Source organism: Balearica regulorum, chromosome Z, assembly GCF_011004875.1.
Source record: "Balearica regulorum gibbericeps isolate bBalReg1 chromosome Z, bBalReg1.pri, whole genome shotgun sequence".
NCBI lineage: Eukaryota > Metazoa > Chordata > Aves > Gruiformes > Gruidae > Balearica > Balearica regulorum.
Genome location: NC_046220.1, coordinates 22,587,271 through 22,731,449, shown reverse-complemented (window position 1 = coordinate 22,731,449; position 144,179 = coordinate 22,587,271). Strand labels below are relative to the sequence as shown.

The window sequence follows — 144,179 nt, the reverse complement described above, 5'->3', positions numbered from 1 at the left end:
CTCAGGATGAGTCATCTAAATTGTTAAAACAGCAGAGTGACATACACAAGTAAGAATAATAATGTCTTTGTTGGTGATAAGTCAATGAAACAAGCAGATTAGTCACTAGGGGATGACTGAAATGTTGTATAATTAGTTTTTCTTAGGTGTTTTTTTAATTTGACAGGTGTCTCCCCTTTCATTTCATCAACCTGGTTATAATAAAAATCAAAACTAAAGGATATTTTAGATTACAAAGTAGAATTATTTGAATCCAAAACTGCATGCACGAGCTTGGTATTTGCACATAGTCATATGCCCAGAAGTCTGTAATTTAACTTTATGTGACAGCCAGTTAGTCCCTTTCAGTGTTTGTATTGAACTATTGTGGTAGGATGGGTGCAGAAAATCTAAGTAAATAAGGCACCAACACATGCTGGAAAAAAACATAGACTTGATGAAGACCTTCCACTGCACTAATCCCACTTTACACTAATGACTTGGCTAGATGTCTACTGCATCTTATAAGTAGTAAGGTTTAAAAGATTATGCCAGTTTTGCTCTTCTTTAAGGTGCTTCCTTTTCACTCATCTCCTCTGTGCCTGTGTGCACGCATGCATGTCCCTGCTGACTTCTGAGTTGAGTGGCTTTCAATCCAGTCTGTCCAAATATGTCTGATAAACATTTATTTTGCTGGCAGTATCAGGCTGCACAACTCCCTTTCTTCTGTACTGCCCCTTAATTGGGCAATAAAATTCCTTGTGTTGCTGTGCAGTCAGCTAGACCCTCTTGCTGGGATTGTTTAAATGTGTACTGGTTCCCTGAGCTGCCCTTGTTAACAGCTGAACCAGCACAACTAGATGTGATTGAATAGGGGGGGACTGTATAAGAAAATGGATAGGAGCTGCTCTAAATTTCTGCACTGTTAATGAATAGAGGCAGCTGGGTAGAAGATACAGACCCTATTAATGTTCTGAAGAAAGGAAACAATTCAGCGTGTGATCACTTCTTACTGGACATGAGAAAATCCACTTTGTTTCTCAGCATAGGTATTTATAAGAGTATTTACCTATTCTGAGTTTCAGCACTCAGTGTTGTTCGCCTGTTATGAGGTTTGTTCAGGTCTGTTGCAACTAGAAAGCTGTCTGTACACACTGAAGAGCCTGAAATAGCAGGGCAGGTGGGGTGGGAAGGAGGCTATAGGTCTTCTGGAGTATTAAAAAAAAAAAAATTCTCTTTTTTGCTTGCTGAGATGTATTTAAGCTCAAGGTCTGCTTAAATACAGAATCACCTGAAGAGCCAGATCCAGGTGAGACTCTCTGTTGTCACCTAAGACTGAAAACTAAGAGATAAAGTCTGGGAACCAGAGCATCCATCAGAGCTCACACTTCCTTAACACATTTCTTGCAAACACTGAGGATGTCCATGCATTGGATGCTTCCTTCCCCTGAACAAACCGATCTCCTTCCTAGAGCTTGCAGTCATTCTCAGCTATGGTGGGAGAAAGCTGGAAATAATCAACACTGGAGTTGAGTCCTGCATTAGCTGACTCCTACTGGTAGGCATAGCCTTGCTTAATCTCCATGATGACAGGGAGGCTTTTCTCCACAGCTGTTATCCATTCTTTAGCAACTAACACGCAGAATGCATGTGCCTGGCCAAAACATGGACATCCAAGTCTGACTGGAAATTTACATTTCTTAGGCAAAATGGCTTTCTGGACTTCTTTTCCTTACAGAGCTATATGAGATAGGCTGAGAAAGAGAGTTCAGCATCAAATGGGGAAAAGATGCTTGAACCTCGGCTAGTGCAAGAGCACTAAGCACACTTTTGAGTCAGGCTTTCAGCTGGTAGAATGTTGGAGGCAGAGCTGGATCTCTGGGTGTTTGATTCCTCCTGTGTTCAAGCAGACAGGACTGTGTGCACACTTGTAAAGAACAGAAATGTAGAGACAGCCTAACCAAATCACCAAATTTTCTTTCTACTAGGAGTAGCCTGCAAGACTACGGGTTTTGCACATTTGTTTCATCCAACACAAAGATTCCCAAAGGACAAGGTAACACTAAGATCCTCAGGCCATGCTATTTATGGGGAGACCCTCGGTGGCAAATGTCAGCGATCAATCTTGTTACAAGGAAATTAACAGGAAATTCCAACTTTCCTACCAAAACTTAGGAAAGCAAAGCATGATATGGCTGGTAGGGCCAAAAAGGTCACACACAAAGAAATTTTCTTCAAAGGGGAGTTTTGAGGGGGAAGAAAAATAAGGCAGTGAGGCTGTATTGACACTGTAATTATGCAGCAAACAGGTTTGAGAGAGAACATTCAGATCTACAGAAATCACACAGGCAGATGGTGGCTGAAACTTTCCAGTTCACTTGAAAATGCATTTTAAAGTTCTCTATTGATAAGGAGTACATTTGCAAATCAACATGAGCTGATTGATATTATCCGTTATACTCTATATTTGAACAATTCTCCCATCTGACCGTGTGCGTGTGTGTGTGATATGAAGGAAGCTGACCAGGACATGACCATATGAAATGAATCATCAGACTGCAGTATATAAATCACTCCAGAGTGGTAGAGGCTTGGCACACACCCAAGCAGGAAATTCAGTGAATGGTGGGCCACATGTATGACCGCTGTTGCTGCTGAATGTGGTACCTAAGGAAAAAAAATTTGGGAACTCCTAGTTTACAGTGTGCTAGTGCCCCGGCTATCAGGCTATGTGTCTGACAGACACATTCTTTTCCCTTTCCAAAATAAAGACATACAGTGTGCAGGAACTGGATAAATTACTGTTTAGCAGCTGTTGGACATATCAGTATGCATAGTCCCATACAGTGGTAGACACTAGATAGTTCCAATAGGCCACAGTGACAAAGAGAAAAAACTGCCTTGTTTTTATCATTAAGTAAGGGTGATTCTGTATCGCAGGGTCTCACAGCATGTAAGTTCACACTCTATTTATCCCACTATAATTTGTAATGCTGACAGTAAGTTTGGACATGGGAACAGGAGTTAAGGTTTTATTTTTCTCCTCTTAGTACAAGCCAGAAAATATTTCCAGAGTTAAGAGAGATCTCGATTTCTGGTAAACTATTTGGCATGCCTCTAATTGCATTCAGCTTTAGTATCAGCTCACAAAGGAACACTGCACTTTGATTTAGCAAAATGAATGCTGGTGAATGGCCAGAATTTGAATTTTGTAAAATATCATTAGTTATCCTCAGAAGTGCTGTCTTTGTGCTATTCTGAGGTCTGAATATTCAGATGAATTAGAAGGAGATCTCAATTTGCTAAAAGACTAGGCAGCTGGAGAGTGAGACTTGCTCATCATTGCCAAAAGACAGAGCAGAGCATGGCCCTTTATATAATAACATGAGATTTTAATGGGATCCAGAGTTTGGTGATAAAGTTTTCTAAAATGGATGCTATCAGCTCAGCTTGTGACAAACAGAGCAACTGATGGCAACTTCCAGATAATATCTAGGCTGTCTTCAGTCCGTTTTCATTAGACTTATCGACCCTAAGCATTTTGATTGGAAGTAGCGATGTGCACACAACTGACTCACAATAGACTGTGTATGTTAGGTTTGCATTATGGTTTCTGTCTGTGGCATCCAGTCAGGCTTTGACCTTGCTCAGGAGACAGACAATCGGAATTTTCCAGCACTTTCTGTGCACTAGCCCTGTATAAATGGAAAATTACAACTATAGCTGGGGAAATGAGTCAGCCAGTCTTCATGACTCCCAAGTATTCCCGCAAGAGAAGACCCCAAAGCAGATTGTAACAGGAGATGCAGATCATCAGGCTTTCCCAGAAGATTCTACATTTGTATCAGTGATACTACAGGACAGGGTTGCTAGTGTCTGTAGGGTCAGGAGACAGACAATCAGTATAGAATATCCATTACTTGCTATAGTTACTCACAGAGACTGCAAAAATAGTTACTAAAGTGGATAGCTGAAAAGTCATGGGTAGATGCATCGTGTTCTGTTTGTGGAGGTTTTTTCTTCACAGGACAACAGCAAGCCTAAGTGTGTGTCTAGCATGGTACCAACACGGAGGTCATTTCAGACCAAGGAGATCACCCAAGCAAATAACTATTCTGCAGTCACAAATCTCTCAGAAGTAATAAGCAAACTTGCCAACCCTGGAATCATGCAAACATTCAGCCAGCTTATGAGAAAGGTCAGGGTCTCAGAGGTCCGAAGTCACAGGCTGGGCTTCTCTTGAGTCTGCCAAAAGCATGCTTCCCCACCACTCAGCACCTGTGGGAGCAACACAGGTGTCACTTATCTATATGAGGGTAACTGCTGCAATTTCATTCTCAAAGGGACATTGTAATGAAAAAGATTTGTTTGAGCACACAGCTACGTTGGCAGAATGTTACTTCAAAGGCTACACTTTGACTAGCAGTCTGTGTTTACCTACAGTGCGGTGAGATGAATCTTCAGGTCTGACCTCTGTTCTTGACATGGAGATTATGGACTTTGGCAAAGGCAAAGCAGACTCTGTAAAGGCTGGCCTGGCAGATCCAGTAGTGTCATGCCTTTTATATCATTCTTTCTTGGTTTACAGAAAAGTCTCCAAATCATTCCTTGGCAGTTGCAATATGTGATTACGTTGCCAATACTCCTGTTGAAAATACAAAATAAGCAGTCTTCTATATGAGACCTAATCATATTAGGTTCTTAACAAAGCAACATTTTATTCCAAGGGTATTCAGCACAATTTATAACTATGCAGATAGTAACTTATACATCTTTATTCAAATGGTCTCATCATTATTACTACAGATTCAAATTATGTTCTAAAAATAGCCACAGAGTTGTCATTTATCAGTCACTATTTACAACATACGCAGATTCATGTTCTTTAGTGCATTTAAGACTCACTGGTTTTTATCTTTTCAGATTTTATTTCAAGCATGAAGTTTGATTATAGTGTTGTTCATTAAACTAAATGGCATTCACATCTGCACTTATTCTACAGTTTTCTGTCTTAAGTGTCTGGAACTGTGCCCAGATATTTCACCAATAATACCTACAGTACACATTTTTAAAATAATTTGGTTTGTCCTTTTTGCATTCAAGGCAAATGAAACAGAGAAAATACTCCCCAAACTATGACAAACCATCATCCTGAAGTAACTGCTTTATTTTCAAAACCACTCTTGTGTTCTCTCTCCTCCACACATACATTCTTTATTTCTTTCTCCTCTGTTCAATAACTTTCGGACTTCACATATCAGTATGCAGGTATCTAATCACATTTCCAGCTAACAGATGTTCAGGTTTTATGGCACAGCAAGTGAGTTCTCAAAACACAAAAAGAAAGATAAAATAGGTGTGATTATAATAGAAACCACTAATAAATACTACAGCATCTTCTGGAACATTCCAAAACATTGCTAATGACCAAATGACATGCAGATGGTAAATCATGTAAGCTCCCCATTTTTCTCCAAATGCCAGTATTTTCTGATTGTAGTGTGGGTCAGACTTACCCCTCCTAGTTTGATTTTTCTTTAGAAAGGGAGATAAAATGAAACATCCCTCTTCCCTGTACTGTGCACAGAGTTGGAATTAGGAAAGAAACTAGTTCAGTTTGCAGAATACTTTTGTCTTTGTGAATTTTAAGTTACATTTCCAACTAAAAATATGCATTGAATTAGTTTCCTGCAATGCAAGTTTGACCTTTTGAATCCGTTCCCTTGTCCTGCTTTTACTACCTTGCACTTGTTGCCTAGTAGGCTGCCCCATCGACAAGAACCTAACAACACTGGCCCTGATTTCACAAAGTTGTGCGATAGGCAAGTTGCTTAAGTTAATGTTTGGACATCTGGTCAAAGGAGTTCTGGATACTTTTTTGTATAGAGTTTTTTTAAAACTTCACTAATAATGTGTTGACTGCTCAATTCTTTATTCATTTTACTGAATCATAAATGTGCAAACAAAATAAAACAGGAAGACTGGCTTTGTTAAACCTTCAGGAAAGGCTATAAAGTTTCAGAAATTATATGTACCTTTGGTACATCCTCATACTGAATAATTTTGGAATGCATGCATGAATCCAAAGCCAAAGTGCTTCTTTTGTTTTCTTTTTTTTTTTTTTTTATCTTTTATTACTGCATCATCTTATATCAGCTGCAATAGACATGCCTGCCTATTATTCTCCATAGCGATACAAATAACTACAGTGCATAATCAAAAATATATGTTTGCATTAAAAGCAAGTTCTTTTTATTTAAATAAACTTTATTTTATCTATTTTTATTTACTTTATTTAAATCCCCTTGAATTAGAAGAAAACCAGATGCAGTTATCCAACTACAAATCACCATTAACAGGATATTCCTACTACTTCCCACTGTGCATACTAGAGTCTCCACTCCACAGATTTTCTTGAAACTTCACTGGCATAATTCCTTTAATTAGGTGCTTTTTGTCTGCTGAACTATTCTGTTGATTACTATGCAATAGGTACTGAGCCTTTTTAAAGAAATAGTTTCTCTACAGGTCATATACAAAAAAAAAGAGTGCTAAAGTGCTACCAAAGACTCAGGACAGAGAAGATGGCCCCTCGGGTTTGGAGCCAAATCAAGGCTGAAAAGTGTCTCAGAATGCCACTGCTGAATGAAAGATTAAGTAATTAATTACTGTTGTTAATAAGACTACCACTATATCCTTGATTCATGTTCCAGGTCACCAAGCAGAGTTCAAAAAAGGATTGTAGGGCTGCTCATTATTGCCCCCCTCTCATTACAAGATGGGATGTGAAATACCCCTCACCACTGGCACTGAACAGCTCTTTGCAATCCCTATGGAAGTGACCCAGAACAACACGGACAGCCCTGGGAATGTCAGTGACATACAGGAATCACAAAAAGTAACTGACAGTCTCTATAAACAAAAGCTCAAGGAGACTGAGCAAACAGCAAGACCAGGAACCCCACAGTCATAAGACCTGGAGTATTTCTCTAGCTTACTTATTCAGGGCATTTATCTCTAAAGAAAAGCACTGCTGTAGCAATCAGCCAAGACAATTAGTTGGGACTCAGCTAGTCCTAGAGGTTAATCACATCTAGAAAAATCCACAGCAGACCTTCTGAGTAGAAATCTGCCTGTACAGCAGTCTGTGAGTCCTGTTGCAGTAGTACAGCACCCTTCAATTTTCCTCCAGCTAGTATATTTGAAGCATACTCACTCCAGCTGAGCCAGGCAGCAGGGCTTCTGCATGAAAGTCATGCTTGTATATCTGGTCAGCTCCCATTTCATTTGCTGGCCATCCAGGTTTTGCAAGCTGGATTGCTGTATCTTCACTTTCTATGTGGTGCAAGTTGAACAGGATCTTGATTATTCAAATGAGAGTTTATTTTAATGTCTAAGTACTGTTATCCACATTGCTCAGTGGTATGTCGGTGAGAAGTAGCCCTTTGGAACAAGACACCCACCAGCAGGTGGAAAGCCTTTGATTTACTCACAAGTGCCCAGCTATTATACTGTCAAAAACCTGTACATTTATAGCTCTGTCAATCAGCAGATAAACGTCAATAAGCGTATTATTCAGAATTGGTTAGTAGTCAATTAATGCAAAAGGTAATAGCAGTTCTGACAAAATCAAACACCCATTTAAGAATGTTAATTTTCAAAAGCTGTTCTCCTAAAAAATGTAACCATTAGCACAGCAATAAAATGCAATAGTTTCTCACCCACTACTCCACTCAGCACTAAGGAAGCCCCAACAAAGCTCTCCCGGCTCCCAGCTGGAGAGGACAGTAAGACCGGTAGGACAGTATTGTGCAGGTAGCCACTGTAGCGTCCCACTGACAGCAACATGGAGCACCTGTAGAGCTAATAACCAGAAAAGGTCCCCACCCCTTCAGGAAACACTACAGTGCCTGCTTTACATTATGCTCCTTCTCAGCAGTGCTTTGAAGAAATGATTACTTAAGTATTGTAAAATGCTATTCTACATGCAACCTAACTGCCACCAGGGACACAGTAAAAAGGAGACAGATTAGGGAGATTATGTGGGAGAAACTGCAAACAGAGAAGGAAAATATTCTGAATTTCTGAGCGACACTGTGAACTCCTTCATCACTTGGAACCACAGGTCATCATCACCCATACGCCTCTGAAAAGCTGATTCTCTCTACAAATATGACAGAATTTCACGTTTAGCATATGATTTCAATGCCCTGACCATTTGACTGCCTGGTGCTTGCAGCCTTCATAGCGCTTCCTCGAGTGCCAATGTGATTGCAAGACAGCTGGCACACTTCCTTCTCCCTGCAGGACTTCCCCTAAGCCTGTGGAACTTCCTTCACAGAGCAGGTATCTACTTCTTTGATTTGTTTTCCTTTTTCTTTTTTTTTTGAGAGGAAAAAAAAAAATTTCAAAGGCTTTGTTAATAACTTTGTTAACATTAACCAGAAAAATGACTGTGTTCAAGGCAGCTGTCTTGTGTCAATGGCTGAAGTAGCTGTCCCTCTCCACAGGGGAACTGCTGCCATTTTGTCCCAGAGGTCTGGGGAAGCATGCTGCCCCAGCACGCCCATGCCCCTCAGTTTCCCCCATGTTGACAGCTTCCTCCCACTGCCCCCACTCAACCACAGCAAACGCAGCCTGCAACCCAAGACCACCAACCCCTGAAAAACCTTTACAACTTGGCATTAAACCCGACCCAGAGCGGAAGGCCAGGCCCAGAGTCACCTTTCTCAGCCTGGGTGGTCAAGACACCCCAGATGGCTTTCCCGAGGTACAGAGAAAGACCTCCATGTGTTTTTGATTCCTCCTCTGGGTTTAAAAAAAAAAGTATAGCTCAAGCGTACTGGTACTTCCTACCGAGAAGATAATTTATGAGCACTTTGATTTTGTTAGCTGAAAGCTAATGGCAGTGTCAGCTTATCTTTCCACCCAAATTCAATCTTCTAGGGAATCCTAAACAAGTGTGCCAAGCTGCATGGTAAGACTTTACTCCTGAGGAAGCAAACCTCTCCTCGCTGCCCTGTCGGCACCAAAGGGTGCAGAGAGCGCGGGCCAGGCAGAGGCAAGACCCCACTCCCTGGCTCTTGCGGGGACATAACTCAGAAAAAGCAATGCGTGCCTTAATATTCATCTGTGCTCAGGGACATCCCAGCAAAGTGCAATGTAGCAAAACACCATGCTGCTGCAACTTGTAGAGGTTCATATGTTAACTAGTAAGGTAAAAGAAGAAAATGTTCACAAAAATTCTCAGCTTGTTACCTCTGCCACTTTTGTCAAGTCAGGTAACTCTCAGATGTGGTGTGAGAAGGCTGAATGTCAGTACACATCTGTGGGTTTACTTTTTAATCCTATTACTTTCTGGCAATCGGCCTGGATGTAATTAAATGCAGCACCCCTTGCTCCCATGAGCCGCCACTCTATCTCGTCGCCAGCAAGGGAAGCCATCCACCACAGGTCACCGTGCCGTGGGGGCCCACTGGCACAGGCCTGCACTGCTGCAAGCTGCAATGAATCAATGAACCCTGCTCTCAGACCATCATTTCCCATCCCCAACTCCAGCATTCATTGGGGATGTCTACACTGCCCAAAGAGTTTGACAATAACAATCATATTGTCTCTGCACAAGGTCTCACATTGTCACATCTCTTGAGCCAGCGGTTCTGCACTCCTCTTCACATTTTTTCTCAGAGGCTAAGTGATAAAAACAACCTCCTCCAGGTTACACAGCTAGCTGGTGACAAGAGTCAGAGAAATAAATTAGGTTTTCTCAGTTGCTGGCCCTGCTGCCTCCTGGCCTTTTTGCTGCTCTCCAGCTTTCTCTCGAATTTCAGTAAGTCTCCCCGCAGTGAACCTGCAGGTTTGTGACTACTGGAAAAGGCAAGCAAGAGCAAGCCAGAGATAAGCTCAAGGTGAATGAGAGGGTACACGTAGCATGTCCCCTGCCCATGTATATAACTGTGTTAGCACAGCAATGCAAACAATATAATGGCCTCAAGTTCTCCTGACCTGCAGAGCAGCTGTGAAAGGGGACAGGATGGGGAAAGGCCAGAAAGTTCAGCTGAAGGTGCAGCAGAGGCACAGCAAAACACAAGTCTGCACGAACTGCAAACGTAGGCATCAGCAGGCATTGCCCTGATCACTTGCAAATCCCTCATGACTCTTGTTAGATCTCAAAGCATGAATGGGTTGAATGAGTGAGAGCCCCATCTACTTGTAAAGGATGGATCCTAAAAGCAATCCCATCCACTTCTCAAAGGAATATGGAAAGCAGGCTTTACCTAAATACAAAAGTTTTACCATTGATTTAAGTTATAGTTCTACTCATAAACTCTTCATATATTCACTTTTATAATGAACCAAGATTAGACTTTACCATTTAATCTTTTATACTTTGTTTTGCAACATAAATTAGGCAAATTTTAATAACTAATACATACCAGCCATTCTTACACCAGCATGAAAATGTGCACACATTCAGGCATATGTCTGTTAATACAATACTTGCATACACTCTATTAGGACAGTATGTTCCTAGATTCACATCTTTTCTTATTCCCCTTATAGCTGTGCAGAGAAGACTGAGGTGATCTTAAGCCAAGTAAATGTGTTCCATTACAAAGGCCTTAAACACTCAGAGGATCGCTTTCCAAAATGTTTTTGGTTTGTTTGGTTTCTTGTTTGGCTGTGACACCAAAATAGCACAATGGTATTACAGCTAAAATACTATGTTATATATAGCATATATATGCATCATCATACTTTGTCTATAACATACATACCATGTATATTCCTATATTATATATACAATAGCTCAACAATATTTTTTGTATGCTAGCTAGTTTTCATCCTAACTGAACACTAAGAAATGTGTAATAGTAAAATACACCACCCTGCCCGTAGTTTCAAAGCTCAGGGTCATGCCCCGCCTCATTCCAGGCTTTGGCAACTCAGCTCCAATTAGCTTACTAGCACTAATAAAAGATTCTCAGCCAAGTGCAGCATACTTCAAAAAACACACTATGTACCATGGGCACTCTAATAAATTTCAATAATACAAGCTTAAAAGCTATTCCCTTCCAGGTGTGAATTTATCATCTCAGTGTGGTTCCATTACAAACTTTGTCTTGGCCACTTCATAAACAATATAAATAAAACTAGACTGAATCTCAACGGCTAGAAATAATTTCTCAGGTCAATATTGTGCCTAAGAAATTTAGCACTTCTGTAATTTAGCATCTTTTCTACAGATGGTTATAGTTATGTATAGAGAGATGGTTTATAAAATATGAGAGTTTAATATTCCAAAAAATTAATAACAACTCATCTCTGAATCTTTCATCTGTAAGAAATATATCCCTTGGTGCCTTGCATGTATGCCTATATTTAGATTTTCTGTGTGATAAGGAATAAATTAAGTCTTTTTACTTTGGTTTATAGTTCCCTTTCACTTTACTACACACTGCTTAATATTCAAGGGATTCTTCAATCATATACACTACATGTCATATTGCTGCTGTGATATATGATGTATCTTCAACTGATCTGACGCTAGGAATTGAACTGGCAACCTTTATCATTCAAACAGTACCTTCATATGTCTCTACAGCTTGAACTAAGGAAACAAGCTTGTCAATGGATAGAGTCGTATTCAAAATACATCATACGCACTGTCCAATATATTAGGCAAGTGGATTTTTAGGGAATCTAAACTAGTAAGAGCACGTGTTATATCACTTTCAAATTTATTCACTCACTGCCATGCAACTACCAATACCAATAAGAACTGATGAGAGGCAATCCACTGCATCCTGTTGCAGTTTAGCCTCCAATTCCTTTGAGCTCCTGTCAAATTGGCTTCCTTTCTGCTCCTCAAAAGAAACCTTTGGCAGTGTGATAGGTCTTGAGGAACAGCCAGAAAATGGTGAAATGGTTCCACAAACACTCAGTGCTTCCTTGTCAATATATCTAATCAAATTCAGAAACAGCAATACATCTACAAAGAGTGAGTGCTATTATCCAGACAGAAATGTACCCAAACTGTGGGAGGCAGGAGCACAGGGGTATTGGAGATAGGTGAACCTCAGGGAGCCTGGAACATCCCTTTTTGCTCCAAAATAATAAAGAATGACATGGGGATAAGAAAGAGAAAAAATGAAAAGACATGTGAAATCCACTGCATTGAAGAACAAAGTATATCATAAAGCTTCCTGGAGGGTTAAAGGTGTTTTCTGGTTGTGCAGTGCAGCTGACAATATCTGATTACAGGCAGCAAAATTAAAATCTTGGTGCCTGAGGCAATAGTTTACTGCCATTATCCTTGTACCCTCTCCCAGGGCTTTTTTTTTAAAATATATATTTTTATGCATCAGCTGACAAATATAGCAGCCATCCTACAGCTGAATATAGCCAGACTCACCAGAATAACCCCATTTTCATAATTGCTGTCCAACTCAGAAGGCAAGGAGAACTTCCACTGCAGAATGACTGCTACTGGACCTCCAACTTCAACGTTGTGCCTAAGGAAAGTTTCATTAAAAAGGTCTAAAAAAGTCTTGATTTTATACTTCATGTGCTTACATTTCCAGAAGTCTAGTACCCCAAGACTGATTTTGACCTAAAGGGAAGCAAGTCACCCAATCAGCAACATCATTTTCTAAAACATTTTCTAAGGCATTTTCTACATGTCACCTATAACTACCCGTGCTTATTAATCCCAGTGTTTCAGACCACAGCTCAAATAGGTGTGATCACCAGTAGTTTAACAAGAGGCAACTTCCACCCCCGAGGCACAGCATGAATTTTGTTCCTGATTCTCTCCCTTGCCTAGTTCACCACCACTGGTGGTTTTACAAAAAATGCTCTGTGGTTTCATTCTGTTAGGCAAGAAAGAAAAGTGCTAAAAATGCCTTTTCATTCCTTAACTCTTTAAGGGGTCAGAGTAGTGGAGAGGATTCTCCTTAATACCGGCTTGAATAAATAAATGGACTAAAGTGCCCTCTTGTGTTTGTCTACCTAAAGCTAAGAGAGGCTTAAGAAAATATTCTTAAGAATATTCCTACGTAGAATATTCATATAGAATATAGAACGTTAAGAAAATATTCCTAGAAAATATTTAATAGCATACCAACTGTTAAAACATGAAAGAGCACAGAGATATTCAGAAAATATTTTCAGGACCCATGCTATCACTATCTCATTTCATAACGCGAAAAATATGCTAAAATCTTTCTAGGCTTTGTTGATCACTTGTCCTGTATTGCACTGCCTCAGCACTGCTACACTTGTATCTAAGTTACCAGCATAAATCAAGAAAGCATCAGCAGAACAGAGTTACAAAAATAAACACATAAAATAGTGCAAAATGTGACATTTTGCTTTCGACCATTTCCTGAAGTAGTATCTTTGAAAATGGCAATAAAGCAAGATTTTATGTCCAAAAAAATAACCCCAACCAAAACCCCAAACCTTTAAGAAGTAGAAAATATTCAGTATTAATCTGGCATCCTTTTTCGCCAGCTGAATGGGATTAGTCGTGTGAGAAGGGATAGCCCCTGTGATTCAGGAATGAGGGGTCATGCCCTGAAATGTTTCTGTGGTTGGCTATGCTTTCACAGTAGGATATTGTACAGGTTACGTGCTAATGTTAATGTTTAGATCATGCTTTAGGGTCCCATGTTTGGGGAAAACAATGTGAATGATAACAACAAATTTTCTGCTTAAGGAAGATACTTAAACAACAAATTTACTTTGGAAAAATCAGTCATAGTTTGCATGTAATATTTTGCAAAGTAAACACTCAAACCTTCACTAGGGATGTTCCTGACACATCTAGCTTGTCAAGAAGATAAAAATCAAAAGCTGTGTACAAAGGCCATGCAGTAAATTCAGACAACTGCAGCAGGAACAGGCCCTTTCACAGCACCTGCCAACTAACCTTGGCCGGCAGAGACATCAGGCAGCGCGCATCGCCCGAGCTGTTCAGCTCACAGCACAACATCCCCATTCAATTACTCCTGCTTTGCTCTGTCCCCACATTTTTGACAGGCAGCTCCCTGCAGATCTCTGTTTTAATATTTAACAGCTGAACTGGAGCAGTTGTTTAGGGAAAGAAATGGAGGTTTTAGTATCTAGGAAATTTTTGCCTGGAGACAAATGAGACTTTACCATTGAAGTAGTTGGCTTATAGTTGCGGAGATTTAAATGTTCATTTTTAGGTTGCAGTTCTGGTCTGTTGAGATGGATGTAGCACTTGACACCTTTCACTACAATTGTTTCAGTTCTCTAGAGGGTTAGAAAGATTGCTTTCAGCTCGTGGTTTTTCTTTAGATTTATTTTTTTCTTCACAGCTATAAAGGGTCACTCTTTGAAATGAAAAATAGAATTCTGTCCAAGGAACCTATTTGATGCCCATCAAATTATAAATTAAATAGGTCTCTAACCATAAATATGAATCTTGTCTACCTACAGCAGGCAATGGCATAGGGCTGGCTGGTTTTGGATCTACCAAAATTCAGGGGTTGATATGTGTGCAGAACAGGGCTATCTGTGGAGCATTCCTGGTTTGGTTTGGTTTGGTTTCCATGGCTCTGGTATCATTTATCACAAATATGTTTTAGGTACAGACTGAGGTAGACTCCTGCTTACCTGAGCTGTTGCCACAGATACACACTGACTCAGGAGCTATTTGGCCTCTCCTGAAGTGGGGCAATTTTTTTGGCCATCATATCTCCCAGAGGACTCTGCAGCAATCTACATGGGTGGTTCTCAAAATCCACAGTCCCATCCCGTCCCTCCTTCTGCTGTGACAGGATGTTTTTTGAAAGCTCAGATTTTCACAGCCAGTTCTTTTTCTCTTTCCTCCTCTAATACCACATTTATAAGCCAAGTTCTGGCAACCTGATATGTTTCACAACCACCAGATAGAAATTCAGAAACCTTGAAGTGGGGTTCATCAGTTATTGTCTCACCGATTCCATCCTACAATCTCAGAGAGGACCCGTCAGTCACATCTGATCAAGCTGGCAAAACAGAGGAAAGACAGAAGTGAAGACTGACATAAGTCCCCAGACCAACCAAGGCATTACAGCTGAAAACCAATTTTGTCTTTGATGACAGGAATCTCTTTCTTAAAGGTAGAGTCTGAATTAACAGATGCAGCTATTATGGGTTTATTAATATTCAAAACTACAGCCATGATTAATAGCAGGGAATGACTGCCTCTGCTATTATATTGTTATTCTATTATTTTTCAGTTATTACTGTGTTATAGTCTTTCATATTTTGACGTTGTCTGCATTTTTTTGTTAACTTTTGTCTTCATTTGTTTCAGCTGCTCATAAATTGTGTATGCCCCCTAGATAAAAAACTATATAGACCTCCAGAAAGCACGAAAAAGCAATTCCCATCAGATAGCTGACTGGCATGACCCAATAACCTGCTTTGTTCACTCAGAATTAGAACTAAGATGCCATTTATTTTTTCTTGCTATCCTCTCACTGAAGACTCAACCCAAAGCCTTCTGAGTTCAGCAGAGATTTTCCCAGTGGCTTGTTTTCTCTGGGCTGTCCATTGGGAACCTGACTGAGATACAGATGTAACTGACTACTGCAAGTTCTTTTAACTTTGGAGAAGGAAAACAGGCATCTGAACTAAGCATTGAACTAACTGGCCAAAAGACCAGAACTGCCAGCTGCGACAAATGGGCAAGTGTATTTGCAAGGGAAGACAGCACAGGAGAAGTCACGCGCAATCACTCCTTCAGGTGCAGAATGATAAATCTTTTATATCTCTGGTGTCCTCTTCTCTCTATAAACACAACCACTGAAGTGAATAAATAGATACTGTAACTATTCATAAAAAATACTCAGACACAAAATATGGTTTGAGTTATAAATTTATCATAATGAAGTTGGATACTCTCCTGAGCACAGTGAATGCAGACACATTTTGCAAGACTGAGTAGTTATAATACATATGATGATCTTAATATAATTTTATCTTCTTTATAGAAAACTAATAGCAAATGTTATGATAGTGTAACTATACATAATTTTCTAAATCTGACTTTCTTTTAGTTAAAGAAATTACTAGACGTCTTGCATATCTACTCAGTATAGATAAGTCAGACTACGATTTACTAAACAGACTTGTCTATCTGTTGTTTTGTTGCTGCGATATCAGATGACAGGTGGTAAAAATAACTAAGGATTTAGAGATGCTGAACAGAGAGAGGAATAGTAGGTTTGGTTTGGTTTTTTTTTCATAGAATGCATTTTGCTATGGATGCAATACCAGCAGAAATCTGGTTTAGTTGGCTATTTCTATTCAGGTAAGTTTTCAAGTACATTTGCAGTCGGCAAAACTTTTAAGCCTATGCTTAATTCTCAGTTCTTTAAAAACCATTGTGAATCTTTATTTCAGCTCAGTATCTCTGTGGGAATCTCACTGGAATACAGCACTTTTCATGTCCTAGAAAGATGTCGCAAGTTGCACTTCCAAAAGGATTAGCCTTTCAACTGGTTGAATTTTGTATATGTTTCTACTCCTCTGGCTGTGTCAAAACTGGCCTTGTAGAGCTGACAGAATAGTTGACTGTGTTCATGTATCTTTGTTTTTATTCTATACTAAAGCAGTAGATAAAGTCAAAGTAGTGGTTAAAAAAAAGGCCTTGGAGGTTTAGGGCATAAGAAAGGGTACATTATTTATTTTCCTTTTGTCATGTTTGGATTTGGACATTGAATTACAGAGGCATTATGACAAATTAATCTAGTCAGCCATGTTATGAAACAGTAAGTGAAAGTTTACTGAAGTTACAGAGAAGTCAAGAACTCTGTTTGTTCCCAAGAGATGACACGTCTACTTTGATAAAAAATTTCCATTTGGTGCTCAATATAGATACCAGAGAAAAGTGAATTTCATTCTCATAAGCAAAATTAAACTGGTGTTAATGACTGTAGCCCCAGATAAGTTGACGGTGCTAAACAAATCCTTAACAGCTGAGGATCTGGCATAGTGTATATCTGAGTATGAGCTCAGGCATTTCAGTCAGGAATCAGACCTGAGAAGACAAGTATTTCTGTAATTAATGGTAGGTGCTTCCTGCTGTAGGTTTGGTTGGTTCCCAAGTGTATTGAAGCCAAAACAGCAGACATTATGAAATGACGCGAAGTACCTTCTGCCAGAAGCCCCAAAATTGGGGCCAAGCTACAGCTATCCTGAAGAAAGACATCAGTCAACTGGCGTAAGCCTCCCAAATTACTGATCATTTATCTTAGCCCTTGATAGGATTGCTCAAGGCATGTATTTTCTCATTTTGACTTTTATGCTTTCTCATTATGGTTTTGTTTAATAGATTATAAGAATACAAAGAGTTAGATGCAACACCCCAGATAAGCATTTTTGTACCATAAAAGTAAGCTAGAGACCAAGCTGCTACATCTCCCTTTGTAGGGCCATTGATCAGACTTCAAAACATTCTTGTGGCGCTTTCCTAACCCCACAGATTTTCACCATCCATTTCAACGCAACAGCATCTAAACTCAGTGTAACCTGAGTCACCAGAACAACCTACATGAGTAACTGCATCCACACTAGATGACAGAAGAATGTGGCAATTTCATGAAGAATAGTTTCTAAGGAAAAAAACACGTCTACGCTGCAGACATGGTGGGAATTGCTGTACTCCAAAACGCCGCTCAGCTAGCTGCAGTTCTCAGAGAAAGTATCTGTGATTTACAGGCAAGGCTGCCTGGTCAGCTGCATGCCAAAGGTCAGGCAGCTTCAAATAAAGGCCACCAAACTAGGAAAAAGACCTGAAATCTCCTCAAAATCCTAAAGCAGACAATGACCAAGGCTGTGGAAGCAATACAGTGGACTGGCATGTGTCCAAAAAAGTGAATCCCAAGAAAACTGTTATACTTTCATCAACCAAACCTGTAATCTCAAGCAATCAAATTACGTACATTTGACAAGACCTCTTTTCTTTTAAGCCCTATTGACTGGCATTATTTCTACTTCAATCTTTTAACCATTCCATCTTTTGGCCACAAATCAATTCAAGATTGACCTAAAATTACTCGGGGCATTTCACTTACCTTTCTAAATATATTGTTGTGACTTTCATGTCTCTTGGAACATAACCAGTTCTAAATTTACAAGAAATTGTAGACATGGCCCAGAGATGTCTACTACAAACACAAGCATCTTTCAGTTGTCTTGGTACCCTTTTGGAGTCCAAAGGATGGAACAGGCTGGAGGAACTTGGATCTTCAGCCTGTACATCTCCTTACCTGAAGGTGTTTGTCTGCTCCAGCTCGAGGGCAGGAGATGGTATCTCATTAATACATACTGCTCTCATAAGCCTCTCTTGGCCATTATCCTGGTTTCAGCTGAGAGGGTTAATTTTCTTCATAGTAGCTAGTATGGGGCTATGTTTTGGATTTGTGCTGGAAACAGTGTTGACAATATAGAGATGTTTTTGTTCTATGGACCTATTGTTGAGCAGTGCTTACACAGAGCCAAGGCCTTTGCTGCTTCTCGCACTGCCCGGCCAGCAGGATGGCTGGGGGTGCACAAGAAGTTGGGAGGAGACACAGACAGGACAGGTGACCCAAACTGCCCCAAGGGATATTCCATATCATATGATGTCATGCTCAGTTTATAAGGAGCTTGGGGGAAGAGGAAAGAGGGGGGGCGGCGGCGTTCAGAGTGATGGCATTTGTCTTCCCAAGTAACCGTTATGTGTGACAGAGCCCTGCTTTCCTGGAGATGGCTGAACACCTGCCTGCCCATGGGAAGTGGGGAATGAATTCCTGGCTTTGCTTTGCTTGTGCACGTGGCTTTTGCTTTACCTATTAAACTGTCTTTATCTCAACCCACGAGTTTTCTCACTTTAACTTTTCCAATTCTCTCCCCCATCCCGATGGGGGGGGAGGGGGGGAGTGAGCGAGTGGCTGCGTGGTGGTCAGCTGTCAGCTGGGGTAAAACCACAACAGCCATTCTCTCCTCAAAATCTTAATGCATATTAGGATGCAGTCAGTCTTATGCTAAGAAATTTGCAATAGGCACTCCTGCAATATTCCTCAGGCTCATCACTTGTCCCTGTAAAGAACCTGGATAACGGGAAAGCAGCGTAAGTCAACCCAGGGGACAGAAGAGTACTTCCCCCTTGGGATGTGCTACAAATTAGGGGGAATGCAAGACCATTGAGTAAAATGAGCAAGTCCCTCTCAAATATAATTTGTCTTGACTCTGGCTTATACACTGCTTACATCATATTTATCTTCTGAGCCAATAACTGAATCTTAACATTTTATAGCATTACCAGACATTTTGTTCTTGGATTTACCCTTCTCCATACATCTTCCTTCTGACTGAAGTGGTACTAAATTTCTTATAACTTAATTTTCCTTTCAGGACCCTGGGTTTGGTTTCTCCTCATTCTGAACACCATCTCATTGCTTCCAAAAGAGCCCTCTCCATTATGAGTACCTCAACAACCACACCTATCAAAACCCTTCTTTCTCCAGAGCTGATGGTGGTGGTGGTGGTGGTGATGATGACGATGACGATGATGATGATGATAATACAACCCTAGTGTACCAGAAAAGAGTACTGGGGAGGGGAGAATAGACTGGAAGATTAATTAGTCTCTATAAAATAATTAATACTTATAACAAAATGCATGTCAGACAGGTAAAAGGCTTGAAAGTCCCAATCATTAAATGAAAGTGACTGCAAGTAAGAGACATAGATATCCTCAGATGAGCATAGCTGCTATGTTTCCTTACGCAGAGATTCTTCATGTAACAGACTTATCTCTAACTTTCAGGACAATCCAGCAAACTGAGTATGTTACTGACATCTTCAGAGGGAGTTTTCACAAGTCAGGCTCACTTTGTTATGTCACACAAAAGCAAAAATGCACAAGGTTATGTAGCATTTCCAGTGAAGATGTGCTAAGAAATAAATGAATCGCGGCACCAGGGCCACAAGGCCCCAGTGTAACATAGCCCATTGCACCCTGTAAGGCCAGAGGGAGAACAGTGAGGAGCATCTCAGCCACATTAAAATCAGAAGTCAAGCTCTCTGCTGAGGCCTGTGAGGCCCAGACTTTATGTTTATTTTGCCAGTATCTGGTAACCACAAATACAATCTAAATCACTGCTTGCTGCCTGCTCAGCACTTTCTTGTCCATGCTCCAGCATTTTAGTCAATGGCATCCATTGCGGCTGGTTTAGTGAGTTTATTATTATTTAGTTTTCAATCTATATTTAAAGACATGAACAGTATTGAGTATTCTGCACTAAATATCTAATCAAATATCACAAGACAGGCAGCCTTTCAGACTGGTGAGGTTCTCTCTTGAAGTGACCTGCACTTTACTTTTTTAACTTCTTCTTTTTAGCTTATCTAATAGACCACTACGTCCTTCATCCAGGTTGGAGATTCAAAAGCAAAAGTGGTGGAAGACAGTGGCCAGGTGTGCAGGAGGATTGGGTACTGGAAGGGCACAGATTTTTCTTCTGGCTTGAAAAAGATCTATTTTCACCTTCCATTCAGCTCTAAGAGTAATCCTAACAATACAGGGAGAGTTGGAAGTTAAAATGCTACTGACTGGTTCTGTCTGCTTGTTTGATGGCTGTGATCCTGGCTGTGGGAGGCCTTCTCCTTCTTTTATTAATATTCATTCCTGTGTTTTTAATCAACAAGGGAATGTATGGACTGCCAGGAGAATGAATTTCACATATCCAGGCTTGCCAGGAAGCAAGCTAAGGAGAAAAACTATTGATCAGGTTGGGTATTCAAACACACATCCTTGTCTTGGCCAGCTGAATTGCAGCAAGATTATTTGAGGGAAATGACATTTGCTAATAATGGCTTTAAATAGTCCCTAACTTAGGAAATAGAAGGCATCAGTATAGATTTTCACTTTAGGCAGAATTGGGAGTAAGAGCAGAACCTCATTTTTTTCTGAACTTAAAAAGGAGCTCCAGAGTACTGCCAAATCTAAAGTGGACATCAGCATCTGAACTGACAGTCTTCCATGCAGAGGCACACGGTCATTAACAAAACAGGGTCACGTGCACTGTTGATGTAAGCGGACGCAGCTCTCTGCATGTCAGGGAATTACTTCTCATTTAATCAGCAAAGTAGTGTTCTTCTCAGCATCATGGACAAATACTCAGCTCACAAAGCCACCATTCCCTCCAACACCCTTTGTGTGTGTGTCAATTTTCAGAGAGTAATCAAAGTTAAGAAATCAGGTATCTTTCCTCAAATGGAGAAGGTGTCACAGCTAACTGCACTGAAAAGCTCTAGCTCTCTCTATTCTAATGGGAGTGTTGACCCAAATCCTTTGGTATGACCCCTTGGCTAACCCCCTCTGGTTGACAGGCCTATCTCTGTAGCAGGTAAGCCCTGAGCTCGCTGGGACTCATGGACTAGGTCAAGAGCAACTGAGTGCACTCCCCACCCTCACCACAGTACTCTCCACTTCTATGCAAGGATTCACCCCACACTAGCAGTAAAGAACCCTAGGTGAGTTGGCAACTCCATCACCAGCTGAAATTGTGTTGGCCATTGTGACTTCAGGTACCGAACTTTAGGCATATTCTGAACTTCGTAGAAGGCTTCGTAAATCAGCCTTAGGTCTGAGGGAGTCCTCAGTGTCGCTGCACAAAGGACCAAGTATGCAGTGCATTACAGCATAAGAGAGATACTAGCAACAAGGAAGGGAGAGTTTACATCACCTTCACTGCCAGGAGAAACCTACCTTGGAATGGTATCACAGGACCTCCCAAAGTGCAGAAACTGGTGCACAAGCTTGAACATGAAAGTACAACAAAATTTTCTGTCAGTCCTCATGCAGAAGGTATTAGTTAGGGCCAGGATGACTAACAGGGAAGTTTACACACTCATTATCCAAGCTGAATGTATAGCAGGATGAGGAAGCACTTCAGCCTCCAGAGCAGTTTTTTACAAGAATGAAAAATCACCACAGGACACTAAATACTTAAAAGGCATCTCATCAAAGCAAGTTTCACCATCCCATGCATCTTGCTCTATCTGAAAAATATCCACCTTGCTAAAAAGGCCCCAACAGATACCTTGCTGAGTTCATCAGCAAAGCATGAAGTGCCTGAGAAGCAGTGACTGAGGAGCACTGCAGCAACCCATTTCTGTGTGCTTGGAACACACAGGTATTTGATCATGGGACTACAGTCAAGTATGTGTGTAGTCTGAAATACAGCCTCTTGTATGTGAGTTGTGAATATACTCATAAGAAACTGATTGGGAACAGTTGTGTATTTGTCCTTCAAAAAACCAACATCTTCATGTAATCTTTCTTTGTGGAAGTAGTACAACACTGACAGGTTGGGACACTTCATTGCAATTCAAAACAAAAAACCAAAGTGTGATGACACAAGAATTTAAAAAAAAAAAAATTCATTTTTATTCCTCTTACCAGCTACCTTCACAGAACAGTAACTGTGGTAACATCAAGTCACAAAGCAGAGAAATAATGTCTTGTTTATAAACTCTCCTTTGCCTGTCAGTCTGGAATTAGAGAGAATTTTCCAATGTTAACTGAATGATAGCAAGTAACCCCAATTGTTAAAGGAAGCAATTTATCAACTAGGAACCATTATGAGGGTATCTTTATAAACATCCAGGAAGAAAAAGATCTCACAGGACTCTTTTCTTATGTGATACCCACTTGTTCTCACACAAAAGCATACACCACATTAAACACCTGTATTTACATACAATGTCTGCAACTGTGTAGGCAAAGTTGGAAGCTGGCAAATATTTTGTTTCCTGCTATTAGCTGGCTGTAAGGTCCCACTCATGACTTGTGCATGTGGGCTCTCAGAACTGTTCTGAAAAACAATCCCCACATTTCTGTGCAAAGTCCCAGACTGAGATGTTACAGGCCAAGCTTACTAAAGTTTTCTGCTGTTTACCCCTCCATCCCATACACACACACTAGATGAACCTTCCCCTCTATGGAGAGTGAAAAACCTCTACTGTATGACATTGTACTACTGCAGCTACGAGGTTCACCAGAGCCCTTTTGCATGGCTGTCACTCCCTTGGGCCCCAGGCATTGCTCCCAGAGTGTCCTCCTGCAGCCACCCTTGGCCAGCCAGCACCCATGCATCCACCCTGCTACCGCTGTTCCCAGGAGCCGGCTGCCTCAGCTTACCCTGACACACATGGGCAGGCAGGACTCCTTGGGAAGTGGCTTGTGTGCTCTCTTGCCACCCTGTCAGGATTATTTTAGTTATACTTCCCAACATAAAATAAATACTCAGCCATCTGTGGAGCAAATCCTCTGCTGCACCCTTATTTGGAAGCAGGCATAGATAGCAACAAAGCCCTCCACTATTTGATGAGTTAGCGTCAGCAGACCAAAAGAGTAAGCAACACAGTGCTAAAAATCCCTACGAGAAGAGACTTGTAAAAGACCTATAGAAACAGCTTGGGGAGTAAAATCAATTCCCATTCTATTATGCAATATATGTACCTATTTTTAATAAGATGCTGGGCTTTCAGACTACTAGAGGGGGACCCTGCTCTGGAGGTCAGTGCTGATCACTAGTGCCCAGTTCCCAGTAGGCTGCTTAGTGTGGCTATCACAAAAATGCTTATCTTGTTAAATTACAGCATAATAATTGACAGAAGCCCACAAACCTGCCAACATTTGCCATAGTTTACGTCAACCAGAAGACATCAGGATTGAAATAAATCATACAAGAAAAAAGAAATGAGAAAGAAGAGATCACTGTATGCCTCTCACGGTAGTTGGTTTTACAGTATCTAGCACATAATTGTATGTTATATTTTCATAATGTGGTTTTACTGCCAAAGAGGCTACCCCTTTCCCATTGCATACTGCTCATTCTCATACATGCCGTATCAGTCACCATCCCTTTAAAAACAATAGGTTGGGGTGTGAGGAAGGGGTAGCTGGTAGCAGTGTGGCCAGAAACATCTTAAATCAGCTCTGCTGCTGAAAACTATAATACAGAATTACATCATTATTCTTTACAGAAAATGTGACTTAGCAGCCTTGACCTGAAACAGATCCCTTCTTCACTTAATCATGTCACAGTGCTGACGGCATAGTCCTTAAATAAGACACAGATGCTTCAGAGAAAGGAGCGTGCATGTGTCAGAGAGGAAGAGATGACTACAATTACTGTGCTAATTGTAGGGTAGACTTGTGATGCTCCTAAATGGGGTTAAGGAAAGAAGCCTCCAAAAAAGCACAAAAGGAAAAGCAGGTAAAACACATGAGGAAATACAGAGTCAGCATGCTGAATCCCATGGAAATGTGAGCCACAAAAGACATTGCAATAGTTGAAGTTGTCAAAACCAGTCCATTCTTCTCCTGCAGCCCTCTTCAAGCACACAATTTATAAAACAGGGGTATCAAGTCCCAGATGTTGAGAGAGTAGCTTGGTAATGCCAGGTGAAATAACAGTCTTCTGGTCAACTCCTTCAAAGACACTAGTTTTATAACCTCTGTGTGTCTATATCTTAAATTCAAATTCTTTCCTGCTTAAGAAAAAATACATATATCTGCTGAAATTTACAGACAGGAAGTCGTTAAGAGTGTGGGAAAAGAGACATCGGTAATTCAGACTCTATCCCACAGGCTTGCATGTAGACACATGCGAAGCAGTTGTCTGCTCTCCCCAGCTCTGGATTCAGTTTTGAGGCTGTCTTTCCAAAAAAATAGGAGCTGCTTGAGAGGGTCTAGAAACAGGGTGAGGGTGGGGGGAAGCAATCATCCAGCTAGAAAGCATGACTTTGGGAGACAGATTAAAAAAGTTGCAGGGGGGTGTACTTAAAAAAGAAATTACAAAGGATTAAGGGATGTGATAAAGGTCTTAAAAAAATCAGAAGACTTCTGCATAGAAAAGGGGGTGAATTGTTCAGGTCCATCATACATAAAACTTAATCAGCAAGCTATGCTGCTGCAAGACAGGGAAACACTAGCAGGAGTCTAGGGAGTCCGTAGAAACTCCCATGCTGGGGACGGTTAAGGACATGTTACATAACCCTTCATCAGGACATAGTTATGTCCTGACACCAGCTTTTTTATGTCCTGACAGCTTTTGACACTGTCTCTCATAACATCCTCATAGACAAGCTTAGGAAGTGTGGGTTGGATGAGAGCACAGTGAGGTGGGCAGGGAACTGGCTGAATGGCAGAGCCCAGAGGGTTGTGATAAGCGGCGCAGAGTCTAATTAGAGGCCTGTATCTAGTGGTGTGCCCCAAGGGTCAGTGCTTGGTCTGGTCTTGTTCAACATATTCATCAATGACCTGGATGAGGGGACAGAGTGTACCCTCAGCAAATTTGCTGATGGTACAAATCTGGGAGGAGTGGCCGACACACCAGAAGGCTGCACTGCTATTCAGTGAGACCTGGACAGACCAGAGAACTGGGCAAAGAGGAACCATATGAAATTCAATAAGGGCAAGTGAGGGTCCTGCACCTAGGGAGAAATAACCCCAAGCATCTCTACAGGTTAGCAGTTGACCTGTTGGGAAACTGTGCTGCAGAGAAGGACCTAGGAGTCCTGGTGGACAAGCAGCTCTCCATGAGTTAGCAGTGCGCCCTTGTGGCCAAGAAGGCCAATGGTATCCTGGGGTGCATTAAGAGGAGTGTGACCAGCAGGTCGAGGGAGGTTATCCTCCCCCTCTACTCTGCCCTGGTGAGGTCAGATCTGGAGGTCTGTGTCCAGTTCTGGGCTCCCCAGTTCAAGAAAGATATGGAACTACTGGAGAGAGTCCAGTGGAAGGCTACAAGGATGATAAGGGGACTGGAGCATCTCTTGTATCAGGAAAGGCTGAGAGACCTGGGTCTCCAGGGTCCCTTCTAACCCCTACCAATCTGTGAATCTGTGAATCTGTAAATTAATTGTCCCACCTCACAGCATGGCTGGAACCCTTCTCGGCCAATGATTCTGATATTTGACTCTTTATTATGAAGCAATCATTTACTGGGCTGATCATGGGAAAAAAAATTACCTACTATGTGTTGTGAAAAAGAAAGTAAAAAATTCATAGATATTCTTGCTGCTATACTTGCCAGCTGGCAGCACCCTGCAAGTCTCCTTTCCAAACCTGAACAGTGGTATAACAATAGTAGGAGATCCAAACAGATTCAGATGTCCAAGGAATTGCTTTAGATGGCTACAGGCCCATCTAGACGACAAATTTATAAATTGTCCTCTTGACTGAGAAGCCTGCAGTGTTATGTCCCCTTTCCATCTGTGTTTTCATTAGAATTTCAAGAAATGGTAGCGTAGTCTTCTGCAAGTTCTTTGGGTTTACAATTATATAGTGTCTCATACACACAGCAACTGCAAATTGAGCGTTCAGTATTAGAACAAGCTGCATGTCCTTCTGGAAATGTAATAAACATACACCAAGAACAGCCTCCAGCTGAGACAACCACAGCACAGTCCCTGCTTGCTCAACCAGAGGAAGGCTCCACTCCCTCTCATGTGGCATGGCTGCTGCTCACAGACCACACTGTTCCCTCTGCGTTCAGTGAGCATGGGGCTGGGGGAGCAAAGGCAGTGTGTAGGCATTGTGGGAACAGTTGGCACTATGAACGGGACACTGCTTCTGTACTACGAACGTGGAAGGGATGCAGAAGGGAAGGAAGTTGGTATCTGTTCAACTTTACTCTTAAGTGAAAAAAAAATTATATTTCAAAAGGATGCTTAAAACTCCATACTCTTTCAGAAAGCGACAAGGTGTGTATCCTTTTCAGTTGGCTCTTGTACTCACAGAAGCAACCCCTGATCACCTGCTGATCCAGCAGTTGAGAAAACAGACCTATTGCACAGTGCAGCACCCCGTTTTGGTCGCTCCTGCATATGGAGGCACAAAGCTGAGTGCTTTGGGTATTTCTAATGAGAGCTGAACCATAGGCCTGAAGTGCGTTTGGCAGATGCATTAACTATATTCAGGCAGAAATCTGTTTTGGTGACAATAGGCCTGCTCCATAGCACTGTCAAGTGAACACATATGCTTTTCATCCATTATACTGGCCTTCACTGCATCCATCTTACGTGTTTGCCTGCTGGGTAGCCTTTGAAATCTCTCTTAGTTAAATGAACTAGAGTACAGGAACATTTTTACCAATGTAAAAATGCATACCTAATGTGTATATGCTGTGTAATATCTAATATATACCTAGTGCCTACATCCTGCAATTTGTTCTTGCACTTTCAACCGATTTTCTTAGTGCAACAAAACAGACAGGGTGCAGGATTTGTACTCCTGCATCTCCTATCACATCTAGACAGCCCACAGATGGCCACAACAGTACGCACTCAGTTCTGTCAGTGAGGCAGTTCAGAGATTCACCTGTCACCCCTCTGTATGGGAGATGTGAGTAAGCAAAGATTTGGCAGCTCTTCAGCAATCCAGGGGCCACTTTGCCTTTGCTGTCTTCTGCTCTGGGTGGGAACCTGCTGGCAAAGCAATTTTGCTGCTACTTGTCAGCCCTTGGAGGGGCTGCAGCACTCCCAGGTTGCTTCCCATGAGGATGGAGACCTCCCTGGGGACCCAGCAAAGGCACACAAGTGAGACTTTGCAAACCATTGCCTCTGTTGCCGTTCACTAGCCCTGTAGCTGTCCTTCGGGCACAGCACCTGGGGTGCCCCAGTTTTACTCCTGGGAGGCAGAGGCACCTATTTAAACCCTGATAAAACAGCTCTGGGACCCTTCTGGTTTCCCGCAACGAGACGCACCGGGCTATTTTAGTAGCTGCCCAGCGCCGTCCCCACGCCTGCATCCCGGGAGGGCGGTCACTGACCGCAAAGGCCGCGGCCTCCTGCCCACGGGAGCAGCCACCGCCCACAGGGCAGGGCAGCACAGCACAGCTCGGCTCCCCGCCCCGCCCCGCCCCGCGGCGCGGCAGGGCCCGGCGGCAGTGCCGGTGCAGGGCGGCCCTCTCCCGGCAGCACCGTGGCAGAGCGCACCAGGAAGCAGGCGAGGAGTTCGGCCTGGCTGATGCTTTTCAGAAAGCCAGGCGGGAACACGAGGCAAAGTGCTGTGGGATTTTTTGTTGTTGTTGTTGTTGAAGTTTAGGTTTTTTATGTATGTTTTTGTTGTGGGTTTTTTTTTTTTTTAAGAGTCGATAGAAAGGGCTGCCTGCCCTTGCTGCTAGACAGCAACTCCTGCTACAGTTAGAAACCTCCCACTGGGCTTTCCTTGTCTTTGGCTGGGTCGTTTGAATCACAATTTGGAAAAGGTGGCTCTGGATATGGCAGGATTTCATTTTGGGTATTCCTCAGCAAAAGCCATTTTGGGCCACATTTACACATACCGCGTTCACATTGTTACTGCACAAACGGCAATAAAAACTTTCCAAACAAATGCAGTTCAGAAAGCCAACATTAGTTTATTCAGCGCTGGGTGCATGGGGGATCTCTCCTCCTAACATGCACACCTTGCCTTTAATCCCTATACATTTATACCCTTAGGTTACAAAATCACTACAAAATTACATTTACATCACATAGTTACCTTACTGTGATTGGTAAAAAGTTTTCTCGCTTTGATTTAAAGCTATATGCTTAGAGAAATTCAAAGAGCATGCACACTGAGGGGTGGTCATACCTCAAAGGTGGGTAGCTTTTAGAATGGAGGTGTGTTTTGGTATTATAATTAGATTGTAATGAACACAGTTCAGTCAAAGGACATGATTTTGGCAGAAAATGAAATATTACTTGTACCCACTGCCAACTACGTGCTTTATTCAGTCGTTCACGTCAGGTTGGCGCTATACAATGGACATAATTGGCAGCCACAAATTGGTTAGCAACATCAAATGAAACACAATCACCCAACCATTGCCTTACCATTCTGCTCAGAATGTTCCCTTCCCATCACTATGATTATCCATTTGGTTACAACATCACTCCTGTCAAAGTCATTGGGAGGGTCACATTCCTAAAAAAACCCTACCTATCTCAAATGGATGGCCAGACACACTGAAGTTTAGGTTAAAGGAAAGACCTTATGCTTTGAAGCAACAGAGGTTATAAATGAGTGGCACTGTGGCTATTTGAGACCAGGTACCCTTTGAAACAGACTATTCAGATATTGCTAGTCTTCAATATTCTAAGTATTTGTTCCTTTTTTTCCTCACTGACAATTAGAAATGCTTTGCCTTTGTAGTAGCTAATTTGTATTTGCTTGCATTGAAATATACCATAACAGAGAGCTTCCTCTATCCATACGTGACAAATTAATACATCTGTATACCTCTACCACCTGCAGCAATTCAGTAACTGACTTTGAACAGTGTGATATATGGATTGTGGCTGCAGGTTTTAAATTTAAGCAGATCCTACTTTCAACTTTGCTTTTTCTTATCCAGCCCCCTTGCCTATCATGGCACCCCAAGAAGAAATGCTTGTTCCTTAGCCTTTACATAATCATATTTTTCTTTATGACATTATGGCCTGTAATCAGATCAAACAAAAAGGAGACAAATCTAAACCTTGGTTGCTAGTCAGCATAAATCCACAGCCTTCTGCTGGATCTCCAGGTGCCAGAGAGGGAATGGCCCCTGGGGAGAGGGGGCACTGGGTGAGCTGCAGTGGGGCAGCACCCCCAGCCCAGCCATGCCCCTCAGCTGCCAGCCAGCCATGCCAGGTCCAGGATGCAGGCAGGGCCCTGCCAGTAGTCTTGCAGAAATGATCCCCATGTGGCTTCACTTAATTTTTCCCTAATAATTCACCCCAGGCATCTGCTCGTAGACACTCTGGGAGGTCACCCAGTGTAATCCCTATTACCCAGCATGCCTGGGCAGCACTGCCCTCTACTAACCTTCAGGCTGGTAGCAAAAATGGTAGTAAAAACCAAACCAGGCAAAGTGCTGCTACTTTTGTGTGTGACTCATAATGAACAAGAACAACGCCAGTGGTCCAGAAAATGGGCTCTGGTGCTGTAGTTTCATGCTTTCTGTGGGTCTCAACTTTGCTGCTTGCTTCTTTTAAAAATAAATAGCAAGGCATAACTTACAGCTTCTACACATTGCTTTCCAGTATTTAATGAAAATATAATGGCTTTGAAGAATAAGGGATTGAATGCTTTGCTTCACTAGAAATTCTGTTTAAGAAGGTTTCTGACTGCTGTGTACCCACAGCAGTTTAGAAGAGATGTTGTGATTGCCAGCTGCATGGTTTAATGACAGCAACTTAATGGAACTAAGCTCATGACTTAATTATATCAGTTGTCAGACCTGAAAGGTTGTGGACTGCACACTGCCACAGAAACCTGGCTTTTCAGCTGAAGAAATACCGATCTCAAACTGAATGTGAGTGTTTAAGTAGAAGCAGACATGATCATGCTAATTGCCCAAAGCCATGATGGGCAATTAGCATGAGCAATTAGCAAATCAGAGGTTAAAAGTCCAGCCGCCTGACATGACAATGTGTAAAAATGGTCATGCAATGAGAAGTAAAACATGCAGGTGAGTGAGGAGGAAAACATCAGCAATTTTTGGAACACAGAAAGGTCTATTTCTTTGCAGGAATCTAGGTTTCCTTTTTCATGTGCTATAGGTCATGGCTGTTGTTGAGTAAAGATCTTCATTGTTCCATGACATCCATGTGGGAATACATTCACTTCCCTCCAGCAGAAAGCTAATTTGGAGCTGAAGGAAGTGTGGTATTCTCCGCTTCTTTCAGGGTCTGTTCTGGAATTTATAAAGGTACTGAAATCTGTGATGAGGTCTTGAAGTTAATGCAAGCAAGATGGGTTTAAATTACCTTCTCAAAGCTGATTTTGTTCCATTTGCTTGGCTTTCTCTTTGACAACCTTGTATGGAAAATGTTTTGCAAAAGCAAATGATCAGTAAATGTTTTGTCAGTAGAGTACACTTCCTTAAAAATAGGAAAGTTGAGCTTTCCTGCAGGGGACCAGCTATGTTTCAGAATATGAAAGATTATATGATATTTTCTCTTTGAGGCTCAACACGTATTTTTTTCTCTCTTCTTTTGAATCCAGCAATAGGTTTTAATAATTAAACGTGACAACTTAGCACAAAATTTAAAGAATCTGAAGCTTGTTAACATTAACTGTGTCAAATGGTAACTACCCAAGTATCAAATCAGAGCTTGTTAATAAAGGTGTAGAACAGGGTTTTCTTTCCTCTTTAACAAATATTTTGATAACTTGCAATATTGTGGTCTTATCACTTTGATAAGATAGAAGGCCCCAGCCATTAAACAAAACAACCCAACATTGATTATCTGTTATATATTTCTGACACTATTTATGTTAACATATACAATATTTTACCAGCATTTAGACTAAACCTACTGTAAGAAGGGCAAGGCCAAAGAGATACAAATGTTCTGGTCAGTAACTCAGTTGTGGAAGACAGAAGTAGAAATTGGCAGGCTGCTGTATGACAAGGTTATAACATTTCCTGAATTTTCTGCAAAGTTTATGATCACATCCTTTTTTCTTTTCCAGTATTTTGACTTAAAGCTCTCTTCTGATTTCTTATTTGTTTCAACAAGCCTTGGAACAAAGCCCACTTCATAACTTCAGCCAATTTGGGTTCAACATGTTTTGGCTTATTTGCATATCAGGTAAACAGGTATGAATGAAACCTAAGCATTCTTTGTAAAATGAATAAATCCAGATCATAACAATAGCTATCTTATGTTAAAGAACATGGTTAAAATCCTGTCTGCACTGAAAAGGAGAAATAATTATGCCTGGATCAGACATCTACTTTCTTAGTGATGTCTCAGTTCAGAAAGATGCAACCCATAGGATACTGTTGTAATTTTTTAAGCTTTTGTCTTTTTTAAATAAAATTTAATATTATTTTGAAATTTTAAAAAGTTGATTTATTTCTTTTTCTCAATAGAACTTGCTGTTCCTTTTGGTATCATCAGCAATGACAGAACCACAGGGAAAAAAAGCCCAACATTTTGTATCATCATTTTAAAAAGAATTAACCAAGTTTAAAAAATTCACATTTTGCTAAATCCACAACAGGAACAAATGTCAGTAACTAGTAACTAAGAAATCTTTTTCATATCCATAAAGAAAATTCTTCTTAAATCAGAGTTCACCCTAATGACAACTTCAGAGCTTCCAGCAGATTTCTCAACAATCTGTGTAAAGTTGGCAAAGCCAAACCTAAATTCCTTGTTACAAACACATTGATAATGTGAGCAATATTGATCTCAACAGTGAAACAGTGTAATCATCCACTGAGTCGCACTGGGGAGTTGCAAGCTTTTAACTTAACTTCCAACAAGTTGGTCTCTGCAGACCTACTTGTTGAACTCTATTTCAACAGGCTGAGTATTGCTTAGCATAAAAGCTGTGGAAAATAAGAATATGTTTTCTCTGGTCCTTTGCTTCTCAGAGCCTTTTGATTGTCATTCTCTAGCATTCATTTGCATTGTATGTGCTGTATCAAAGGGAACAGCAGCCACTAGAGTAGTGGCTTTGCTATCAGGTTTGCATTTCAAAGGAGAAGAACCATTTCCCATATTTACTTCAAAGCAGCCAGCCCTTGTGCCTTTGCATTTCTTGTATGTTCTGTGGAGGATAGCCCAATGCTACCAGCAGCATTGGAAAATACATTAAAGCCTGGGTTGGTCCCCTGTCAAAGAGGGACACACAATCTTAAATCTTGCAACTCTCTCTTGAGAAGTAAATGGGCATTTGTGAGACTGCTAATTGTTTAAAGCAAAGCACACACTCACTATACATGAGCCGAACAAAGCAGGCTCAGCCTCTCTCCCAGGACACACTGCCAATGGCTGCTATGAAACCACATAGTCCATCTCTTCTAACTCTTTTAGTTTCTACTTATCAGCCAATATGCTTTGGTTATGCATTCTTAAAAGTATTTCATCATTTCTTCCTTGCTGCCCTGCTACATGTTCCAGCCTCACCAACACATGCAACTAGCTTTATAGCCTTATTGGGATGAACCTGGAGCTGGAGGTCCTGTGAGGAAAGATCTTACCAAAAGTGACAAGGAGGTGCGTTTAGGGGAGGTGCAACACAGCAGCTGGAGCTTCAGCTAAGGATTGGTGCTAACACTGCTTGCTGTTGCCCCCTCTTTGAAAAGAAAACAGGCATGGTTAATGGTTGGACCAGAACCACGAAATCACAAGTAAGAAATTAGTAGTTCTTAAACAATATGGACTACACTTCTAACGATAGTAGTGATCAGTCTTCTTTACAGTTAAAAAAAAAAAACAAACTCATAGACTAGGTTTAAGGGTGGTTTATTTAATCATTATAAATAATAAAATACTAAAACAGGCAATTTACTGTAAACAAGTGAATATTAGTATTTTTTCCTTACTGTCTGTAATAACTGTACAAGGGATTATGTGGACTCCAAGGGCATGTTCTTTGGGACACAACAAAAAACGATGGTGGGGCCCTGAGGAAAGGCCCCTCCAAGCTCATGTGTCCTGTTGTACTGGTTGTTCTCACAGCAAGTTAAAAAAGGGGTGCTGGAAGTCAAACTCATGTTTAAATACTCTTGAATGCATTTACACCGCACATTTGCATGCTGTCTGTTACTGCCCTTAGATTACAGCACTACTGTAGCATGCTGGGCGCTGGGACTGCCAGGTGTTGGCTGGTGCACAGGGAACTGGATGGAGCTCAGAGTGATGCCACTATGCCTCCCTGGAGCCTCACAAAATACAAGCTGCATAAAGTAAAAAAAAAATTGTGAATTAGCAAGTGAATTGACGTATTTAGAGAAGAAATAGGATTTCTGAGAGAAATTTTACTAGTAGAGCCTTTCCTCACTAGTGTGTTGAAAATGCATTTTTCATAATTTTTTATGTCTGGAAAAAACAAAAAGTGCTCTGAGATAAAATTAAAATAGTACAAATCTGGTACTATACATGATTTTTTCCTCATGACATCCCAGTCTTATACTTCTTCATCCTTATTTTTCTGTCTCAATAGTTCTCCGAAATGGACTCTATTGTCATTTACAAAAATAAATCAATTAACATTTTGAGCTAGATTTACTTTGTGTAAGGGTTTGCCTGTTCCCCTGTGAGGCAGGAAAAAGTTGTAATAAAACCAGCATGAATGAATGGCCACCTGCACAAGTACCCTGAAATATCAGGGAATTCTGACTAAGTGAAGAAGCAACAAATTCAGCTGAAGCCTGGAGTGACTGTGCAAAACCAGCTTCCTTTGGCAGTTAGCTCCCAGGTGGTCAGTGGAGAAGGCTCCTTCCCCGCAGGCAGATGCTGTGAGGATCCACACTCTGTGTGGGGATCCTGTCGTTGTGGCCACAGAGTATTTCTGTCAGGGCAAAGATGCAGGAATCAGGCTTGAAAGGTGCCCCTCAACATCATTCCCAGCTCTAGAGTCTTCCTGTAAGTCCCAAGAAACAGCAGGGAGGGAGGTGGCAAGTGCCTGTGGTGTCTGCAGGTTCAGCGAGGAAAAACTGAGGAAAAAAAATCATCCCGTCAGCTCCACTGGGGTGCAACGTCACACCTTCACGTCATCTTCTGGCTTGGCATTCATGTGTACAGGAGATGCACCACCAGCACCGTCCCAGCTCCTTCTGCCTCACAGCAGACAGTCCCTTCATCCTGTACACCCTCAGGTGCGTAGGAAAGGACCATCCTCTGTCACCTTGCATAGTCTAAATACCTGGATCCAGTGAGCACACTTGGCCCAGCAATATGCGAAATCCTGAATAAGATGGTCCTAAGAACAATTGTCAGTATTATTTAAATGAGCCTCAGTGTTTCCTAACCTTCCTAACAATTTCAGGAGTAGTCAAGTAGCTTTTCGGAAAAAAGAGGCATGCGTGTACACACAAATACAACTGCATATACCCACATGTCTATATATAGGTGGGTTCTGTGATGAATTAAATGGAAGTGCTACTTGTTTTCCGTAGTCAAGTAGTTAGTTTAGATTACAGTTCTCTTGTGAAATGACTTTTCAAGTGAATTCTTAATTTTTAATCTTCATTTATTGCTTAACTTGGTTTTGAAGGAGTATTCATGAGGTTATTTCTCAAAGGAAATTTTTTCATTCCACTGGTTTAGTTACAGTGTTTTTGTGGCATGCTATATAACTATGACAACCCATTTAAATTGCATTAATATAAATTCTACTCTTAAAAGTTATACTGCAGTTCTCTTTTTAAGAAAGGATGGATAGATATTCAGACAACAGTGTTTTGTTGCAGATGGACATCTTTTAAATCAGCTGACACAGACAGTGGCCAAATATAATCTAACTTAAGCTCAGACAGAGATGGAGTCATTCGCCGGGAACTTCCCCAGTTTAGCCCACCAGGTCACAGTGTGTTACCAACCCTAGAAACAGCCAATTCTGGACAACATGCCAACTTGTGCTATGGGTTGTACATGTACATGCACCAGTGGGAACCTCCTCTAACTGCATGACTGCCTGCCCTGCTCAACCACCTATGCAGAATGGTTGCTCATGGACCCCGAGGAAGAAAATAGTAATTTTTCCTCTCCTCTGAAACTATTTTTTTCTTTTTTTCCAAGGTGAAAGTTTTCTATCTACCTAGGGCATAGCTCCCTCTGTTTTTTCCCACCTTCCCACATCCATCTGTATGGATGAACAGAGGATACTGCTGCTGTTTCCAGATCTGAGAAAAGAGCAGGAAATCCACTAACTGACCAAAGCTGAGCTGATATAGGTGTGATGGAGCAAGAGAAGCAGAATTTAATAAACAGGCAGGAAAAGATAAATTTTTGAGAGAAACCTTTTTTGATAGCATCTGAGCTTCCCATTTCTCCCTCACAAATGTTGTATGGGAAATAGGAGGCAGGAGAAACAAAAGGGTTAAGAACAAGGACTAAGCCTGTCAAACCAGGCAGCCTAGCTAAAACAAATGGATCCTTTCATGCTAAGTTGGATTTGCCCAGTGCAATGTTTATAGTTGGGCAATAAATAGACAAAACGCCTTATTATTTTGCCAAGGAGCTAGAAATATCCTTCAGGGCAAATCAATGCCGCTTCTTTCTAATTTGAGACTCCAGCGCAAACTGAAGTTCTGTCTGACACAGATGTACAGTTTGTTTTTCTGAACCTCAAAATAAGCTTTCAGAAAGTTGTTACCGCTGACGCAAAGACCACGCATCATCAGAGTCCTCCCCTGACGGCAGGCATCTCCGGAAGTGCCAGTTGCTCTGCATTCATGTGCTGACGTGGCGCCAAGAATATTCCTCAGCCCGAGGCCTTTTCAAGTGCTTCCTCAGCCACCCTTCTGTCTCCACAGTGTTGGTTTTACTCAGCTTCAAGCAATAAACAAACCTGTCATTTATACCTTTGAATGATGTGCTTGAGGATGGCAGTCAAATCAGAAAGTTGAGAAAATTCAGAACACTGCACTTTTAAACTCCTGCTTTCCCAGGACTGTCATCCCTTCTCTCCTAAAGTAAACACATACATATATTGACTGTGTGGCTGCTTTAACCGCACTAGCACAGCTCACAGGACGTTCACTGTGAATACAGCCTCCGGCGCTCGCAGGTGCACACACAGCAGGCCTGAAGGCAGCAACCAACAGAAGTTGGAACTTAAAACATCCTGAAAGCAGCAGCATCGACAAATGTAAACACTGGACTTTCAAAGAGATGTACATTTAAGCAAGGGCACCTGCAATTTTCAGAACTGCAGAGCAAGTCAGGTGCCTAACTTAGGTCTCTTGATGGGGCTGCTCAGGTTGTAGAGCTAAGCACCATCTGCTTCCTCCGTTAATAGGTAGGTTCCCGTTAAATGCCAAGGGCCAAGTTCCTTCTGGACGCACCTTCTCCTCCCCTGCCTGGACAGGGAGCCTCAGGCAGCCAAGTTCCTATCATCAACATCTTAAGTAAAAGCCTGATGTGGCAGTAAGTCCAAACTAGACTCTTCAGTCCTCCTAAAATTAGAGGTACTGGTATATGGGGAGACTTGAGAACCAAAAGCAGTGCTATCTCCTCGCAAGTCACGTGTTGTCATCTGTTTTAAGAAATATTATTTCAACTGGGGTACTTCAAAGCTGGGATACAATAATGTGAATGACAAAGTTACTGTATTTTCAGCTTTTATTTAAAAAAAAAAGACATCACATTTACATTTCAGAATATTTTTAAACAAGGCCATTTTGTTAAAGCTTTAGATATCTAAAAAGTGTCTACAAGATTCACACCTGCATGGAGCTTTGCAAATCACACAGAAGTCACCAAACAGCTATATTGCACAAAGATCCACACAATACCACACCATTCTTAGCTTAGTCTACGTTGTAAAGTGCTGTTTCATAGGAAGAAACTTGTTCTGGAAAAATAAGTATTTGGATAGGCAAATACTGCTGAACTGTATTTCTGAAAGGTGACACTTCCATTGTAGTGGAAAAAATCTGACAGTGTGTTGACAGTGTCTCTGACAGTGTGTTTTTTATTTAATAAGCTGGAGTAAGCACCATAGAGTACTGTAATGAATGTATCCTAAGTATTCAAGTAACACCAAAAGCCAAATCAATTTTTAAACTCAGAATGAGATAAATACAAACAGACATATCAAAAGGTAGATAAATGTTTAAAGTAGTGTCGATGTCTGTCCAGTAGAGTAATTGCATAGCAGAGTACATCTTAAATGAATGTAAGATAAAGCTATAGTAGAAAAAAAACCCCAATTTTTAATTTCTTACTTCTATATTCTCAAGCTAGTAAAATTTAGTATTTTTTTTAAATAAATGAGTCTGAGGGACTGTCTTCATATCTAAGATAGAATGTTCAGTTTATGAATATTTCCATAAAGTAATGAAAGGCCAAAGCCTGGTGATATTGGTCCAGATGCTTTATAAGAATCTGAATGCAGAACTGTAGAGTGCTAGCTGTGACATAAAACCTGTAATTTAGACCAGTTTCTGAAACAGACAAATAAAAAATTATATCTGGGAACAACAAATTGGAAAGTTCAACCTATAATCTATAGCTTTAAGCCTAGGTTTGGTAGATGAAGGCCAAATAGCGATTATACAATGCAAGAAGTCACGGCTACTGAAGAGAGAATCCTGTCTCCTGGGTCTGTTTGGCTACTGGGCTCACACATACAAGAACATGAGCCATCTACTCAACACAGTGCACTAAATGTGAAAGTTTTCAGTGCTTGACTAGCTAATCATGGTTTAATAAATGACTGAGGGGAAAAAAAACGTGGAATAAATTTTACCAGCAGAAAGAGATTTGCTGCATCTTACTACAACTTAAGCTGCTCCAAGATCTGGAAAAGCAAGCAAACAAAAATTTATCATGTTTGTGTTACCTATGAAGCTACTCAGAAACATTCAAGTCTAGAAGTGACTAAAGCGCTGCAGGAGGCCCTCAGGACTAAGTGACTAGGTAAACAAGCAGATGAAACTCAACATTAACAGATGCAAAATTACACACAAGGTGGGGAAACCCTGTATGTGCATAGCTTGTTTACAACTAACCATCAGGATTGTGTGGAAGACACTGCAGAAGAAACTGTAAACATCAGCATAATAATCGGTATCAACCAAAAAGGCAAATACAGTTTTAGGACTATGTAAAGAAGGAAAATCCAGAATTTTGTCATCCTTCACAGCAAGAGAGTGTCTGTATGGAGGGGTCCTTCAGTCAGCCTCAGAAGACGAGAGCAGAAAGAGGGGCAGCAGGATGCTCACCAGTACAAAATGGCTTCCATCCAGTGAAAAGAAATAGGAAAGGGAGGGCAAAATGGGAAAGAAAGGCTATGATAACCATATTTTACAAAAAGAAATTACCTAAAGGGTAACTAGCAAGGGACAATTTGCCATTTCTTGCAGGAGAATGTTCCAGAAGATACCCACTGCTTCACACCTGCTGTCTGGGACATGGAAGTGCTTCCCACACAAGCACACAATGAAGCTGTGCAACATACTTCTATGCAGCCTTACTAGGGCAGAAACATTTGCAGTTGACAAGAGGTTGCCCTTGCCAGACCTTTCTAGCTCCGAAAAGGCTGTCATGCTCACTTTGACGCAGATGACATTTCTGCCAATTTCTTCTGACAGTGGCCACCAGACAGAGGCTTAGGAGAGAGGACACTGGGAGGGGTGGACTCCGGGTCAGATCAGTACAACAGTTCAGACAGCAAAGCACACAAAAGCTTTGCATTATGACCTACATTCATTTAAGTGTATTGTGATTTTCAGGTCCCATTTCATAGCTCTACAGCTGTATACATGTACTTAGTAAGCATACTTCACACACATTCATCAAGACGCAACACTATCCCCAAATTAGAAAGCATATCCCCAAATTAGAAAGCACCAAGTATGTATTAGAAACATCCTTCACTTTAGATCCTTATTTTTCCACAACACAAGTTAACAGTGCAAGTACCCAAATGTTTCTTTACATAGATTTCCATAAACAGATGCAGTCCACCTCCGTGCCCAGTAAGATCATGTAACAGATCCTCCTGGAAGATATGTCAAAACATATGAAAGACACGGAGGTCATTAGAGACAGCCACTGTGGGTTCACCAATGGCACGTCGTGCCTGACTTATCTAGTGGCCTTCTGTGATGGAGTGACTGCATCAGTGGACAAGGGAAGAACTACAGATGTCATACACCTGGATTTCTGTAAGGCCTTTGAGACGATCCCCCACAACATTCTTACCTCTAAATTGGAGAGATAGGGGTTTGATGGATAGACAGTTTAATGGATAAGGAATTGGCTGGGTGGCCACATCCAAAGAGTTATAGTCAATGGCTCAATGTGCAAGTGGAAACCAGTAACAAGTGGTGTACCTCAAAGGTCTGTACTGGCATCAATATTATTTAATATCTTCATTAACAACATAGTGGGATTGAGTTCACCCTCAGCAAATTTGCAGAAGACATCAAGCTGAGTGATGCAGTTCACTCACAAGAGGGGAGGGATGCCATCCAGAGGGACCTTGACAGGCTCGAGGAATGGGCCCACGTGAACGTTATGAGGTTCACCAAGGGCAAGGTCCTGCACCTGGGTCCACGTAATCCCCAGTGTTGATACAGACTGAGGGATTGAGAACAGCCCTGCAGAGAAGGACTTAGGGGTCCTGGTGGATGAAAAATTGGACATGACCCAGCAACGTGTGCTTGCAACCCAGAAAGCCAGTTGTATCCTGGGCTGCACAGAAAGAGGGGTGCCCAGCAGAGCAAGGGAGGCGACTCTCCCACTTGGCTCTTCCAACACCCCACCTGCACTACTGCATCCAGCTCTGGGGTCTCCAGCATAAAGCAGGTCCACAGGAGAGCCATAAAAATTATCAGAGGGCTGGAACACCTCTCCTGTGAAGAAAAGCTGAGAGAGTTGGGGTTGCTCAGCCTGGAGAAGGCTCCGGGGAGACTTCATTGCGGCCTTTCAATATATAAAGAGGGCTTAAGAGACAGATGGAGAGAGGCTTTTTGCCAAGGCCTGTAGCAACAGGACAAGGGGTGACGGTTTTAAACTGATAAAGGGTAGATTTACATTAAATGTAAGGAAAACATTTCTAATGATGAGGGTGGGGCGACTCTGGAACAGGTTGCCCAGAGAAGTTGTGGATGTGTCATTCTATGATTCTGTGAAAAACTACTATGTGATACAGTTTTCAACATAAGAAGAACAGAAATTTGAGAGGAGATATCCTTTAAGGCAGAAATTGGGTCTCAGAACTTAAATAGTGCATTTTTAACATTTTCACTAAAAAACCAAGCTGCTACTAGATTAAAAAATTAACTTATAGAAACAAGTATTAAAAGAAATACCTGATTTTTTTTTTAAAGTTCACATATTATTACTCATGTCAATAACTCATTTGCTCATTTGGGGTTGTTCAGCCTGGAGAAAAGGCGGCTCCAGGGAGACCTAATTGCAGCTTACCAGTACCTGAAGGGGCCTACAGGAAAGATGGTGAGGGACTGTTTATCAGGGAGTGTAGTGACAGGACAAGGGGTCATGGGTTCAAGCTGAAGGAGGGTTGATTTAGATTAGATGTGAAAAAGAAATTCTTTACTGTGACGGTGGTGAGGCACTGGCACAGGTTGCCCAGAGAGGTTGTGGATGCCCCATCCCAATCCCCATTCTGAGATTCTATGATTCTGTGATTCTTTTGCCTAAATACCAGGTACTATTACTCACACATGCAAACACTTCTGATTTTGGACTCTAAAGTCTGACGTTTAAGGTCAAATTGCACTTTATGTATTTTATATAGCCTATAGTAAAAGCCTGGAAGAGTAAAGAAACTTACCATTATGCCACCAACTATATGACACCAGGTGTCAGAATTAGGGTTTTACCGTACAGTCACATTAAAGGTATATGACATGCAATCAGATTCTAGTTTACCATCCTCTTTCCCAATACAACCTAAATGTTCAGCTGCAGTTCTGATTTCTCCCGACTTTATATTGCATTTTTGCAAATGTTATTTCGTGCTGAAAGTTCCAACCCCTGGTGCTCAGGGGTTAATTGGAAAGCATTTGAGCCCTCAGAGGCATTCAGGCAGATTTCTTAAAAAGAGAATGGCAATCACACGCCATCAGTTTTGACTTCATAAAATGCAAAACTGACTAGGTAAGGATTTAAGTTACATAGAAGGCAGATTTCTACCCCTGAAGAGTAATTTTGGTTGCTAGTCAAACTTCTTCCCTGCTTCCTCCTGGGAAGAATGTCTGGAGAACGGCATCGCACAGATCACAAGAAAGGCAGGAGAGTTCGCGGAAGAACATTTCCCACTGGTGTGGGAAGTGCCTGAACCGTTTGTTTAAAAAAAGCATGGCCCAGAGGCTTGTGAGCAACACATAAGTAGAATGTTATTAATCAGGACTGAAGACTGAAGTAGAATTCTTCTGCTTTCATTTTCCATCTCAGAACAGCGATGGGAAGAGATTACTGCACTAGATGTCATCGTGGTTCTCCCCATACTTTGCTGTGACAGCTTCCTCAAGATGAACTGCTGCGCCACCCATTAAGGCAAATGCTGGGTACATTATGCCAGAGCAGTCCACCTCGCACTCATAAAGGCATTTCATAGAGCCTGCATCGTAAAACCCCACCTTGCCTTTGTCACAGTCCAGGCAGATGCCCAAGCACGACGGCAGGGGAAGGATTCGGCTCGCTGGATCCTTTGGGGCAGCAGGTATTGTGGGGATAAAGAACTTCTTCATGCCTAAAGTGACCAGTGTGAAAGGCTGCGATGAGTCAAAGAAGGCATCTTCACTCCCACTGTCATGACCACTGTCTTGCTCGTATCTAGAACAGAAGAAGAACCATTTGCTTTTGTCAAATTCTGATGTGGTATCGTTGATGTGAACTGGAGAAAACATCTTTTGTAAGATAGGTAACACCACAGGATCACCTGCAAAACCTTGTGGGGTAAAAATATACCTAAGCTTGGGGGGAAGATGCATTTAGTAGGTAGAGAACACTCACTTGGGCCACTTCAAACAATTAATAACAGCTAAATTCTAATGAGGATGAGACCACAGCAGGCTTTACTAAGGAGCAGATATATCTAAATGTACTCATGCTAGGCAATCATTAATGAACCTACAGGTAAAGTAAGTTAGTTAACTTGAGAAGTAATTTAGTGAATATGACTAATCATTACAGACATGTCTAGCTTTATTTACATAATGTTAAACAACAGCTGTAAATACATTTAACATTACTGTTGTCCTATGAGTTTTCCATGCTACTGCTGCATTACATTGTCTTTAAAATTCACAACACAAAAAGTAGTGGTTTAAGGTTTTTGTGGTGGGTTTGGGTTGTTTTTTTTTTTAAAGAGCTCTGCCTGAAGGCTCACCTGTACCCCTGTTTCCCAGCTGGTTACTGGGGGAAGTTTGTAGCCAGATTTCTTCAGTCTACATGCTTTTCCTACTTCTGTCCCCAGATGAAGACAGACCAGAGAAGCACATTCTTCTGTGCAGACAATCCCTAGCTAGGTTTGTGGTTTTGGGGTATTTGGGGGCAGGTTAGATGTGTATCAGCTAAAGTTTTCCAGATATTTGTGTGGATAAGGAAAAAGAAATCAAGAAATCAGGATCTAATGTCTCACTTTGCAAAAAGGCTCCATCTGACTTTAAGCAGCTCAAGACATTGGCATTTTTACACTTTCATTAAGTTATACAGGAGGAAGCAAATACATTTTCTAGACTCCTGAAAAAGCTAAGAGTCCCCAGGAGACAGTCTCCCAGCCTCCAGTTCCTAGACACATCCAGGCTTACTACAACTGTAACTGAGAGCTGGAAATCCTTTTGTTGTTTTGTCCACTGTACTTTGGCTTGTGCTCAGTAGCAGTCCAGTACCTTATGCAACCATATAGCCTTGGGATAAGCCAATGATTTGGAATCCATCATGATGCAAGCTACAGCAAAGATACACAGATATGCACAGTGAACACTGTACCTCTGAACAGCTGCCAAACCTAGTACGCTAAGGTAATTAAGGCAGAGTCTTGCTATTAAGAATTAAGAATTGCTTCAGTCTTGCAACTGATGCTTTTTTTTTTTACCTTCTTGCTTTAATTGACATATCTTGACATCTATAGGAACCTGCTTTCTTCCCCAAAAATAAAGAAAATAGGACTTTGTATAATTAGAACATCTTTCTCCTAATAGTGGGGGATGAACAGGACAACCTGCTTACACCATATCCTTCAAGCCACTTTCCTCTGGTTAGGTTCACCTTGCATACTAATTGAGACCAAACTTGCTCTTAATTTATTTTTTAAAAAGCCATCTCCTTATCTAAAACATATATTAAGCAAGAGTTTGCAATTTACCTTGGGCTGGTCACATCGTGGGTATTATGGAACAATTTCTGTATCTTGTTGCTAGAAACAACTCCCACTTTCACCAGATATGAATAGGCTTCCACATGAAAAGCCCAGAAGTGCTTCCCTTTGGCAATCCCAGTGTCACCAATGATGTAATCCAGGGTTGTGTAGCACCCGACCTGCATGCGCTCAGATCCCAGCAGTAGAGGAAATCCAGCCCTACTTTCCACAGAGGTTCTTCTTGGGTTCAGCAGGAGATGTTCACTGTTGTACCCACATTTGTCATCAAAAAGAAAACGGAAAACTGAAAAACAATATCCCAAAAAATTTCGTCTTAGTTTTTGGCCTTCTGTGCTTATAAACTACATTTTAAGTCACACTGGCATTAGAATTTCTCACTTTTAAAGACTACCAGGAACGTCATGCAAGCTAAAACAGTCTCAGTATGCTACCTACTTAACCTGTTTGTTAGTGCTTCTGAACGTTTATGCAACTGGTAACAGTAAAGCCTGGGAGCTACTGGAAACCACCAACAGCTCTTAACACTGACAGCACAGTTTCAGCACCTTGTGGACATCAGAAAACCCAATACCTGGAGCTGGAGGTGTACGCAAAATAACTTCTCGGCTCCAAGGGCTACAGATGGACCCTTTATATCCTCGAACTCTAAAGGCATAGCTGCTGTCATCATCAAGATCAGGTATTACTGTGCTCTTGCTGCAAACTTCAATCTCCTGCCATGCCGCACTCTCCTCTTCTCTGTTAAGCTTATGATACTCAAGAACATAGATATCAGCTGAGTCTGTCTTCCCAGGGCATTCCCAGCTGATTAGAGCTTTGTCGTACATTCTGCTCTGCTCTTCATTGATTTCTGGTATTTCTAGACCTGGAATGTCAGAGATTCAGGAGAAAAACACCTCAAATTTAGATACATGTTGTTTTAAAATTAAACATACAAGCCCTTTGTTGAATGGCTATAGGGGGGTGGGGGGTGGGATGGGGGTGTGTGTGGGGGTGTGTGAGTGATATCTGACTCAGTTAAAGAATGCACATGAGGATGGTTCTGTTCATGCACTTAAATAAATCCCTTACTTTCTGCTTTTCCTTTGAAAGTTGTATTATTTATTTTTGCTGGCAGCTAACAAAATGTATAAAACCCTATTATTTTCTGTCATGCAACAAAACACTTCTAGGAGACCTAGTATTACTTAATTGTAGTATTTTGGAAGCCAACGTAAACTGGTACTGAATGCAATGGCATCTTAGCTTCTTTATCAAAGCTGAAGCTAGCATTGCTGCCAGGTAATGCCTTGTGGATCATGGAGACAGAAAAGAACAATGCAAGTTGCAAGACTGAGTTCTGCAAGTGCAGTCCTGTATAAGTTTTGCCTCTTTACAGAGAAGCCCTTAAAGCCATAAGGTCTCAAGAAAAACCTGATGCTTTCACAATTTACCATTGGAAAGGAAGGACAAGTCACCAAGGATCTCTTCTTGCTTGGCTATGTCCAGCACAAAGTCCTCAAAAGTAGTTTCAGCTGCTGGCCTGAAGGTCTTCAGAGATTCAGTAGCTTTTTGGATTCTGAAAGCACAGATGCAGAGGGATGGCAGAAGACAGAAAAGAGAATTCATATGTGTGCATTCCTTAAAGTAAAAATGCTAGGTTTTGCTTTAAAAAAAAGTTCCGTTTTCATGTATTCACTGATGTCTCCTAAAAATTTCTGTCTCTCTAGACAGAATTCAAACACAAAAGTTAAAAGTCTCTTGTACATCAGTGTAAAGATAAGGAACAGGAGGTAATCATTCAGCTGGCAAAGCATTTTAACAATTTGGAGCATTACATTCAAAGAAGAAAATAGGCATGAAGTGCTAATGGACAACAACTATTAAGATTGAAGAGTTTAAAGCCAGAAGAGACCTGTTAGATTAACTTGCAAATCCCAATACAATCTCTGAGCAAAGGAATGTGCCAGTGAGCTGATACGGGCTACCCTTCCACTGCTGTCCTACTGAACAAGGCTTGGCGTTGTTGCAGGACAGAGCCCCTCCTGTGTGCTGCTTCTTAACACACCCTGTAATGTGATAATTTCTACTGAATGGTACCAGGACCATCTCTGCACCTCTGCAACACCAGGTACTGCATTCAGTACTTTGCTATTAGGTGTCAAAAGAACATGACTGACCAGACATCCTAGAATAGTACCTGTACCTCAGACAGAAGATAATTAAGATACCTGACATGAAGTTGTTTTGCTGTTTGAACAAAACAAGACGGATCAGTTTCTTTAAGCACTTCTTGAGCATATCCTACAAGGCCATTATTTTCCAGGAGCCCTTGATATTCTTCGGCTTGCGTTTGCAGTTTTTCCAGCCTTAAATTCTTAGAAGCCTCAATTGCCCTAAGAGCCGCAGACTTCTTCTCTTCCAGGACATGAGATAATTTCTCAAAACTCTGACATGCTTCTTCTTTAGCTCTTTCACTGTTGCACTACGAAGGAACAAAAGACATTTTAGACAGACTTCACAACACTGTGGCTGTGAACAGAAACATACTTAAGATTGTCCAAGATACCACAGCAATCTAGTCATCCGTTTGACAGACAAGACTAATGAGCTTTGTTATGCTCTTCAGATTGAAAATGCCATCAGCACTGCACCCAAGCCAGTAAGCATTTACCATCTTAACACAGAGAATGAAGAGCAGGAAAGTATTCCTCTTATTATGCCTTGAGTTATGCATGACATTTTCCAAACAGCTCATGGACAAGCACTGTAAAAGCAGGCCAGTCTCTGAAGTCTTCATGATCACGAGCAAGGTGCTCTTTCATCTTCCCAACCACCCTGAAATGGGGTCCAGGCCAGTTTCTCACATATGCCCTCAGAACTGTAGTGCCACCTCTGACTGCGTAAGAGGAACCACAAAGCACAGAGAAAATCTGTATCAAGATACGGGCAGGGCCAGGAGCTCCTGCAATTTCTGCCATCGCACTTTTCAGCTTGTATGTGAGCTCCCAGCTCTGACTCTTCTGCAGGGAGATTTTGCCCTTAATTCTGACTTTTCTGCAACATCTTCAAGGTAAACAGACAGCATAAATTGTGCAGCATCGTTAATAAACAAGAGCTGTAAGTCTAACCCACTTCTCTTTGTTGAAGGTATCAAATAAGCTTTATTTCAATTAAATTTACAGCAGCACCCAAAACTTAACTTCCCTCTGTATGTTGCTCACATTTCCCACACTGTCAGGATTAGGTCTTAGTGCATGTGATTCAGGACTAACACAAACTGTCAGAAATTGTTTTACTGGCTAACTGAAAAAAACCGCAAGATTTGAAATACTTCACTGAAAACAGTTTGAGTCCCTGCAAGGGCCATTCCCAGACAACCGGCGAGCCACTCTTACCTCTGTTTCTTTCAGCAGCAGATCCAGCTGTGTGATGTGAGCTTTCACCTGGCTCTCCTTACTGATGAGGTACTCGATATCTTTTGAAAGCTTCTCCTGTTAAAATAAAACAGCAAGCTGGCAGAATAAGGGTATCCCACCCAAACTGACATCCAGCTAGCGCTCCATTTATCTAGTTACAAGGACAAAGCCTGCCACCAGTTATGAGCAGGAATGCCATGGAGAATTGCTGCAATGACTGCACAGGAACATCAGGCTACTGCTGTGAGCAAGACTGGGGGCACAGCCTCCAAGGACAAGAGGTAACAGCTTCAGCTGGCTCCTTCCTCCCCAGCCACTGGAGTCACCCTCTCTTAGGCTAGGAACATGAGGCTTCATGATGTTACTAAAACTCACAGAAAAGCCTTGTAAGTTTGTAACTTTTGTAACTCATTTGTAGTAAGATTTGCTAGAAAAATGAGTGGTTCAGAGCACAAACTTATGAGTGTCTCTGCACTTCCTTAGTTGCAAGAGTTAACAGCTGTACAGGAAGAGCCTTGCAAACAAGCAAGGAGGCCAAAGAGCAGAAGGCAGGCTGGGCTGGGATCTTTTTTTTTTTTTTTCCTTTTCTTGTGAGCAAGAGAGGAAGAAAAGGAAGAAGAGGTAGCAGCAATCATTCTTTAATACAAAGCAAAGTTTGCAAGGCTTCCCTGTATTGACAGCTATGCAACTTCAGAAATGCACAAGGTCCCAACAGCTACTTCAGATGCAAATTTTTCAAGAGTGCTTCTAAAGTTTCAGCTAACCTAAGTCGCAAGGACACATCTTAAAAAGGCTCCACTGTAAAGCATTAACTGCTTAAACCTTCTGCATTAGTCAGTACTGCTGTACAGTTGGCTAAAATAAGGTGAAAGCACTTTTAAAGGCTTATGTTTCAAGCCTCACAGAAAATGCAGTTTACTTTCTCAGACACGCACTACGTCACACTAATATATCCATTAACAGATGTTGCACAACAGCTTGCCTCATGAGGAGCTCAGTGTCCTCTGAACACATGTCCTGGTTTCCTGCCAGAGGGAGTTTGCCCTTACACCAGAAGCTCAGTATTGTTGCCCTTTCTGAAGGCCAGGTCCAACTAATTACTTTTACCTTAAGGGTTTTGTAGGCAGTGCTCATGGTTGTTACTCTATGGTTTGCATGACATCCACCCAGTTTACAAAGATGACAAACAGGCCTTCTACAGATTTCACAGTACATGTTTACCCTCTCCATTTCATGTTCTGGACACATCAAAATCTGAAAAAAAAGAGAGCAAAGAGAATGCAAGTATACTTCCAAAAACTGAGGTGCTCAACAAAACATCAAAACACACTCATTCCACAGCAGTGTCTGATTTCATCAGTGGATTTTGTTGTAGTAAGTTTATCTGCCACGTTTTGTATTTGTCTCTGCCAGTGAAAGCCAGCAGATGAACACACAGTTTCACAAGGTTTACAGTGAGTAAATCTGTAGCAATGTCTGTGTACACATCACATAGCTTCCACACTGCAATTAACTGTTTTCCTAATCCCTGAAGTTGTTTGCGTGCCTCAAGTTCCCTACACTCCTGTTCAGGACTGCAAATGCAATGTATAACACACCCACCCTGTCAAATTTAACCATGTCCATGCCAGCATCTCTTGAAACAGCTATGAAATGTTTCCTAAAGCAAAGGTTGACATAATACAGTAATGATTTAAGTCTAAGCTAGACTCTGATCAGCCACATAGCCGTTGCTCTTGGAGCAACAAACAAAATGCAGCCACCACCACCAGTCACAGTCATTTTAAAGACAAAAGGCTCCAGTGTTTCAATTTTTCTGTCTGCCTCCAGTTACAAGTTGTTTGTGCTGAGCACCAATTCCAGTATCAGCTTAAACAGCATTGCAAAAAAGCTGGTGTTTGCTAAAAATCATCTTTCAAAAACTGAACATGTTGAAATAACTGCTCAAAGAGTAAAAAAAAAAAAAGTGCTGCTCAACTCCAAGATCAAGCAACAGATAAAACTGTTTTAAAGAGGGGGGAGGTGGTGGTGGTGGGTGTTAAAAAAAATATGCTTTGCCTCATTCCAGAGCACTGAAAGAAAACATTTGAGTCTGTGTACTCCCTGTTACCAAAGAAGAGCTGTTGAGAAAACTTTTCAGTTTCATGTGAAGGAGAAGAACAAGACAGCAGTGCCAACAGTCAAGCTTTAAAAGTATCATCTTTTAAAACACACACCCCCCCCAAAAAAAAAAAAAAAGGACAGGAAAGGGCGCAAACATAGAAAATTGTGAGTAGTATAAATATGGACACACTAAGCTAAAATTGCAGACTGTCTCCAAAAACACCTGTCAAACCCCAAATGTTACCGTAGGCTACAGTGAAAAGCCCAAAGACACCAGTCTCACTAGTGCCTTGGTACTTAAAACTGTCATTAAGCAGAGTATTTGATAAACTATCTCGTTGTCATCGACTGCTGGAAAGAAAAGAAAAAAGAAAAAACAAAACAAAAGAGGAAAGAGAAAAGAAAAGGAAACTTTCAGGAAAATCAGCTGTGCAAGTAGACATCTGCAAAAACTGCAGTCTTGCTGTTAGTCTGTGGAAGTAGTTTTTTCCACAGCAGTACACAGTCACACCTAACAGAAACAACATATTTTTATTCATCTCCTCCTATAAGCAAGAATTACAGCCTGCAAACTAGAGACAGGTCAGCAGATTACCTCGCCTATTTCTCTCAAAATTCAAGAACAATCAGCCCAGTATGTGTTTCTCCCATCCCCACCACACACGTTACAAAGTGCTCTCCAGTCTGGTTGTAAATTAAAGTGATGACTGGGAACATTGTTTAGGAGACCAGCAAATACACTGTGCATTCAGTTCAGGTCTTAACAATGCAATGCAATGAAAAATGCACTTTTCTTTCTTTATATTAAGCTTAAACAGTCCTCGAAGTAACTAAGAGCACAGTAAAGATCAGTTTACTGTTGTTAGGAAGTCTTTCTACAAAGTAGATGTATATATAGTTGATTTAACTATACTATGCTTTTTTTTTTTCTTTTTTTAAACAGTACATCTGTCTTCACATATAATTTGAAAAAGCTAAATCCCACACATGCGTGCACACACTTGATACATCAAGGTCAGGATGATCTAGACCACTTCTCCCTCTTTTACTCTGCTTCAACAGAATTCCGCTACTGACTTTTAAACCCAGATTGAGTCTACATGTAGTGTACCAGCATATAGTACATTTAAGAGTACACAAGGATCACAAGATGCCTTTGGTATTTTTAAGTAGCAAGTTTGCAGCAGTGAGGGTTTAGATACCACAGAAGCAAAGTTTTTAAGGACCTGTACAGCATTTTAGATCGTGCTGGAAGACAACACACAAACTTTTACCTTACTCATTTTTCCAATTTCACAAAGATAGCTGTGTGCTAGTGAATTTTAAAGCACATCAGGCACATGCTTGTTCTTAACTGGAATGAATCTATTAGACTCAAGAAAAACAGCACTAAGTGGACTTCTGGATGTTCACTATCTGCCAGCTCACTAGCTTTTGAGGCTCAAATTTTTCCAGCCTCAGAAAAGAAGGTACACTACCAGTCAAGAGTTTCTTACGCACTGCACATCAAACAAATCTACTTAATTTAATCAAAATTAATCAGAACTCCTTCAACATCGTCATTTCTGCTGTGGGGCCTCCAGCAAGGTCACCAGCCACAGGCATGCAGCAAGTGCGGGGACATTAAGACCTACTGTGGTCCCTTGTTAGTGAGATGGCAGCTGTGACAATTCCTCCCCTTGTGTAACTGAAATTCAGTAAGGAACTGCCATGTTCTGCACCATGCTTAGCAGGAGAAACACAGGTAACAACACTTTGCACTCACTCAAATGTTTTATTTGAATAAAGCAGCAGCAGTGTGTAAAGTAGAAAACTTGCCATTATGTTTTTCTCTTCTGCTATAGCCAAAACCTAACAGGGTGTAAAACCAATGGAGACCTGAACTCCACCTTTTGCTATTGCTAGATGCAAAGAAGGAGGAGAGAAAGAAGGTGCTTTGTGACAGCTTTGTGATGGATCAAGTTCAGGCACAAAACATCCAAAGGGAACCTGCCTTAAGGGGGCAAAGGGGAGGCCAGTTGTGTTGGGTTTTTTAAGTTTACTGCAAACAAGTATCCTCTTTGACCTGACTTTTAGAGAAAAGCACTGCAATTCTAGATGTTCAAGATCATTATGCCTTCCAAAAAAAGAAAAAAAAAAAGACCAAAATCATAAATAACACAATCCATTCCCCAAAGTAAAAAATCCTTATTTTTAGGGTTGCCTTCAAATATGTTCTCAATGTCCTCTTCAATGGTAACCACTTCAGCATCAACAAGAACAACACCTTACGGTTCACTCAATAAATAACAGAAATAGTAATACAACAGTGGTCCTAAAAAGCAACCACCATTGCACAGATATGTCTGAAGCTATATGCAAATGCTGCAACCCAAATTCTGTAAGATACAGGACACTCACCTTGGGTCTGAAGTTGGTGGTTGGTCCTACATACTCATGCTGGGCTTTCACAGTTCCCCAAGGATGGTGTATTTTGAAACACTCATTGCAATAGCTTGCGCTGCAGTCCATGCAGCTCTTTGTGGACTCTTGAGGTGGAGGTTTGCAGAAATCACACATAATAGCAATGGCTGCCCTGGCTGCTTGTCTGTATCTTTCCACAATGGTTTCCAAAGTAAAGTTGCGAAATAAGCCATTGATGCCACGTTCTCCAAGATCAATATCCCGCTGGCAACCCGGACAAGGAAATAGAGTCGATCTAGGAGTCAGTGAATTGCGTTTTCTGCCTGTGTAGACACCAAATCCTGATTTAGGAGGAGCATAAACAGAAGAGGTTTAGATTTTAAAAGGGGAAGCAGAGGAATTTATGATCCAGTTCCAAACTATTGTAGCACATCGTCCAAACCAGTACAATACCAATTCTTATGCAGTTTGCCAAGCCAAAGAGAATACATTTGCCATGACAAGGTAGTGTAACATCTGAGTCCAGGGGACATTACCAACTACTACTCTAAAACATAATGCTATGTTAAGATGAATTTAGCTGTTCCAATCCTATCTTCTTCATCTAGTTTTGGATGCACTTAAGCTGCAGCCTTTTGAAACACTAAATACAAAACCTTCTGGAAACCAGTTGGTTTTAGGCTAACTGGCTGCCCATATAGACAGCAATAGCTTCGTAACATATTGAAGTAAAAGATGCTTATTCCTAGAGTGAGACTAGTCATTCCCTGACAAATATAGCCAACTTCGAGCTCCTTGAAGTTTGCTTTGACTGAGTCAAACTTATCTGGCTCATCCAAAGAGGCATCATTAAAAAAAAAAAAAAAAAAGGAGGAAAACAAGAGAACTAGGTATTACCAGTATGAAATCTCAGCTAAATAATTTAGTAAATATGCAGAGGCCCTTGCTGAATGGCCTTGATAAAAGAGGGGTGCTAAGTAAGCCCTGCACACCAAAGGGGATGCTGAAATGGTTATGTCTGAGAGATTCCTCTACTCTGAACTGGGGAACTGCAGCCCTGCACGGTTACACAGGGTATGTCTTTTCATTTCAAAAAGGGACAGCAGAGAAGCTGCATTTCTACCAAACAGCTATGCAAAAATTTCCCCTCCTCTCCAAAACTGCGTGATCAAAGGCTCAAGTAAAGCCACAAGCCTAAGGAGCCTCTGGAGCCTGTTCAAGGGGATGGCTCATACAGACCCAAAAGCTATTCTACAGGCTAAAGTTCTTGAGGCTGTTAAACAGGGAGTGAATCCCCATGTTCCACTCATGAACCCACAGGGCACAACTTTCAAAAAGAGTCCTTTATGTATTTCTGAAGCAGGAGAAGCTAGTGTTTAGGCTTAACATGTATCCTCTCAGCTTCATCTTAGAAAGAAACAAAAAAAGTGCCCTCTGTAGCTGGAGCATGGTTTCAAGATCCCTTTGAGAGGACTACATGTTGGTGTAACTTAATACATTTGTAAATGGAGGTGTGACTTAAAGATGAATTCTTAGTGTTGAAATTGTTTCTTCTTCAGAAAGGGAAATTTGTTCTCATCTGTATTTAGTCACTGTCTTCCCATCAGAAATGTTGATGCTTCATTTCTTTTTGAAGTGTCCTTCGATACTAAGCAAAAGACACTTGCCTTGTGCCACTCTCCTATGGCTTCTTCATTCAACAATCCAAAACCTCCCTTCCTATCATGTCCTTTCCAGTCTCTTTAAAAAAGACAAACCAACACTCCCAGGAGGAACTAGTCCCTTTAAAAATCTTTCAAATGTGCCCCATGGTAGTTACAAATGATTGTCGGCTAAGAAGCCACAACCAGAACACGAGTGAGTGTGTACAAGCTGGCAGTCTCAAACTCAGCTGATCTCATGCCTTTCTGTAGGTTCTGAGCAAAACAACTAGACTGCATTTACAGAACAGTATAGGTGGCACAAGCCACCAGTATACAAGTCTCTGGCTAAGGGAAGCAGATTTTTTTTTTTTCTTTAAAATTTTTTTTTAGTACTTACTTGAAGTGAATTAATTACCCAAACTGCACATCCTGCAGTACCTGTAACTTGGCATACACAGCAACACACACATGCAATGCACGGCAAAAGCAGTGAAACACAAACTGTATTTCCAATGTACGCTCCAAGCTAGCACTGCACACAGGAACACAGATCTTCTACACAGATTTCTACGATCGCCTAAACAAAAAAGATGACTTCACATGCAGTGCCATGCAGTCAACAGCTACAGAAAGGGATGTGGAGTACTTACATTTGCTAAAACTAAGTAAATAATGATACAAGGTCGTACGTACAGGTACTGCCTACAAGCAGTATGCTACAGCAGAGAGCAAGCAATGACAAAGCAAGATAACAAGAAAAAAAATCATGGTGCAGTGGTCAAGTTTAAAAATACAGTTGAAATTCGTATCCAGTAGCATGCTTTTGAAGTATGGCCCAAGCGGGTCAAATGTGGAAGGGGCGTTTGTTTAATCTCAAAGGTGAGTTCAGCTGCATCCCAATGGAGGCCTTTCATTCTGCCCGTGGTGGACTGAAACGAGACCGTCATCACGAGCCATGCTCTGTGAAGACTGGTGACACTGCTTACCACTGCTTATGGAAAGCAATCCAGTATCAAGGAAGTCCTGTGCGCCTTAAGATGTCTCATCCCTTTTCACTGACAGCACTCTTAAGAGCCTAGGGCTGGGTTTTTTTCCCCTGTTTTAAACTCTGGAAGTTTACTTGCTAAGCTTCTTGGTGTGCTCTGCCACTTCAACACTTCAATTATGGAATCATTCGCTTTTTGCCTAGTGAGTGTTAAAATATTAACATGCAGTCAGAATTAGTCTGCTTTCTGCTTATAGGATTTCTACATTTGTATTTTAAAAAGAAAGCACTGATGAAGTGATTAATTACTTAGAGCATTATCTTTCCTATCTCTCTTGTGTCCAGTTTCCTAAAGCTGAATTCTGCTTATCTAAAAAAAAAAGTGACAAAAAGCAGCAAAACCCATGGATTTTGCAGTCATATTAGATATGCAGCTCAGAGAAACTTAGGTCCTTCCCATACTCTTATGCTTTGCGAATCCAGATTACAACAAACAAGTATGTATTTTGTGAAATACTGGGAATCACCACAAGAAATTTTCCAGTGTGGTTTGTAAACAGACTGCTCCAATTGCAATGAATAGCTCAATCAGTAACTAAAAAATTAGCACAACAAATGCTTATGCTCAGACTCCAAACTCACAAATATTAGGATACAGATTGCAAAGACTCAAGTCAAAGCGCAATCTTAAGCGTGTCTTTTAAAGACAATGCTTAAATGTTCTCTTCCCAAAGAGATGTACCAACACTTAAAATGTCGAAAAGCCCAACCTGCAGTTGATGGTTTGCAAAGGGATAAGACATCGTAAAGATAACATTGTGTTTTCCAAGTAAACAGCATCACCAGAATTCTATGGTTATGGAAGACATGGAAGTTAAATGTGTGAGAGTTTAAGAAAATAAAGATTTTAAAAGTCAACTGGATTCTCATAAAAGGTGTTTTGGTTTGGTTTTTTTAAATGTGTATTTCCACCCCTCCAAACTCACTTAATGCTTTCACATAGATTTTTAGGAAGAAGGTAAAGAAAAAAAAAAAGTGAGAGAATTCAGTATCTGTAAAATGTCATTTTTGGATAGTTTAATCTTCCCCAAATCAAGGGTGCTTTCTGCAAAAAGAGCAGATAAGGACAGAGCTTTCCAAGAGCTCTGACGGTGTCCTACGGTATCTTTATGACACTTTCAGTTTTCAACTGAGGCAATTGAAACTTCCTCTTCTGATTAGCTACTTTGTCCTCCACCAAGTGTGAAATTCAGATTTGTGCTTAGCTTAGTTCATGTGTTTCCTGAAGGACACAGTATTTCTATGGATTGCTCATGTGCCTGGCAATATTATCGCAACATGCAGCTTTGGGGTTTTTTTTTCCATTTTTGACAGAGATCACATCATGCTTACACTAGCTCAGTTTTGGAAATGAGATATACTTTAAAAAAAAAGACACTGGCTGTCCTTCAACCTGACTGTGTCACTACGCAGACCAAACATTACTAGTGTATCAATTTAAAATATTTAGTTTTTCTCATATATTCATGGGCCCTGCTAAACTGCGAGATCCAGAACTACCTACTGAGGTTAACATGGTGTAAAAGTCAATCTGCTTCTTTATCAAATTAAGTGGGCTCAGATACAATGAAGAACTGGCATTACTTTCTATTTAAGGGCAATGGCCAACCATGACCTCTCAATGTTACAAAAATCAATCTAATAATTACATTTCACTACCAGTAAGACAGCAGTTTTACTGAAACTTGATTCATGTAAACTCTTGAAAATTAGGGGGTTTGTTTTAAAGGGAAGAGAGAATGTGCATTTTTGCACCCATCATTGTATGTTCAGTCATGCATACACACAAGAAAAAAAAAATATAATCCAATCCTTAACTGAATTCTAGTCCAGTTGACCTTTAAGTCAGTGTTAAACAGAATGAAAAGCTTTTTTATAGAAGTCCTTTGTGGTACCTTTGCTCACTGCAAAAGTCATTTTGTGGACTTGACCACTGACAAAAAGCTAAATGCTAACCAACAATATTTAACTTGAGATCTAAATGCTAACTATCATCTCTAGCAAATACAAGAAGTGAAGCATTTCTACCTCTCCACCCAAAAGACCTCCTCTGTGAGGCTGCGAACAATGAACAGAAAGCTGTTTAGAAATGAAAAAATGAGATACACCATTGGTTTACAATGGTTCAAATGAAAAGCATCAACTGTTTTCTCTCCTGTGGCTGTTAAAATACTGCAGGGCTGAAAGGCAAGAATGTTTAATTTCCTAGCACACAAAACAACTGTAGTATTTAAGCAGAACTGAAAAAGGGAAAAAGAGGAGATTGGGGCCGGGGGGGAGGACACAGGAAAAGATACTTCAAACATTCAGTTTCTGCATCATCTGTCAGTGCTGCACAAGTGTCAACATAACCACATTACATGCTTTGCTCTAATTACACCAACTTTGTAATTACACTAACATTACAGAAAATGGATTAGCAATAAGAACTATCCATTACTTTCATTTTATATGCAAAATAATCAATACTTTTTTTAATCAAAAATTATTTTATATACATATAAATAGTGGGGGTTTTTTAGACCAAGACATTAGATTTTAAGAAGCACCCACCCTCCATTTCAACTGAAAAATAGAGAGTTCCAGCCTTTTTTCATTAAGATAAATTGTATTTGTAAGTGCGAGTTCTGTGTGCAGAATGAATAAAGAACATGGACCAGTTCCTTCTGGCATCTCAAGAATTTAAATGCCAAAATAATTTTAAATAGATGATACTCCTCATAGAATTCACAGGGATTCTTTAAGTGAAAAAAAGAAAAGAAAAAATCCACAGTGGGAGGAAGGTGCCATACATATTTTCAAATATAACAATCATGTCTTGACAGTGCCATGTCCTGCACAAGGCTACCAGAAATTCTAGTGTTTTTTATTATACATGTGAGGCCCCACTTTGGATGTTTTCTTGTATATTTTTCTCTCTTATGGAGCTGTTTTATTACAAATTCCCCTAAGGATCACAAAACGAATCAGGCAAGGCAATGCATGGCGTGGGGTATTTCAGATGCAAGACGAGAATCATACAAATTGCAATCTGGTTGAACATCACTGGTATCAAATGTCTGAGGGCAAATCTCACACCCCACATAGCAATGGCGCTGTAATGCCTGTAACATTAGAAGCAAAGACAGTATAACCTGAATGTCCAAATGTATTATTTAAAGCTCCCATTTCCATATGCTTTTCATTTTGCAAATTTGAACTGTCTGAGATGATAATTTTCCTGTGATGTGCATCTGCCCGACGCTTTTTGGGGGGAAGCCCATTATTTCAAAGTCTCAATACTATTTTGGTACTCATCAAACAGGTATGAAGCCTTTAGGAAAAGCATTCATCCTCTACTAGCAGGTCAGATGAGATAACACATAACTTCCCATCAATTTGCTGGGATGGTGACAGACTACTATGGATTTAAAGATTACAACTCCCGCAACAACTTGCATGCATGTATGTCGGGGGGGCATGAGTGCCAAGAACGGGTCTTTCTTGCCCTGTCCTTAAGGGCGTAAGGAAGCAGTAATGCTAAACCTTGCAAGAAGGGCAGCCAACAACTATGGCAGCACTGCCAACTGAACTTTCCAAATCTATTAGTAATTAAACGTCAGGTTCCCAAGGGAGCTCTGTCTCCTTCATGCACAGGGTGGACTGTGCCACGGCACGGCATGCAGGCCGTGTCATGCTAGATCACTGTTTACCGCCCAACAGAGAGCAAGCTGGAGGGCAGCTTTTGATGGGAGATAAAGGATTACTTCCTGGCTTATGCTGCTGAAGGCAGCGGGGGGGGGAGCTGCTCCCCAGGCACAGCCTGTCCGATACTCCCACACTTGGCAAGCCGCAGGTTTCACTGTGAGGGAAGGTTGCCCACAGTGCCTCCACCACCGCCCAGGCACCCAGCCTAGCACTCCGATGTCCAGCCTGTAAAAACATAAAGTGGACAGCTGCAGCAGAAACCACTGACTGCTTCAGTCCGTGTGTACAATGCCATGCCAGACCATTATGCTTACTGAGGAAAAAAGGCAATAGACTTGGATTTGGGAGAGGGCAGTCACTGGTGGGCTCTCTTCATTCAAACTTCACGTAACACTGCAGTCAGAGAGGGCTGAGATGTATGTACATAGAGCTAAACAGAGACTGTGCGGCTGTGCAGCCCATATCCAGAAAATAGGACTGTAATGAAGATAACTAGTCATTTGGTTTGGGAATTCCCTCAAATCATGTAAGCCTCAACCAGCAACGCTACAGCAAACACAGCATTTGCTCGTCAAACTGATTTGAAAGAGTACCAGTACTAACAAGTCAGGACTTCTTTAAAAGAAGCAGGTGAAATAAAACATTTGAATTTTTGACAACTGGGAAGGGAGGAATGAACACGTTTTGGGTTGCATGACAAGTTTTTCGTAATGGGGGGCTACAGGGGTGGCTTCTGCAAGAAGCTGCTAGAAGCTTCCCCCGTGTGCGATAGAGCCAATGCCAACCGGCTACAAGACAGACCTGCTGCTGGCCAAGGCTGAGCCCATCAGCAACAGTGGTAGTGCCTCTGGGATAACACAGTTAAGAAGGGGGAAGAAAAAGGAGCAGTAGCTTTTGCAGCCAGAATGAGAAGATGTGAGAAACTCTGCAGACACCAAGGTCAGTGCAGAAGGAGGGGCAGGAGGTGCTCCAGGTGCCAGAGCAGAGATCCCCCTGCAGCCCGTGGTGAAGACCATGGTGAAGCAGGCTGTCCCCCTGCAGCCCATGGAGGATGATGGGGAGCAGAGATTCTCCTGCAGCCCATGGAGGACCCCACGCCGGAGCAGGTGGAGACACCTGAAGGAGGCTGTGACCCCATGGGAAGCCCACACTGCAGCAAGCTCCTGGCAGGACCTGTGGACCCGTGGAGAGAGGAGCCCATGCTGGAGCAGGTTTGCTGGCAGGACTTGTGACCCCGTGGGGGACCCACACTGGAGCAGTTTGCTCCTGAAGGTCTGCACCCCATGGGAGAGACCCATGCTGGAGCAGTTGGTGGAGGACTGTAGCCTGTGAGAAGGACCCCACACTGGAGCAGGGGCAGAGTGTGAGGAGTCCTCCCCCTGAGGAGGAAGGAGCGGCAGAGACACCGTGTGATGAACTGACCACAACCCCCATTCCCCATCCCCCTGTGCTGCTGGGGGGGAGGAGGGAGAGAAATGGGGAGTGAAGTTGAGCTCGGGAAGAAGGGAGGGGTGGGGGCAAAGGGGTTTTAACATTTGGTTTTATTTCTCATTGCTCTACTCTGTTTTCTTGGTAATAAATTGGATTAATTTTTTTCTAAGTTGGGTCTGTTTTGCCCGTGACAGTAATTGGTGAGTGATCTCTCCCTGTCCTGATCTCGACCCAGCAGCCTTTCATTATATTTTCTCTCCCCTGCCCAGCTGAGGAGGGCAGTGATAGAGCAGCTTTGGGGGGCACCTGGCCTCCAGCCGGCGTCAACCCACCACGGAACGTTAGTAACATATGGAATGCAAGATACAGCTTTAGGGTTTGTCTTGTGGGTGGCTATTCCATAGCATTGCAGACTGTGGTTTCTAAGTGGATAATTATGTCAGAAGGAAGGCTAAAAGCCAAGATGAGGTTTCTTTCACAAAGTATAACATGCACAGAGTACTTTTGATGTATCTGTGTAAAAGCAGATCAACTCATCTGTGGATTACACAGACGGCTGTGAGAATCTTTCTGGTGTGATATCACAAAGAGCAGGAGGAGCCCTACAGCTAAGTGCTCCTTAAAGCTTCGAGCAGACCACACTGAAGGAGACTGTTAGCGCAGTATTCTTACAGTCATCTGTCCTCCAATTCTGCCACCGTGCAGTGATGATCATCTATGGAAAATGATTTATTGTAAGCATAATGAAGTGGGTAGGACAAAACTATCATTTGCAAGGTCTGCAGAGGCTCAGAAGGAAGTTGGAACTAATGAATTTAGGCTGGCTGAAACCTGAGAGAACCACCTTGACACTACTACTGACAGGCTGAAATCTACATCTCAACACTACTGAACATGATGCTACTGCATCTCAATGTAACTGAAATACAGGAAAAAACAAACACAATGGTTACAAAAATTTACAGGATGCCACAAAGACAAATCTATTATATATGAAATAAAGTGCATTGTCCTTAAAAATATTCCCATTGTTCCTGCCACAGAATGAACAAGACTTGCACTGTCCCTAAGTCATCTCTTTAACTGCGTCAGGAGTACTGGGAAGACATTTTACCAATGCAGATACCATTCAGCTCAAGTCAGTCTAATACGTAAGATTAGGGAAACGTGCAAAAAAATCTGATACGTACCTGATCTGCTAATCCTGTCAATTCTGTCCATGCTAGAAGACGAGACTTTAATTCGAGGGCTACTCTGATTAGAGGATTCAGAGCCTCCATCAGCTAAAGAGTCTTCAAATGCGAAGAGTATTTCTTTCACACATTTGTGACAGACATTGTGCTGGCAAGGAAGGATCAGTGGATGGGTAAATAATTCCTTGCATGCTGGGCAGATGAGCTCTCTTTCTATACCCTTAATGGTAACCTTTGTGACAGAAAGAGGGAAAAACAAGTGTAAGCGCAGAAAACATGAGCCAGCAAGACTAACTGCACAGCTCTATGTTTGTATGTTGCTAAAAATCAATGCACACAGTTTTAGCTGGTTTCAGGCACTCCTTTGGTTAGCACTGCAAACAAATCTCAATTAACATTTATGAAAGCACTGACAACATTAATTTCAACTGAAATGAACACCGCCACTAGGCAAACTCAGTTCATGTTTAGGTCATGTCTGCATTGCAGGGGAGGAAAGGAGAGGAGGGGAGTAGTCTTGATTTCAGTCAAGGACCTAGTGAAACGAAAGCAACCATACTTCTTAACAATAGGAATCCATACATTTAACTCAGCTTGCTCGCTTGCTTTTCGAGGGGGTGGGGGGGGAAGAAAAAATTGCCAGACTGGTTAAACAACAGTCTTTCCTGCCGTGCAATTCACATTTAAGGATTGAAACTGCCTTGACTTCATTAGGCTAATAGTTCGAGTCAGGAACATTGCTTATTTATTTCCCGCACAAAGGGCAGCCCGTGGATCTATGCAGCTCTCCAGCAATTTAATGACCCCACAGCCATCTGGCACTGCGCTCCGAGGCCGGAGTATCTGCGGGGAAAGCCAAGGCAAGCGGGAACCCAGCGAAGCATCAAGTGGCGAGTGCAGACACCGGCTGCCCAGCGCCCGCTCCTCTCCTCTGGGGTTTCCACCGATCAGCCCGCCGCGAGGCTGGACCGATTTCATTTATGTGCCTCCGGGAGCGTTTCCCCAGCGCGCACCGAGCCCCGTCTGAAGATCCCTGTGCGAGCCCTGCCCGCCGCCCCACCACCGCCGTGCTGCCGCCGGTGCCGCTCCCCGCCAGGCAGGGACAAACCTGCCGGGGTGCACCGGAGGGGACACACCTCCCCCCCCCCCCCGCCCGGCCCTTCAATCCGTCGCGCCCCCCCCAGCACAAGCCGCAACAGCGGAGGGGACGACAAACCCCGACCCGGCAGCCGCGTCCCCCGCCTCCCCCTCGCGCTCACCGGGCTGTCCAGCCGATCGCCCTCCATCCCCGCGCCTCGTCCGCCCGCAGGCTCCGCGGCAGCGGCTGCCAACCCGGCGGGGCGCCGTCCAGCCGGGCAGGAGGCGGCCCGCCGAGAGAGGCGGGGGGGGGGGGGCGGGGGGGATGCGGGGAGTGCCGTCCGCCGGGCGGGGCCAACGACGGCGCCCAGCTCACAATGGCGAGCGGGCGCGGCACCGGGCACCGGCGGCGCGGCGCGGACACGCCCGCAGCGGCAGCGGGGCCGCCAGGGGGCAGCGCGGGGCCGGGCCCGCCGGAGCTGTCCAGCCGCCGCTTCCGGGGGGGCCGCCCCCCACCAGCCCGCCCCTGGCGCGTTTGTTTTGTTTTGGGGGGGGGGTTTGTGGCTTTTTAAAAAAACTTTTATTTTTTTCTTTCGCCATGCGGCACCGGAAATGTCGCCCATCCCAGCGGCGGGGAGTATTTAGTAGTTTCCCACTCAAACCCGTTCCGTTCATAACCTCCCCTGGTGACAGATGTCACACAGGTGTGTGTCTGTCGCCGGAGAGCAAAACATCACGATACGCTGGGCACAGGGAAAGCGAGCCGGACAGTAGTAGGCACACACCAGGCAGCGTCCTCGGCAGCTACGATGAGAGAGAGGTGGCGAAGTGGTTTTGCTCGCCGGCACCTCCCACCCTCCCCTTACAGCATGCTTCCGTTGGAAAAGGTGCAGCAAATACCCTTTTCCCCACCAGCCAGAACAAATAAAAAATACTTTCAAATCTCCAGCTTCTTCAAGTTTTGGCAAGGGTGCAGATAGAACCCGCTGCAGGCACAACGCTGTGTGTAGTTAACGCAGCATTAGGCTAAGGGAGAAAAATCACTAGTTAGGAAACTCGGAGTGAAAGCGTACAGTGTCCTCACATTACGCAACATAAGGAGGTTTAGTTAATTAAAACAGATAGAGCCTGGACTACGTGAATGATGAAATGCTGTCAGTTTGACAAACGCTAAATTTGACCTACTTACCTATTTAAGAGACTAACATCAGGATAAGAAGTTCCTTTTTCCCCTCAGAATTACCCCTCATATGAGTCAATAAAACAAACACACTTGAAATGTCTTATTTGGGTTTTGGTCATTATTTACCTCCGGGCTTCAGTGGCCTGGACATGAAATTTGAATGGCAAGTTACACTCAGAAATCATGAAGACAGACGTGATGTTTTTGCATGTCCGGTAATACAAAGAACTTTTCTAGAGAATGCATGTAAAGAGGTTATTTCACATTTACTTTAGAAATCACTCTCATACAGAGTACTGTGCTTGAAATGATTCCGATAATGCCAGTATTGCACAGTATGTATATTCAAACTGAAACATGTCACTTAACCGAGCAGGGGAGGAGAACGGGTTGGTAAGAACCTAAGTTGTCAGCCTTCCAACCATGTTTTGAGGCATGATTTGCCAGCATCTGAATAACCAGCACACTGTATTATGCCTTAACCACCTCTACTCTCCCCCAATTTCCTGATGTTACAGGCAGGCTTTAAAGGATGTAGCTCTTAATAAGCTCTTGTCTACATTAGCACACTACCCATCGCTGACACTGGATGTGGTTGATTTGGGGCCAAATAAACTATCAGCTGCAGACCAGAACACAGCCCCTTTGGCTCTGCTGCCACCTTTGAAAAAACATGAAGAAATTTTGTCTTTGGCAGCACAGCAATGCAAACCGTTCTGCAATTCACGCCAGAGGTGTAGGTGCCAAGTAGAGGTGGGTGTTGCTAGCGTGGACAAACATGGAGCACGCATTTTCCTCCTGTCCTCCCACAGCCTTCAGATGGACCACGGTGCCAACTACTGTTACGGCCAGGACCTGTGAGTGACTCTTTGTTAATCCTTTAATAGATCATTAAGGTATTAGCTTGTTTGTCTGCCTGGTTGCTCTGGCTTCGGGGTACTTTAGAGCAGGATTTTAATTACCACCTCCTCCTCCACCACATTAAGATGTTACATGGATGACATGAAAGGCCTCCAAAGGGCAAAACTGCCCCTTCTGCACTCATCCCTTTTTACTAGCCTTTTGATCTGTCCTCAAGCTAGGATGACTGCATTTGCAGTGCCAAAATCCGCAGTAGCTTTAAGGTAGTGGGAGGGAAAAAAGCCCAATGGTTAGGAACCACTGGTACATTAAAAAGGTAAGAGCACAAATCACTGTCAGAAGAGACTCCTCTTGTTAGCCTCTGCAGAAGGCGTAAGATCAGCATGGCCATGGAAGTTAGACCTACCCTTCTGCTTTGTTTCCAGCCACATGTGTGCATGGATTGGACACCTGTTCTGCTAACGAGGGACTCCTTTTACATCAACTAATACCTGGAAAGTGTTGAGATAGTTCAACACATCCTTCAAAATTCGCTCCTTCCCCTCAGCAGGCAGGGTCTGTCGGGACTTTGCTGGCATGCCTTGTATTCCCAAGACAGCAGCACAAGACAGAAAATGGAGAGGGGCGGAGGGGGGGGTTGTCATCTTATTTTCCCTCCTACCTCAGGTTAGATGTGCTTGTTAATTTAATCAATGGTACACAACAGTCTGCCAAGCATTTATTTGCATTAACTATCAGTACAATTCAAAGAAGGATGCGGCACTCGTTTTCAACAAGCCATAAAAATCCTACACTTGGTTTACAGAGCGATCGGGCTCCTACTGCATGAAGCAACACAGCCCTTCCCCAAAGCACTCAGGACAGTCTAGCAACACCTCCCCTGCCTTCAGCAGTTGAGTTCTCAGACCAAAGCTTTCCAAGACATTCTTTTTCACGCTGCTTTTGCAGCCATAGCTCGATCCTGAGACAGTTCCCTGCTGGTCTGCGCTCCTCTGACTGAACCGCTGCTACCTGCCTTGCACTAGGATTGCATCGAAGCAGAGCCAATGCAGAGATACGCAGGGTGAAGAGTGAGATTTGTTCCTGTGCTAATGTGACTGTCCTGGGGACTGAGTTACCAGAGAGAAACTCTTCTCCCTGTGCAATGCAAATATTTTTCTGCCAGGATGGATGCAGTGGGCTTTTAGCCCGCATCTTGCTCTCTGTAAATTGTCAGTGATACAATTTGCTTCTCTACTTAGCCCTGAAAACTTGAACCTTGAAGATCACTGTTCTCCCTGGGATTTTCTCAGTCATGCAGGCTGAAAGATATATTGTTCACTCAGCAATAAGGCAGGAATTTATGCTGCCTGAGAGAAATGTGTCTGTTTTGGCTCAGGAATACAGGTTCATTTTTGTCTTCTTGATGGTTACCCTTCAATTGCATCACCAACAGTCAGCAAGGGCCTATAGACCTTGGGTGTTTCAAAAGGAAAATAACGATGACTTGAGGATTTCCTGTCATAAAAATATGAAGCCGTAATCCTTTTATTCTGGTTGTTTATCTGCTCTGTAGAAATGTGCTACAGGCCCATAACCCTCACAGTCGGATGGGTTTCCTAACAGATAAGCTGGACCAAACAAGTTTGGAAGGGCACATGAGCCACTGCTATGCACAGAGCTCTGATCCAATAAAGACTATGCTCATCAAACTGCCAGAATATTGGGACTGCAATCAGCTTTGGGTAGGATTTGTAGCTAACACATCTCAAAGTGTGATAAGTTGGCTCAGTATATCTTTACTCGTTCACTTAGTGCCACGTGTATAGTACTCTGCTTCACGCCTGGACACCTGGAAAGCAGCAGTTGCAGGGGATCCAAACAGCAGCTACAGACAACAGCCCACACAGAGGACTCTGCTGTTTCCCTCCACACATTGTAATCATTTGCCAAGCAAATGAAAGAAGTATAATAAAAAAGCTTCCCAAAAATATGTGACATTCAAACCAAAATACTCTCCAGCTCTGAACTAGAAAAGAATCATACCTGTAAACAAATTATTACTGTTCAGCAGAAAGGAAAGGTAATGGTTATTTTTAAAAGGATTTGGAATAGAAAAGGTTTGCATTTTAAAAAAATCAAATCAAATTTACAGGAAGCCCAGCCACAGGCTCAGTTTCTGACACCATAAAGACATGGCATGAAAAATATGAGCAATACACATGTAGCACACAGGGAGTTACTGTTCTGTGCCACGGCCTTCTCTCCTTCACTTGTGATTGTAGCTACCCCTGCCACAGAGGGCAAGGCTGGCAGCTCGCCCTTGCCATGTCACATCCCACGCTCCCGTAGGTGCTTCAGAGAACCCACTGCTGCAGGATGAGGACATGTCTAAGCTGCGGAAAAAAAACATTTGTCACACAGGCTGACTAACCCAGATAAGTAACTCAGATTAAAAGCTGTGAAGACAGGCAAATTGGATTTTAACTCCTCTTAGCTGCTATATTTCAAACTCAGACTCCTCTGCAGCATCTAACTTAAGCTGTTACCTGAAATTGAAGTCTTACATGCTCTTTTAACCTAAGTCACCTTTTTTGTGCAAATACCCCTCACAATACAGACATAATCTGGCAGAGTCTGGATAGCACAGTAGAGGAGTATTCTCCTCATAGGGACCCAAACCCCAAACTAGTGCTTTCCTACATATAAGCAAGAAATACGTAAAGCCTTATCTTCTGAAGGATGAGGAGCAGAACTTGAGTTCAACTGAGTCAGGCAGCCCAGAGCAACCCACCAGCCCCCAAAGCTGCTAGTAAACTTTGCTGTATTTACTCTCTCCAATTCCTCAGGTGATTAGGTTTTTGTACCCCTACATAGTAGCTCTATCCCTCGCTCTCACCTGGAGAAAAGCTGAAATGCCACCATGAGCTAAGTGTACATCAGTCACTGTATGAAACCAGGCAGAAGGGAGGGACAGAAATTGGTGTCACCTTGCAGGGTCCAGGTTGAGAGCATGCAGAATTTCAATTGCTCTTAAAATTATTTTTATAAATTTTTCATGTTCACATCATACTGGGTTTGGTGCTTGTTTTTAGTAGTAACTATTTCTCTAAATGCTTTTTCTGGAGAAATGTTTTTAAAGCTGTTCCTTATGAATCACAAACTGCCAGTTTCTGCAAACCAGAGGACAGGAATAAATGGTAAAGCAAAGCAAATGAATGAGGGGAAAAAACAGACAGAGCTAGGGATTTGATTAAAAAATTGAGTATGTCATATCCTTATTTCAACAAAATCAACAGCTAGTGCACAAGGACAGTGTTAGTGTTGCTAGCCTCCCTCTGAAATTCACATCAGTTTATATCGGTTTATTGATTTTACTCCACTTACAGGAAAATGCCATGGTTCTACAAAATGGATGACAAGTATTGGTATCAGTTACCCCACCAGACATAAATATTTCTTTATAGAATTTTCTATAAATTCTTTGAAGTTAATACTACAACAGAAGCAGATGCATTCCAATGAAGAAAACATACAAATATGTAAATAAAACAACTTTGAATGGAGTGAGGGTGAATAATTGTATGGATATTCATGTGTTTGCTGAAAAAGGAAACTTACAGACAGTGAAGAAGAGAGAGGGGAAAAAAGAAACCTGAAAACATTTCTGGAATATTATGTCATTCTGAGACAGTTGAGTGTCCATCCTTGCTGTGATCTGAACTGGGATTTCAGAGTCCTGAAAGAAGGTCATACAATCTCCTTCTGCCTCAGTGCCTCTGCTGCAAAATGCAGTTAATTGTTAATCTATCTCACAGGGATATTTTGGAGTGCTCAGATGCTACTGTGATGTTTGTGACAGGTGTCTCGGAGGCCTAGAATATCTCACAGAGTATTGTAGTGAGCCTAAACAGATGTTATGGATATATGGATTACACAAGAACTGTCTTATTGGGGCTAAAAGTGTTACATGGATCTTTCTGTTCCAGGTACAATGTGCAAGTTGTGTGTGTGAAACAGAGTCACAGGGGAATAATTAGTACAAATCATTAAAAGAGATAACAGGTTTTTGAAGTGACATTCCCCCTGGGAAAAGCAATATATAATGATTTGCCCTGTTGAAAGGACTGACCAAGATTGCAAGCTAAGTGGAAAAACAGCATGAGTGCTGAAAGAGGACATGTGCCCAGGGTCTACGAGCTGATGTATCCTACCTGTTGGCACCCTACACAGCGAGAGGTGAGTGAGCAAGTGTAAAGTATTATTATGTTTCTCCAATAGTTCTTTGTTCAGTGAAAGCCAGATGCTTAGCAGTTAATTCAGAGCATTTTAATGCTCTCAGGCTTTGTTGCAAAAGATTTGTTGATGTCAGAGAACAGGAAAGGGAAAACTGGAGTGCTGGGACGTCTAAGCAGTAATACCCTGCCCCTAAGCAAATACAGTTTACCTTGCAGAGGAGTCCTTTTGCTGGCATGATTTATGTCACCTGAAAAAAAAGCTTAATTATCTCGGCAGAATACCTCCAAGCTGCTGGATAACATCAATAAATTACGAAGGGGCTGTAATCTAAAACCCTGGTCTGGAAGTAAAGAAATGCAAAAGGAAAACCTGGAGAGCGAGAGGTCTCAGAGCTGACCCTTGGTGAGCCTCAAGCAGTGACCACCACTATGGAAAGTACGTGAAGGTCAGACAACTGCTACTGCTCATCTTTTCTTCAGGTACATCAAGTGTCTCTGAGGATGAGACTTGGCAATGTGATGCTGTATGTATAAGCATGGCACTGTTTGGAATAAACATGCATATTTCACACCAATGTGCTAGCTCGGCTGTCTACCAAAGCATATGCTCTTGCAGAGTGTCTGATTCAAGCTACCAACACGCATTCTTTAACTGTGAGAGAAGGGACAGATGTATCACTCCCTCACAGGGAAATCACAGGAAAAAGAAGTTTGTTGCCTGAAACCCTCTATGATTTCATGCACTGCATAAAATGGAGAGGAACAAGACTTGGCCATCTCAATTTTCCTTCCAAGCCCCAGGCATGGTTACTCACAGGCAAGGAGAAGCAGAAAATCACCCAGGAAACCATTCTCTCACCCACTCTAAAGGTTCATCCACAAGTTTTAGAAGAGGGAGTGGGGGAGGAAGGGTGGGCACAAAAAATGGGGTGCGAGGGCAGCCTCTGGAGATGAGCTGGAAAGTCTTCACGATGCGTTCAGAATAGTCAGTCTTTCAAATAACACCCTTGTTTGCCACTCTTATTTTTAAGTCTAAAAATACCATGACTACTTCATTTTTTTTAAACTCACCACAGCAGCGTATTTGGAGAGAGGGCAGAAGAAGCACTCCCTGTTTTTTATATGTATCAGCAGCTCACAAATACAAGAAGTTGGGTTCCCCCCTCCTTTTTCTGCAAAACGCACACGCTAGTTTCCCTCAAAATGTTTGCAAACTCTGAATCATTTCCTGGGGGCGAGACTTTTCACGCCAGCATCACCCACGGCCAGTGCAGCTATGGGGAAGAGAAGCAGCCCCGGTGAGAAGCTGCCACGGGCGCAGCCCGCACTATCACACCGCATCCACAGATGAGCAGAAGGACAAACTGTCACACGCAGAGCAGAAGGCTGCAAAAATGCCAGATGCTCAACTGTGCCGGGCTGAGTGACACTTTGCCTTTTATTTTTTAACTTTTTCATCCGACAGCCTCGGAAGCGTGCGGCGAATATTTGGCGAGCCTCCAAAGTACATCAGGTCTAAAGACGAGTCGGTCGTTCCCCCTCCCCCCAAAACAAACAAAAACTCCACAAAAACTTAAGGAGGGAACCGACTCTCCCCTCCAGGCACGTCCCCTGGGGCTCGCCGGTCCCGGCGCTGCTGCAGCCCCGGACCTGCACGGGTCTCCCGGGGCTGCCCTACCGCACTCCCGCCGACCCGCCGCCGCCGGCGACCCCCGCCGGCAATGCCGGGGTCCCGGCACGGGCGGGTCCACGGCCGCGCCGCCCCTACCGTGTCCCGCTTCAGCAAGTCCAAGATGTAGCCGAAGTGGCTGCCGTCCGCGGGCACCGCCATGGCCCCAGGCTCCACACGGGGTAGCCGTGCCGCGGGATGGCGCCGCCCCGCTGCTCCCTCCGCCCCCCGCAGTGCAGCCCCGGCCCCCTGCGGTGCTCTCCGGTGGGGAGGCGGCGTTGTGTGAGAGGTGCTCTCCTCGCCTGCGCTCCACCCCGTGGAGGGTGCTCACGGGACCGTGGATGCCTGTGAAAACCTCCCACCCAGCAGCAGCGTGGATGGACTCTCAGGGCACCATCTCTGCTCGGATGCTATGGCCGCGAGACCGGGTTTAAAGCCGGTGAGGTTATATCTACTTGTGGTCTCCCCAAATCTGAGTGCTGCTGTAAAAATCACGGTCTTTGCTGATGCCACAGTCAGGTCTGCCCAGGGCAGCACCCAAGGTGGGCACGCCTCTTTTCAAAGACACTTGAAAGCACAGCTTGAAGTGGGATGCATGCTGAGGTACAGCTCAATGCATTTGTCCCCAGGCTCCATCTGGGGACATCCAAGCTTTTGTTTAGATGAAAAAATGTGTCCAAACACATCTGCAGAGAAGAGCACCTACTAATGTAATGTACATAATTGCGTCTTATGTGCTTGCACTTGGTTGGTGGCCTGTCTGTGGGGTAATTCCAACAGGAAGAAAACTTCCCTCATCTATTTTCCTGCATCCCAGGCCTGATGATGCCACTCGAAATGGATACAACATGCCTGTATAGAACTGTGGCAGAAAAACTGGTCCTAGCAAGTCAAGTACCCTGCGCTGCTTGAGGAAGGGAACCCTCAGGGCAACATTCACACCAGGCAAGAGGGCCAGCTACCAAGAGAGGCACTGCAAAACTCCACCTGGACACAGTGGGCAAGGGGACCCCACAGGATGGCTGGGGAAGAGTGTTTGAGACATGGCAGGCATCGCACCCCTGCTCTGTACCTGTCTCCACACCGCTGCAATAGCTGGAGGCACCACAGATCACTTCAGCCTGTAGATGTCTCTTTTCTCCCTCCTCTAGTCTCAAACTGCCCCAAACCCAAAGGTCCCAGGCCTCCCCAAGACCTGGGGGAGGGGGGCAGGTGAGTGGCCAGTCTGCTGCTCTCTCATCAGCTCTCTCCCAAACTGAGAGGTGGAAGGGGACAAGCCACCCTTATGCTGTAGCTATCAGGTAGCCCATGGAGCACATCAGCCCTGTGTGGTGAAAACATACCAAAGGGTGTTTTATAACAGTATAACGTATGCCCTCAGAGGCTGTCTTTCCTAAGTGCACTGATACAGTAGTAATGTTATCCCAGATTCTCTTTACAGGTTACTCACTGAAACAATATACCCTTTCTTGCTCAGGAAACGGGACTCATGAATAGCTACCAGACTTTTCTGTTACTAGATACTGTACAATTATATATATCAGATGACTCGTTAATCAAATAGCTTGTTATTGGGATAGGGAGAGGCTTTCAGCATTCCACGTATTGCTTTTGTGCAAACAGCTCAGGAATAAACAATGGGTAGTGGCGCAGGGGAGTCAGCTGTCATCACCCATCCAGCTGACAGGTCCTCAATACATAATTTAACTCAATGTGAGATATTTTTCTTCTCTGATCTAATTCCAGCTCACCAAATGGCATTCATGTAGGAAATATTCACTACTGTAATTTCTTCAGGTCAGTGTCGAGCACCATCAGAGAGCGTGGCTGGCCGAGGCTGGGACAAGGGACAGCCTGAAGGAGTGTCTTGCTTCTGCCAAGCTGCTCAAGCCCAGTAGTCATCTGCAGGACAATGTGCTGGTGGTGGCCTCAGCAACAGCGGTGCTCCAGCTTCAAGGGAAGTTATACCACGATATTGGTGTGAATCTCCAAACAATAACCAGCACCAAGCAGCAAACATACCTTTGACCTTACTGCTCAGTAATGACAGGCTGGGTGAAAAGCCAAGGAATTTACAACCCCTTCTGCTCTACAGTGCAAGACGACAACATGCAGCTGTTTACTCCACTAGAACCCTTTCAGCTGGAGGCATGTCTGCACCCGAATCTCATTGCAGCTTTGTTACGTTCATGTAAAACAACCCCCAACAACTATCTCCCAAAGCCTGTGAGACAAGGGTCTTCCCAACATGCGCCTGCTCTGAATCAATGCTTTTGTCTGGTGTTTTTGGGCCATGAGTCACACTGGTATTTTGAATTATGTGCTCTGAATTTCTGTCTGCCGTCTTATGATTATTTTTTTAGCTGCATCAGTGTGATTAGGTTTTGTTGTTTTGTTTTTTTCCTTTCTGCCAGCCTGGACTGAAAATCAAGGACTTGGGATAGAAAGGATGATTCCTGTTCCCGTCCCTTCACCTCCTCATGTCCTGCTTCCATAAATTGATTAACAACCCAGTCATAGCTGAGTTGTGCTGTCCTCCAGAGCAGGGAAGTGCTGTGGTTCTCATTAGAGTGCTCCATATATGTAAGAGATGTAAATGTAGCTCGAGTCATGAAGTCAACCAGGGCAAGAAGGATACAGGAGAAGACAGAAAAAGCTGATGGTTCTTTCATGCTCTTTTTTCAGAGTGGTTTTGTTTCAGCGTTAGCTCTGTTAGCACTCCAGGTTCAGGTGTCTGCCAGTGATAGACAGACAGGAGAATGCCACAAACCACTTTTGCATTGATTTTACTTCGGCAATGGCATCCTCCCAAGCAGCTCTTGCTGGGATGATCCTGCCCCCTGTATGACAGCGGCCTCTGCCATCAGCCCTGCAGACGAGTGTATTTCTGCAGAGTCCTGCGAGGCTGGGCAGAGCCTTGTGGACAGTTCAATGTCATTAACATGAGATGTCTTGGTAGATCCAGAGTAGCTAGGAATTTGGGACTATTCTCTGCAGGAGATATCAATTCCTGTAGCCATTCTGAGGGATCCCGTTTACCACCCCTCAGATGGAAGACAGTTTGTGCTGGCCTTGAGTGGCTGCAGGCTGACAGGGGAATGTGCACTTGGAAGGCCAGAGACAGATGGAGAAGCTTCATGTTGCAGCTGGTGGCCCAGGGACTTTCACCCCTCTTGGTAACCAGTCACTTGTTTTACACAACCTTTACTGAGGTAGGCTGTGTGTCAGAAATAGCTGGGAGCTCCTCATCTGTTCCACATAAATCGCAGATATGCAATTGCTTTTCACGCTTTTCCTCCTTTTGTTTCATCTCTCAGGTCTGTTCCTTTCTGTGGAACCAGAATGTCTGAAAATTAATTCAAAACTTTGGTTGTCATGAAATTATCAATCTCAGAGCATGTCATAGCATGTTAAAATGAATTAATAGAAATATTTTATTTGTTTTCTATCACTTAAACTTGAAGCATGTCTCCAAAAAAAGCAAGGATCCCAGGCCAGATTATCAACTGATATAAACTAATTTGTATAATTTTATACCAGTGCAAAAACTGGCTCTGTATTGCAATCCTGAAATGTCATGCAATGCAGGGCTCTGTCTTGGCACGCTGCTATAGAAATTAAAATATATAGGAAATTTGTGTTTCCTGACCTGTGAATTATGTTGATTCTCCCAGGACAGCAGTGACAGCTCTAGATTTTCTGGTTGATCTCCTTCTCTGTCTTAGTTTTTACTTCTGAACTAAATCTGAGCAGTGAAGCCTACTCAGATGCTCTTTTCTTTCTGCTCTTCTAGGATGGTGAGGTATTTTCCCATTTCCATTATATAGGGAATCCACTCAAGCACACACCCTTGGCAGTCGTCTTGCGTCCTGAGGGGGGGGGGTCTTCTCCCACTGTGCACCTGTACACCACGTTTTAAATTGTTGGCCATTATTACCTAAGGCAATCTACTTAAAGAGTGTTTGAAACCAGTTGCAGGTGGTGATATGGGAAGGGCTAACACAAATAATTCTGTACAGAGGAGAGAAAGAGCTTTTTATAGGGTGCATGGGGGAAATGGATCTGTGTAGATGTACTTCCATCTCAGAGGACTCCAATGCCGCTGACAATTGCAATGCCAGAGCAATGGAGATGCAAGAAAGTCGATGTTAAAGGTGGTGGAAAATAGTGCTGGTATTCAGTACGAACTACTTCAGTATTGAATTGTACGTTCAATCAAACATTTAAAATCATGAAAAAAACCACCACTTAAATGCATATCCAAGTGTGCATGCCTCTGGTAAGGGTTGTGACCTGCTTTTATTCTCTTAACAGTGTTCAGAGGCATGCATCCAGCTTAAGCAATACGAAAGAGAATTTGTGTAAATAGTTTATGAATTTTATATAAATTGCTTCCTTCCACAGGGAGTGAGGTAGATGGGAACTGTCACTAGCAGAAAAAAATTTGCCATGAAACAGATGAGACCTTCTGGTGACTGGAAAGGTTTTACAGGCAGGACAAATGAGACCAAACTGTATTTCAAAGCTCACAGTACCTGCATGCAGACCTAAACTTCTCCCTGCAATAAACCCCAGCCGCTCTAGTCCTTTTAGGCACCACAGGGGTATTTCCGCCTGCCCCTCCCCCCCCCCCCCGCCCATTCCCACCTGTGCTGCTCTGGGGAAGAAGAATGAGCACAACTATCTGGAGTCTCTTGGTGAGTGGTCAGGGAACCGTCTGCTTCTGCATCTCTTCCACATTCAGCTGAGGTCCCACCAAGGCCACCTCAAACAGACAAATTCCTGCACCTTCTCCCTGATAGATCTTTCAATAAATCCCACTCAGGAGTAGTATTTGGCCTGTGATTCCCTGGGAACCCCAGATATCTCTCTCTGATGCAGCTGCCAGTTCACATCTTCACTTTCTGTTGTAGAATTTGATTTTTACCTCCTCTAGCCTTCCTTAGTGATGAAATTTTTACTCCCTGTCACCACAGACTGAAATATATTTATTTTTATATACTTTGTTCTAATAGATACTGGCAAAACCAAAAAGGTGTACTAAACCCATAACACTAAATATGGCAAACAAACTGCAACAATCAACACGAGATACTGAAGCAGGTCTGCTGCTGTTCTGTGGCTGAGTCAGACATCATCCATTGCTGATGGCCAGAACAAACAGTCTCACCCTTAGCCTGTACCTCTCCTTTCCTTGTAGGGGCAGGGGAGACTGTAGGTCCTCTGGCAAGGGCAAATGTAATAAAATTAAAAGGTGAATTTCAAATCCATTATATTTTGGAGCCAGACTTTTTCTTCTACTGTGCCCAGACCTTTTTGACACCAGCGCTATCTTCCTTTGGGCTTTTTGTTCTTGCTCCATTTAAAGACCTCCGTCCAAATACTGTAAACATATTCCTTCAGTATTTGTGAGGCACAAACATACAAAATAAAGTACAGAGTGAAAAGTGCATCTGTACTATGTGAAAAATTCCCTTTATGTATGATTTCTTCCAAGCCTGTCCCATGTGACATGAGCACAGTATGACGTGCCCATGGGAACAAGCTCATTTAAGAAATATGGGTTAAGTATGTAGACTACTATTAATATTTAATGTATTGAGTATGTTATTAGATATTTATAAGGAATCAGCTAAAGTATGTAATGATGGATACCATGAATATATAATGTAATTGCCATTTTTTGCTACAACTACAGTTAATCAAGTTTGACAATATAAAGAGAATTTTGGGTATCTGGAGTTTTAACAAATATTAATTGAGCAAAACACAGCAGGCTTGAGTCTATTAATTTACTGATTCTATTCATTTACTTAAAAGAATGTGTCTGATGAAGAAATCAGAGACATGCAAACCAGGGAAGGATAAGGGTAGGATGAGTGCTACAGAGATCTGGCTGTGACTGCGGTGATGTATGTTTTAGTGATTTTGTGTGTTTTGCAGAAGGGCCATGTCTGTAACAGCAAAGGCTCTGAAGAAGGTGGCATAGATTGGAAAGCTTTTCAGACACAGCTGGCCTTCAGAGAGTATTATGCCTCTCTACAAAGCTTGTCCAATTTATGCCTTCAAGGTTTACACGTGTCGGCTGGGCTCCTGCACTTTTCTTTCAGCTTAACTTCATCAGGATTAGGTTTGAGTTAACTTTCCTTTTTCAAAATGGCATGCCCTGTGTTCCTGCAACAAAATTCTTCCCCTGCACTTACCTGTGGGTTAATACAGTCTTTAATCCCCACTGAAACTGGATTAAGCTCCCTGTGGATTGAATTTGCTGGTGCAGACGCCGCTGTGCTCTGCGTGAGCCAGGCAAGCACTGACCCTCCCGGCATTGCACTCCACCAGAAAGAGCCTGCCCCCTCACCCATGTCCACTCCAGGCATCCGGGGCTCTCCAGGCCCTTAGCACCGATAAGCTGCTTTTAACACCAGTATCCAGCTGGGATCAGCACTTGGGCAGATGTCGCACTGCTGGAGTACCTGCCTGTAGCGACCGGGCTTCCTGCATCTCCTTCCCCCTCTGAAGGCTGACAAAAGTAGGTGCTGGTGACCCCCAACCTGGCTTAAACAAAGTTAGCTTATGTATATAACAGGATGTGCAGTGCAGAGCAAAAGGCCAAAAATAGCACTTAGGGGAGTTTATCCAAAGCCACAACAAAGTAAAGTGTTCCTTGTTCTGTTAACAAAAAGCTGAGGGTGAAGCACAGTGACACTCCTGCTCCCTGGTCCCATTGCGTGGAGCATGGAGAGAATCTGGGACAGCAATTTGTCCTGGATGTGAGATGGAGAGGGATGCCAAGGCTGACCAGCACTGTCTGAGGCCCCAAATCATGGTTCTGTCTGGTTCCCCATGCGTGGTGCAGTGCAGGAAAAGCTGAGCACCGCAAGGTGCAGAGCCAGCCGCAGGGTGCCATGTAAGAGAGAGCCGCAGCCCCAAGTGCTTGGCTGTTGCTCTGGAAGATGTTCCTGTCCCATACATGCGGCAGTGCAGAGTGAGCTGTACAAACATCGCTGCGTGAACTTGGTCATTTTTATCACATGGGTGATATGCTGAAGGACGGTCCCTGATAATGGGAGTCCAGGCCCTATCATGGGCAAGCAAGCACTTACACACTATGCTGGAATTTCTAGAAAAGGAAATCTCCCTGGTTTTCCATGCAAGTTTCTTTTCATTCCTTTGACTTCTGCAGGCCTCCAACAACTTCAGCAGTTCTCCTTGGCATCAAAAGGCCTCCCTAATGCAGCAGCCTAACTGAGTGGAGCAGATTTCTCTCTGATTCAGCTATAATATGCTAACTTCACGGAGGAACACTCGCTTTGCCCTGCTGTGAAGGAGAGGAAAATCAAATGCATGTTGGTTGGCCAAGGGTGGCTCCTCCCGGCATCCTCCCCAAATAACTCACCATCTAGGGATTTCAAAGTGGTTAAAGATAAGACAAACCTTTCTCCTACTAGCTAGGAATATTGCATTATTTATTATCTTTTTACTGTTTTCATACAGAGCTGGGGTGGGTGGGTGGGTCTGGTGTGCCATCCAGAGGGACCTTGACAGGCTGGAGAGGTGGGGCTGTGTGAACCTCGAGAAGTTCAACAAGGCCAAGTGCAAGGTCCTGCACATGGGTCGGCGCAATCCCAAGCACGACTATAAGCTGGGCGAGGAATGGATTGAAAGCAGCCCTGAGGAGAAGGACTTGGGGGTATTGATTGATGAGAAGCTCAACATGAGCCGGCAGTGTGCGCTTGCAGCCCAGAAAGCCAACCGTGTGCTGGGCTGCATCAAAAGATGGGTGACCAGCAAGTCGAGGGAGGTGATCCTTCCCCTCTACTCCACTCTTGTGAGACCCCACCTGGAGTACTGCATCCAGCTCTGGGGGCCCCAGTACAGGAGAGACATGGAGCTGTTGGAGAGAGTCCAGAGGAGGGCCACGAAGCTGATCAGAGGGCTGGAGCACCTCTCCTATGAGGACAGGCTGAGAGAGTTGGGATTGTTCAGCCTGGAGAAGAGAAGGCTCCAGGGAGATCTAATTGCGGCCTTCCAGTACCTGAAGGGGCCTACAGCAAAGATGGTGATGGACTGTTTATCAGGGAGTGTAGTGACAGGACAAGGGGTCATGGGTTTAAGCTGAAGGAGGGTCGATTTAGATTAGATGTTAGAAAGAAATTCTTCACTGTGAGGGTGGTGAGGCACTGGCACAGGTTGCCCAGAGAGGTTGTGGATGCCCCATCCCTGCAAGTGTTCAAGGCCAGGTTGGATGGGGCTTTGGGCAACGTGGTCTAGTGGAGGGTGTCCCTGCCCGTGGCAGGGGGGTTGGAACTAGATGATCTTTAAGATCCCTTCCAACCCAAACCATTCTATGAGTCTATGAAATAGACTATGTTGGCAAAAGGACATTTTAGCCTGGCTTGATTTTTTTATTTATTTTTGCCATTAGTTTAAAGCAATCAAAAATAATCTGTTCCTGACTGACATCAGTACATGAGCATAAGTGTGTAGGTTAGAGCTGTCTCAGCCTGCAAGACAAAGCACCTCCAAAGCATCTGAATCTTCCTTTGCCAGTGTTTACAGCGTAAGACCTTCACCAGAGTGACTGACGTCAGAGCATTTGTTTTTGAAATTAAAAAAAAAAAACCCAAACCAAACTTCCTTTACATTCCTGTTCACTCCAAATCAAGCTAGCATCAGAACGCACCAGAAGACTCAGCTTGTTCTGATGCCGAGAGTCATCCATGGGTAGCTGGAGCAGGCTGCGCAGCCAGCAAGGGGCTGGGAGGGGAATCCAGTCCAGACTGGCTATCAGATCAACAGCTGCTGCAGACTTTAATTTCCTTTTATAGAAGGGCGATCATGGGAACTGTTGATCTTCGTAGCCTGCAGAGCCTTCGGTTTAAAACCTGCCCTCCCCTGGGACCAGACACTGTAACATCTCAAATGCTGGTCTGTGTGTTTGCTCAGATTTCTGCCACAGCCAAACACAGTGTGCTCGCCTTGGCTTCACACGGGGACCCGTGAAGCCTCCCTGTTCCGTGGCTGCTGGACCATGACTTGGGAGTCACGGGAGGTAGGAAAGCCTCCAAGAGTCCAGAGGGTTCACAGGCGAGTGGTAAGGGAGATGCAGGGTTAGGGTCACCCAGGAGCAGGGGGAGAAATGTGCTAGGAGCCCACCTGCTGCTATGCACGGGGCCCCGCAGGGCAGAGTGCAGGCAGCGCTGCTTGTCTGGGTCCTGTGCTGAGGGCCACTGAGCACAGGAGCATGCCGGCAGCTGTGACAGGGCTCGGGAGCAGCTTTCCCACCCATAGCTGACTTCCCAACTTGTCCTCGGAGCTGGGAACACCCCTCGGCAGGGAGGGCTGTGCAGGAGAACGTGTTTTCTGTGCTTCTGTTGTATCTGTGTTTAATGAGGATAAGCCCCAGGGTGGCAGAGGGGAAGGCGACAGGACTTGGCATGCGGCCAGGGAAGCTTACCTCATTAACACAGTTTACACCTTTTCTTTAGACACCCACCATCGCAGTCCTCACTTTTACCAGCAGCTCCTCATTCTGCAGAAGGAAGTTGCTTGAGGATGGAGTTTATTTACTCTGAAAACAAACGTCAAGGCATGAAGCCATCAGAAAAGTTGATGGTAGTACAGTTTCCATGGTCTGCATGGGAAGCTATCTATAGCAACTGGGAAGCCACAGAGGGCACGTGTTATCACCACTCTGCAGGGCACACTCTCTCTGGCCATATACAGGGAGTTATATATAGAGCCGTATACAAAAATACAGAAGAGCTCTCTGTTGGAAAGTCTCATCCAGACACATCTCTAGCAGAATCCTGCCCTTGGCCTCACCAGAGTGCTGCGTATTTTGAAGGCTATTTCAGAAGGATGCTGGGCAGCCAGCACTGCCTAAGGACAGCTGATCTGTAAAGTATGAGCATACAGACCAGAGTGCAAATATGCCCAATCCTTCTAAGATTTCTGATTTCCTCTAAAGTATCTTTGTGCTATTTATAGAAACCCCCAAATTCCCATCTGTGCACCTTGCAGATCAGCACTATGTTAAATGGTCCCACCAGCAAAACTCTCCTTAATTTAAGAATTCACAGGCTGGGGGGGGGGGGGGGAAGGGCATAAAAAAAAATATTTCGGTGTTGAAATAGAACTAAAGAACTGTAAAAAAATAGTCGAGGATGGTCCTTAAGAGCCTGCCCCAAGGCAGGGTCAGATGTCCCTAAATCATTCCCCACAGTTGTTAAGTCTATCCTGTTGTGAATCATAGAATCACAGAATGATTTGGGTTGGAAGGGATCTTAAAGATCATCTAGTCCCAACCCCCCTGCTGCGGGCAGGGACACCCTCCACTACACCACGTTGCCCAAAGCCCCATCCAACCTGGCCTTGAACACTTGCAGGGATGGGGCATCCACAACCTCTCTGGGCAACCTGTGCCAGTGCCTCACCACCCTCACAGTGAAGAATTTCTTTCTAACATCTAATCTAAATCGACCCTCCTTCAGCTTAAACCCATGACCCCTTGTCCTGTCACTACACTCCCTGATAAACAGTCCATCACCATCTTTGCTGTAGGCCCCTTCAGGTACTGGAAGGCTGCAATTAGATCTCCCCGGAGCCTTCTTTTCTCCAGGCTGAACAATCCCAACTCTCTCAGCCTGTCCTCACAGGAGAGGTGCTCCAGCCCTCTGATCAGCTTCGTGGCCCTCCTCTGGACTCTCTCCAACAGCTCCATGTCTCTCCTGTACAGAGCTGGACGCAGTACTCCAGGTGGGGACTCACAAGAGTGGAGTAGAGGGGCAGAATCACCTCCCTCAACCTGCTGGTCACGCATCTTTTGATGCAGCCCAGGATACAGGTGGCAAAGAGCACCCCTGATGAAAGCTCCCCAGGCAGCAGGTTTACGCACATGCCTTCCAGCATGATGCTCCTCCCCAATGGGTCTGAAGTCAAAGGAGGCTTTGATGGTATAAAAAGAAGTACAAAGGTTGGGTTCAACCTTAAAATGTAATTTTGTAAAGTGAGGCTATTTTTGTAAGGCATGGTCATAATTTAAAGAAGGTTGCTAAATGAAGACTCCTGGATAGTATCATAGCAAATAAATGTAGCTCTGTGCTTAGGGAAACCTTTAAATTATCCAAAGGCAGGATGTAATTTAAACAGCAGTCCTGCACTAGATGATCTTTAAGGTCCCTCCTAACGCAGGCCATTCTATGATTCTATGATATTTAGCTTTCTAGGCAGCATGAGCACCACTCCTTTCCTACAGTCACTCAGGGTGGGTGATGAACAACACAAAGCTGTCCCTTGGCTTCTGTCATTTTCACATTAAATTATCCTTTTGTGGATTCCCCATGAAAGGATAAGGTGGGAACGTCCCTCCCAGGGTGTGGTGGAGCCTCTGTCTCACATGCTGTAGGAAAGGGGGCATGGGGAGAGGTCTGGATGGAAGCTCAGGGACGGCTCTTGCAGAAATAGCTTCATGAAGGCCTTCATGCTCTCTCTGACGAGAGAGACTGCAAGCATCCGAGGTGGTTGGTTTAACTGGTGCACAGGGGAGCTCCTGCTTCTTGTACCAGAGCCTGCTTATCATCACCGTTACACCTTAACACGGAAGCCACCTTCACACATATACATGACAAAAACTGTCAAAACATAGGCTTTGGTGGGTTCAGCTTGAAAACTTTTGGAGGCTGTCATTCTCTGTGCCCTTGAGAAGATATTGTGTGGGTAGTTCTTCACCCAGAACATCTGACTGGCTTGCAAAAAAACCCACTCCACAAGAGCTACAGCTTACAAGGGATAATAGAGTTTTCCCTGCTTCCCAAAGCAACAGTTCATTGATTTTTATTAAATGCAGAAACTAATGAGGCAAATAGAGACCAGGAAGACAAAAGCTTTAAAATGGTGGGCTGAAAGTGTAAATCTATGACATACTGCAACTACTCAGTGGAGTAATTTAATAATCATTTAGTTTAAAGATGATGGGACTTTCTTCTCTTTCACTCAGTGCTTGTCTAAAGCAAGCAAAACTTCTGGTCTCGATTTGCAATAGCTAAACAAGAGTTCAGAACAATCACAGTATCTAACACCAACCTGAACAGACCAGTATTCTCATTCAACTGGTGAATTTCAGAGACATTTCACATTTTAGTTGCAGCAATAGAATCTCCTCACGTGGGGGTCTGTCTCCTTCTCACATCCCTACAACAAGTCTTCTACCTCCGCAGGGGCACCAGTAGCAGACTTCTTCTAAAATGCAAGGAGATGGGCTGTCTACAAAGGCTTTGACTTTGGAAACCATTGTTCTTTCCCCTCCTCACAAGGTAACCCCAAACTGAACAGCTGAGGACTTGCTGCAAAGGTGAAATGTATTTTTCTGGGAACACTATTGTTTCAAAGGGATATATCATTTTTGATACTGGCTTCCATGGAGAACAGCATATTTGATGTAGCTTCTTCAGCTCCTCCTAGGCATGGCGCAAGGTAGACTTAGTATGTCAACATACATATTTCAGATATTTCTCCAATGCCCAATTTACTTGTTAGTTTTGGGAGGGGTTTTTTTTTTTTTCTTCACAGCTGATGATTGTTGCATTTAGAACAACATTTCTCAAGATGAAAAAGTTCATAAATACAAACATACTTAGCAACAGTGTTCCAAAATGGTGTTATTGTACCTGCCAGCAGCTATGTACAGATCAAGTTGCTGTGAAAGCCCTAATGACTATGTTTAAAACCTCACTCCTCAGATCCCATTGAAAGGATACATTGAACTTCCTTTGTTCAACAAGCCAGTTCAAAGCTGGTTTTCTGGAAGAGGAGGTAGAACCACAGACATAGTTTGTGATCCTTTCAGGTAAGATCAGGGCACCCAGCTGGCATACATTTGACAGCCTAAGCCAACATCAGCAAGCTCTGAGTGCTGCCGAGGACCACATAAGGCATTATTTTTATAAATACAGCCTTGATAAACAGGAAGAATTAGGGAGCAGGTCTGTTGTACATCATTGCTCGAACATCAAAAGGTTGTGGCAGCGTAGCCATCCATCTAGTGCAAGCTCTGATAGCCAAGACGTTTTTTACATTCTCAAGCACATGATAAAGCCATTTAATTTATTAGTTTCTTATTTAGGTTCAGCCTCAGCAATGTAAAGCTGTGGTTAACACAAAATTATTACAGGTCGATAGTAATCGCATGATTTGCTTTTTCTAACTACATTTAAGCTTCACAGTTCACTTTTAAGTTTTAGCTGCATTTGGATGTCTCCATTTTGAGAGATTTAAGGTTATGGACTGCTGTTCATCAATTTATCATTTAACATTTTTCTAGTCAAAAGACACGATAACCACAAAAATAGGAGAGGCAATGCAATCTAGCATTCACCACACAAGTAAGTCAGAGTCAAAATGTCTGCTACAGAGGAACATTCAATGTTCATCACTTGTTTGCCTGACATCAGCTGGGGCATTCAGAATGGCAAATCATGCATGCAGAGTTAGTTATTAGCACAGATTTTTGTCAATTTAAAAAAGATTAAAGATGTCAGACCAATTAAAGTAATTAGATTCTCAGTGTGGGGTGAAGGTATACACATTTTGTTGGCCTCAGAACAAACTATGGGAGTTAACGGGAAAGAAATACGCCTTCCACAGCCTTTAGAAAAGGGTAACTCTGCTGCCAACATTCAGCCTGAAATGATGCTGTTACTTAGCTGGGAAAAAAAAAAGTTGTATCATAACAGGGGCCTAAGGAGATGTGAAATGTAAAATCCATATAAAGAACTCAAGGTAGCTTACAGATCCAGAAACCAAAGCAAGAAATATTAGCTGCTTTTTGAAGCAGAACACTGTTTACTTGCCATGACAAATTAACTAGTTATGCACAGAATACAATTTTTCACTGTTGTCCCCTTACTTCTGCTTCTCTACCCTGATATCCCTCACAAATGAGAACTTGGACACAGATAGGGAAACTCAGCATTTTGCAAGTCCAGATTTGCCCAAAGATAATCAAATACATCATTCCTCATGAAGCAAAGTGAGAAAGTATGGATTGAAAGCAGCCCTGAGGAGAAGGACTTGGGGGTATTGATTGATGAGAAGCTCAACATGAGCCAGCAGTGTGCGCCTGCAGCCCAGAAAGCCAACCGTGTCCTGGGCTGCATCAAAAGAAGTGTGACCAGCAGGTCGAGGGAGGTGATCCTGCCCCTCTACTCCGCTCTGGTGAGACCCCACCTGGAGTACTGCATCCAGCTCTGGGGGCCCCAAGACAAGAGAGACATGGAGCTGTTGGAGTGAGTCCAGAGGAGGGCCACAAAGTTGATCAGAGGGATGGAGCACCTCTCCTATGAGGACAGGCTGAGAGAGTTGGGATTGTTCAGCCTGGAGAAAAGGCGGCTCCGGGGAGATCTAATTGCGGCTTACCGGTACCTAAAGGGGCCTACAGGAAAGGTGGTGATGGACTGTTTATCAGGGAGTGTAGTGACAGGACAAGGGGTCATGGGTTTAAGCTGAAGGAGGGTCGATTTACAGTAGATGTGAAAAAGAAATTCTTTACTGTGAGGGTGGTGAGGCACTGGCACAGGTTGCCCAGAGAGGTTGTGGATGCCCCATCTCTGGAAGTGTTCAAGGCCAGGTTGGATGGGGCTTTGGGCAATGTGGTCTAGTGGAGGGTGTCCCTGCCCGTGGCAGGGGGGTTGGAACTAGATGATCTTTGAGGTCCCTTCCAACCCAAACTATTCTATGATTCTATGAAAGTATCAATATTTGGGCTGTTTCCCAGCAGAGACTTAGAGTACCTTACTCAACTCTTCTGAAATTCACAGCTACTTCTTCTAGCAGTCGGTGTACTAAACGCTAAAAACCTGGTAGACAGTTCTCCAGCAAGGCAGAGGCATGAGTAGGGATGGATAGCTACCATTACAACTCATCTTCCTTGTAACTTTACCATGTTCCAAAACTATCCCACTCTACATGGGTCAACTTGTGGCATCTGATGTCAAGGACAAGCAAATATTGTTGTGAATGACTTTTACCCGAAGGGGTTTGTTTGTTTTTAATGGATGCTCTTGCTCCCATGACCTGAGAGTCTTCTGTTCAGGGAAGCCACCTCAGCCTTTGCTGCCCAACATCCCATTAAGCCCCTCCAGGAAAATGGAGTTCCCAGAGGAAATGCTGTAGTGCACCCTCAGCCTGGTAGATCCTCTCTTTCAGAGATCTCTCCTATGCATTTTTATTTGCAGGTGAATTTCAGGTCATCTCAGGATGTGGGGAGTAAAACTGATTCCTAAGCTCTATCTTCCTCGCTTCACTCCCTCATGTTGCTTGAGTCAGTACATCCTTCTTGCTTTTGCCCCCATCTGTGTGTGCGCTTGTCCTAGGCAGCTCAAATCCTTCCCACCAGTTTGGTTCCACTCTTACTCCACATTCCCTTCCCTGTTTTTCTCTTGCCTCCACCCTCCATATCTCCCAGTTTTAAGACTCTGTTACTCTGCACCAGTCCTACTCAAGCAGCCATTCCCTCTACACTACCCCAGGGCTATATCCTGTCTCTTTGGGCTCAGCAGTGGCAAATGGTGCACGAATCTGGCTTAAGAGGTCTTCAGTTATCTGTTTGGAAGTCCTTTAGAAAAAAGATGTGCCTTAGTGACTGGCAAGTACAGACATCCTGGTGTCTACTGTATACCTGAAATGCACAAACTGAGCTGCCACAAATGCAACAGCTGCAAAGTTATTTGGTTTGATTCTGAGCAGCATTTCAAGCTTAGGAATTAAGGCACTATTGATAAATAAGCTGAGAAAGTTCATATTTTTAACAGTAAACCACTGCCACTTACTTTAAAGCCCAATGTTTCATTCTTTACACTGAATGGTTAAGAAACTTGGAATTATGTCACACTAAAAGGGAAATACGTATAAAAATAATCAGAGTGCAGTTGTACAATTTTAATGTATTGCAAAGGCTTGACTTCAGAAACAGGTTTTAATGCTACTCTGGCACACGGCTACTCATCCAAAAGACTGTGTAGAGTATATCTTACTGACATACATCAGTATACCACACTCTTAATGAATTTCACATGAAGAAAGTATTTCAGATGAAAACTCTATGTCTAGCTAACAATCCACTGCATCTGTGTAGAAGCTACTCAGGAGAATTATGAAATCCATTTAGTAAGGCCACACAATTTTAGAAGTCCAGTATATTGAATAAAATAATTTTTTTTTTTTAACAAAGTTTATGGAATCTGAAAGTAGATGATAAAAGGTAACTTTTAACTGAGACTTAATATGGGAGATTCTCTACCGAAAAATATGTCAAACATTAAGATCATCAAGAACTCCAAGGTTCTGTGCTATACTGTATGATATGTAAACAGATTTTGAAAATACTTTCCTATTATATATTTTGACGTAGTATGCACAAATTTAAAAAAATAAAAATGAAGTTTAAACGCCTCAAGGGATTTCTTAGAAGTAAAGCCATTTGAAGAGCCATTTATAGTCTGTGGTGACAAACTTCTATATAATCAAAATATTTCCTTTTTTTCACAATGCAAAATAACCTGCTGAAGGCAACTCCCTATCGAAGTGATGCCAGCAACACATATCTGATTGTATGACTCCGGCACTTAAAAGAGCACATTGGTTATACATGGCTTTTAACCTTGGGCTACAATTACGCTACCAGAACTAAATTCAAGTCTAAATCAGTCATGTAGAGAGGTGTGTGTTGTCTGAACACTGTTTAGAGTCCTTGTTTTCCAGATCTGATGAAGGTGGTGAAGGCGCTCTGAGGTTCTTGTGCTTACATTCAGGGCGGGATGAACTTTGCAAATACCAGGTTCTCCAATTAACGACAAACCGCAGATCCCAAAGTATGCATGTAAAGCATCTGAAAGAAGGACAGAAAAGGAAAAAGAAAAAATTATGTCAGGCTGTCACAGCCAAGTGCTCCTGGTTTCCAACACTCCTGAGTACTTACAGCCAAGAAAACAAACACATCCTGCATTTTAAATGTGAGTTTTGACAGAAGAAATCAATTTCTGCCCAAAGTCACCAGTGTGAACTGACAGTCTGCAATCTCTAAAACTAGAGTCTAGTTTTGTTTTATAACAGTTCTTGCCCGCTACTTTATTTCCTCTAAGTGTTCAGGCCAAACAGCAAAAGAATTTGTAGAGCTGGAAATAATTTCTGTACACAAAGCAGTTATTTTTCCCCAAACATGAAACATTTTTTTGACTGATTGCTTGATGAACAGCTGACTAATGAAACACTAAGTGCCAATAGCTGCCAAACAGCAAGATTTAGAAGTAAGAAAGAAGTCATCACTTTACCTAGCTCCCCCCCTTCCTGGGAGAATACCCTAAGGATAGGAATGAGGTGGCTTGATCAGCCGTAACAGATGACTGCCACCAAAAAAGGGATGCTCTTCTTCCCCTGTCCCATGCTGCTCCTGCTGCCTACCTTATACCAGCACTACAGCTTGCTGAACACCCTCCATGACCTAAAGCAATTGAAAAAACATGGAAGAAAATTAACCCAAGCAGGAGAAAATGGACAGTTTTCTGACATTTTAGTGAATTAAACTGGTTTGCAGAAGGTTTTGATATACACCAAAGCTAGTGCAAAAAGGAGAAAGGATGTGCAGCTGTACTGGGGGAAGCTGGGAGGAAGAGAAGTGAGCCTGCCTCCTCTGGCAGCAAGCCATTAGATTGGATTATCTGCCCATGAAATCACAGGCTGAAGATGGAAAGAGGATGTGAACTTCATATACCCCTTACAAATTCTCAACACTTAGTAATCTTTTGGAGGTATCAGTAAATTGACATTACCAGAAAGTATCTGGACAGAGAGACGCTGGTTCTGCTTATCAGCACTAACATGCAGAGAAAAGCATCCTCAGCAGATAGAGCTCCTACTGACCTTGCAGAAAGTATGTCACACAAGGAAACCTCAACTTCAGGAAATGTAGTATATTAACCCCTGTGGACAGCTGCACTGATATGCACTAAAAAACATATACAAACCTAAATACCTGTATATGGCTATGTGGTTGGTTTAACAGCAAAGTTCAACAGTTTGGCAAATCCATGCTGACTTAATACTGAAATTAGTTCTAGCCAAAACATACGTATGCAGCCTGTGTACTGCTCTGTTTCAAGCTGTGAAATACACCAAGCTTTTCAAGGTCAAAAAACATAGGTCCAAATATTTTGTTTCATAAGTCACAAATACAGAATGCAGCATGCAACCTTGCACCTGCGTGGCTGTTGTCTTAAAAACATAACAAAGTAATGTGTATTTATACTTCTACAAGAACAAATCTCACTTCATCGTTCTCCATGCAGTGACTGCGAACAGTCATTTTCATCCTCTCACTCTTACCTTAAATCTTCTGATCTTTCTCTTGCAAAACCTGTAATTCACATGTGCTTCCAATTCTTTTATATTGTGTATCATTTAAAAATAACAGGCAAGATGCATCAGAGTTGAGGCATGACCTCCTGGGGCATGCAGCAGTACATCCAGTAATTTAAAATAAAAGTTTATTTAAATCTAGTCATGACTTATGCACAAGTCTGAAAAACAACCCAAATCGCTCAGGTATGTACTCTAGTGCAATGTTGTGGATTAACCCTGGTAGGCAGCTAAGCACTGCACAGTCGCTTGCTCACTTCCCCCCCTCCACCCCCAGTGGGAGGAGAGGAAAGGAACAGTAAAAGTGAGAAAACTCATGGGTCGAGATAACGACAGTTTATAGGGAAAGCAAAAGCTGTGGATGTAAGAAAAGCAAAATAAGGAATTCATTCACTACATCCCATCAGCAGGCAGGTATTTAGCCACTTCCCAGAAAAACACTGTAGCTCCAAACATCTCCCCGCTTCCTTCTTCTTCCTCCAGCTCTTATGGCTAAGCACAATGCCACGCGGTATGGGGTACCCCTGTGGTCAGTGGGGGCAGCTGTCCTGGCTGTGCCCTGTCCCAACTTCTTGTGCACCCCCAGTCTGCTCACTAGTAGGGCAGCATAGGAAACAGAAAAGGCCTTGACACTGTGTAAGCATTGCTCTACAACAGCTAAAACATCAGCTGTTTTGATACTGTTTTGGCCACAAATACAAAACACAGCACCATGTGGTCTGCTAGGAAGAAAATTAACACCATCAAACCACATTAATATGGTTTAATGTTTGTCACAAGTAGCATTAATACAAGGTAGCAGATCTAACTGCTTAACATGAAAGACTTGGGAAAAAACTACGTATCAGTCACTTGTAAACAAAGAACAAATACAGTATGTGTTCAGTTCTGAAGTATGAATCTCCCTACTAAGCCAGTGTCTGTGCTTGCTTTCTAAAACAGTACTACTACTACTACAATTATATTCAGAAGATTTTTCAGACAAAAGTTTTTCCTGTATTTGACAACCTGCAGACAAACAAAACAACAGTCATGTCCTGATTCACTTTGTTATGCTCATGTTTTCAGAGGATTACTAGCATTTAAGAGTCTTTTGACTTTTTAAATTTATTTTCAAAGGCAAAAAAGTTTTCTAAGCTCACTGCTCCATAAGCACACTGGTCCAAACACTATTTTAAATCAAGAAAAAGTTTTAAATAATGCTGCTGGCCTCCAGAACCAACAATGTATTGGTATCTGTTAGCATGGGAACATTAGGACTACGAAAGAATGTTTCTCCGAATCATCAGTTGTGAGAAGTTACTTGCAACTTTGGAAGTCCATGTAATACATAGATTATCACAAGCAGTTAACTGTTTTCTGCAATTTCTTCTAGTCTTCCTAAAAACAGTATTGCACAGCAACGAGTTGACTATCCAAATTTAAACAGAGCTTTTATAAAGTAGGACCTACAGAAATTCAAATTCTGAATCCATCATAGAAAGCACTTTTGAAAAAATTGGCATATTCTTACTTTGCAAACTTTCCCTGGAGTATTCTGTCACATCTGAGTTTTGCAAGGAAACCAAACTGAGGCCACTGTTATCAGCTTTACAAATGCTAAATGCTTTAAGGAGAATGAATCATTTCTGTATATATTCAGTCTCAACAGAACTATTAACTCATTTGCAAGATGACCCACAGCACTTGCGTTACCTTCACATTTTCCATTTACACTGAAGTCAAGAGGACTGTGTACACGTAATCAACAGTAGGCTTTTGAGAACAATTGAGCTGCACAGATGCTTCACGTTAGTAAACTGTGAGATCTTTATTGTGGAGACATACAATGATCAAAAGACAATTTGCCTTCCAGATACTAGACTGAGCTTGTAGGAAGCTCAGCCGTGTATATATGACAATAAAATCACAGTTCCATAGAAACAGTCTTTACAATGCTGCATTAATAGTCATTCTTCACGTTAGAACTGCATTAACTTTTCACTCTTTCTTCAAAACATGAACACAGACTTAGGTCACCATCTGCCTGAGGAAAAAATGCTGCAATAAGCCCACCTATCACAACAAAACAAAAGAGAAGGCAAAACCTTGCTTTATAGGAAACAGCAGCATTGAGGCTGGCACACCACACGGATCAAAGGAAAACAGCTTTATTGCTAGTCTTGCCTTTCTCAAATCTTATCTCAAACAATCACAGCTACGCTGAAAGACAGGCTAAGAAACTTGGCACATGACTGGGGTTCTAAACAGATTTTTTTAATTTCTAGCTCACTAAGTAAATGGTTCATCAAGATAAACAAGAAATATTTCCTCCAAGTGATACAGACCGATCTATATAAAGCAGAGTAAATACAGCTAAGTCCTCAGGAATCCTAAGCTGGTGTTCAGGGGAGTGGGGGGAACACATCTATCACAAGCAGTGTGGTTTTAGTGCGGGTCTACTTGGAAAAATTTTCAACTGTTGTTCAGAATGAAATGATGAAAAGCTAAGATATCAGGGCACAAATTCTGAACAGACACATCTTTTGATATGACTAAATTTTTATCTTATTTGGTCACAGTTTACAGACTGTTTATCTTCCCTGAACAAAATGCCACTGGGCAACACTACTAGTACAAGGTTTGTTTTCACAAATAAAAAGGTTTGCAATATGTTGAATTCTAGCATCTTTTAAAATTATGTCAAATTAAATGATTTTAGCTTCAAGTTTTTCACTACTTCAAATTATCCACTTCCAAAAGGATAATAATTAACTTTCAGATATACTACATGTAATTGCTAGATGCAACTACAATCTGTAAATCATAATATGTAACTATGTAACTTTGACTATTTTTACATACATTGATGTCTTCTGAATAAGCTTAAAGGATTTATTAAGGAAACAAATGTTTTGAATTATTTTACTCAGATGATTTACAAAGACACCCGCTGCATGATATTCCCTTGAACTACAGGTAAACACATACGGAAAGGCTTGTCCAGCTTTAAATAGACAGTAATACTCTTTTAGCAATAGTCTAAACAACAACAGCTCACTTGCTTTGTGGCTGAGCAAGGAAAAACCATACCTCTATCCACATAAATCTCATTATATTTTAAGGGGCTTTTTCCATTTTTTGAAGGAGGCTGAGGAGAAAACTTCCTTTATGCCTCTCAGATGTCTGACTGCTGGAATGAATTTCTAGCTTAGAAGACACTCACCATAATTTTGAAAAGTGAATTTACCTGGATGGCTGTCTGGCCACTTGGCAAATCCACCAACAAGGCGATCTTGAGTTGACAGGATGTAATTTCGGTTTTTCTCAAAATTTGTATATTGGAATATGTTCAAGAGCTGAAAAGAAATTAAACCATTACGGTAATAATCTAAATCTTAGTATATTTTTAATACTAAAATATAATGCCTATTTATGAGATAAGCAGTGATAGCAGATAGCACTAATCTTGTAAACCTCCATAGCACTAATCTGGTAAACCTACATTTTTGTGAGATGAAAGACATTTATAGTGATCTGTGCATATTCATGCACTTGTGTCAAATATGTAAATCTTTCAAGCAAAGAAGAGATACGATGCTTAAAGAAATCAAAATGAGTCAGTAACTATCCTGTAGCTATTCTTTACCTTCAATGTTGCTCCCACCCAAAAGGAATAGCAAGTGTCTACAGGTTTGTTGGGTCGTCCATGGTAGCCATTCTGTTGTCTCATTATACACCACCTTCTTATTCTGTTCAGTTCTTTTTCCGAAAAAACTTCCTCCAGTTTACCCATCAAACACAGCGATGCAATACCACAAAACGTAGAGCCACCTGTGAAGAGAGAATTCTTTTTGCAATGGTTTGATACCCAGATTTTCACTGAAGCATCTATGATCTCAGTCAGAACTTTAACTAGGGTAGTGACAATTAAATCAATGGATTTTTAAAAGTATGCAAGTATTAATTTTAAGTCTAAAGTCCAAATAAATAAAACACTTTAGTTCAGCACGCATGTCAAAGGTGAAAAAAACCTCATCCCAATTCTTGCACAAATAAACCTGAATTGATTTTCTTAAAGCTGGGTTGCCTCTCAGTGCTGCACAATTTACATTACACAGTGGTCCAGAAATAAGTAAACTGCAATGCAACAGAAAACATTTCTTCATAAGTAACTTAAAAAAGAAAGCTATTGGGATGCCAACAATCAGACTGAAGCAAAGATGCCAAAGGCAGTCTCAGACACAATCCCCAGAGAATATAAACAGACAGAAGTGTCTGATGAGCAGAAAGAAAATTAAGGAAAAAAGAAAGGCATGGTTAATACTATGAAAAGACTGCTGGACTCTCATGGTTGTAATAAATACAAATTATGCTTCTAAGGAATTTTTTGTTGTCAAGGAAACTGCACAGTAAAATGTGGAATTAGAAGTGAAACTCATGTTCTTTGTCTGTGTATCATGGCCATCACTTTTTAAAGCCCATCAAGACATTATGAGTCTATTACCTGATATGATAAAATTACAGCCTGGGAAAGACCATAAGCTAGCTATTGATATAAGACCTGGGGCCCAAAGTTTCTTACATTATCGTGATGCTAGAAGACCCCAGGAACTCTAAAGTTATTTTCATCCTGGTGCTGAAACACAGCAGCAACAGGATGCTGAAGTAACACTATCTGTTATCACTAGCATTCTACACTTACTTAGTTAACTCATTTGTTAAATATGTAAGGGTATAATTTGAGTTCTTCAACTTTATCCAGCCTGCAGGACGAAAAAAGATGCAATCCTATCAAAGCTCAATAGTAAGGATAAAGCTAGCAAACATTTGATAGATTTATTATCAGTCACATAAAAGTCAATAGTTTCTCTGTCACAAGCAGACCACTACTTCATGGCACAGAAACATTGTGTTTAAAAATACCAGTCTGTTGGGAATTCCTATCTTCACAACTAACAACTGTTTACAAAAAAATAACTGCCGCTTCAAGATTTGAGAGCCCAATGAATGCTGTAATCTATCAGAGGAAACGTTTCTAGGTTTTACTAAAAGCTGCTGAAATTGGAGATTGTCAGGTGCATTGCACAAAATCTCTTGCCGATAAATCCGGAGTAGCAATGGTACATGTGGAAAAAGTTTGTTCTGTCAGCAAGAGATGAGAACCACAGCCAACACTTTTCAACAAAACATTCAAGAGGTAAGATTCATGGAGTTGATATATTAAGAGCCCATCTGGCCTGATATTAAGCTGGAACTAAGGGAAGAAGACAGATGATATTCTGAGGCATGTTTCAAGATTTACTGCTCCTCATCCCACTTCCTTAAAATAAGGAAAGAAGGAAAGGCATGACCTGCACCTCTTGCAGCATTTTCAACCCCAGTCTTAAAAATAGGCATAGAACATTTTAACATTCTTACCATGTGATTCTAGTCCAGCTCCCTGTGCCAAGCCGTTATCATAAGACTGAAGGGAAAAAAAACCCCCACAAACCAGTTACTTTAAAACCAAATCACTTTCACAGACATTGCAATTTCTCAGTTTACTAGCAAAATTATAATCAGACCATAACCACCATTTCAATCTGATTAAATTCTGAACCTATGCCTCAAAAAGCTCTTGGCACAAAACAGTTAACAAATCAGCCTTGTTTCAATGCAGGCAGCTTTTACGACTTTCATGGAGTTCATTTTAGTTTGTGACGTATGTCAAAATGGGTAAACATGTCTTTGCCAAAAAGGGAAAGCATGTGATGCAGATAGCCATTAAATAAAAAAACCCACAACAAAAACACAAAATTTTTTTGTCTTTATAAAAAGAGAAAATGGGTATGTAATTCCAAACAAAATTAAATGGATAAATTAAATCTGTCTCTAACCCAAAAGCTGGTTAACATACAAAAAGGCAAAATGTACTACTGTGTGTACAATACTCAAGTACAAGAAATGCTTTAGTAAGGAGCAAGAACATTAGGCTTTAAAAAAAACTGGGGAGAGGAGAAACCAGAAGCGACAACATAATAAAGCATACTACTGGACTAAACTTAACCTGCTCTAGAAAATACTACTGTTAAAAAATATCTTAACAATGCTGAAAAATCACTTTAAGTGAAAGAAAAAGGAGAAACTTGAGTCTGACAAACAAAGCACCAAGAATATAGTACACCTGTGTTATGAGCAATCTTACAGCAGATGGTATTGTATATGTAAGAATAACAATCTTTCTTCCCTGAAAATTCATTAAATCATTTTGCATGATAAGAAAGAAGAGATCAGAGTAAGCAATTCATAAAATGGAAAATGTTTATTTTACAAGAGTTCATTGAATACTTAATAAATAATCACTGGACAAATACCAAGCTGATAAGTAGGAACAAAAATGAAATTTAACTTTTCAAGTCCAATTACACGGTCCTATATCTTCTATATTAACTGCTCAATTAATGATTGGTTCAATATCTGGACAGTTAGAAAGCAATGTTAACTGCCCCCCACCCCTGATACTAACTAGGAATTTCTCATGTTTTCTACAAAACATTTAACAGTGGCTAGTGGATACAGGGCACCTTGACAGACCACTAACGACTCCCGTAGTTCTAACCAAAGAATGGCTACAGGAGCTAGCATGTCTTTAGTAATGACCTAAGGATTATTTTGTAGATCTGTTTTTAAAGCTGACATTGGCAAGAAAAAAGGAAACAGAAGCACACACACAAGCTACATTAAAACTATATTCCTCAGTTTTTGAGTTGTTTCTGCAAGTTGAAGCAATTTTAAAGACTAACATCTGATACATACACTTCAAGCTGCAGCTTGACCTGAACCATTCGACTTTAAGTAATCCCTGTGAACATCTGAATATTGAAACACGCAGTGTAAAGTTACTTTAAACTCCTTGCACTGCCATTTGAGAATGCAATCCAAATGTGCTACCACACTCCACAGGCCCATTAATTGCTAAGCACAGGCAAGCTGATTAACAAAGCTATGCTGGCAAAGCTAATTAACTCTACAAACAGCAATTGTAAGAGGAGGTGGTTTGCTTTACGTATGACAAACTAATTAGCTCTGGAGAAAAGCTGTTAAGTGTGCATCCCAGTGTACAATGTTGGGCTGCACCATTAGCTTGAAAATTTAATAGACAATAGTCGACCTTTGGCTGACTGGTGCCTATTTATTTATACACAGCAGCTGCTCTTTCGGGACTTATGTGCATTAAAGATTTAGGGAAATATTTTTCTTTGTCCTTTTGAAAAGACTCAGGAAATTATATGCAAAAGAGGCTCTAGGTTACTGCAACATGTAAACTGCATAATTAAATACTATCATCAGGAAATGTGTAAACCCATTTGGGTGCAATCTTTGCTTCACAGTCTACATGCTTCACAACCAGCTTAATTATATCAACAGACACATATACCTGCATTTCAAGAGGACTCCACTATACTTGAAGAAGCTAGAGAAGATTTAAAACTTTTTTGCAATATCTCTACTTAAAAAACAAATTTGCTGTAAACCAAGCAATATTACAAAGTGCAGTATTTTAGAGTCTGTGGAAGTCATTCAAAATTTCACCATCTTAGTGTCTGTTGTTTTTTGATTAGTGGTATATCAGACTTTGACTGTGAAAGGCAAAAATCAACCTATGCTGATAAAAATTGTGTGATTGGAACCTATTTTACTGACAGTAAAACTGATCGGGAATTATTTTTGTCATCAATATTGTATAAACACTTTTTAGTCAAGTCACAACAAGTGGGCCATCCATTCTGTATGAAGATTCAATTCTTTTTAACATGATTACTTTTCCAAATAAAGCAACACCATTGTTTCATGTTCCAATCTTCTGCTGTTCTTGACATGCCTAATTACACAACCCCCCTCCATCCTTCAGCTGTATTGAATTATCTGTCACAATTTTTTTACTGCATCACTAAAGAGAATAAATTCCAAAGACTAAGCTAAAAAATCCAGGAGCTTATTACAAAGATTACTGTGTTTAACTAGTCATGTTACCCTCCATCCAGATTAGTTGCACTTCACATGTATGCCAATTCGAATAACTAAAAAAAGGTTTGTGAACTATCACTTGGTTCATCTAAGTGCCAATGATGACATATGATAGTAAAACAAAACCACACCTTTCTGTCACAGCAGTTTACTACTAAGCAATGCAATTTCTTCTGTTTTGTAATTAATGGGAGTACCAGAATGTGGTAATACTGTAGCAAAACAGGAATAAACATTTGTCAGAAAGTCTATAGCAATATTCACTGTATAGTTAGTTATACAAGGAATAATAAATGAAATAATCTCGATTAGAATTTACTTTGAATTGTAATACAAAATCTTAACAGGAGAAATGAAGCTAATATTCTTGGATACCACATTTCATATTAATTGTATTTATTTAAGAAATACACTTTAAGAAATATTTAGTTTGTGTGACAGGTAATTGAATTGGAATCCATCTCAAGGAGGGTCACAGAAAGAGATAAATGAGGGGAAGGAACAACTACCACTGTGAAATGATTTTCACAAAGGGCTATTCCCCGAATGTTTGAGACTTCTTCAGACACATCTTCAACTCTGCGATGTAACCATGCAGGATGCAAAGATTTTGTGTACTTGCTTAGAAGTGCCAGACACTTTGCAACTGAGTAAGTGCACTGAAATATTGGTCTGAACAAGCAGTGCACACCTAGAAAACCCAAACAAAACTAGTGTACATGTGCATACCAGTGAATTAGCAGTATACCAACACTTTTGAAAAAGAAGTCCTACTGAACACAGTGTATAGTCAATCTACTAATTCACACTAAACCTGGGCAAAAATAGAGCATCTCTTGTTACACATTAGCATGTGCTAAGACTGCTGCCTACAGAACACTGCTGACAGGATCTCTTAAAGTTACTCTTGGAGCTAGCCAGGAAAAGATCCAGTCTTTGTGATAAGCCACAGTGTCTTCTGGACTTTTGACTGTGCCCAGACTCCAGTTTTACTTCACTGGTCAACTGAAGTATTGAGCCCTTCTAAGAGGTCTTATTCCATTCAGGCTTCAATTACTACTATTATTTTTTAAAGTGGTGTCAATTTTCCCAGTAGGAACGTAACAACTGGAATTTGCAGGTACAAATGCTAAGGCTCTAGAAGCAAACTATAAATTTGGTTCTAGATCACTGCAGACAGGAAATCTCCAGTGCCGTTTCACAGCTCCAAACTTTCAAAAAATCTCCACTTGCCTGGTCTACCAATGACGTCATATAATGCTCTCTAGTTCTTGTCTTAGAAATAATTGCTCCCTGCTCACTTCATCTTTTCAATGGTATGTATTACTTTACATACCTCTGTCACACTCCACATCTCACGTCCAGAATGAAGAGTCCTAGTAATATGAAATGCTCCTTTTATACAAGCTGGTTCATACCTCTGACAATTCAACTCAACCTCCTTTGTAACTTTTCCAGTTCCACAATATCCTTTGGGACAAAAACTGCACTGAAGTGTACAAAATTATAACTAAGAGTTGATGTATAGAAAACCACAATGAGGATTTTGCTCTTTGGTTTCGTTCTCTATTCTTTCTTAATATTTGATTTTCCTTTTGTGCCTCTGCTAAGCTATCTGATTAAAGGCTAATCCAGTAAACACAAGGATCAGAGAAGGAAGAACCCTCCTGACCTAATCAGTGAAAAGTGAACACCCTGACCCGGGTGCTCCTTCAGACTGTAAAAGGAGAACAGATAAATCATCATTCCTGGGTGAAACCCACCAAAAGGAGCCAGAAGGGATCCTCTCACCCTGAAAACCCATGCTAACTAAAGTGAGCTACTAACTACTGGGGTACAGGGGCTCTTATGGGATGCAGGGCAATAAAATTCTGGGATTGTATAAAACTTGTTACGGGGTGTTTTCTGGGGAATGCAGGGGTTGTGCACCACTTATGGGATGGCTAGGTAAAGGACCAATGGTGAGAAAGGGAAATATCAAAACAGACTGGGGAGGAACAAGCAAGGGAAAACAGAGGGAAAAGGGGGATAAAAGGTGCTAGTAGAGTGTGAACAGACTGCTGGTCCGTATGCTTGTATGCTTGAGCGCTGCCCTTGACTACCTCGGTCGGTCCAATACTTACTAATCCCATTTTTAACTATCTTCTGTGGACATGCACTATCTATTCCCAGTGTGTGCGCGCATGTGAATGCTAGCAAACTTCAGTTCCAAATAGCTGGTGGGTGAGACAGGTGGTCTGAGTACCAGCAACCAGAGTGGGACCACAAACCTCAGGGGCTTGTAGGCTGACCTGCTAGAAGCGGGGGAGATAAGGGCTCTGGGGGACAGCTGTTGGATGGACTGTCAGAATCAAGCGCAGAATCAAGGCTCTTTTTTTTTTCCACTTCACCACCACTGCAGCGAGAAGGCTGGAGGTGGGGAAGAAGTTGGGAGGGGACACAGTGAGGACAGCTGAATCCAACTGGCCAAAGGGATATTCCATGTGTTGTAACCTCACGCTCAGCAATAAAACTGAGGTAGCAGAAGAAGAAGAGGTGGGGAAGAGAGAGGTGTCTTCCAAGGTAGCTGATGTGTGGAGACTGGCTGGGCATCGGTCTGCTTGTGGGAGGCAGTGAGTGACTGATTGCCTTTGCATCACTCAGGGTTTTTCCTATTTTCTTCACTTAGCTAACTGTCTCTACCTTGATCCATGAGTTTCCTCGCTTTTGCTCTTCCTATTCTCTCCCTTGTCCTCCTGAGGGGTGTCAGGGAGAGTAAGCAGAATAGAAACATATTAGAAGGCGCTAAAAGCAAATTAGGTGTGATAGTATAAAGTGTTATTCATATGCTCAATTCCAGTATGCAGGCTAATGTCATGAATGCACAATGTATGAATTAGATTGATTTAAAATTTTTTAAAAAAGAAATATGAAGAAAATTAGGTTCCTAACCAGTGTGCCAGAAAGCTTGTGATGTACAGTAGGAAATGTTTATGCATCTACCTACCTCCTTAAAAAATAAACAAAAAATAAAACCCAATTTGGTCTGAAGCAGGAGATTAAGTCTTTTTTAGACTTGTTTCTTACTTAAATTTTACAATCTCACTGCTGGCAGCAACTACTAACACATACTGGTTTACAACAGAAGTTGTATGTCATCATAAATTTGGCTCTTTGTGGATTGGAAGAGTTTACTATGTATATTTACTCACATTCAGGGAACTGTAGTTTTCAAGCTTACTCAGCTTCTTTGAAAAACATTTATTTTAATCTTGGAAAATAAAACTCAATTAAACTAAAGAAAACATAATGAAAAAAACCTGAGAAGTCTTTTGCTCCAACCAAATACGGAGACAACTTGCACAGATGCAGAAAAAAATGTGTATATGATACACATTCCAAACATCTAATAAATAAAAAATGAAGTGCATGTTTGGAAACACTTATTAAGCTTGACCTAATGTCAATAATTAGTTTCTCCTTTGATTCTGTATCTTGTTTAAAAAGCAGGACTACAGCTCATTGAAATGTGAGGATTTCATTGATGCAGTGCTTTATTTATGTTATAGGAACATCAGGACCCAGTTTTCAAAAACTTGCTTTCAATTTTAAACTGAGTTTTAAAGAAAAAAATATCGGATTTAATTTGCAGTGAACATACACACCAAATAAAACTATCTTGCTAATACACACATCACAATGAAAATACAAATGCAAAAAACAATATACTTTTTCATTTTTAACTCACTAAAGTAGGAACAGGAAAGAAATAAATTACCATAATATTTCAATTTGGATGGAGAGATTTTTAGTCATAATTAAGAAATAAAGCTAGTAACTTTAAAATGTAGTAAGAAATAACACTGCAAATACTCACCATACTTCTTCTAATGTAGTCTATTGCTTTTTTCATATCCATGCCTGACCAGTTATCGAGCATGTAGCAGATACAGGAAGCACAGTACACAAACCTCATATCATTCTCACTTCCTTCCAGCACTGCACAGAAACTGAAAAAAATGTTTCTGCCATTATACACTGTACAGCCTGGTATATCAGAAAATATGAAAAGCAGTTTAAGGAATTGCATAAGTTTTCCCTTCAGAATGAGTTACTTCTATTTACAATATCCACATAAATATAACCCAAAGCTATGCTAGATTTTCTTTACAGAAGATGTGATTCTAACTAAGCCAAGAAAAATGAATAGAATTATTAACGTTTAGGGGCTTGTGTGACTTTATTTCCAGCAATGTAATGACACTGATATTTATTTATTCTAAGATGTTAGCGCTTACATTCTTTCACCTATCACAGTTTATACTGGTGTGTGAGTTAATCATTTCAACGTTTACTATTCTTGGCAGAATTCTTTGCCTTCGTGGAAAACTTGACAGCTCACAACGTTTTCTTTTCTGTCTGCAACTTCAGGATCAGTTTTCCATGTATGTACAAATGTAATTGATATTATTAATGATGATAATAACCTTCAATGTAGGTTTGATTTCTTATGGCTACAATCTTTCCAAAGTTTATGAACATTTTAAAGTTGTGGTATCTGGGTTATCTAGGTACAATTCTGTGCTCTCTCTGAGACCCTCAAAATGAAGATGAATGCTGTGATTTGCTGCCTGTCAAGCCTCCATTTGATTCAAAGACTAATTAGAATGTTTTAATGAATTAACCATTTGCAAGAAGCCAGCAAAATAGAGTATCTTTCTAAGTCCCCCTGACAGATCTCCTCTAAAAAAAAGGAAAGAAAAAAAAAAAGGTACTTCTGATTTTAAAGGTAGCTTTGTAAGTCTATCAGCACTATGACACCCCCTCTTTGACCCTGCAATTCAAGTATGCATCCCACTGTCTTCTTGCATAGAAAAGCCTCCAACATTTACTGGGAGAAACTTTCATCTCTCCTAATTGCAAGGGTGCCAGGCCCTGCTCTTTGCAGCTCAGATGGTGATGAACTCTATTGCTCTCTGGATATGGCACAGGACATTCTGGGAAACTTAACATCTGCCAGTACTATGTCCTCAGGGGACAACTGTATTGATTGTTATCCAGATATTTCAAATCACGTTCAGCTAAGGTAAGACAGAAATTAAAATACACGCATTTATTCACAGTGTAAAAAAAGACAACATAACTACATTTATTTTTAGGTTTTGTTTCTTCACACGTCTTCTATTAACTAAGACTAGCAGACATACTAGCGTAACAACAGAAAAATGTTTCTTTCCCTCATTCAGCTAACTTGCTGCTTCCATCTGGACAAGATGTTAGCTCAAGTTCTGGCCTTTGCACATCCTTCCCCTTTGGTGCAGTAAAAGTGGTTTTCATAGGTATGGAAATGTCTGTCACACTAGAAATTGACTCCTGCCAAAGCAACAATTCTATACCAGAGACGGGCAAAGTGCTCTGCTTTCCCTCTAGGGGCTAGCTGGCACTCTTCAGCAAGGCATATAAAACACAGGATCGTATATAAGAGTTATCAGTCTGTACGTTAAAGCCACACATTATACAAATGTGTAGAAAAGGTTAACTGCATGTAGCTTATTACTGTAATCAGGCAAGATGACAAGTAACTACTTAAGATGCTAGCGGGTTGGGAGCTAGCATATTCCTTTTGGATTTAACAACAAAAATGTCCAGCATACAATAGGAATGCTTAGAGCAATGGAACAGGCACCTTCACATGCCTGAAGAAACTGCAAACTACAGCAGATCAACAAATACATTTATATCTATCTGCATGCATGCATTAGGACTTGGCACATTAAGGTCGGTCTGCTGTTATAAATGACAGAAAATTATACATCATATAGCTCATATTCACTGCTTACATTCTGATCATTCTGGTGTTTTGCATTTGTTCTTTCTTTTTAAAAAAACATATGCAACACTGCATTTTAATAGTTGTAGTTTTAAAAAAAAAAAAGTAGTTTTAATTATAGGAGATGTCAGGGTGATACAAAGATATTTGACCAAAACAAAAGCTTTCTTAACTCATAAATGGTGACAACAATTTCCCTGGGCAGTCAAACATAACTCCTTTAGGAACAACACTTCTATAATTCTGCATTTCTTAAAGTACTCTTTCAAAAATTACATTCAGTAAAATTTAACAACACAGATAGATCATTTGCCCTAGCAGACGTTTTCATTAGCTACCAGCTTCAGCTTGCATTAAAAACAACCTACCAAATGAAGCAGATCAAGAGGTATATACCATCTATTAAAAATGCATGCAAAAAGGATGAATCTTACAATGAAGTTTAGTAATACTATATTTGTATCACAAGTAATATATAGGCTAATTTATCCTGTATATCAACATCTTGAATCTCTCAAAACTAAATAAAGCTCATCCTCCAACAAAGCAGAGCAAACATCAAGATAACAGTGTTCCAGGGCCCCGCAAAAACCAGAGAATATGAACACAAAAAACCTCACTTATCCAAAGGACAGAGTAGAAAAACTACTATCCCCAAGACATAAATCAATCCATTAACTTTCCAGTAATAAGTACCTACAATTGTAAGCAAAAATTGTCATTCTCTAATATGAAAGCAATCTGTAAACAAAGTGCTGTCTGGCCCTGTAAATGGGCATGTGTTCTATTACTTATACCTATTACTCACAAAAGTATTTTCTAATAGTAAGAAAATATTATACAGCTACTTTAATAAAATCCATTTTTCTTATGTTTCATTCCACACATGGGTTTTCTATTAACCCTCTGGAGAGTTGTAGAATATTAAATATCTTTTACCTTCCATCTTCCAGCTGGAGAGCTCTCAGTCCTGCCAGTAAAGCATTTTTATTTACTCGGCTTAAATCATCTCCAAGAATAACCAGACATGACAGACCTGTGTAAGTCATTGCTATGTGCCCACTATCATAGGGATGAGATATCCCTGGACCCTAGAAAAAGGAGGGGGGAAAATAAAAATATTGAAACATCAGATTACAGTCAAGCATTCATTTATAAAAAATAATTAAGAGGTAAGCAAAGTTATCTTCCCTTCACCCATTACGGTTAAACTGAAGGAATCCCACTCAACTTTTCTGAATCAAATGAAGCTACTTCATAGCTCTGCTACCCTTGTAAACAGTTGGTCAGTAGGAAGCTTTGGAACAAAGTTTTGCCAAGACTGATATTTATGCAAGACTTAAGAGATGGGATGTGCTCAATTGTACCTAAGTTTATCCTGACACACCACTAGGCATTAGCTTCCTGGCAGCTGGGTAAGCACTGTTAAACAGCCGAAACTCTGGAGGTTCCTTCCACAAAGACTTTACAATCTAATGATCTACAAGTAGAAAGCAGTGTGAGGGATTACTAGTAATTTCTCAGTCAACTGAAGCAATACCAAATTAGCTTCTCATCAACTTTCATGTCTTTTCTAAAACAATAATCAGAGCTTAAACGAAGTATTTATACAGCAAATAATGTCAGCTGGGAAGCTAAAATGAGACTTAAAGGCTGACTAGTCACACAATACAAATCAGAATAATGGGTGGGGGATTGATAAAGCTGTGCTAAAATTATCATTTTTCCTTCTGATATTTTATAGGCATGTCCTGGACTGTTCCACTTCATGACAACAGAAACCACATGTAACAAGATGACCTTGAATACTTGGGACGGTTCAATTTGGAACAACTGGAAGACAAGGTTTTAAAACAAGATAAAAGCTATTTGTCTCTACTGAGTAGTAGAGACAAGGAAGTTTTTAAACCACATTTAACTGGGATTATTGCCTAGTTAGCAGCCATTGCTATTTTGCAATTCATCCTAAAAACACATGCAAAAAGTAGCATAAAAACAAATTAAAGAAGATTATGTTATATGTATGTGGTATTTTTCAGGCAAGTCACACTTATTTCCAAAGCCAAGAAGCTTTGCTTCTAATAAGAAACTGGGAGAAAAATACTTATTATCCACTAGGCAGCAAGGGACTGTTCTCACGCAAGGGAATCACAGTTGGGAAAGGGGAGCACAAAACAAGGTGAAAGTGGCTGCAGCTGAAAAAGTGCTTGCTATGCAACAGAGAAGGGGAATAAGGGAATGAATACTGAGAGCTGCACCTCCTCTCCCTCATTTCCAGCCCTGGACTCTCTGCTGAGAAGAGGGCACAAATCTCAATGGCTCCCATTCCTACCCCCCATCACTGTCTCCTGCCCTGCACATCCCCTAGTGACACACCCATAGTCACAGAGTGGCTGAGGTGGGAAGGGATATCTGGAGCTCATCTGGTCCAACCACCTAGAGCTGGGTGCCCAGCACCATGTCCAGGAGGCTTTTGAACATCTCCAAGGATGGAGACTCCACCAGCTCCCTGGGCAACCTGTGCCAGTGCTCAGTTACCCTCACAGGGAAAAATTGTTTCCTGATGTTGAGAGGGAACCTCCTGTGTTTCAGTCTGTGCCCATTGCCTCTGGTCCTGCCTCTGGGCACCACTGAAAAGAGCCTGGCTACGTCCTCTTTGCACCCTCCCTGCAGGGATTTGTATACATTGATGGGATCCCCCTGAGCCTTCTCTTCTCCAGGCTGAAAATTCACAGCTCTCTCAGCCCTACCTTGTAGGAGAGGTGCTCCAGTCCCAGACAGACTTCACCATGGGGCATCCCACAGATGGAGGACAGCTGTGCCCTCAAACGGCTTAGAAAAAGCTACTGTAGTCATGAAACATGTTCTTCTAACTTGAGTAGATGACAAGCTCTAATCCCAGAAGAAAAAACTTGGTCTATCGTACCAATTATAGGCATTCTAAACCTAACAGAACTAAAAATCTTCCTTTCAGAATACCCTCCCCTTAAAGATTTTATTATAAGCAGTTTAACCCTTGTGATGCATTAACTTATTTCATATGTAAAATTCCGCTCAAAAAATCCAGACATATCCAGTGATACAAATTTGCCCCAGCACAGAGAAGTATCCAGTTTAATGTAATTGATAAATGTACATTTAATCAAAGTAAGTCTCTATTGTAAAGAGCCAATTTGAACCAGTTCTTCCCCTAACAGGATTCTGAATGTCCCAACTCTGTAGCTAAAGCTTCTCACATATTTTGTCAAACAAAATACAAGATACACACTAGCCAGTGAAAAAGGTTCTGTAAAGAATCTGTAAAGGTTCTCCAATATCAGGACCAACCACTTACAAAATTCAGTTCCTGTCAGCAACTACGAAGAAAACTGAATTTCCAAACATCTATATATTTGAAGTTAAACTGGAACTTAAAGTTAAACTTTCTCCCTACTTGGAATAATGTGGAGCACAGAAGTGCAGAAGATGCCTCTGCTCACTTCACACAAACACAGTGAAAATGCTGGAGCCTGAAAATCAATGTTAACTGCTGAGCACTGCTCTGTTTACACACTTTTATAGGTAGTTCATCTCCAAATCAATACTGACATCGGGAATAACTGAACAGTAATAGATATAGTGAAACAGTTTGATTTTACTTTTGACAATATGATTTCCAGAGAACGACTACATTCACTAAGCAAGGAAGGTTTGCTCTAAGGATATTCAGACTTGCTTTTTAAAACTGTATTTATGAAAACTCTAGTTCTAACTACGACAAACGTGCTTGGATATTCAGGAAATTTTCTAAGGCATCTATAAATTAGTACTACCATCTGCTTCTGTCCTTGAACATCAAAAAAATAATTGGGTACACGTAATGCAGAAAACACTTAGGATACGTGTCATTATGTGGGGAATCAGGGAGATGGTCTGAGCATTCAAAACCAGCTGCTCATAGGTCACACAACTACCTTCACTACTAATAGTTTTCTCTTATCACAGGATTATCATGTGGCAAGTAATTAAATTATTAAAGCCAGTGGAAGTGACAGAGGGTCCAACATATTGGTATACAGTCAATGTCTTCAGAACATTTGGGTTTGGGCCAAAAATCCCAACAAATATGGCCAATATTTCAGTAAAATTAAACACAGAAGGACCAGAATCAAATACAAGATCATACAGCAATTACTACAAGGCACACTCACAAAGGCCAACATGATGTCTCCTATGTGTAATTACTGTAGGAATTTGGAAGCTTTTGAGAGCCTAACAGATCTTTGTTCACCATATGTGGTTTTTAAAAAAATAAACAAAACAGATATACTTTCTCACCAGAAGAATAATACAAGAATAATATATCCTGTATGCTAATCATCATTGTTCAAATTTTAAGTGTACTGGAATTCACTTTATCTTCTAGACTCCATATGATTATTTCACGCTCATTGGATAGTACTTACAGAATTTTATGTTGTACCTACATACATCAATATATACTTCACACACTAATGCAACAAAAAACCTGAGCCCAAGTAACAAGATGTCTTTGAGGGGACAACAATTAGAATAATTGGACATTTCAGATAAACTCCCCCCCCATGAAAACAATATTTTTTTTTTTCATAAAATTGAGAATTCATAAAATCTGTAGAATTTGATATCCCAAAGTAGGACTGGAATGGCTTCTCCAAATGAAAAAGATTACAGCGAGTCTCAAATGTTTCATGAGATAATTACTAATACCTCTAAAATTTGCATGACTGGGAAGAAGTGTTGCTAGACTGCCTCTGCTATGAAGGACAAAGTAATTCAGACATTGTGTAGAAGTCTGTCCCAAATTTATCAATGACACTGTAGTGAAAGCAGCTGATTTTTAATTGTCATCTTCAGGCTTGGTGAAAAGAAGTTCCATTGTAAGTTCTGTATTATGAACAAGCCTACTTTTAGTGAAATAAAACTATTTCTGCCTCATAGATATTGCAGACTAAAGCAAAGGCAGCAACTAAGCAAACTGTCAGCCTACGCACAAAAAAACCCACTGCTGCCACCACCTCAAACCATGAGGTTCATGGACAAAGGACATAGAAATAAGCAGAATGAAGTTATTTTAAGAATGGTAGTTACATCTCAAAAACTATCAACAAGAATGTTGGCTGACCTTAAACACTTAGACTAAACAACCAGAAGAAAAACACTTAATCCAGTAAGGTTATGTCTACATGAAGGAGTAATGCAACAGGAGCAGGTCTGGTGAGCAGAACAGTCGGTGCTGTGGTGCTGGTGTCCCCTCTCTACGTGCATTTCACAATTTGTGCCAGCTGTTCTCTGGCTCCATGGACTAACAGCCCACTAATGGAGAAGTTAATTCAGAGTGCATCTTCTGGTTCAGTATCATTCCAAAGGAGCCCCGTTTGTGTGTCTTGCTCTTTTGGGGCAAGCACATTCAACCACTCTCATAAAGTCCTCTCTACTGATCTGAACTAATACACTGGTGCAGACATACTCTGAGAAGATAACAATGGGCATATGGCCAGGTCCTGTTCTTTCTATACACTTCAAAGAATTAACACCTAAAGATGCAATGCGAGGGGAAGCTTTCAAACATTTAAATCTGTTTCAGTGACATGATACTGTTCTCTACCACATTACCCAGAACAGTTACTTAAACATAACTCGTGGTCACCAATAACTCCTGCTGAGCACTGCAGAAAGGGTTAAGAAACTCTCTCTGCTGCGAAAGCATGAGAAAGATCTCTCCAAACACTAATAAAGAATGCTGCTAAACATACTCCTACACAGGCAGAGTCCCACTTTCAAAAAACTTTCTTCTCACACCTGGCTTCAGTGTCACATACATGGATTATTTCACCTTTGAGAAAACGCAACGTTGTGTCGGGAACACGAAACAGATCTATTTTTTCCCAAGTGAAACCATATGTTATTTACCTCAATCTTACATAAAAGTTCCGGGTATTGGCTTTCAATATAGCCCCTAAAACTTTAAAGAGACTGAAAAGACCTAGCCCCATCTGAAATGCTAATGAGACTGTTCACCTCTAAATTAGAAAGCTAGTTTAAACTCCAATAACACCTAATCAGTGAGACTGCAGAACCTGGAGCCATTTCAGAAAATAATTGTTACCTAATTTTAAATGATTCATGTTTCAATACAGTGACAGAAGCAGAACTCTTAGCCTTCATTTACAGTTAAGACTGCTGAGGCTTGTTAAGGCCATGCATGGTGAGTTGGTCAAGTGGATATGGTTTTGCTTCACTTTGGCTACAGCCCCAAAAAGCTGCATTGACACTACAATCAAACGCTGAAAGGGTAACAGCTAAAAAAACCCCAAACCCCAAACAAAAAACAAATGAGCTATCCTGGTAACACTTAGTAAAGTTGGACATTCTAACACATCCCTTGCTTTTTTCTATTATTCTGAAGTGACCCTGGTGACAGAAGAGATTTGGCTACCTCCAGTATGGCACTTCCTTGGAGTTCAAGAATGAAATCACTGTAGCGGCATGTAACAAATAGTACTGTTAATACAAATCCAAAATGCTTAAAGGCTTTTTAAAAAATTACTTTCCAAGACATAGGTTTTATAGAACATTTTAAAATTATGAATAATGACAAGACCTTAAACATATTTCAAAGTCATTGCAGTGGATTTCAAAGTCATTGCAGTGGATTTCCAAGTCTCTCTGAGTTATTTCAGAACTTTACAGGGCAACAGTGCCGGAAATACTTTAAACCTTTGTATGCCAATAAATCAAGCAGATCTGATCCCTGTAATGCAGATGCAATGAAAAAAAGTATTGCAATGCTTGAATAAAGAGCACATCCATCTGCAAACAGTTTTCCAGAGATAATGACCTTGTAACTAATTTCCACAGTTTATATGATTCCACCCCTTTGCTCCTTCTGCGGATTGGCTAAACATTATGAGACACTGATGGGCCACAACAAATTTCCTGAAAAGAGAATATTTAAGTATGAAGCATGTACTATTGGAAGTCAACAGTTAAATTAAAACACCAGAAAGTGCTAGAAAGGGATAATGACACTTTGTCGATCTTACAGACTTTTTTGTCTTCCAGGGCCTTTACAAGATCTGAGAATTATATCCAGAACTCACTCTTCACCTTTATACACTGGGGAGGATTAGAAAAAAGTTCCAAAAAGCATGCACTGATTTCATATACTATACCACATGGCACTAACCCAAACCTTTGAGGAAACATGACTGCTATATTTTTATTAGCTCAGTTTGATAAAATTATGTCCTTATTCATTTTGTAATGTTGTTCTGCCACAATAATAGCATGACAACCTAAACTTCTTTAGATAACTGTTATCAAAGACAACCATCCTCCTTCTGAGTAAACCCAGTCTTTTTCTTACACAACTACACTGAAATTATTGTCTACTATTTTGTCTCAAAGCTTTATTTTTAACGAAGTATCTCAGTAGGTCACCACTACAGATCTCAAATTGTTTTAAGTTTTAAGCAGTAGCTTTCCTTTTTTCCTTCAAGATCAGCGGGTGGTTGGATTGCCACTGAGGTTAATTCCAATTAAAAAAGATGATGAATTCATCTTGCTACTACAAGCTCACTGCAGGCACCATCTGTAGTGTAAAACAGGAGAAATATCAAAGCAAACTGAGAGACAAATTACCTTGCCTGTCACATGCTGCTGTAGCACCCACTGCAGGGATGTAAAAAAACCCTCTTCACAATTATTTTTTTGTTAGAAAGTGCAACCTCTGAATGTTACTGCCATAAGTACCTAGCTGACTTGCCATGCAAAGAGGCATATGTAGTTATTACTCCAATGTAGATTAACATTCCCACAAGTTATTCAGAAGCACAAAGTTACGCTGTTAAGAGTAAATAAAAAAAGGCCAAAACAGGCTGCTGTACTACCTTCATACACAGGTTCAAGCCTTTTAACACTCAACTACTATGGTGTAGTTTGTGTATCCAATGTCCATCCTTGTTTTCAATTTCAGATCTCAATATTCATTCATTTATATTTAAAATCTTGCTATCCGTCCACTACAAAAATCAAATAGTTGGTGATAATTTAGTGCTCTTCCAGATTTTTCATCCACTCTTTAGTAAGATTTGACTCTTCACTCTCAAAACATAGGATGGAACTACTGTACCTCTTTCACAGTCCTTCCTACACACTGGCCTCCACTTCCCTCTTCCAACCGTATCAGACCTTCTGTAGCATCCTTAGCAGCCTCTGCTAACCTCATTTTTTTCTTGTATTAAGGGCACTTTCTTTTTGTATACAGATTTAACTCTCTTGAACCTCAGTTTCATGGACTTCAAGTATCCTCTCTTACGGTCATGACAAACTGGGATGAGCAGAGCCTTGCCTATGTTTGAGTGGATACCAGGTGCAATCAAATACACATTTCATTACAGGAAGAGGAGTATCGAAGAACAGCATGTGCTGCAGCACTTAATATGGAGCTATTCCACTCTTCTCCACCAGCTGACAGTTCTTGAGTGAGAGAAGTTTCCCTACTTCAGTACAGATCAGAGGACGAGGAGAGTGCAGAGAGACAAGCCACAATTTATATGTCAATTTCTTCACTGTTCTGGAAACTCAAGCAGTATCATTTTAGTATGTTTCTTATGACTGGTTCTTAAAAGCTCTGCAAACATTTCAATGTATTATTAACAGTGCAAAAGTCCCTGCTTTCCAGGTATTCCATAATTATGCAGTTAATATTATACAAAACACACAAGATCATTTATTGGCTAATTGAAAATATTTCCCCTCACACACACAGACACACTCAACTGACCTTGGAGGGATTGAATGGCATCCCTAAATACGAAGAGCCTCTGAAGCCACAGCGATTCAAGTTTGATCCTGGAAAGATAAAAAAAAAAAAAAAAACCCTAGAAAAAACTCAACTAACTTGTTTTACTGAAACACTCATTATAAACCATAATTCTCTAGTCCAGATGAAAACCTGTTAGTTCAAAACTATTCACAGCATTACTAGAGTTTCCATGTGTCTTTCAGTATGTTCTCAACCTCAGCTTGTTACAACTCTGATTAATAAAAAAAAAACCAAAGTGAAGAAAACCACAAGCAAACTTGATCCTGCTGTAATGACAAAGCAGCAGATTTTTTTGATTTGGTGGAAATAGTGTTCATATCAGCACAGAATTGTCTTCCATGCTCACAAAAAACCAATAAATATTGCTCTCCTGGAAAAGTGACCAGAGTTAACAGATTTTTTTTCCTCTATAGATTCCGGCCTGGTAATACTGTCTGTTCCCAAGCAGAATTGTTTTAAGATACTTTGCGGCACGTACAAGGACAAACAGTGTGCAGTTTTAAGCTAACTCAATACTGTCAAATAGTTAAAATTATGTCACAGGTAAATTTTTAACTGGAGCAACTCTTCTCTCACCCAAAACACAGGTACAAGAACAGCTATCAAACATTTGTTAGTGATTCAATGTAATTTTTTTTAAATGTGTCACAGTACCTGAGCTTGCAGTATACAAAAGTGTGCACCACACACTGTCTAGAGCTAAGTATAGGTTTGCAGAGCTCAAATCTGCTTCTGCATGGCAAAAACTCAATCACTTCACTCCTTTGCCTCTGAAAGTAAAAGCCTAATGAGTGCTGTAGTTCAACAGTGCTTGGCTGTTGTTAAATTCTCTCTCCTTTTTAGCTCTTCAGCCTTTACTCTAAAAATCCTCATGGAGATTAAGAGACAATTGCACCAGATTAACCAAACAAGAATAGCTATAAAGCTGGAAGTCCTCAAAAAGATCACTATGCAATGTGGTCTACCAGTTTGGGTGTCATTTATCAGCACGTTAGCTTCTAATTTTAAATACATCCTGCACATATGCAACATTTAAACTAGAAGCTTTTATCAGTCTTAACTACTTCAACATGGTTAAAGTATGGAAGTTTCTCTACCAGGCAAGTCTTTGGATCTAACTTACTTAATCTTATTATTCACTTATTACTTAGCGGGAAAAAAAATGGTGTAATGAAAGTCATTTGAGCCTGCACTAAAAAATGGTATACTATAGTCATACCCACAAAGAGAAGACAGAGTATCTTTATCTGTAGACAAAAAATATGCATAACTTGTATTTTGCTATAATATATATCTTCTCTGCAAAGGACATTTGTCTGTTAGCTCCTGGAGTCTTGTATTTCATGTTGCAACAGGTTCTGGAAAGCACAGTGAATATTATTCTTAAGGACTAATGTAAAGTCCTGAATGGCACTGCCCAAAAAGCATCACAATTTGAAAAATGACACAATGTGAATGAATCAGTAAGAGGAGAAATAGAATTGCTAATTTTTAAATACTAGATTTCCTAGGTGACATTGTGGAAAAATCACCATTCACTTGGCCCATTTTCAGTAAAAATGAATCTGTGTCTTAAGTGCTTAAGTAAACTACAAAATTCACTTTGAAATGGCACCGATGTGGAAATCCTTCACCCAGGGAACAGTTGCTAGCCTACTAGCACACAGCTGTTCTGGCCTGCTGCAAATGAAAACGTGCTACGATTAGGACAGCTCTGCAGTCGAACAGAACTCAGCTGCTAGTTGCTAGATGGAAGGATTCATCCCAGAAAGACTGATCCCCATCACTGGCCCTTTAGACTGCATCTTATAATTCATTATCAAGGTAGAAATGGCAGTATGAAACCCAAGTGCAGTGTGCTGTTAGTGGGTCACTTTGACTGGCTTCTGACTTGACAGCTACTATGAAAAAGAAAGATTAAAAATAATGTACATGAATGAAATCAGGATCTATTATTCCCTTTAGCCATTCAATTTTTGTGTAGTATTTTAAAACTTTTCTTGTACTACTAAACTGCTACCAACTAAAACCAAGCATTGGTAATTTTAAAATGCTGGGTTTCTAGTTGTATTGCTATGGTTGATTTAAAATCTATTTTGACTCTTTATGTCAGTGACTACTGATGTCCCATCCTAGACTGTACACACTGGCTGGCTTCTAGGAGAAATAGAAGAGCATGGCTCTTCAATGCCTTTACTACTGTGTAATCTTTAAAGGGAATTTTATCCCCTCCTTCAAACAAAAAACCTTTGTCATTAATATGCATGCAACAGATAACTTCCTAGACCTTCAGCATTGCAAGTGAGTTGCTAAATTTCTAGTTACAATTCTTGAATTAAAAAATTGAATGCTGAGCTGATAAAGGAAGTGTTAAAACAGGAAGTGAAAACAGCTCATTTCTAACCAGAGGACTCTGGCACATTGATGTCATGTCTCAAATTTTTTTTCTAGCTTCCTGTGAACACACACGTTCAAAACCAAATGGGAACCAAAGGGGAATTAGGGAAAAACCACTGTCTTTCAGTTTATGCACATCACCTCACCTTCTGTGAAGTTCACTATACTGTTTAATTGTAAGCTACTTTTATATTATCTTCTGTAATAGCTTAGTAGTGCTAATCAAACTCTCGCCTACCTTCCTGAACCACAAACAGCCTGTCAGAATCAGAAATAGAATTAGAAATTAAACATATCCTAATTAAAAATATGTTATCATAGTTTATGTCCCTTGTAAAAAAATTCTGGAGTGACCAGTTCAGCTGCAGCAGTCTGCTGAAGCATCGGGAATAACTGCAGTTATGAAACGGTACCACCTAGTGTTCACTTCCAGAAATAGGCACATTTAACCACTTTCTGAAAGAGCTTAAGGCAGAGCAAAAAGTAATAAATGTTTCATCAATCGCTGCACGACTATTGCAAGCTGAACAAAACACACCTGGAAAAAACTCTTCACATTTGGCAACAGAACTAAAGACAATTGACCCCTTCCCCAAACCAAAAGATTCCAAGCTTAAATCAAGAGCTGAGACTTTCCCATGAAGAAAACTATATCATTTATGTATGCATAGGCCAGAAAGTCCTTAAAACATGTAACAGAGCTCCAAGTGATGACCACAGACGGCTTATCCTCAGATCTCTTTTGTTACAGACAGGACATTTTTGTTTTTTATCTTTTATGATTTGCCTTGCATGGGAAGATTGATAACTTACCACTACTTCTTCCATTTCAGGTTACCTATGCATTCCTCTGGTATCAAGGCTTTTCTCATTTTGCTAAGTACAGAAGCAAGCTTACCTACATCATTAAAATCTTCATACAAAAAAAAAAAAAAAATCACAGCTTTAACATAGGCTGACACAGTCAGTACATCCAGACAAAATTAAGCATAAGTAATTCTTACTGAACTAGCCCTACAAATAATTATTCTTATAAATCAAAGCACTAGAAAATGTCATAAAATGCAAAGTTGCATTCTCTAAATTGGAAGTCCATCATACAGCCAGATAAATACTTCAAATGTAGCCATTAAAGAAGTCTATGTTGGAGGAAAATTCATGTTTCTGCTTGAGAAACTCATGATGAGAAAGCTCATATGTAACAATAATCTCAAAAACAGTCAATGACATTGTATTCATGTTTTTTAGTACTGATACACAAGTAAAGAAGAAAGAAGCATTACTACAAATGTAAATTTAGACTTTGACAGAAGAAAGTTTTAGGTCCCTGACATAGCGTAATGGTTTTCAGCCTGCTATGCATGGGTCCTGGGGGTTCAGATCTTAAATTAACTATGTCTCAGCTCTCCTTTTGGTGCCATTTCTTAGTACGGCAAAGCTAGTGAAGCATCCAGCTGTCAAAAAGCACAATCTTATTGCCCTCTCCCTTACTGGGCTGGCATTAGCACTCCCAGCCAACACAGTTTATCAATGCAACACAAAGCTAACATTCTGTTAGGTAAGAGAATGCATGCTTTTTCGCCACTTCAACAAGCTAAACCAGCTCTCAAGCAGGGTCAAACAAATGCCAGTGTTGCTATGGGGGAAGATGGTGGATTAATATGGCCAAGGAGCGTGCCTCCACTGCCTCTCTGTAATTAGATTGCTTGAGTACAGACCTCTAGATTCACCATCTTTCAAAAGTGCTGAACTGTTTTTAAATGTGACCTGCAAGAAACTGGGATACATCTTCCTTACACTGCTCAGAGTTGCACTTTAAGATAGTTAAAATAAATTTGAAATTCTGTCTAGGAGCTGCTCTATGAGTGAAAAAACAGTAAAGCTCTGACATGACAAGAATCTTAAGAACAAGCAGTTGAAACAGGGTCTTTTGTCAACCCTTTTCCAATTTCACTAACACTTTAAAAAGCATGTCTTATTCTAAATACTTCTGATAAGGCTTGTAAAAGAGTACCACCCACCTCAAAATGAAAAAAAAGAAAAAGAAATACTTTTTTAAAAAAGATTTTGAAGTCTTTCTAAAAGGAAACACAACCTACTATTTCTGCAGCGAGCACACAAACAAAACAAAAACACATATTAGCCATGCACCTAAGCAGAGCATTTACTACAAGGAAGAAAAAGTAACAATGGATAAAATCTACACAATATAAAGCCAAACTATTTTGCAAGAGTTATAGAAGACAGGAAGCCTTTCAAATAAGCAGAAAACTAATGAGAACAGGCACTGAGCTAAGGGTGGTAGGTTTCTGTGTGAGGGTCAGCTTGTGTGTGTGACATACCATTCCCTCCTAATTGGAACTGGTATCAAGTCAGTCTCTAAAATGCTTGAGCTGAAATTGTGGTACCTAAAGGACCTTATCTGTTTGAATAACAATTACAACAAACCCATAGAATAACACAGTCTATCCTGACAAACCTTAATCTTTATCTTCCTTTAGTGCATTTGAATTAGGCTCACACAGTATATATTTCCTTTCTCACTACAGTGAGATCAAGGTCTCACCACTTTGCATTCATGAGCTTTAGTTTCACATAAAAACTTCAAAGGCTACAAACCTCTGAACTGAAGCTTTCATTAGCCATGAGACATATCACATACCTGTATATACAAACTTGAAACTATCACAGTATATTGTGAGACTCTACCTAAGCAGTATTTTAAAACACCAAATTCTGGATTTTCTACCAGGTTCTGTTACGCCCTGCTGTGGTGGGTTGACCCCAACAGCACCCACACAGCCACCCGCTCACTTCCCCCTCTCGTGGGAGCGAGAGAAAACAGAGAGAAGGGGAGAAGACTCATGGATCGAGATAGAGACAGTTTGAAAGGCGAAGCAAAAGCTGCGGGCACAAGCAAAGCAAAGGAGGAATTCATTCACTACTTCCCATCGGCCAGGCAGGTGTTTAGCCACTTCCCAGAAAGCAGAGCCTCAGCACGTGTAAGGGTTACTCGGGATGACAAATGCCAGAACCACAAATGTCACACCCTTCCTCCTCCTTTCCCCAGGCTTTTACTGCTGAACATGGTGTCAGATGGTATGGAGTATCCCTCAGGTCAGGTGGGGTGAGCTGTCCCGGCTGTGTCCCCTGGCTGTATCTGCTGGGGGAGAAGGGGTGCAAAGGGGGAAAAAGAGGCAGCCTTGATGCTGCACAGGCACTGCTTAGCAATAGCTCAAACACAGGCATGCTACTGATGCTGGTTTAGTCACAAAACGCGGTAGCATACAGGCTAATATGGGAAAAATGAATTCTATCCCAACAGTACACCTACTGTAATAATTAGTGATAAAAATAAACAGATAATAAGTTTGCAAGGCATCAACTGCTCTGTCTCCTATTTGTTGGCAAAATGACTGTAAGGTAGGGGTCGTTCTCAAAATTTGAAATTGGCATCTTAAAAACCTGCTTTAAATAAAAATCAACCATAATGCTATAGATATGAAAGCTTTGGAGAAACAAACATGAACAGCAGAGAAAGTTATTTTTCTGATCAGAATTACAGGAATTCTCTTTTTGCTCAGTTTAGGAATTCAACCAGTCATGTGATCAAAACCAAAGAACCAAGGTTCCGTAAAAATATATTCCAATTTAAAATACAAGTTTTAAGTAGGTTTTCAGTCCCAGAACCAAAAGTAATGAAGACTTATATCAAGTACAATACAGTTACTTAAGGCAAGGTTATTGAAATTAATCATTGCAGAAACTACGTAATAGAACAGTGCTATAATAGAAATGTTTGAAAATCATTTTTCCCTGGAAAGAGGGATTTATCAGCATACGTCAAAGAAGCTGCAATAGAATGTTTCTTTAAAAGCAGAGTAAAGATTTTTTAAAATTTTTTTTTAAGCTGGAAAGATTCCAATGCATCAAGCTAGCAACTGTTCTCATAAACTAGAGATGCACAAACATTTTGAAACCAAAAACTTCAGTGCTGCAGCCTATCAGAGTTTAGCTACTTCTTCAAACAGGCCAAAAGAGGGAGTCAGAGCTCTACTGCTGTGAAGCTGCCAATTAACAAATATTGCACACAGTAGATATTACAGGAGGGTATACATTCCTTTCTAAACATATAGTCATCCAGTATCCAACTTGCTTCTGTTGGTATCATTAACATTTTGCATCATCTTTGTCGATTAGATGAAATAAAAATAGAATTAAAATAATGCTGAAGTTTTAGGGGTTAAGTGACCAGACAGAGTAGTGTTACTACCAAAAGCAAGAGAGCTTAAAAAGAACAGAGTTCTTATGATGTGATACACAAATACAGGATTGGAGGGAAGTTTGTTGTTCTGGTAGAAAAGAGAGATTTATTACTTAAAAGCACACAACACACTGCCAAAAGCACCCTCCGCAAAACTACTGTCCTGTAATCTTATGATGGGATGATAGCTGGAAAAAGAAGGAGCACATCTCAGCTGTGCCCTGGACTGTTAGCCACCACTCCACATCTGCATGCTGACATTTATACTGCCCTCCCTGAGACTCTTCACAATGGGACTATTCCAAACATTGGCTAGGTAGAAAAAAAAGCTGAGAATTACTGCATACTATCAAAGACAAACAAACAAACAAACAAATGCCTATTTTAATCTCTGTTCTTGCAAACTTCATTGTTCTTCCACAATATGCTCCTAAAGACTGGGATAAAGATGAGAAAGTGAGCGAATCCTAAAAACAAAGCAGGTACACCCTGGAAATTTTTTTTAGTGTTGAGGGACAGGAACCTTCTCATGACTAAAAACATTGTGGGAATAATTATGCCATCCAAACCCCTGATTTTCTATAATCAGTCCTAGAATACAACACAAGGAAAAAAGAATCTATTAGAGCTAATGCCTAGGGTGAATCTGATGGTTTGTAAGTCACCACAATAAGAAAAGGGATCTTTTTATTACTGTAAAAATCAAGCATCAGCGATCTTGACTTTCATATGTTTATTTCATAAAACTGTTTGTATTTCATAAAAATGCTTTTAGGAAAGACACCTCATTTGTAGTATCTAATTAGACTAGATATTATATGGAAATGCACAGTTTTCTTTTTATGACTATCTAACATAACAAGTACTTGTTCATGATGTTACAGATGGAATTACCTCTCCTCTAGAGACCAGCCTGGAGCTATCCCCACACCAGCACTTTTAACATGCCAGCACCTCCTGTCATAAAACAGCAGTGGCTCGCCCGTGCCTCCCGCCCTCCCTCCCACCCCTTCTACTGCTATCAGCCATTCACCTGCACTGCTGCAGAAAAAATTGCCAATACCACGTAGCACACAGAATCAGCACCTCCCTGACTGCCCTCAAGTCATGGGTAAAGGGACGCTTCCTGTGTGCTCCCTCCCTGGCTTGGATTTGCTACGCAGCTTCCAATCTGAGGACAGCTGGGATGCAGCAACAGCACCACTCGGTCTAAAAACCTTAGGTGAAATTAGCCTTCACAAATCTAAGGAACAGATTTTTCATTTTAAAGCAGGAACTGCATTTATCCCTCTTGCTTCCTAACCTTACACCTCCTGTTTTCCAAAAGCTGTTCCAAATAACCACACCTGTGCTCAGAGCTACAATTAATGGAAGTCAATATAATCACTATTAGACTTACAATACTTATAAAACATATGCATTTCTTTTAGGACCAGGTGAAACATTCCTCTGAGATGCTTAAAGATGCAACTTCATTATTATTCTATACTGTCTTACCTTCAAATTATTTTCATAGCTTCACCTTGTATACATGAAAATTCCAAACTAAGCACTCTTTCTAGCTTTATTACTTTAGAGGGATCTATTTCTAGGATTTGCTCAACATTGCTATCTGAAATGATCAGGACAGCACGTCAGGAAGGTCAACCTTGTATTTCATAAAAACCAAGAGCCATCCACTATTCCCCAGGTGAAAAGCAAAAGTAAAGATGTTAATATCAATAAAAAAAAAAACTAAAAAACTCACTCACTGTCTTCTGTGGGAAGGACCTGCAGGGAATAAATCCATTCTATTATATCATCTTTGTTCACCACATCTAAGGAATCCAACATATCCAGACCAGAGAGTGCGAAAAATGCAATTGTCAACCTAAAAGAAAAAGATAAGACTTACACTTCCCACCATAAATATCATGGGGAAATTAACAAACGGTTGCAGAAACAGAAATATCTATGAATTCTCAGCCTTTAACAGTGGTGCAACACATAGTGCCTAGCTCAGAAAGCATGAAATTTATCTACTGGACAAAATTATGTTCTTTGTACTGTAAACATTTCTCTGCCTCAGCAAGGCTTTTCATATAAGCCACCCCTCCTTTTATATAGTAACATAGTATAGACATTAACCTAAGGGCCTGCTTAGCTGAAAAAAAAACACTACAAAGTAAACCCGGTTATTAACATCAGGAGCACTAGTTCTCTGTGGTGAATTCTTACATGAACAGTCCCCTAAATATGCAGTAAGTGCAAGCTAACCCTGAACTGCAGTAAGCTGTCTCTCATTGTGTCCCAACCCAATTTCAGATGCTTGGCAGTTAGGTGTTAAACAGCAAGGCTTCCTTTGTAACCAATCAATGTGTAATAGGCACGCAGGATGTATTACCATAGAGGTACTTAGTTCTTGTCCTTTGATATAAAGGAGCCTAGATGACTAACTTAATTAAACATTTAAAATTAAGTACGTCAAATTCAAGTATCCAATACAGAAGCGCAGTAGGTAGCACGCTGAATGTCCTTCTTGCCTACAGCTCGTTTCCTTCCATAAACATGTGCTACCATAGCTGTTAACCAACACCTTCTTTGAGGACCTTGTTTTTAATCTCAAACCGTTGCAGTCACCTAGCTTACAGGATGGCCCCTCAAACAGCTGCATTACATGCTCTGACAGAGCATGAAAGCAACAGCACTGGGTTAGGAACTTCAGACAGCTTGCTATGAGAGAAAATGTTGCAGTAATGGTACCTTGGAATTTCTGACTCAGATTAAAATTAGCTGGATGTATATTTTGCCACCCACACTTGCATCTGCCTATCCTTCTAGAAATTCTTGCTCTCCTTTCATCAGGTAAGATGATGGATTGTGAAACAGCTGCTACACAGGCAGAGACTAGTTTAGCATGCTAAGGAAAACCAAAAAAGTTAATGCCAGCTTTCCTTAGGAGACTAAGTTATAATTTGCAGTTACCTCACACACTGGTGAGCCACCTTGGCCATCAGTAGTAGGCACCTCTGAAGATGAGGAGGCAGATGTGGACAGAAGCCTCTACAAGCCACTTAATTTCTGCATGTGGTTCTGCATCAGAACCACAAACAGTAAGACCAAAGAAAAAATGGTGACGTAAGCCAGACCAAAACGCACCTCCAAAAGAATTTTTCTAATTAAAACATAGCAGCCAGATGATGATGCAGCAGACGCTGATCTCAGTAAAATGGCACAACCTCAAGGGGTGACATTCCTACCAGTGGGCTGCCTGGCTGCTATAGTCATCACATCACCATTCAAAGACAGAATTTAAGTCAACAACTTCTGCTTCAAAACTGTTATCATGTAAGATTACATAGCACAAGTGGTGATCACAACTCAGTTGAATAATGATGACCTGTTAAGCTGAGGTTACTTGATTTTACACTATCTTTTACTTTGACCCTCAATTTTTGCATTGTTCTTCGCACCACTCTTACAAACAAAAGGTTTTAATCTATAATCTGTTTGGATATTGAACACTAACATTCCCTCTTCAAAAAAATCCCTTCATGACATTCTAAGGTCTTTGCAGAAAAAAAAACCCCAAAAACCAACGAAAAAAACAAACACAGAATAACATACAGCTCCATTGCTGCAAGTATTCATGCCAGAAAGTGTACACTTACTGTGCAATCACTGGATTCTAAAATATGTCTCTTCACTGTTATTACTACAAATGAAGTTTCTGAGTATAAAAAGCCAAAAAAAAGTATGTTGCACACAAAGGTATTTCTATGTGGAGCAAGAGTATCTTTTAAGCCATCTGGTGACTAAAAAATTGTCTTCCAAAGTACAAAATTAATACTTCAAGGCTTGTATCAACTTTTGCCATTGATCAGATCTGCGGAACCCAAAATCTGACTTTGGAAAAAACCCTACAATTTCAAGTAAAACCACTACTTTTATTAAAAACCAAGGAATTTACTGTTCGGCTATAGTCTATTATTTCTTTGAAACCTTGCGTATATTTTCCAATTTTCACAAACACTAACTTTAACAACCTTTTAGTGAAACTACTCAAAGGCATTTTCACACAATGGTAGCCAGCTAAGCGACATCCAGTAAGGCACAAACAACATGCCAACTTCAGCACTAGAAACTGCTGCAAACTAGGTCCAGAACCGCAAGGCTGTACATAAAAGACAAACAATAAATCTCATCTATGCTTAAAAACACATATATCAGATAAATGAATGTAAAAAGCAGTTTTACATATAGTTAGGTTTCAGTTTACTTGTTTAGAGCTGATTCTCTGTATTAATAGTACCAGCACGACTAAGGAACAGCGTGTTGGAATTCACATGATGGGCAAGAACCTCACAGCAAATTAACAGACACGTGTTCCAAGACTAACAAAGACAACCTCTTAGCAGCATCTTAGTTGACACATAGCATGAAGCGTAAAAACTTTACATACAATGATTTCCATAGAGGGCAGCCCTTTGTAAGACAACCCCCAAGTATGGCATCACTTTTGCTGTATCTTTTCTTCATGCCTTCTACCACTGTACTTACTGCATGCGTATTAATTTAGGAAGTCAAGCATCAAAGCTTGACAGCTGAAATTTAGTTGTTAATTGACCTACTGAAAGCTTACAAAACAGGTATCATTTGTCTTAAGTTCCTCTCCAAGACAAGCAAGTATCCTTATCCTTGGTGGATAAGAACTTGGCTGGATGGTTGCACTTAAAGAGTTATGGTCAACAGCTGAACGTCCAAGTGGAGATCAACGAGTGGTGTTCCTCAGGGGTCAATATTGGGACCAGCACTGTTTAACATCTTTGCCAGGCTTGAGAGGTGGGCCCCTGTGAACGTCATGAAGTTCATCAAGGCCAAGTGCAAGGCCCTGCACATGGGTCAGGGCAATGCCAAGCAGAAATACAGGCTGGGTAGAAAATGGATTGAGAGCAGCCTTGAGGAGAAGGACTTGGGGGTGTTGGTGGATGAAAAGATCAACATGACTTGTCAACGTCCACTTACAGCCCAGAAAGCTAACCATGTCCCGAGCTGCATCAAAGCCAGCATGACCAGCAAGTCAAGGGAGGTGATTCTGCCCCTCTACTCCGCTCTCATCAGAGCCCACCTCGAGTACTGCATGCAGCTCTGGCGTCCCCAACATAAGAAGGACATGGAGCTCTTGGAGCAAGTCCAGAGGAGGGCCACAAAGATGATCAGAGGGCTGGAGCACCTCTCCTATGAAGACAGGCTGAGAGAGTCAGGGTTGTTCAACCTGGAGAACAGAAGGCTCCGGGGAGACCTTGTAACAGCCTTCCAGTACCTAAAGGGGCCTAACAAGAAAGCTGGAGCGGGACTGTTTACAAGGGCATGGAGTGATAGGACAAGGGGTAATGGCTTTAATCTGAAGGAGGAGAGATTAAGGTTAGATTTTAGGAAGAAATTCTTTACTGTGAGGGTGGTGAGGCACTGGCACAGGTTGCCCAGAGAGGTTGTGGATGCCCCATCCCTGGAAGTGTTCAAGGCCAGGTTGGATGAGGCTTGGGCAACCTGATCTGGTGAGGATGTCCCTGGCCATGGCAGGGGGGTTGGAACTAGATGATCTTTGTGGTCCCTTCCAACCCAAACCATTCTGTGATTCTCTAAGTAAAGACATTTCTGATGACAAATTCAGAGCTCTTTGTCTTCAGGCATGGACAAAACCTGCTGTTTCTCAGCAGAATTCAGAAAGCATTTTAAGTGACAGATTTGAGAAACTAAGTGTGCCACAAAGAGCACCATGAAGAACTACAATCTGAAAGACTTCAGAGACTAGGAAAGTTGCATTCTCCTGCAAAACCTCACATACTGACTGATAACGTATGAAACAGTATTAACCAAACTACTTAAAAACTACTGTTGCTGATGCTGCATGAACTACAGATAAAAATAATTACGAAGGCTCTGAGCCACTAAGTTGAATAAGGAACGTGAAATAAAATTTCTTTATTGTTGTACCTACTCCCTTAATGTTTGACAAACTACAGTTTAAGTTAGAATGGACTAGCACTGTATGGAAAATTTCATCCTCAACCACCCTGCCTGGTGACAACAAATGCAGTTGTTTCTGCTGCAGTGCAGTGAACCAAAACCAACTGACAATTTTTTTTTTTTTTTAACAAGTTTCTCTTCAATGTAGTTGAGTCTCCCCATCTAATTCACCATGGAAGCACACAAATGCAGGAACAGCAGAGGTATGAGTAAAAGGGTAACAGCATTTCTTTCTTTCTGCAGCAGTACCAGCTCCAGAGGCTTGCTAACTCGGTGACCCTGAACTTGTCCAAAAGGCAAACTTAGTACCCTCAAGGTCAAACTGGGGAAAGATACATTTATGGCTCAATACCTCACCTGGATTTGTTAACAGACATGTATGTATATCTGCAGAACCCTGATCTAAAAAACTGCATAAAAGAACTGAAAAACCTCAGGCTGAGTAAACTCTTCATGACTTCAAAAAATGCATTAATTTACATGACCGCTATTTTTATTCCAATTGAAGGCTTGAACTGTGCTCATTGGCCAAAAATTAAGGCATCCAGAAATAGTTTCTAATTGACAGTTCCAATTTTCAGAAAACAGAGGTTTTTCTGTGTTGCACAAATATTATGTACAATACACTGGGCACTGATTATTTAACATGTTGTGGCTACTATGACCACACATTAAATTTAAGCTCAGACAGCTCATTATTATCTTAAAACTTCTCAAAAGAATGAGTTGTAGTATTAGCATTATTCAGTAAGTTTTGGGAAGACCCCATGTAAACCACAGCCTCTGTTTCAGCTCAGGGGCAAACTATGACAGCTTGGGAATGTAAATCAGGGAACAGAAATGTCTAGGCTGTCAAGGGCCCCTGAAGATCACTGGCCCCATCTTATGGGGAAGCGAGCCCTTAGATGAGATGACCCAGGACCCTGACAAGCCAAGTCTTCAAGGGAGACTCCAGCACTCCACCAGACAACCTATTTGTGGTTAAGTATTCCCATGATGAAGAACATTTGTTTTACATACAGCCAATATTCCCTGCGGCAACTCATTCCCATAGGTTCCTGTCCCTTCGCCCTGCTCCCTTGAGAAGGGTGCACCTCCATCTTCCTCTGTAACTAGTTACTTGGTAAAGGAAGACTGTGATCAGATCCTCCCTTCTCTAGGCTGAACCACCGCATTTCTTTAGCCTTTCTCCATATGTCAGTCTGACTAAGGTTAGCCCTTTGCGTTACGATGTTAATACCTATGCATGTTATTGTACCTTTAATGCCTAGAAAGAATTAAGAGTACGCCATACTTAGACTTCCTCTTGTCATTGTTTAAAATACTGGCAAAGTATAACAAAGCATCAGCTAATTCTTAATGAATAAATTAATGTCTCTAAAATCAGAATTTCTAACCTTCCTTTTGAATATAGAGCTATGTGTCACCTTACAGACAGTTCGGCACTATCCATACTAATCCTTGCATGTTTTCGTCAAGTGTTTGTACTCTCAACTGAAATGATGTTGACAGAGCAGGAAGACTTAATCCAAACCATTAAGCATTCTTTACAGCATGACTTGTAGGAGATTACAAAGTGAAAAGCATCTGATGATTTTATTGATTGAATAAAACATCAAACCCTTTACATGTCTCCAAGTTTTTATCAAGTGCAGCTTGACAATCAAATTATTGATCCTCTTGTGCCTCAGATGTAACTACCTCACATGAAGAATCTGAAACAAATGCATTCTGAAGCCATTACAGGGACAAGTGTCCCTCTAATTCAAAGTGAGGAATATACCTCATTAGTATTTTAACTCTTATACTAGCTAATGAAGACAAACTTTTTATGTTAAGAAGTCTTCTGCATGCTGACTTTGAGCTACAAAAGGCTTAAGACATTTATTTTTAAATCGGCTTCCACGGTGGATTAAAAGAGTGAAGCACAGGTCTGAAAATAGATTAAAAGGATCAATAAGTCTTCCCTCGTGGATACCGGGGAGTTTAAGGGAGCACAGGTTAAACCCCTGCATCAACACATAGGGGTTTTTTGGGTTTTTTTGAGAGCCGCCTGCTGGTGGGCAGATTTAGTGAGCGCTTTCCTTTCGGCCACTGCGGCGCCCAGCGGTGCGGGCTGCCGGCACGGTGCGGTGCTGCACCCTGCCCACAGCCGCGGGAGGCCGCGCCGAGCGCGATGTCCAGGACGGATTTCGCGTCCCCGCAACTGACCGCCCGAGAGGGAAGAGCCGCCGCCCCCCCGAGACGGGCGGGGAGCGCTGGGCGGAAAGGCAACGGGGTCAGTCTCGCCTTCCCACCGCGCGGCCCGAAGGCGACGAGGGCGCGCCCATGACCCAGCCCGAGGGCAGCGGGGCCCGGCGGCCCCAAAGGCCGGCACGGCGGCGACCGAGCCTGGGCAGGCGGCTGGCCCGCCCGCTGCCCCTCCGCGGCAGGAGGCGCCCAGCCCGCTACCTGCTGGTCTCCAGGGACGAGTAGCGCTCGGGCAGGATCTGGAGGCAGCGCTGGAAGAAGCGCACATGCCGCTCCCGCAGGAAGTCCAGCCGCTCCGCCTCCCCCAAGCACGGCGACGACGCCGCCGCCATCTTGCCGCCGCCCGCGCTCGGCGCGCACGGACTGCGTCATGCGGGGCGATGGCCCCGCCCCCGCGCGGTGACGCCACAACCAGCGGAACCCCGCCCCGGGGACGGGTGGGTGTCCGCGCCTTGTTTCACTGCGGCGGCTGGGGGCCTGTTGGGAAATGGGCTTTTAACGCAAACGGAAATAATATACCGTCACGCAAACTCTGCCAGTCTGACGTTTCGAATCTGACACTCACAAAATACAAAGGTAATATACGTCATTGCTCAAGCAAATTTTGTGACAACTCCTGAGAACCGCTGGCTGCTTCACAGGCAAGGAAGTCATCATCCTGCGACAGGGACAGGCAGACGCTCCTCTATAACCCTTGTCTCCAGGCTGGGATAGCTCTAAAAACAAGGCAAAAAAGCATAAAGAGCACATATGTAACTGTATTTTGGTCATGCTACACATCCACCGTTCTCCTCCTTACCTATGAGGAATACGTAAAAACAGTTCTGAAGCTGCTGGTGCAATTTCTTTCATGCGTTCCTCCCAGCCCTTGGTGGGTCTGTACAACCTGGACCGGTCTCTGGCTACATGAATCTCCACCTTGGAGTGAAACAAACAAACAAAAAATGGTCTTTTTCATTAATCACAGAATGGGTTACATACCCTTATTAGGTCTTCATTGCATGAATATGTGTGGAGTAAACACAACACAGCTGGCTAGCTAGAAAGAGATTTTTCTCTCCACATGATCACAGGAAATGGCAGAAACATGAAATCAGTAAGAGGGGCAACAACTGCTTGCTCTCATTACATTTTAGTAATTGAAAAGGTTAAACTTCAAGAACCCAGACAACATTCCCACAACTTTTCTGGAAGTCAGCCTACTTATTTAACTAATGGTAGAAAAACATTTAAAAAAAAAATAAATCCCCACACATACATTGCAGCTCATTCCTATGAGCGATAGACTTTACCTGGAATAAATATTGCCAGGAATAAATTTTATATATATATATTTTTAAAGCACAAGAACAACTATACCTGCTGCATTTTTGTCTCCTGATAACAAGTATAACATTTAAATTTTTTTCATTTATCAACATTTAGATAAGTAAAAATAATTGCTTTTTATATCAAAGAGGAAAAACATTGTTCAAACAACCAAGCTGAACACACCTCAGATTAAAACAAAAAAAGGTAAGTTACCTTCTCTCTTAACTTTGCCAACCTTTTTTCTTTTTCTTGTTTCTCTACTTCTTTAGCTTGTTTTTGTAGAATCCTTAGCTCCAGTTTACGTAGATCCTGAAACATATAATGAACAGAAAAGCATATTTTTCTTTGGAAGCAAAACAAATTTTATGAAGATATATATACAGCCTTTTAACAGTTTGTTTGTTTGTTTTAAATTATTTTGTCATAGTACAGAATAAAGTTACACTAGGTAGCTACGTGCTATATCTTGTCCTGCACAAACAAATTATAATTCCACAGTTGGGAGGGGGGCGGGGGGGGGAAGGGAAGAAAAAAGACTGTTGTATAATCCCTGTTTATAAAAATGAACTCTAGTATGGATGCTGAAAATAGTATCAGTTCTCCAGTAAAGAGATTTACACTGATACAGGATCTAACTTGACCTTACAGCTACTGAAACCTGCAGGATCTTCAAACATCTCCTTTTCTTTCATATCTGCATACAACAATCAAGTCTTTTGACATTTTCTATAGCATGGAGAGCAACACAGCCCAAGCTGTTTTTCCCAAACATTTTCACGTTGAAGTAAATAAAACCACTTCTATATGTAGAAAGAAAAATGGACTCGAATAATCGTTTAGAACTTAGATATAGAGGAAAAGGAGCATCTTTGTCTAAAATAAAGTTTCATACTGTTTCTTGTACGTAACAGATGTTGTTATTCATAGTGAATCAAAAATAGATTTAAATGAATGAAACCTGGATTTTAAAGTGTTTAACAGATTATATTGTAGGATGAAGTAAGCAAATTTGACACAACAACATGCAGAAGTGGAGATGTAATTACGCACACGTTCTTGAAACTTAGTAATTTCTTCTGCAGCAATCTTCCTCCTTTTCTCCTTTTCAGCTTCCTCTCTCTTCTCCTTCTCAAGCTTTTCAAGTTTCTCCCTTTCTATTTTCTGCAAGGTATACCCTTCCAACAGTAACTTCATGTGGTATTGACGCTGGCGTTCTTTTTGTTGCTTTTTCTCCTTCTCTTCTTCTAGTTTTAGTTGTGATGTTTGTTGCATTACAAATGCTATTGCTTTCTGTTTCTTCCATGCTTCAATTGCTGCTTGTTGTCTTTTTCTTTCTTCTGCTCCTTTTTGTTTCTGAGCTTCATGCTGTAGCCATTCTTCCTTGAGCAATTTTTTGGATTTCTCTTTCTCCTTCAAGTTTCTTTTTTCTTGCAGCTGCTTTTCTTTCCACTTCTTAATTGACTGCAAGAGAACAGCAGGAAAAAAAGATAAGGTTTTCCTGAAAATTTTACACATTCCTGTTGATTTGGTCTGATAAAAACAAATGCTCCAAGGATACAGACTGCAAACAGGAATCAAGAGTCTACTAAAGGGAAAACATAAGGCAAAGAACCACCTATGTCTGCTTTCTCACAATTATTTTTTTTTATATTATAGATCACACAGGAAGGTTTAATACACGCCTGCTAAAATTATTTAAGTTATGGCATTCATATTAACTCTGGGTAGTTATGAATGTTGGTGTAATATGCTTTAATGCAAACATATTTCAAGTCAATTGTTTTCTTCAAATTAACAATTCCACCTGCTATTTTATAACTCTGGATTTTATGTCAGTGTATCTTTTGTTACTTAGATGGATGGAATCATTATTCTTTATGTCAGTATGGCATAGGAATACTACCTGTACACAGAATAATAGAACGGTAGGGGTTGGAAGGGACCTCTGGAGACCACCTAGTCCAACCCCCCCCAGTAGCACCACCTAGAGCAGGTTGTACAGGATTGCATCCACACAGGTTTTGAATATCTCCAGAAAAGAAGACTCCGCAACCTCTCTGGGCAGCCTGTTCCAGTGCTCTGGCACCCTCAGAGTGAAGAAGCTTTGCGTCATATAGAGATGGAACTTCCTGTGTTTCAGTTTATGAAACTGGGCACCACTGAAATGAGTTTGGCCCCATCCTCTTGACACCTGACCTTTAGGCACTTATAAGCCTTGACAAGATCCCCTCTCAGTCTTCTCTTCTCCAGGCTAAACAGACCCAGCTCTCTCAGCCTTTCCTCACACGAGAGATGGTCCAGTCCCCTTAATCATCCTTGTAGCCCTCTGCTGGACTCTCTCCAGTAGTTCCTTGTCTTTCTTGAACTGGGGAGCCCAGAACTGGACACAGAGCTCCAGATCTGGCCTCATCAGGGCAGAGTAGAGGGGGAGGATAACCTCCCTCAACCTGCTGGTCACACTCCTCTTAATGCACCCCAGAATACCATTGGCCTTCTTGGCACAAGGGCACACTGCTAACTCATGGAGAGCTGCTTGTCCACCAGGACTCCCAGGTCCTTCCTTCTCTGCAGAGCTGCTTCACAGCAGGTCAACTCCTAACCTGTACTGGTGCTTGGTGTTACTCCTCCCTACATGCAGGGCCCTATATTTGCCCTTACTGAATTTCATATGGTTCCTCTCCACCCAACTCTCCAGCCTGGCCAGGTCTCACTGAATGGCAGTGCGGCTTCTTGGTGTATGAGCCACTCTTCCCAGTTTTGTAGTCAGCAGATTTACTGAGGGTACACTCTGTCCCCTTGTCCAGGTCACTGATTGAATACATCGAATAGGACTGGACCAAGCACTGACCCTTGGGGCACACCACCAGCTACAGGCCTCCAACTAGACCCTGCGCTGCTTATTACAACACTCAGCCCTGCCAGCCAGTTCCCTGCCCACCTCACTGTCCACTCATCCAACCCACACTTCCTAAGCTTGCTTAAGAGGATGTTACGAGAGACAGTGTCAAAAGCCTTGCTGAAGTCAAGGTAGACAACATCTACTGCATTCCCTTCATCCACCCAGCCAGTCATGCCATCATAGAAGGCTATCAGATTGGTCAGGCATGATTTAATGATAGAATCGTAGAATGGTTTGGGTTGGAAGGGACCTTAAAGATCACCTAGTTTCAACCCCCCTGCCAAAGGCAGGGACACCCTCCTAGACCACGTTGCCCAAAGCCCCATCCAACCTGGTCTTGAACACTTCCAGGGATGGGGCATCCACAACCTCTCTGGGCAACCTGTGCCAGTGCCTCACCACCCTCACAGGAAAGAATTTCTTCCTAATACCTAATCTAAATCGACCCTCCTTCAGCTTAAACCCATTACCCCTTGTCCTGTCACTACACCCCCTGATAAACAGTCCCTCACCATCTTTGCTGTAGGCCCCTTCAGGTACTGGAAGGCCACCATTAGATCTCTCCGGAGCCTTCTCTTCTCCAGGCTGAACAACCCCAACTCTCTCAGCCTGTCCTCATAGGAGAGGTGCTCCAGCCCTCTGATCAACTTTGTGGCCCTCCTCTGGACTCGCTCCAACAGCTCCAGGTTTTCTTCTGTTGGGGCCCCCAGAGCTGGATGCAGTACTCCAGGTGCGGTCTCACAAGAGTGGAGTAGAGGGGCAGAATCACCTCCCTCGACCTGCTGGTCACGCATCTTTTGCTGCAGCCCAGGATACAGGTGGCAAAGAGCACCCCTGATGAAAGCTCCCCAGGCAGCAGGTTTATGCACATGCCTTCCAGCATGATGCTCCTCCACAATGGGTCTGAAGTTAAAGGAGGCAGTGCACACTGCCGGCTCATGTTGAGCTTTTCATAATCAATACCCTCAAGTCCTTCTCCTCAGGGCTGCTTTCAATCCATTCTCTGCCCAGCCTATAGTCATGCTTGGGATTGCACTGACCCATGTGCAGGACCTTGCCCTTGGCCCTGTTGAACTTCATGTGGTTCGCACAGGCCCACCTCTCAAGGTCCCTCTGGATGGCATCCCTTCCCTCCAGCGTGTCGACCACACCACACAGCTTGGTGTCATCGGCAAATTTGCTGAGGGTGCACTCGATCCCACTGTCCCTGTCGCCGACAAAGGTGGTAAACAGTGCCGGTCCCAGTACCAACCCCTGAGGAACACCACTCGTCACTGGTCTCCACTTGGACATTGAGCCATTGACCACAACTCTTTGAGTGCGACCATCCAGCCAATTCCTTATCCACCAAGTGGTTCATCCATCGAATCCATGTCTCTCCAATTTAGAGACAAGGATGTCGTGCGGGACAGTGTCAAATGCCTTGCACAAGTCCAGGTAGATGACGTCTGTCGCTCTTCCCTTGTCCACCAGTGCTGTAACCCCATCACAGAAGGCCACCAAATTTGTCAGGCATGATTGGCCCTTAGTGAAGCTGTGTTGGCTGTCACCAATCACCTCCTTATTCTCCACGTGCTTGAGCACAGTCTCCAGGAGAGTCTGCTCCTTAATCTTGCCAGGCACAGAGGTGAGACTGACCGGCCTGTAGTTCCCTGGGTCTTCCTTTTTACCCTTCTTAAAAATGGGGGTTATGTTCCCCCTCTTCCAGTTGGTGGGAACTTCGCTGGACTGCCAGGACTTCTCAAATATGATAGAGAGTGGCCTGGACACTTCATCTGCCAGTTCCCCTTGGTGAATCCATGTTGCCAACTCCCGATAACCTTCTTGTCCTCCACATGCTTAGAGATGACCCCCAGAATGAGCTCTTCCATCACCTTTCCAGGGGCAGAGGTGAGGCTGATTGGCCTGTAATTTCCTGGCTCGTCCTTCTTGAAGGTTCAAGTGACATTGGCATCCCCCCAGTCCTCAGGCACCTCTCCTGCTCTCCATGGCCTCTCAAAGATGATGGAGAGTGGCACAGCGATAACATCTGCCAGCTCCCTCAGCACTCATGGGCGCATCCCATCAGGACCCATGGATTCGTGAGTGTTGATTTTGCCTAAGTGTTCTCTAACCTGATCCTCCCTGACCAAGAGAGAGTCTTTCTTTCTCCAGACTTTCTCTCCTACCTCCAGGGTCTGGGATTCTTGAGGGCCGGACTTCGCAGTAAAGACCAAAGCAAAGGCGGCATTCAGTAACTTGGCCTTCTCTGTAATCTCCGTCACCAGGGCACCCACCTCCTTCAGCAGTGGGCCCACATTTTCCCTAGTCTTTCTTTTGCTACTGATGTACTTGAAAAACCCTTTCTTCTTGTTCCTGACAGCCCTTGCCAGATTTATTCTAAGTGGGCCTTAGCTTTCCTCCTTGCATCTCTACATACTCTGACAATGGACAGGTAACAGTGGGATAGACATTCTTAGGGACAGATGTTACAAGAACTGCAGTTTCAGATAGGATCACTTACTGCTCTGGGACTGGCATCTAACTTGCTGGAGCACTGCCATTAAAAGTATTTATAATATACTTTGGCAATACACAACTCACCTCAGCGTGCTGTTAGGTCTACACTTACTGGTAATTCTTTAAGACAAATATTTTTGGCAAGTTGAGGATGCTAAAGACTGCAGGTATATACCATCAACTGTAACAGAAATCCAACTAGCACTATCACCAGACAGGCAAATACAAAACTAACAAATGCATGCATTTTAAAAATAAGTACTTTTTCTTAAAGCTGTAAATGCTCTAGAGGGGTTATTTTACCTCTTTCTTTCTTTCGTGTAAAATTAGAAATTCTTGATACCATTTGTCATGCTCTTCAATATCTTCTTTTGTTCTTCCACAAAGATACTCAAGGGCTTCATCCACATATGATAGCCTTCCTTTGTGTTTTGTCCAGACTTTCAGAAAATTTTGATGATCATAATCATCCCAGCCTCCTTGCCGCCCTCCCGTTCGCTGAAGAAATCTTTCAAACTCTACTACTTCTTCAGGTAGATTATTTTCCAGTGTTTTACCAACTGAGACCCTGGCTGATGGTAATTTTGAAACTTTTTCTGTTGTTGAGCTGCCTAACGCCCACAGTTCCACTTTTCTCTCAAAGATACTGAGCTCGTTAATGGCAGTTTTTTCCTCCTTCAAAAGCTGTTCATATCTGAAAAGAGAACACTGAAATGTAAGAAAAGAAATCCAGTATTCATTGTTCATTCACTGAAAATTAATTTTGGAATTGTTCAATGCGACACAAAAGCTATTCTTTAAAGATTAAGAGCTGAAATTGTAATACAGATGACAGCACAGTTGTAATGATCTCATAATAAAGGACTACACAATTAGAATTAAGTTACCCTTTCAGTGAAAGCATACATTTATGGCACTCAAACAACTAACTCAATCCCCTCCTGACACCAGAATAGAGAAAGAGAAAAAACCCACTCCAACCAATTAAAAATAAAAAACAACAGCAACAACAAACACCCCTCTCCCCAATCTAATCTCTTCTGCAGCTTTTCTCTGAAAAGCCTTGTAGGCAAATGATTGTTACATTGGATCACTCTTTACAAGGCTGTTTATCAAGATTCTAACATTGATAGCTTGAGTTTTGATTTACATACCACAGGAATCACTACCAAAAGAGTAAAACAAAACAATAGTTTACTTTATTAATGCAAAGTTTTCACTGTGTCTTATGAAAGTGCTTTCTCTTGGAGCTGCAGCATGTATAAACATACATTTGCCTCTGTTCCTCTTTAAAGGCATTGATTGCATTTTCAACTTCTTCCATCATTTCCTTGAGCTTGTCAACAACTAAAAAGGAAAAGAAGGTGACAGCATATCACTTAAGAAGCCTACAGTATTTACCAGTAATTTAGCACTATCCAGAAATGTAGGCACTTGCAGAGACCTCTGGGACACTTATTTCAGTGGTAGGAAATGCATGCTTTTTCAGTCTCAAACAGTCTTAAAAGACAGACTCCCATTGTTTCAAAAGGTGTGATTTCATAGTGATTTAGGTAACTCAATGCAAATCCCAGTATAAATAGTAGTCCTGATACAGAGAAAGTCGGTAAGACAGCTGTCTAGAGAAGATCTATTTTGCAATGGTAGAAAAAAGTTTTAGAGTCTGTTTTAAACCAGCACAACATCCCTATGGACACATATTGAACACAGTATAACCTGGCTTTAATAAAATCATAAACTAAATTAGTACAGTTATATAATCTAAAACTCTTAGTTCAGCTTTTATGTTTTGGTATCTTTGTTGATAGCTTAAGAAGATAATGCTTTTTTTGTAGAATAGATACTGAATAAGTGAAATGAGATGCACTTAATCTAGCATCAGAAAGCCCTCAGCTATTAGGCCACCTTCAACCTGAGCTCCACATGAGCTAGTAGAGTTTCACAGGAAAATGGTTCTTTCAGAGCCTATTTCCCAAACGTTTCAAAACATCCAAACTGAACAAGTTGTTTCAGCATTTTTCACAGAATATTCCAACTTACACTTAAAGCCACGTGAACAGCTGGAAGGGAGTTCCCTGTAGATCCCACCTGCCCTGTGACCTCTTACCAGAAGAAAGGGAGCTATATCTAAACAGGTCCAGAATACTAACTTTATTTTATATAAGGCAAGGAGTTACATATAGAAAATACCCGACTTTCAACAGCCTGAAGAAACAAACCCACACCACTTCTAAGACAGAGTAAGTTTCTCTGTTTCCACGCAGATCTGCACCATCTTTCACCATTTCTTATATTTCTACATTCTTCCCTTCCCAGATTCCTGGAAAAGCACACAGACGGGAGAAGCAGTATCCCAACTCAGCAGGAGAATCACAAGCCCAACTATGCAAGAAACCTGTCTATAGAGGAAAAAGTTTTTAAATCTGTCATCACAACTTACATTCTGGTGTAGGCTTCACATCTTTTAATTGTTGCTGAAGTCTCTTCACGTTATTTTGTATTTTTGATAGCTGCTGCAGGATTTTAGCTTCTGTTAAACAAAATAAGGTGCTGATAGTTCTAACAGTTTCTTTGTGCATTAAATTCAATACAAGAGCAATGAAGTGTCCAAAATAAACTGGGAATGTCATCTAAGCAGGGACACAAGTTCTGTTTGATCAAAAGAAACTGCCATAATACTAAGCATTTTAACATGACTAACTGCATGTAGCTGACTGCACAGGCCACTTATCTCCCCATACAGCTTCCACAGATTTTAAAATCAGTAGCTCCTATTTCTAAATGGGTTAACAGGATAGGCTAGATATCCAGATTAAATCAGGTTTGGGTTCCCCTCCCACCAAACCTTTTATTGGCTAACTAGAGTTTGGAGAATATTGCCTATGCAGATGACACCTCCCCTAGAATTTTGAGGGAGACTGATCTAGGCCTCACAACACTCAGCAACAAAGACAAAACAAACTTGGAAAGTGAATGTACTACTTCAATGAGATTTATTTATTTGCTGTGCTAACTAAAGTAGAATCAACATTATTGTGTACACCAAGCACGCATGCACATATTTGCTTTGTTACCACTTGGCTCCTCAAGAGTCCATAAATACAATACCAATGAGGATGAACTTCTGGATACATCTAAGGTACTACGGAGTCTGGGGACTATATCTTCTATCCTAAAGGATTTCCACAGAAAGTGTAAAAGCACATAGATCATGCTGACAGACCTGAACACAGTCAGTGGGAAGTTTGGGGGTTCTAGTACACACCCTAAAAGATCATACTCTTAACACTCCTTCACATCTCATGTAGTGCCTTACACCTCTCATTTCTGTCCTCTATTCTCACAACAGTATCTCCATCCATGCTTTCATGCTCCCTTCTTACCCCTGGAAAAATTTTCTGAACTTTTTAGCTTAGTCATTCCTTGGAAATATTTATGTTTCTTAAGGATTGCAACATGTAAAGGATATGATAAGTTTCCTTTAATTAAAGCACATAAAAATTTGTAAGGTAAATATATTTTTTCTCTATGTGTCCTTCCCCTCTTCAACTTACCTTGTTTTGATCTTCTATATCAGAAGGCATAGCACGATCTATTTGATTACTTTTGAAAGACTTTAGGTACTGTAACCAGGGAGTCACTTTTTTTCCTGAAGTATTTAATTAGTCCGTAAGTGGAACGGAAATTATAGGACAGACTGTGTACCGTCTCATAGCATTTGAAGAATGTAAACACAGAACTGTTAGAAGTCTATTTAAAGCAGCAATCAGCGTGAAAAACTTATGTTGTGCTAAGTATGTATTTATTGTACCTTAGCTGGACTACATTAGATTTTGCAATACACACACAAAATTTATTCCAAGCTTCTAAAACGGTAACCAAAAGTTTTTGTGGGTTGTATCTGCTACATTCAAGGTTAAAAGAAAAGTTAATAACATAGAAGGCCCAAAATGTTTATGCTTCTGAATTTTGCAAGTGAATTGTGGAAGTATTCTTTATAAGCAGTACACATGGTGAAATACCACACTTGTATCAGCATGTACTTTCCACCTGAACTAATCTCTGTGCTACCAATTATTAAACCATTTACACATACAACAGTAGAGTAAAAAAAAAAAAAAAGAGTGAAGAAAAACCCCAAATGAAACCCCACCTACTTTCAGCTTTCCTGCTGACAGTCATGCTATGTTCCAGTTCCTCTAGTAGGCTGTGTTCTACTCTGAAATCACTCTTCCTATTGTAAAGATGTCCATTTTTTTCCTTTTCTGCATTTGCAAGCCTGGGGAAAAAAAGTTGCCACACTAACACACAAACACTTAGCAAAGCCCCAATATTTTCCAAGGTTAGTATCCCACTGAGGCTGTGTCAACAAGACTGTGTTAGATTTTATACAAGTTACCAGTTTGTTACTACAGCTGTTTTCAATGAAAATCTTTCTGCAGTTATACTACACACCGAAGTAACCCAAGAACTTGAACAAGAAGTTAGCAACAGAATTACCTCACTGACAGGCAGTGGTTCACGCTGAAATGGCCTGAAATTTTATCCATATGCTATCAGGAAGTGTTATGAGATTTTTCATTGGATATTGCAGGGACAGAGACAGGCTGTATTAATGCAGTTGCACACATAGATGGAGCTCCCGCACAGACCAAACACGTAGATTCCCTGAGTCTTAACACTAGTAATAGTACTACTGGAACTGAAGATTCAAATTCATTAGCATTTAAATAACTTAAGATTAAAGCTGTTACCTTACCTACTGACTATGCTTTATGTATAGTACTGAGACCTATAAGTGACTTTTGCTTTCGTACTAAGGTCAGAAGCTTTAGAATACAACTCAGTGGGATGTGTTTTGCCTTACTACAACCAGGCGGCATACTAAGGTTTGACCCACAGAACAGCAGATACAAAAAGACTGCAGATACTGGAGCACCAAGGACATCTGTGAAGTTTGGTACCATCACATCAGAGATCAGAACATCAGAATAGCAGGACACCGATGCCATACAGACATCTGGTAGGATTCCTAATGCTAAGCAACACTACTGACAGCCCAAGAAACCCTGCCTCTCAGTAGCAGCTTGGTTCTTCAGCAGACTACTGCTACTATATGGTTTCAAACCCCTATATGGTACAGTTTATGATTCACAGTTTAAATGCTATGCTGTTTGCTGGAATTCACAGACCAGACCCAACTACCAAATCTCTGCAAAGAGTGCACTAAAAGCCTTCAGCGCACAACTACAGAAGGACAATGTACCATAGTTAAGTAGCATGCCTTGTTTGGAGCTGCTTGGGAACTTCTACGTTACCCAGCAGTCAGTTTTTGAGCCATAACCCAGGATCCAGAATAACTAAGGAAGAGCCGATTCAGTCAGACACCATAAAACACTGATCTGAGACTTAAGTGTCACACGTCATTCAGGATTCACAACTACAAACCTCTCCTTCAGCCAGGTGGCTACATCAGCCCTTCCTCATAAAGCTCATCTGTGCAAGAAACCTCCCTGTTCTTTCAGCTGCCAGTGTCATTCTTACAGCACTTACTCAAGATTTGGGGAAACAGATTTAAATAATTTCTGTGCCTGAGCTGTCTTGAACCCCTGTTTTGCAAAGCAGTGGTCACGATATTCTAGATAAAGTGCTTTCATTCTTTTCTGAGGAAGCTGTTGTAATGCTGTGGCAATTCCCCTTTTGTTGGTATGTCTTAAGGGCTTTAGGTTCTTAGAAGGCTAAGCACAGCTGAGTAGGAAAACTGAGAACTCGATTATGCCACACCAACTTTCTTTTCTGTGCATCTAGTACAGCAATAGCTTACTAAAGATGACTGACCAAAGCCCAAATGGTAATTACAACAGGGCATTTTGGAGCTCATGAGCATATCATGAGCTACCATAAACAACCACAATAATCTGTTTTATCTCCTGAAAAGGAAATCTTAGCTTAAAGGTTTCATTGCCTTAAATTCTTACCTTGAAACTTGTGTTATCTTACCAACAGAACAGCATGAAAATGTATTTATGATGAAGTGTTTAACTTACTGGGTTTTTAGCTTTTCTGCAGTTCTTATGAATTCAACTTTCTTAGCTTGTTCAGCTTTCATCTTCCAGTTCTGAAATTGTCGACCAGCACCTGCAGTACTGGAACAGTTGTCACTCTGTACATAACAAAATCAAATATTATTAAAAAACCCCAGTATTTATTTTTTAAATGCTCATCTTTTAATTTTAGGCAGATACCACCACAATGCAGGGTAACAGCATTACTTCAGTTTTATACTGGCACAATTAAAAAAAAAATTTGAGTCACACAGGTATAAAACTGGAGTGATGTGATGGCACATTGATAACTGTATACAAAAATGCATTCTTCAACAGAGAAGTGGAAAGACTGCAACATCAGCTCGCTTTACCAGAGGCTGCTCACCACACTGCAATACTCAATCAACTGCTTTGCCTCTCACAGCAGTCGGTCTCTGACAAGTCTGAGTAACTACCTACCTGACTGTAAGCATGTAACCTTCATTAGGCAGATTACCCCCATCTCATCTTGTTCAAGAAAAGCACTAGCTTAACTTCTGAAATCTACTCAACATCCCTTGCAAATTAGCCAACTCCTATTCATAACAACCCTGAACATCCTTAACATAATCACTGCTAGGAATGCAGATAATGGAACCGCCTGTTCAAGTTATGAAACTACCATTTTCAGGCCGGCCCGGCAAGCCCGCACTGCTTCCTACAGGTTTTTTAACCTCACACGAGTTTGAAACTCCTCAGCGGCCGCCGCCCGGCGGGCCCACAGGGAGTGGCTCCCCCCAGCCGGCGGGGGAGGCAATGACCCCGCAGCCTTTACCTGTTGCTGCCCGGCGGCCGCCGCCGCGACGGCCATAGCCAGAGCGGCCATGTCGGCGGCGGCCCCAGCTGCCGCCCCGCCCCGCCCCGCCGGCAGCGCTAAGGGGCGGCCCGCCCCGCGCTGCGCCGCGCCGCGCCCCGCCCCGCGAATGCTGGGATTTCGACAGAAAGAAGGCGGGGGTTTTGTGCGGAGGGTCTGCCCCGTGTTGTGTGGGTTACACGTTATCGGTGTGACCTGTGCCGCCTTTTTGGAGCGGGAACGCGCTGTCTGGTGCCTGCAGCCGCGGCAGCCCCGCCGGCGTGCGCACCAGGCGGTGGGCGTCTGGAGGAGACAGCGGCCTCAAGAGGCCCCAAACTGTTCTCCGGTGCTGTTTAAGTCCCGTGAGGTGGCTTGAAGAGCTGGGGCCATAGGCTGGGCGTTGCAAGCAGGTGTGGTGTCGCAGTGACGTGCTGAAAACCCGGTGGACAGCGGTGGCCTCACCTGTGGGCTGTTAGGAGTCCTGCATAGGAGATCCATGGAATGTATGGCAGCAAGTGGCGCTTGCTGTAGCACTGTGTACTGCTCTTCCCTCAGCGGCTGGTGGTTAATTGGGAAGAGCCATGTATGGTTGCAGTTTGACTATGGCTGATTAACTGTCTTGCATATATGATTTAACACTTTTTTTTTTTTTTTTTCCTTTCTCAACTCGTGGAGCGTGCTTGTTAACTATCTCCGGTTTCATTTATGTTGGGATTTAAGGTTTTGTATTGATTGCTTCTTTCAGGAAGCACAAGAGTATATCCATCCTGACAGAAAATAAACAATTTCATATTCAATACATTTTTTTGAACTGTGGAGGTCTTGTTTTTCACTCACATATACCAATCAAACTTTTAATAAGTTGCCAATTAACATTTCTGCAGAATAGAAGTAATCTATTCATGCAGTGGCTTTGCTAGCTAAAGAGATTTTATGAACTGGTGTTTTCCCAGCTGCAGAACACAAAAGCATTCACAGATGCTAACCAAATGGCCTAAACTGAAGACATTTTATTGCCTAATTGATGTTTTTAAGGGCACTTTCCTGACAAATTTTTCCTCTTTTTAGTTTATGACTGCACTTACATTTTATTTCTTTGTATTTGCTGAATAGGAAATAACAAGTAAAGGAGAATATTTCAAAACCTGAAAATAGTCATCAGCATAAATTAAAGAGGATTGTTCTCACAGATTGCTACCTGAAATAGCTTGTAAATACATTCTCTCCACAGCAGTGTTTCAAAGTCTTCTGTGTCTTGTCCTTCACTATTGGATGAAAGAGAAAAAAGGGTGTCTTCTAGAATGTGTTTGTATTTGCTTTCCTTTGGTGGCTGTCAGCCTTTCCAAGGTTTCTGTTATTAGGATCAGAAAATGGGTAATGGGTCAGGGATTGCTCCACAGCAAGCACCTGTTTTCAGCAAGCATTTCAGCAAGGTGGCTCTGGTCATAGTGTAATTCAGGTACTACTAAGTAGTTCACCAATTTCTGGATGGTCGATCTGTATTATTGTCTGCCACACACTTTACTCATGAGTTACTAGGCTTGACTAGTTCTGGCTCTAAGCACCAGTAGGGTCAGGCATCCAGTTGTGATCCTGGTATAAAGATGAACCCTGGAGTTCATCTGGGCCAGGACATTAGATCATTCCCTCTGTGGAGGAGGACTCCTCTAAACCAGGATATGCCTGTGGTGGGTTGGCCTTGGTGCCCAGCAAGCTGCTTTATCATTCCGCCTCCTCAGCAGGACTGGGAGAAAATAAGCTGAAAAACTTATGGGTTGAGATAAAGGCAGTTTGACGAATAAAAGTAAATGCCATGATCAGAAGCAAAGGAAAGCAAAAAGATTTAGTCTTCACTTCCAATCAATAGGCAATGTCTAGCCACTTCCTGGGAAGTAGGGCTCCCGTACATGTACTAGTTGCTTTAGAAGACAAACACCTTAATAATGAATGCCCCCCCCCCGCCCCTTCTCTTAATTTTTATTGCTGAGCATGATGTCATATGGTGTGGAATATCCCTTTGGTCAGTCTGGGTCAGCTGTCCCAGCTGTATCCCCTCCCAACCTCTTGCCCACCCCAGCCCACTGGCCTTTGGGGGGGGAGTGTTGGAGAGACAGCCCTGATGCTGTGGGAGCGCTGATCAGCCCTGGAGTGGTATCAGCACCCTTCCAGCTACAAACACAAAGCGCAGCTCTATGTGGAACGTTACCTCTGTCCCAGCCAGACCCAATAGGGTGCCACAACTCTTGGGTGGCCTCTGTGTACGTTTTGTAAACAGCTAATCTAGATCCAGAAGAAATGAGCTAGGTAATTACATAGGATAACTACATCTTGAGTTCTCCCACATTCACTCAGCTTTGTTTGGTGTTTGAAGTTAGCAAATCCCTGACTTCTGTGTGTGTTTTGCTTCATAAAATCTTTCAAGATTTTGCACAAAAATAAAACACGGAAATACACAGAGAAAAAATAATGCTGTTAAAATTCAAAGGGACTGGGTATACATACAACAAAAAAGCCCAAATAACAAAAAAACCCCCTGTTAACCCAGAAGATGCAATGCCAGCAATCAAAAAATTGATCACAGCAACTTATCTTTATGGAAGAGGCCTCATCTATCACAGTACTGATTCAGCAGTATCTCCTATTTTCCTGAAATTCTTCAAGTCAAATAGAGAAAAAAGGATTGCACAGTAACATTGTATTCCCATCCATGAGATCCCTGAGGAAACCATTTATCTTACCAGGAGGCATAAGCATCCTCTCACTGGATGCAGATCCTCAGAAGAAAGACTTGCCTAAGTAGACGTTTCTCTGCAGGTGAGCTCAGAGTGTTTTGGGGTTTTTTTATTGGTGCCTTATGTCTGGGTTGTCAATAAGAATGCATTAGGGCAGTTGTAAAGTGTCAAGCAGAAAAGACAGCCAGTGTTACAGAAGCAAACTGGAAATAGTTTAAAAGAGTAAATGGTCAGAAGCAATCGAAGCCTTTAACCCTATGAGTACAACTATCCATTTGTGAAGGCATTCATAAAATTGTCTAGGTGTCCTAGACTATAAAAGGACCCAAGTTGCTGTTAACAACATGGGCTTTCTTTGTATTTTTATTTCTGAAAAAAATGGTCTCCACTCTAGTCTAGCCTCAGACTCGCAGGTCAGAATTAAACCAACTCAGGGCATCAGCCAGAATATGAAAAAAAAAAAAAAAAGTAAGCAAATAAAAAAAAAAAAAAAAGAAAGAAAAAAAAAGAGAAGCTATTACAGGTACATGGATGATATGTGGTTATTCTGGGGCACTGTAATAATACACTCGGGTGGGGGGAACAGCAGAGTAGGGCGGGCACCTGAAAGGTATACCAGCAGTAAGTGCAGATGTGAGCAGAGATGATACAGTTCTGCACTGTAAAGGCAGGCTGCTTTCATCACTTTAGTTTTTGTCCACCAGATGTCATCTGAGAAGCACCTGATAGCTACTGAAGACATAGCTTTTATGTTTTTTCTTTCTAGAAACCAACAGCAAGCTTTTACTGTCTATAGGTAACGTAGTCTGCACTCAGCCCTTTGACTGTCTCTCGCTCTTTACAGGATGATCTGATCTGGTCCATACTGGCACCATCAGCTCTCCTCCATTTGATGAGGACAGAGAGTGGTCATAATTTCTCCCTGTGAGACCTGTCCTGGAGTGCTAGCAGACCTGACAGCCTAGACATGCAAAGGTTTGTTGCTCTGCAGCTGCAACTCAGTGTTCCCCAGTACCTTGTCCTGCCAGCACCTAACTTGCCTCAGAAGTCGAGGAGCTCCAGACTAGACAGGGACAGTATAGAAGATCCCTTTTCTGTTCCCCAGATGGGTGCCTGTTCCACTCACTCTAACTCATTTTTGCATAAAGCTATGCTTTGGGTGGAAGGGACTTTGCATGGTGGTATGATGGCAAGGAATGGTAGCTTGGCTTTCATGTTTTGTTCTGTGTAGAAAGCATCTCCAAAGAAACTAAAAGCACAAGATACTGAAAGAGGCCTGGAGTCAGTAGCTTAGTTTTAGCAAATGTTTGTAGGAGAATGTAGATGGTAGGAATAAAAAAAAGTTGTATTCATAAATGTCCACAGAAATATCGGCTCATCTAATCTACCGTTTCTTTTCCTTTCCTTTCTCGAAAACAGAGCCTATATCTTTCAAGAAAATAAACCTTTATTTGAACCCTGATTGAAGTCTAGATTTCACACTAGAAGTGAAGTGGAAGACCAAAAGGGAAATGAAAAAACTGAACAAATCCACATGACAAATCCAAGGATCCCAAATGAACGGGAGCATGTCATTGTAGTGTTCTTTACTCTTTCCTGACTTATAACTGGAAATGACAACTGAATCTGATCTCTTAATAATTCATCCTATTCCTTCCTTTTTTCCTCCGATTCTTCCCTTCTTTTATTCATTCTCTAGAATTTCCTCATGTATTTTCATGTCATCTCCCATTCTTGGCTCTTCTGTAATTCTTTCCTTGTTCATCTCCCTTTCCTGTTATAAAAGGAAAAAGAAAATGTTTCCCGGAACTGTACTTAAAACAAACAAATGAAAAGAGATAGCAGGCATGCCAAACACAAACGTTTCCTAGTGTGTTACTTAAGCCTCATGGGTTTTCTTGAAATCATTCTGAATGTGATGAAGGTGATAGTCCCGGTCTTCCAAAATACCTTTCTCCTTAGATATGGCAAGCAGAGGACAGAAATGTGCTCTGGCAAAATTACAGAAAGTTTTAGGCTTGGCCAAACCTCAACACAGCAAAAAGTTGGATGCTTTCCCTGGTACACATTTGTATATTCAATCAACAACCTTAGCAGCTGCTTGTGTTTGAAACTGGCACACTGCATAGGTCACA

At 41.7% G+C, this 144,179-nt stretch overlaps 3 protein-coding genes across 4 annotated transcripts; all 3 read right to left on the bottom strand.

Moving 5' to 3' along the window:
• Positions 1-38,154: 38,154 nt before the first annotated feature.
• Positions 38,155-62,187, bottom strand: TRIM36 (tripartite motif containing 36). Of its 2 annotated transcripts, XM_075740321.1 has the most exons (11): positions 62,000-62,128; positions 60,738-60,972; positions 51,739-52,082; positions 48,343-48,489; positions 47,215-47,310; positions 46,048-46,301; positions 45,271-45,395; positions 44,409-44,702; positions 43,823-44,120; positions 42,093-42,288; positions 38,155-38,281 (listed from the first exon to the last, which is right to left on the bottom strand). In XM_075740321.1, the coding sequence occupies exons 1-11, from the start codon at positions 62,024-62,026 to the stop codon at positions 38,258-38,260; spliced, it is 2,040 nt and encodes a 679-aa protein (XP_075596436.1). In that variant the 5' UTR covers positions 62,027-62,128; the 3' UTR covers positions 38,155-38,257. The 2 variants fall into 2 exon arrangements, with proteins under 2 accessions (XP_075596436.1, XP_075596435.1); XM_075740320.1 differs by lacking the exon at positions 38,155-38,281 and having other exon boundaries at positions 40,664-42,288; positions 62,000-62,187.
• Positions 62,188-85,943: 23,756 nt separating this feature from the next.
• PGGT1B (protein geranylgeranyltransferase type I subunit beta) lies at positions 85,944-126,179 on the bottom strand. The gene is given in 10 exon segments (XM_075740649.1): positions 85,944-86,498; positions 86,501-86,632; positions 91,388-91,496; positions 91,787-91,971; positions 93,559-93,604; positions 100,004-100,136; positions 102,896-103,047; positions 110,763-110,830; positions 119,217-119,335; positions 125,926-126,179. Coding segments are annotated over 10 exon segments (1,122 nt in total). The 5' UTR covers positions 126,057-126,179; the 3' UTR covers positions 85,944-86,451.
• A 78-nt stretch (positions 126,180-126,257) lies between these two features.
• On the bottom strand, positions 126,258-139,370 carry CCDC112 (coiled-coil domain containing 112). The gene is made up of 10 exons (XM_075740643.1): positions 139,295-139,370; positions 138,481-138,596; positions 136,591-136,712; positions 134,874-134,963; positions 133,705-133,780; positions 132,737-133,127; positions 128,086-128,496; positions 127,249-127,344; positions 126,524-126,642; positions 126,258-126,440 (listed from the first exon to the last, which is right to left on the bottom strand). The coding sequence occupies exons 1-10, from the start codon at positions 139,343-139,345 to the stop codon at positions 126,410-126,412; spliced, it is 1,503 nt and encodes a 500-aa protein (XP_075596758.1). The 5' UTR covers positions 139,346-139,370; the 3' UTR covers positions 126,258-126,409.
• Between the last annotated feature and the right edge of the window lie 4,809 nt (positions 139,371-144,179).

Coding starts and splice junctions, on each gene's coding strand:
- TRIM36 (XM_075740320.1), bottom strand. CDS start 62,026: ATGGAGGGCGATCGGCTGGACAGCCCG. Junction 52,083..60,737: donor TGACAGGATTAGCAGATCAG/GTACGTATCAGA, acceptor CTCCTAAATCAG/GATTTGGTGTCTACACAGGC. Junction 47,311..48,342: donor CTGCCTACAAAACCCTTAAG/GTAAAAGTAATT, acceptor TTATTTTAACAG/GAGAAGCTTTCAAAAGATAT.
- CCDC112 (XM_075740643.1), bottom strand. CDS start 139,345: ATGGCCGCTCTGGCTATGGCCGTCGCGGCGGCGGCCGCCGGGCAGCAA. Junction 136,713..138,480: donor GCAGAAAAGCTAAAAACCCA/GTAAGTTAAACA, acceptor TTTTTTCCCCAG/GCTTGCAAATGCAGAAAAGG. Junction 133,128..133,704: donor AAAGAGGAACAGAGGCAAAT/GTATGTTTATAC, acceptor TTCTCTTTTCAG/ATATGAACAGCTTTTGAAGG.